Below are 142043 nucleotides of genomic sequence, written 5' to 3' on the forward strand. Positions count from 1 at the left end.
TGTTTTTTGTCTGTCTCCCTATTAGAATATAAGTCACAGGTTGGTAGAATTCTCCCTATCTTGTTTACTGACAGAGCTTTTTGCAAACCTCTATTAGAGATAGAGCTTAAGATATTACATGTATGGGCAGGGTAGGGGGTAGGGGAAGACGAGGTAGTTGCTCTTGCTTACACATCTTCCTCCTCCATCTGCCTATGACCTCATCAGAGAGCAGGGCCCAGCCACATAGATCTTTGCCCCAATTCCTGCTCCCAGCTCCCAGCTCCCAGCCTGGTGCTTCACCCTGATCCCGAGGTTGGAAGGCGGGTCGGTCCTGCCAGTCCACCTGCTTCACGGTTGGCCTTCATGAAGTTCTGGTTGTGTTTCCAAACTTTGGCAAATCCTTCTGATCCCCTCCGTCTCCCACCTCACCTAATTTCTTAGCAGAACTTTCTTTGAAAAACTCCAGCTTCTTCTGATCTAGACTGTCAAGAAAAGTGTCTTCCCTCATCTAAGGGTGTCGTGGTGGTGAGAATGGGCCAGGCCCAGAGGCCAGGGAACTGGGGTGCTGGAGACTGAATTCCAGAGCCTTTTCCCCCAGGGGCTGGAGGAAGGGAAGGACCACAACAGGGGAATCCACAGGTTGGATGGAGTTCAGAGAAGTAAATCAAGAGAGAATGAGAGAACTAAGCAGGAGGGCGGAGAAGACCCCTAAAGGCCTGGAATGTGATAACCGCCCTTCTCCACGGTCGGTCGTGACCCCAGGCGAGCTGCCACTGGAGTGTCACAGACGAGAGGGTCTCTTCTGAGGGGACACCCTGCTCCTAAAGCCGCTGTCAGAGAGATGACCAAGGAAGGCACTGGAGCACCCCCATGTCACGTGGCTCTCAGACCCAAATTATTTAAGAGAGCAAATATCAGTAACAACTGAACTTTGAGGAAAGAAAACAAAAAGGAACAGGATTTCCCTACTGTTAAGATCTCTCTTTTCTCTCATCCTGCAATTTACAAAATATAGTCTTTCACACATGTCGGGGGAGGGGCACTTTGGGTTTATATGCTAGCTTTTGTGGGAAGCAACAGAAGAAATGGGCTGACAGGGGCCCCCGTGGGAGGATTCACAGGCCCCTCCCTTGACCCTCGTAAACCCCTGGGTTTGAGCCGCGTCAGAGGGAGAGGGCCTCCCCCAGGATCCAGGACAGGGAACTTCCTGCTGGCTCAGACAGGCAGGCGCGTAAGACATTAATCACAAATTTACAAGAGGCACCGTCACCCTCGACCTTCGAGTTTACGGAAGAGCTTCTTTCACTAAAATGCATAGAAGCTCTGGCCGCTAAAACTAGTATTTGGGATATTTTTAAAGTCTTCCAGGGCACTGCGGAAGCCACCCAGAATAAATGGGACCCAACCGTCCTCTTTAAGAAACTTGCAACTAAGTTGGAAAGCTAAGATCTAAAGATCTACAGATAGAAGCTGTTAGCGAATAATCAAGAACAGGTCTGCGTGAGAACTGGGCTTTTGTGTCCTATTTCTGGAAATGAGATCACCAATGTGCAGTTGACTCCACCCACAATGGCAGACTTACTCCTGAGTCAGGCCTGAGCCAAGAGGGCATTTGGGTTCCTGATCAGCCTCAACTCTGACTTGGCATCCTGCCGCTGCTCCACACGGTCACCTTGGGGGCTCCTGGATGCAGGGGATGCTGAGAACAGACTCAGACGCCCACTACATCCTCCAGGGCCCACCCCAGAGGCCCGAACGAAGAGAAATCTGCCTGTTGGGTCGGTGTCTCATAGGTGGCCATTTCCCTCCTTGCCAAAGAACTCCGGGGGATGGGAAGAAATGAATGATCGTAGAAACGAGGGCCAGTTGGTGAACCAAGACTGCAGCGGCAGGTCTTAGAATCATTCCCCAGGTTACCGGGCCTGAAGAACACAACCCCCCACCTCACCCCACTTTCTCACACTGGGAGCCTCCTTCAGCTCTCCAGCTGGTCTTTGTTGCTCTCACAACTGACCTGGGCGTGATTAGCATTAAAAGCAATAGTGAGAGCTCTGTGAACCGAACCAGCTCTTCTGCTCCGCCCGCCGTCTGACGCAGGGAACAGCAGTTCTGGGAATGTGGGCTCATTTTGCGGCTAAAGGGCCTGGCGTCCCCCACCCCGGGCGTCTGTGGGCCACACTCAGGTACCACTTTGGGGCTCCTAACGGATGAACTGGCCTGAGGGGCCAGCCAAGGTCACTGGAAAGCCTTTGCAAATTGAAAACGCATTATTGGTCCAGAAGTTAGACAGCAGCCATGGCCACCGCCGGGCTGTGTGACAGAGTGGGGAAGATGAGCTGGAGGTACGTCAAGCCTTCGTGGAAAGATGTTGGGGAGTTTGTCACCGTGCACAGGAGACAGGTGAGGGCCCAGCCTCACAGAGCGCCCCCGGCACGAGAGGCAGGCTGACAGGTGTTCTCTCCCCTGACCAGGTCCCTTGGCTGTAGCTGGCCCTCATGGCCTCTGTGTGCACCTCTCGGCCATGCTGTATCCTGGGCTCCAGCTCTGGCGGCAGACACGAAACAAATTCACCATGGGGCTGGATGGGGAGAGAGCACTCTTGGGGTCAGCGTGACGCAGCCCTTTCCTCCTCGGAGACTCAGAAAATTGTGTTCGTGGACAGGGAGGGTATAGTTGCCTCTTAGCATTGTTATAATGCTAATTAAGCCAAGGTCAAAAATTCAACACAAGCCGCGAGCTTTGTACAGAAGGCACATGGACTCCTACATCACATAAAGGCACTTATTGATGGAACATCGTTAGAGGGGCTGCTCAGCTCCAGGTGGAGGGCCAGCCCCTATCAGAAAGAACCCCACAACTCATTCTCTCCCTCACAAGGTCATGATTGATCCGGGAAGACAGTAGTGCTTACAATGAACAGGGCAAGTGCTACTGCAGTGCTGCTATTCCCAACAGGAACAACAATAAAACAACCCTGCGCACTCCCACTACGAGCCAAGCCCTGGGCTAGGGGGTTTTCATGCATTATCCTGCGTTCCCAATTAATCTGCAGAAGAATGCTTCCGGGCAGGTGTGTCACCCCCCATTGATCAGTGAGGAGTCCGAGGCTTGGGAGGACACGTAAGTCGTGCAGGGCCATGGCGGGGATCGCAGAGGTGTGCCGGACCCCAGGGAGGAGCTCCCCGCCCCGCTCTAGAGATCTGGGGTTCAGGGAAGATGGCACCGTGAAGGTGACACCTAAATGGATTAAGAGATGGTCAAGGAGAAGATAGAGGAAGGGACGTTCTTCTTGGATGAAACAAGGTGCAAAGTCAAGGCTGTGATGGCAGAGTGTCTGGTGTCTGGGGGGTGGGGACGGAGAAGGACGGGATAGCCGATAGACGCCAGGTGTGCCACACTGGGAGGCGATGGGACGTCACCAAAGAGGCCAGCCAGGGAAATGACAGGAGCAGATCAGCACACTAGGAAGATCCAGGGAATGCACACTTGGGAAAGATGAGAGGGGCGACGGGGAGCAGGAGAGCTGGTAGGAGGTCACTGAAGTGGACGGGAGAGGAAGGAAGAGGACCTTGACCCACCAGCTTCGCATAAAGGCTGTCGCTGTCCACAAAAAGGGGATAAGGGAGGTCAGGTACAGCCGTAAAAGGACTTGAGCATTTGTCTCAGACCCCAAGGGTCCGGGCACCACATTTGCGTAAAGCAAGCGCACTCTCTCCCATCCAGCCACTTCCAAGAATGTGGGAGGATGCTGCGTCGTCCACGCTAATTGTATATCGTGTTACCACTTCCCCTTTTCCCGACTTTGTGGCAAAAATAACACCATAGCATTCAAGAAGTGTTTTGAAAAAGAAAATATGCCTAGAACCCGACCACCCTAAACACAACCATTTCATATTCTCTTGCCAAATTTGTCCATCCCTCTGCTGGTTTTCAGAGCTTAGCACTGGCGTGCAGGCTCTGTGGAGCAGGGGCTGGTTCCCTCCGCAGCTGGACCTCCAGCGCCTGGCACCGAGCCCCTGCTGACCCCTGGGTGGTGTGGGGGAATGGACGGCCAGAGTCTAAACGCCTCTGTGGATTCTACTTTGTCACAGAAGTCATCGTAACCTGTCCGTTGGCCTCTCTGCAACATCATAATGATCGTCTTTGATTTTCCCTTCAGCAAATGAGCCACAATTTAATTAGCCAGTAGCAATCTTTGGAAATTTAGGTCAACGCTTTCTTTCTTTTTTTTTTCCTTTTTAATTTTTCTATTATAAACGATATCTCCTTTCTAAGCTGGCAAGAAATCCAGAAAGCGTACAGGAAGAGTGGCAGAGTTTTGATTACCTAAACGTGGAAAGCCACATTATGAAGACATTGTGAATAAAGGTAAAAGATAAGCCAGCAACTTGATGAAAATACTTGTAAAATATATGCCAGTCAAAGGGTGACTCTCCTTGGTGTATAAGAAGCTAGTTTAAATCAATAATAAAAAGGTTTTAAAACTAGAATAAAGGGTGAAGAATATGAATTCACTGGAGAAACACAAATGGCCCACAAACAGGAGAGCCTCATCTCATGGATAAACAGAGAAAGGCAAGTTAAAACAAGAGACTTTTCCTTTTATGAGATTGGAAAATACGAGCAGGATTAAGTCTATCTTGTTTTGGTGAAAGTGTGGTGGGAGGGCTCTCTCGCTTCCTGAGGGTGGGTGCATAAATTGGTATAATCATTCGTGATATTGTGATTTATAATAAGAAATATATTTTTTGGTCTTCGTCCAGTTTCTGGCACAGAGCTCCTAAAACCCTTGGAATTTCCTAAGTGATAAGAGTGATAAAGGTGTCTTGATATTCAGAACAAACCCCTTTCAAACACACCTGAGTTTGTGTTACTGAGGTGACTTTTGGAAAGCACATAAGCATGGGGGCTAATGGCCAGGAGAACCAACCATGAGATTAGAGGGTTGGAACTTTCAGTCTCACCTTCCGGACCTCTGAGGAGTGGAGAGGGGCTGAAGGTTGAATCAATCTCCAATGGCCAATGATGTAATCAATCATGCCTATGTAAAGGAGCCTCCATAAAACCCCAAAAGAACAAGGTTAGGAGAGCTTCCAGGTTGGTGAACACGTGGAGATTTGGGCAGAGCAGTGCTCCTGAAGAGGGCATGGGAGCTCCACGCCTTTCCCCACACCTTGCCCTGTGCATCTCTTCCATCTGGCTGTTCCTGAGTTATATTCTTTTATAAGAAGCCCATAATCTAGTAAATAAAGTGTTCCTCTGAGGTTTGTGCGCAGCTCCAGCAAATTAATCGAACCCAAGGAGGGGGTCATTGGAACCTCCCATCTATAGCCCACTGGCCAGAAGCACAGGTGACAACCTGAACTTGCGAAATCGGGGTGAGGGGGTGGTCAGTCTTGTCGGACTGAGTCCTTAACTTCTGGGATCTGATGCCATCTCCAGGTAGATAGTGTCAGAATTGAGCTGAATTGTAGGACACCCAGCTGGTGTCCAAGAATTGCTTGTTGGTGTGAGGAACGCCCCCCTACATTGAAATTGGATGCTCAGACCACTTACCATTATGGAGGTCAATTCAGCAAAATCAAAAATTTAAATGTGCATATACTTTTATGCAGAAATCTTACTTGCGAGAATCAGTTCTGCGGAATAGCAGCACAGCTACCAAAGGATATACCTGGGGGTCTTCCTTTTACATTGTTTACAACTGAAAAATATCGGGAAAGCCTCAATGCCTAGCACATAGGGAACCCACTTAATAGATGAGAGAATGTGCGTAGCAGAGATCCACAAGACAACAATTAAGACGGGAGTGGATCTCCATTTTCTGACCTGGATGGGACTTTGCCTTCTCTGCTACATTATTTGAAATATTTACAACTAGTAATAATTTTGTTTATCACCAAAGCTGTAAAAAGAGACAAGTTGATGTGCACATAACTCAAGTAGCATGAAAACATGCTGCCGTGGTTATCTTTGGGCAAGATTTTTCCTCCCTTTGCACTAAACGCTTAGGGCAGACTGGTCAAAGGGCACACTTTCTCACTCTTGGTACATCCTGCCAAATGGCTTTCCCAGAACTTAGAGCGATTTATGGGATGTTCATTATATATGCTCAAAACAGGCTGATTCCTCCAAGAGGCCAATGGTAAGGCTTGCAGAATGTAAAGCATCTTACCTCCAACCAGCTTATTAATTTTAATCCTCTCATAGTGTTGCCAGCGTCTAGCATGCTCCAATCCCCTTTAACGAGGCCTGCTCAGTGCCTTGTATGTAGTAGGCTCTTAATGCATTTTGCTTGTTGGACGAATTCATTTTGTCCCCCGCCACCTCACCCCTGGTTCAGAAGAGTTGGCATTGGAAGCGATTGGATTATTTTCAGAATAGTCATTGACAACACCAGATGGACCCAAGAGAGAACAGGCAGGAGGAAGATGTCCTCGGGGCTGGATCAGCAGCAGCCTGCTGACCCATCTCCCTGGCCCACCCGTCCAGGGGCGCTGCTGGCTGCAGGGGAGGATGCTCTGCCTGGCCCGGTCCCGCCCCTCTGGACGGACACCTCCTTCGCCATTGGATACACCCTCTAGACTCTTCCCTCATGCTCCCAACTTCCTTCCCGATCTCTGCATCCTTGTTGGAGGCTGCCACTCTGCGAGGACAGGGACAGACCCTCCTCTTCCTCCTCAGTGTGGCTTTGTTCCCTCTCGCCGGAGATGAGGAGCTGCGGGGAACCAGCGTCGGGCTTCTCATGCCACAGTCTCGGCTCAGCCCCTGTGATCTTCAATTTGGCTCTGATGCCTTAATTTGAAATTCCTCTTAGGCAAGGTCTTTATGGCAATTAAGGAGTAAGCCCTGCATAGGAGAATGAGCCTGTGTGCAGGCTAGACGGTACCAGAAGAAATTGCTGTCCTTCCGGGGACTGAAGACGGAGGCTGGACCCAGCCCAGTGGCTTTGCACCTCCAGAAGCTCCTTCACCTCCACCCCCTTTCCTGTGAGACTGGGCAGGATCTCACACTCTGACGTCCTAGACAGTTGGAAATTTCCCTCCCAGTAACTCCCCCTGGGCCAGTGAACTCAGTCCCCAAGTTCCCACAAGAGCCACAGGCGTCCTGCTCCACCCAGGCTCCGCCTCCAGCCCACCTGGCAGAGGAAGGAGGTTTCTTTCATTTTTATCTTGATTCTGGGAACTTACATTGGCTGCATTCCCGGTGGCCCGGAATCAGGAATGCAGGTCAAGGAGACCCGTGAGCTGATGTGGTGTGCAGAGGGGAAGGCGGATGAAGGAGCATGAACCACATTATACGAAAAGGAAGGAGAGCAAAAAGCAGAAATAATGCCAACCTGAGCAACGAGCAGAAACGAAAGACCGGAACAATCTCCAAATTGAATGCAGAATCCAACCACTTCTCACCTCCGTGGTCCAAACCCCTCATCCTTTGCAGATCATTGCAGCAGCCTCCTCGCTGGGCCCCTGCTGCGGCTCCTCCCCCTTCAGTGCGTTCTCCACGCCGCAGCCGCAGCCAGCCGATGATCCCGTGAAAACATGAGTAGGCCTCATTCCTCCTCTGCTCAACCTCCTGCATGGCTCGCATCCCACAGACAGAAACCAAGTCCCACGCATGGTCCACACGGGGACCTGCCACCCCCTCACCGCTCTGACCTCACATCCCACTACAGTCCTCCCTTTGCCCGCTCCCTCCCTCCACTCCAGTCACACTGGCCGCCTGTGCCAGGGGCCTTGGCATGAGGCTGCTCTCTTTGCTAGAAGGTTCTTTTCTCAGACATTCACAGTTTCCTTGCTCCCTCTCTTTTGTCAAGTCTGTACTCCTCTGTGCCTATGCCTGGCTGCTCTCTCTAAAATGTCAGCTCCCCACATTTTATATCTTTTCTCCTTCTCCACAAGACTGTTCTCCTCTGCACGAATTATTATCTGACACGCTGCGTGTTACATTTATTTATCCCATCTTGTCTGTCTCCCACTAAAATGCCAGGGATTTTTGTTTATTCCCTGCTGAGTGCCCAGCACCAACACACAGTAAGGACAGTACTGACGGTGCCAGAGCCGCTGCTCCACGGGGGAAGGAGGTGGAGGCAAGCGCTCCTCTTATGACAATGGCTGCTGTCTCATTATTGAATATCTGCACAGCAGTCTAGTCGATCAGATACTCACAGGAGCGATTATATTCTGAATACGGAATCGGCCAGGCAGTGGGAGGAGGCCTGCCCCGCGTGGTGCCAGATGCCCAGTCACAGAACCACACCCTCTAGTCGGCAGGGAAATGGCTCTGCAGAGCGTGTTTGGGCACTGGTCTTTCCCGGGCACTAGAAGGAGATGATTTGAGAGGGCCAGGTCAGATGACAATAGGACATGGGGAATAAATAAGTGCCAAACTAATGAGCCATCTGCCAGGCAGTGAGACTGCCATGCCAGACAGCACACCCACCCCGCAGACCAGTTGCTGGGTTAGCCCAAATAGCATCCAAATACTGAACAGCGAAATTGAACTATGATCATAGTGCTCACGTCAATTTTCTCACACATTATCACAATCGTGAGTCAGGTGGCCACTGTAACCACCCAACTGGGTTCACCCCCAAACTCAAAGGCTTCCTAGCTGCCCCTTATCACCCCCAGTCACTAGTAAAGCAAATCTCCTGGTGTCCAAGCTTTGATGTGGTCCCTTCACTGCACTGGAGGCAAGCTCAAAGCCATCATCATTCTTTGAAAGCCACTCCCCCATCCCCCACGCCGAAGGCTGGCAAGGGAGATGAAGTGACACGTGCTGGACTGTCCAAAGGCTGAAGAAGACCGCTTCACCTAAGGAAGATGAACTTCGTCTTCGCCAGGGCTCCAGCCTGGCCAGTGCTCCAGGTGGCCCTGGAGGAGTCTGGAAAGCCAGTGACTGTGCATCAGGTGGAGGCCGGATGGCCAGGGAAGGGAAAGGCAATGACCGCTGGCCGCAGCAGCAGTCAGCCTAGCTGGGGCAGGCCTGGAGGGAGAGGAGCCTGTGTGCACCAGGCACTCTCTCAATAAGCAAAACCCAGACATTCAACAGATGGAAAGCAGTGGCTTGGAATTCACTTAGAACTAAACAATAAGTGCATTCTCCGGCTGGTTTCGACGCTGGCTTCCAAAAGCAACAGGCACTGAGAACCACCTGGCATTTACCAGCCCTCACCTCCCCTTGTTCCCTCTGGGAGAGCCCCAAGAGAATCCGGGAGCTGCAGAGGCAGCCCCCCCTGTGATCTGCAGGTCACAGCTGCCTGAAATCCCTCCTGCTTTTCCCACACTCCCTGTAGCGATTAACAAAGAGTAGGAGGGGTCTGCTGACCAGAGCAGTGCTGAAACCAGCAAAAAGCTGGTGGCTGGGTAATCCTCGCTCTGGCTACGCTAAGCACAGAAATAAAATTGCCATTTCAGCTCCGGGTGCAGCTGGAAGAGGTTGTCACTCCCAAGAATGTACAGAAAACTTAGGGGAAGGATGTGCTTGAAAGAGAAGGAACTTTTCCCAGTTCCTATTCAAATTAAATGAAGACGGCAGACCCTGGGGGCATTTTCTCAGCGCTAAGTGGTGCTTGGGTTTGGGTAAGAACCACAACAATAGCTCTGGGGCTCCAGGCCAGCCAGTGCTTACTGTTGAGGGGCCAGCCACCCAGTGCGGGGCAGTCCTCAGCTTCTCAGCCAAGGGGGTCACTATGGGCAACTGCCCACGTGGGGAGGTGACCAGCCCTGCAACCAGAGGGGGTCGCTATGGGAATCTGGTCACATGGGGAGGTGACCCGCTCTGCAGCCAGAGGGGGTCGCTATGGGACTCTCCTCACATAGGGAGGAGACCAGCCCTGCAGCCAGAGGGGGTCGCGCACAATGGGCACCTGTCCAGAGGGCACTTGGAGACAGGCTGCCCACTTGGCGCTGTCCTCAAGGCGGCTGGAGTCAAACAGAAGAAAACGGGGTGTGCCTTAATGTGGGAAGGGAGAAGGGAGAGAGGAGAGAGGGAGGGAAGAGGAAGGAGCGAGGAGGAGGGAGGGAAGAGGAAGAGGGAAGAGGAGGCAGGCGGAGAGAGGGAATGGGAGGGAGGCGGCGGGAGGCGGAGCGCGAGCGGAGACGCGGAGCCGGAGGCGGCGGGCCGAGCCGGCACCGGTGCGCGCGGCGGAGCTCTGGTTGGCTGCTCTCCGCCGTCCTCCCGCCGCCCGCCCCCTCCTCCCTCCCACTCTCCGCCCTCCCCGCCGCGGCTGGCGTCGAGAAAGTACAGTAAAAAGTCCAAGTGCAGGGCTCGGCGCAGGATGGGGTCAGGCTCCTCCAGCTACCGGCCCAAGGCCATCTACTTGGACATCGATGGACGCATTCAGAAGGTAGTCCCCTCCCCACCCGCGGCCGCGGGGCGCGCTTCCGCGCGCGCCCCTCGCTGTGCGAGCCCGCCACGGGGGCCCCTCCTCCGGGTGACTGCGCGGGGGTCTCGGCGGGGGGTGGGGAGCCAGGCCAGGGGACGCCGGCGGGGGTGGCGGGGGGGGGGGACCGTTGTCCGTGCGTCCGCGGTACCGGGCTGCGGCCTCCGACAACTTCGGCGGCGGGCGACGGGGCTCTGCGGGGCAGGTGTCCCCACGCACCGGCCCCCGGTGGAAAGGGCGACTCACACGAGGGTAATTTTTCATTTCATGGGCAGAGCTTTCTTTGTAACAAATCTGATTAGGCTGAGTCCGTACCAGAGGCTGGTACATTAAGCCTTTCATTTCCGGCAGAACGACCCCCAGAGCAGACACCCCGGAGCCAGCGGGCAGCCCTGCGGGACAGGGTCCCCGCGCACGGACGGTGCCCCAGCACGTTGCCCCTAGCGGGACTGGCGGGGCGCAGGTGCTCGGAGGGGGGGGGGTGGGGGCCAGTTGCGGGGGGCGGGGCTGGCACAGCAGGGGCGGCTCCCCGCCACATCCCCATCGTGTCCCCGTCCTGGCAGGTGGTCAGCTCTGACAGCAGAGAGGGTGACCCCGGGCTGCTCTATCTCCTGGGGCCTGCGGGGAGACCGAGTGACCCACTGGACCAGCTCTGCGGTCCTTCTGCCCTCCTCTTTGGAGATATGAAGCCCTCCAGATGTCCGGTGTGCCTAACCAGCTTGAGTCTCATAGGAGAGGCGTCCAGAGCAGACCCCCTTTTTTCGCGGCCCCTCCCCTTCTAAGCCCCTGGCGTGGGTCCAGAGCATCGCGGACTCAACCTTCTGATTGGCAGAGAGGGACAATAAGAGAGCTGACTTGGAAGGCTTTAGCTCCCCCTAAAGCCCCTGGGAAAAGCAATCGTCCCCAAACCTCTGCTGGACATTTCAGGAAAGCCCTGCATCTGCCAAGTCTCACCTTGTTCTTCTCAAGGAGCCCTCAGCTGGGAAGCCAGGGAGAGGTGCCCCACCTGGGAGAGAGTAGCCCTCCCTCCCCCCGCCCCGGGCGGGGAGTGGGGGGGATTGGGTCTTTCTGGTTCTCAGATGTGCAGGCAGCCTCCGCCCCCTGACAGACTTAAGCCAACAAGCCCCCCTCACCCTCACCCCATCCCAGCTTGATCCCCCTGCCGCCCCCCCCCCCCGAAATGGGAAGTACAGGCTCCCCTCCCCCCACCATAGCCTGCTTTAATAGAATGAGAAATTGGGAATAGGAAGCATCTTCAAGGGCAGGTGATCAGCCCTCTTATTTCATCAAAGCTGGGCAGCTGGTCATCAGCAGATGCAGGACTAGACCCAGGTCCCCTGACTTCCAGGACATGGCACCTGGACTGAATGGGAATTTAACAGCTTCCCCAAAGGAAGAAACAGCCCTCTGCTGAATACTTCCCTGCTCCAGCATGCACACACATGCACAAATATGCCTACCCATGCACATGCATTCACACACAAGCGTCACAAGCATGCACACACACACGTTTTACATACTCGCATGCATGCACCACACACACATATGCATGCACGCACACATGCAAACAAACATGAACCCATATACATAAGCACACACACTTTTGCGACCCCACCAGATGAGAATTATCAAAGATCTGCCGTTATTATCTTTTGAAAGAGGTGAGATGAGATGCTGTCACCAGGTCAGAAGTGATGGCTACTCCCCGAGAACTTCCCACAGGTCTTCCCCAGAAGCTGCACTGGAAGTAGGTAAAAGTGGAAGAGAGGTTCCAGAGGGCGGGAGGTGAGCCCGGAGCCTGGCAGGCTGGGCTGTCATTATGGGCAGGGTGGTTTTTTGCAGTTGACACACCCGAGGTTGGGGTGACCTCCAGGAAAGCAGGCGGCCCTGGGGAAACACGGACACCTGAGTTCAGGAGCGAGGCCGTGGCCTCGGGAGGGGCCGGATCTGATGTTGTGTGCTGGCTCCACACTCTCTGTGGTCTTGGGCAGGTCCCATGGCTCCTCTGAGCTGGCCTCCTCTATAAAGTGGGATAGTAATATCTGTTTTATAGACTGTCATGGGAAGTCAATGACATCATGTAAACAGAGTGCCTGGAACACTGCTGGAACACCGCGGGCATTAGGCGCTTCTCTCTCCGTCTGTTCCACAAACATCCTCCAACTGATACAAATAGGGGAGGAGGTAGGCCGTGGTCTTTAAGCCTCTGCCATCTCTGCTGTGTCTGTTTCTGGTTCCTGACCTCGCCCTGAGCCCTCTTCCTTTGCTGTTGGCACCGTTGGAGCACTTATAGCTGGACGTTTAGCCCTGGTTGAAAGCCAAATCGTTTGGGGTTTCCGAGTGTGTGCTGGAAAATGGTAACCTCTTGCTCACCTCAGCTCCACACCCAGCAGCACCCTCGAGACTTTAAATGTCACTGCTGAGAGCACTTCCAGCAATGCCTTCAGTGGCTGTGGTTTCTTAAAGTCCCAGGCACTGAGTTGATTCTGCAAGTTCCCCGAATGTGGTCGTGTTCTGTCTCCCTTTCATCCATCCCATCTCCTTCCCATGAAAGGTCATGGACACAAACCTCGAGTTGCTTCTAAGGAGGGGGCACTGGGGGTTTGGGGAGTGGAGGGAAGGCGTGTGTTGCTTCCTGGCACGTCTCTTGTTCTGTCCACCTCGTCGTCAGGCCTGCAGCTCCCACATTACTTCTGCTCTCTGTCCCTTGAGTTACCCAACTCCTGGTCATTCTGTGCTCCCCCAGAGAGTGCACAAACGGAGGTCACAGTCAAAACAGGGATTCTTTGAAGGTTATCTGCCCCAGCAGAGCTGGGGGTGGAAGATCTAAAGTTGTCTGAAGGGAGGCCCTGGACGGCAAGTGCGGCCGTCTGAGGACGTGCCCGTGATGGTAACGCGGTAGGCGTGCCCGGTGCCTGGAGACACCATGGCAGCCACTGGGTAGCTAGCTCAGTGATTTTTTGATATGAAGAAAACCCCATGGGCCGGCCCCGTGGCTTAGTGGTTGAGTGAGTGCGCTCCACTGCTGGCGACCCGGGTTCGGATCCCGGGCTCGCACCGACGCGCTGCTTCTCTGGCCATGCTGAGGCCGTGTCCCACATGCAGCAACTAGAAGGATGTGCAGCTATGACACACAACTATCTACTGGGGCTTTGGGGGGAAAAAATAAATAAATAAAATCTTTAAAAAAAAAAAAAAGAAAACCCCAGACACAGGTCACATGACCTGCCCAGATTATGCAGTGGAAGACCGGCAACAGGAATCTGGGGGATCCTGGGATCACTTTAGGGGATCAGCTTTCCATCCTCCAGGCTTTTCCTTCAAAGGTTGTATGGAGGAGGCTTGGAGGACAGAGGTGGCTCATCTTCCAAGTCCATGCGCTTCCTGGGCCTGTGCAAAAGTGGGATTCCGAGGTGGCTGAGAGCTCGTGCCCGGAGCCAGCCAGACTGAGGTCAGTTCTCAGCATGGCCTTGGGATGGTTACTTGACCTCTCAATGCCACTGTTTTCTCGATGGTAGCACGGAGATGTTGGTAGTGCTGCTTGTTGTGAGAATCGGTGGGGACAAGGTCGATCACTTAGATTGAACAGCTACCGTGTGCTGAGAGCTGGGTCCAGTGTGAATGTGACATTCACCACCCTCGGTGCATCCCACTGAGCAATGGCTGCCTCTGGCCTGAGCCAAGCACTGGGCCCGGACCCCAGGAGGGCACAGATGGTAAACAGCAGCTGTTGCAGGGCCCCCTTTGATGGACAGAAGGACACAGCAGGCCCGGCTGGTGGGAAGGGCTGTGGTGCCAGCCATGTACGGGGCCTGATGAACAGGTTTCCTTCCTCCGGGAAGAGCGGCTTTGTGGGGAAGGAGCCCTTTTTGCAGACGGGTAGCCTTGGGATGACTGAGGTTAGGAACTGCTGAATGGCCAGGGGGCCAGCCTCATGCAGCCAGCAGCACCTGCACACACCTGTCCCCATCATATGCTCTTCCCTGTGCCGGGGAGCACAGGTGGGACCTGGCACCTCCTGGCACCAGGTGAAGGAGGAGGGAGTGCGAGCTGGGTCCCCAAACCCAGAGAACTGTAACCCTGCTCTGGAGGCCTCCTTTCTAGAAGCTGATGCTTCTTCTCTTTGCCCAGAGGGTTTGCTCCTTTCTTTCCTCAGCTTTCCCTGGCCTCAGTTCCTGCTCCTTTCTCGCCCAGCTGGGATGCCCAGGGCATGACACGAAAATGCACGCGGGCTCCTGGCTGGTGGCATGTCCTGGCCTAGATTTGCCGACCTTCTGAATGAGACAGAGTGAGGCCTTCATGGCACCCCCTTGGGCTTTAGTTTGATGAGAAGCCTCCTCTGGGCAAGACTGACCGGCCTGGAGCTCCTCAGGCCCATTGAAAGGGACTGCCTCTGTTGATGCATTGCCCTGGTCTAGTGGCTCCCTGGGGGACAGTCCCCTCGTCATGGCACTCTGCTGGGACCACCTTCAGCCACACTGAGCTGCCACTTATTTGTCCCAGCCTTGCTCTGCAGGTGGAACCCAGGTCTTAGTTAGCAGACAGCCCCCTGAATTTTCTAAAACAAGGAAACAAATGAGAAAAACCAGAAAGGAAGAGGCGCGTTGGAAAGTTGTTAAAATGTCAACAGAAGACTGTTCCCGGTTCCTAATGGCACCTGTGTCTGCTCCCCCTTCCCCAGCTGGAGCTAAGTGCCCAGTGCACCCAGCCTTGGCCTGAGGCCTGCCTGGCTTCTCACGACACTTGTCTTCCCCCAGCCTGGCCCTGTGGTGACTTGAGAGCCCGGGCTGTGCCCGTGGAGTCCTCAGAAGCCAGCATTCAGCCCCCACGGGCCTGCTAGGCTCTGACCCATCGTCCCCGCCCCGGAGGTTTTCCCCTGGGGTTCAGGCCCTCCTGGCCGTCTCAGGGTCTACCCCAAGGGAATCTCACTCCCTACCGCCTGTCTTTCCCTGTGTCCCCCTGCCCTGCTTCAGCTCTGCACCCTCCGAGGGTCTTCAGGCTCCTCTGCCTTCATTTCTTGCCTTTGGCACAAACACAAGCTGGTGTTTCAAGCTGGCTGCGCTTCGTCAGGGCAAAGATGTCCTCTGTTTTTCGAAGGGTGCCTGCCCCCAGTCTGGTCCGGTGCTCAGCACAGCGGGGCCTGGAGCCCCTCCCTGGCTCACAAGCACCTTCCCCCACCCCTGCTGAAGTATGTCTATCCTGCCAACTGGCAGAGCCCAGCGACAATTCCCCTTCACTTCAAGACATGCACACCTGTTCTGCCCCACACTCGGAGCATGCTTCTCCTGACGACTGGAAGGAGTTTGCTCATTTGTACAGCGATGCACGCACTGGCCAGACGGACCCACTGTGAGTCCTCTGGGCTTCGGCCCTGCCACCCGCTCCCCTCTCCACAGTCAGGTGGACGGTGATTCCCCTTGGCCACCCCAGCAGTTCCAGCAAAGTCCATTTATCTTCCTTTAAATGTTTATAACTTAAGATCTTTTTTTGTGTGTGAGGAAGATCAGCCCTGAGCTAACATCCATGCTAATCCTCCTCTTTTTGCTGAGGAAGACCAGCTCTGAGCTAACATCTATTGCCAATCCTTCTCCTTTTTTTTTTTCCCCCAAAGCCCCAGTAGATAGTTGTACGTCATAGTTGCACATCCTTCTAGTTGCTGTATGTGGGACGCGGCCTCAGCATGGCTGGAGAAGTAGTGCATTGGTGCACGCCCGGGATCCAAACCCAGGCCGCCAGTAGCGGAGCGCGCGCACAAGCCACGGGGCCGGCCCATAACTTAAGATCTTTAAACAGATATTGAAATGGTAACATCAGCAAAGTGCAACCAAGGGAAGTTGGAGAAGGGAGTCACCTCCCACCCTTTTGGGGTTTCAAGTGTGAAAATGGAGGTGGGCTGGTGGTGATCGGGAGGAGAGGGAGTGTTTTGATTTCCGGCCTGACCCCTAGCTGGCGATGACCCCTCTGTCTCCAGCTGGGTCAGAGCTGGGTTGTGAAAATTAATAAGAGCATTTCGACTTCAGTTTCCTTTTCAATAAACAAATTAGCCGGGAAGCGCCTGACTGCCTCAGATGCCGCAGCAGGTGCCGTCCAGTAAGAACTCTTAGAAACACTGCTCTCCAGATTCCAGCCCAGGGGCACTGAGAAGTCGGGAGGCTGCTGGCCTCCCTCCTCCTTCCCACTTGCTCTGCTCTGAAGGCCTCTTAAAGCAGACATTTCTGATGTCCGGAGGCCCTAGGAAGGCGATGGCTGGAGGTTTGAACCCCGCCTGATGTCACAGGGCTGGCAGACAATGGCAAGGAGACCTCTCAGACTAGATGTAGCACATCCTATCTCAGAGGGTGGACACGCCGAGTGGTGGAGGCCATGGAGCTGGGACAGACAGCCTCTCGGTGCCCAGCTCTGCCATGTGCCAGCTGGCAAGCCTGGGGGAAGTCACCTTCTCCTCGGTGAAGTGGGTGTGCCCTCCGTGGGGTGGCCACAGATGGCGCTGAGTAACGTATGAAGTGACCAGGATGGAGATGGCCACATGGGGAGCCTCACTAAATACGTCCTGTCCTCAGGCCTGGGCACAGCACGGCCCCTTGCTGATCCTTGGCCCTCTCCCTCGCTCCCGAACCTGTCAACTCGGAGACTCTGGACGAAGCCGTAGCAGCACCTTCTTGTCGTTTGTTTGGTGTCTCTTTGAGCCCGCCATGAATCTGAAGCAAAACAACCACGAAGAGGGGGGCAGTGCCAGGGGCCCCAAGACCCCGGGCCCCACGGCCCAGGGCACCTTCGTCTCTGGAACCGGGAAACGGGGCTTCGTTGGAAACGGGGCTACTTCACACCCTGAGCCGAGGGGGTCAGTGGCCTCACCAGAGCCATTGAGGCTGAGGGGCTGGCTGGCCTCAGAGACGAGCAGAGTACAGCTCCGGTCGTCAGGGAAGAAGAGCAGGGGCAGAGGAAGGGCATTGTGTCCCCGTCAGACAGCTCCTATGAACTGACATGCAAATGAGAGATGAGACAGGGACGCAGCCGGTGGCGGATCTCAGTGCCAGCAGTGGGAGCCAGGGACACGGGCCTGGCAGTGGGGCAGCAAGGGCTGGGCGAACAGGTAGCCTTGGGTCACTGCAGGCTGGGTCCCCCCACTCCTGTCCTGGCTTTGCTGCCCGGGGCGGGGGGGAGGGGGGTATGCGCTCCCCCTCGGCCTCTCCCACCACAAGTTGCACAAGCTGAACCATCTCATCCAGTCATCCATTCCCCTGGCTGCGGGGGACCCAGCAGGCTGCACTCCTGGGGGGTCAAGGAGACTCCCCAGAGGACACAGAGGGACCTCAAGTGTCCATCTCGGCAAGACAGCAGCAGCCCACCAGCTGGTCCTGCCCCCGCAAAGGATGGCCCCATGCTCCCTCTTCTCCTCCCTCAGCCACACAGGCGATGCGGTGAGAGCTGGCCGCCTAGAAGCCCACGCTGGGCGCTCGTTGCTTCTGCTCCACAGCAGCGTGAGCTCCCGCCTTGGAGGGACGGCTGAAAGCCAGTGCAGTTTGCGAGTTAGTGGCCCAGCTCGGACGGGGTGGAGAGGGAGCCACAGCCTCTTGCCCAGCTCGCCGGGCTGTCTCCTCCTGTTGTGGCTGAGTGCATTTCCAGGGTTCTCAATCTTTCTGGAAAAAAAATCATAAGATAGTGCCATCTAAAGATCCATCTGCAGGAGTAGAAAAAGCATGCGTGTCTTTTCCTGGGCACGTACGTTATAGCCACGCGGTGGGTCACTGTACAGGTGCATTCAGCTGCCTTGAGATGGCTCCACACATTTTCAATCTCAAAAAAAACCATCTCTGCAGTTGATGCTGTGGTTTATTTGCCTTGACCTTTGACCTGCCTCTGTCTGCCTGTCTCCCCCACCCCTCACCACAGTCCCACACCTCTTTCTCCTCCTCCTCCTCCTCCTCCTCCTTGAAACCCAAAGCTGATCACCCAGGCGGCAGGAGAATTTGCCCTATAGAGAAACTCGCAGTGCCCCGTGAAAACTCGGTCCACACACAATTAAAGAGCCAGAACGTTTCAGTTGTCTTTAGATTCTCTGCCTAACATTTTTAAAACTTGTAGGAAAATTCACATAAAACAAAATTTTGCCATCTCAACCATTTCTAAGTGTACAATTCAGTGGCATTAAGTACATTCACATTGTTGTGTAACCATCACCGTCATCCATCTCCAGAAATTTCTCAACTTCCTCAACTAAAACTCAGTCCCCACTAAACACTAACTCCCCACCCCCTCCCCCAGCCCCTGGCCCCCACCCTTCTACTTTCTGTCTCTGTGAATCTGACTCCTCTAGGGACCTCATCTAAGTGGAATCACACAGTATTTGTCCTTCTGTGTCTGACGTTTCACTCAGCATAACGTCTTCAAGGTTGCTCCACGTGGTAGCAGGTGTCAGAACGTCCTTCCTTTTTAAGACTGAATAATATCCCATTGTGTGTATAGACCACGTTCTGCTTATCCATTCATCCGTCAGTGGATCTGCCTGATGTTGTTTAAACCTCACTCATTTCCATTCTTATTTCCTTAGTTTGCAAAGCATTGGCCTATTGCAATGGGTGTATTCTTGTGTCTTCTGAGAAACTGTGTTCCCTAACCCTCCCCATGCCCTGGTCACAGTGACGTCAGTGTGGGAGGGTTGTGTGGGGGGTGGTCTAGGAGGGGTGGTGTATTACAGAGAGAGAGGAGTGAACTGCTCCGGGAAGACACGTGCTTTTCTGATTCAGTTACAGTCAGTCGTTTACGGGCAACATAGTGTCATTGTCGAGAGCATGGCTTCTGGGGCAGGTGTGTCTGTTTGGACTCAGCAGTGTGTGCGCAGGTTACTGACATGCCTCGATGTCTCTGTCTATGAAGTGGAGTGAAGGGAGCCTCTGCCACACAGGGTTGTTGTGATTACATGCGTGTGTGTGTCAAGTGTTCAAACGGGGCCTGGTGAGTGCTATATAACATTGTTGATATTTTTATTCGTTTGTATATTTTTTGTTTATTCATGTCGTGGATTTAAGGCAGTCAAATCCCCGTGTCCGGTTGGGGAGCCTTACCGGGACCCCTAGCCTATGGTCTTGGGTTGGTGACTGCCCGCTGAGCATCTGGCCATCGCTCCCAGCACAGCGCCGTGTGTCCGGTGGGCTCTGTGGGATGAAGGGCCAGCCAGCCAGAGGGTGCTTCCAGCTCAACGATACCGTGCGACTGTGTTTCCCGGGTCAGCCCCAAATCCACCCTTCGTCCGCCATTCTTCCCACCAAAGAAAAGACCACAAATGGTCTTTCATTTCTCCTCCAACTGTTTCAGAGACAGAGCTCTATGGGGACTGCAGTGACGAGGGGAGGGAGAGAGGGAGGGGGCCGACTCAGCTGCAGGCAATGATGAGCTAGGATGACCAGCCCTGGTATTGACTCAAAGCCAGCAGCTTGCACACCAGCAGGCTCTCCAGCTGCATTCGAGTTTCCAGGCTTCAGGTTCATTTCCCTCTGCTATAGGAGGTGGTACTGATGCCCACAAGCACTTGATAATTTTGCAGGTGAAATCAGCTGTGTTTGGAGAGTGTGTAGCTAGTCGCTGTCCATTGCAGCCCTGGGAGCACTCTGCTGTCTTCGTCACTTGGCTGCTGGCCATGCCTCCCCCATAGGCCCTCAGTGCCCCACGTGCAGCCTCAGAGAGCTACTCAGCCCTGGGTGGGGTGGTCTTCGGGGAAACAAAGTCAGCACGCACTCGTGGAATGGTGGGAGGTTAATGGAATCGTCACAGTCAAACTCTCCTCCCTTTAGCCCAGAATGCTGTCACGCAGAAAAGCTGCCACCCTGCCCTCCTCCACTTGTCACCGCCAAACAGCAGGCATAGGGTGACCAGGGCGGTGTCCAGATGGGATTTGGCCATCCTCGGGCCAGTTGCACGCTGTGTTGATTTATTTGTAAGCAGAGCAGTTAATGGAGCCCAGTGATTCCGGCTGTCTTTATCCTCACGGCTTCTGCCTTTGGGGAATTTTTTAAAAACTTTTATAGCCTTACAAATAACCGAAAAGAGCCAGTGCATCTGACAGTATCACCTAGAGACCTTCAATAGTCTTTCCACCCGGAATCGACGTTGGCAGGAACAGCTAACCCAGAGCGGTGTTACGGAAGGCTGACTGCCAACAGAGGCAGCCGGGTGTGGCGGGGCGCGTCTGTAGCTTGTGCTGTTTCCAAAGTGCTCTGGGGAACAGCTCCCCAAATGTTTTCTCTCAGGGTTGTATTCTGTACGTTCTGTAAGTTTAAGTGAGTGATTGTTGAAGGTTCAAAATGAATGGTCATATATACTCTGAAATTTCTCAGTGCAGCTTCTATGTAAGCCTAAAACGCCTTAGGTCACTATTAATAACAGAAAATCTAAAGCTTAGAACATAGACAAGAGGCGCTAGAAAAGGTGACTCCAGAACTAGCCGTGCCTGCAACCCCATTTGGAGTCCCTCAGACCTAAGACGCTCCCCACCCCGCGGAGCCACCAGGACACACAGCCGTGGTCCCGACGTGTGTTTGAGTCCCATTTTGCATGTGGTGTTTTGAAGGCTCAGCCCCAAACTGCAGAGATGGGAGGTGGCATCTGTGCCCTCCTGGCAAAGACAGCCTGGAATATCCCAAGGAGCGAGGTCTGGAGAGGAGCTTCCTTGGCAAAGGAGTGATGGGGGAAGTGTGGGAGTGGTGGATTTCCCCCACAGACGTTTCTTGAAACAGTGCTGGGCGGCACTGGGCTGGAGAGGTGGATGTGATGGGTCTCCGCCTCGGAGAGCTGAGAGGACACACACGAGTAATGCGTGGATGACGGAGGAGCAGGGAGCCCCCTGGTGGGTGATGAGATGGCCCTTCTCAGAGGCAGTGCCTCCCCAGGTGCCTGAAGTGTTAACCCCTTATCATCATCCCTGATTCTAACGGGGTCCCCATGGATGAGGCTGGGGATGTGGGCTGGGCACCAGCAGACGCAGGCTGATGTTCTAAACTTCAGACTTGCCAAGGCCTCCATCCCCCCACCCACCCCCACTCCCTGCAGCCCACCCATTGCCCAGAACATAACAGAGTGCCCAGCCCCCCACCCTATTTTTTCCGACTAGTCTTCCGCCCAACATGTCCCCTCCCAGACCTTTCCCCAAAGCCCAGGGCCTCTCCAGGGACCTGGGCCTCTGAGTCTCCTGGGTGTTGGTGCTGGAGCCGAGGGCACCGGCTGAATGCCAGGCCTTCTGGAATGCTCCGGGCCCATGCTAGGTCTGGGGTTTCTGACCCAGTCTCAGTCCCTGCAATGAACCGTCTGTGCATCCTCCAGATGGATTGATCAGGCAGCTCCGAGAGGATGCCCTGGAGCCAAGTCGGGTCGAGACGCCAAGGGGCCCCTCAGGCACCTCCAGCTCCCACCTGCCCCTCTGAGGTGCCAGGCTTGGCTTCTGGAAGAAAGATCCAGGGATTTAGTGACTTTCAGCCAGCTGCTGTCAGCCCCAGGCATCAAACTAAAAATAGTGAGCCCAAGAGGAATTCTTGGGTTCAGCACAGAAGGCTGCATGGCAACGTTACCTAGACGTGCCACGTGCACGGTGCTGTGTGTTGTGGGGCACGGCGATGGTACTGTGCTGGCATTGGCGTGGCCCGGGAGACACTGTGCCCGGCAGGTGTTACATCACGGGGACACACCACCCCCAAAAGTCCAACGACATTGAAGAGAAACCCCGATCTTTGGAGGTACGTGTAGCAGCTACAAAGGAGGCACACGATGTTTTCAGCCTGGCGGGTGGAGGCCGGTCTTTGCGTGGATAAGAAGCAGGATGGATGGGAAGGCCACTCTAGCCCTAAGAAATTCAGACAATCACCTCATTGTAACCTAACTGCCTCTTTCAAAACCCTGTCTCCAAATCCAGTCCCATTCTGAGGTACTGGGGGTGAGGGCTTCAATATGTAAATTTAGGGGGGACATTGTTCAGTCCATAACACCCCCTCCTGAGAAGCAGAGATGACTGTCACCCTGTCCCATCTTCCAGTCTCTGGAATCATAAAGTGACAAAGCCAGAGGGACCTGGAGGGCCATCGTGTCACCAGAGAGAGCATCGTGTCCAAAAGGTTGGGTGGCATTGCTTGCTCACCAGGACGGCAGAGCTCTCTGGGTCTGAGTTGGGGAGGGGTCCTTCCTGCCTCCCAGGCTTGGGTCTCACTGCGGCATGGTTTCCTCCGTGTCTTTTCACACATGCCCAGAAACGGGGCTGCAGGGGCTGCATGCTGGGAGAAGGCTCCATGAGTGGTCCCCCCGGGGGCTGCAGCCCCAGATCCTCCCCAGCACCTCCTTCACCCTCCTTCCACCTGGGCGCCAAGGAGCCCTGACCCCAGGGATGGGTCGCTTGGGCCCGCACTCAGATCCCGATACAACAGAGCCATGACAAAGACCCAGGGAGAAGTGGGCAGAGGTTAGCAGGACAGGGGCCCGGCGCGGAGACCTACGAGGGTTGTGCATGCGCTCGGACTGGAGTCAGATCTCAAGAGGAAAAGCAGATTCAAACCAGAGAGCCACCTTCAGAAATGTCCTCACGTAAAACAGTCCTCCAAAGAGAGCTCCGTCGCAGCGCATCTCTTATTCTTTCAGCCCCTTGCTTTTTCGTTTTCAGTCCCTTGTGATCCATTATTTATAACAGTGGAGATGGGCCTCAGACACCAGAAGCGAAAAAAACAAAAACAAAGCAACCCAGAAGATGACAAGAGCCGTGCGTGGATCAGCGATGACAAATGAGTTCAGTGCAGAGGAGGCCCGAGGGCACTACAGACGCATGCACGGGGAAATGGACCCAGAGATCCGCGAGCCTCGAGCCTCGGAGGCAGCCCGGAGCCGGAGCCGGAGGGGGTTCAGACAGGCTGGGTATCTGCGTCCTGTGATGAACCTCGCCAGCCGGGACAGGAACTCCCCACAGATTGCCAGACTGTTCCCCTCCAACCTCCCCGTCTCCCTGCTCCAGCCCAGGCCCACGTCAGCTCTTACGGAGAGGCGGGGTGAATCAGCAGCCTTTGACCCGCTCCTGGCCTTCAGTGTCTCCTCTCTTTAAGCCATCCTTCCCTGGCCCCTCCTGAAGTTCGGTCCCAGTCCCATATACACCCGTGCCTCGCACAGCTTCAAGGACTCCGATTACCTGCAAAAAGGAGTCCAGCCTTCTTAGAATGGAGGTCCAGGGTGTCTGAGCTCCCTGGGGCTGCTATAACAAATTGCCACAAACAGCACGACCTAAAACAACAGAAATCTATTCTTTTGCAGTTCTGGAGACCGGAAGTCCAAAATCGATATCACTGGGCAGAATCAAGGTGTCGGCAGAGCCCCGCTCCCTCCAGAGGCTCTAGGGGGAATCCGTCCTTTGCCTCTTCCAGCTTCTGGTGGCTGCCAGTGGATTTGGGCTTGTGGCCGCATTGCTCCGGCCTCTGCTAATCTTTCTCTGCTCGATCTTCACATCACTTTGTCCTCTATGTGTGTTGTCCACTCTCCCTCTGCCTCCTTTGCGATTTTGTGATTTCATTTAGGGCCCACCTGGATAATCTGGGATAATCTCATCACAAGATCCTTAATCTAATCACATCTGCCGAGACTTTGCCAGAGCGATGTTCACAGGTTCCCGGGGTTACGGCCTGGGTATCTTGGGGGGTGGGGCATTATTCGGGGACCACAGGGCTCTTAGCCACTTGGCTGTAAGTACATTTCTGGCCTCAGCTCGCCCTGCATTTCCTTGTCTTCACAGGCTCCCCCCACACAATCACTGTACCCTAAACCCCGGCGGGATCACTGGTCTGGAGTGTGGGTCAGGCGAAGCGAGGCGATCGCACCTTCCCTCCACCTCCAGCCCGATGTACCCTGCTCCTCGTGGCTTCCCCATCCGTCGAGGTCAGCCCTCTTTCACAGATGTGTCATGTCTGCCTTTATTTTTGTGTGTGTTGTTGACAGCACCACCTCCCCTGCCTTCCGGCTGCACGTTACAGGCAGGATCTTAGATCTGTCTCTACTCTCCACTGAACTTGGCTATACATTTTGATTGAATTAACTCATGCTGTGCTAGGCCGATGTGTGTCTCAAATCCTTTCACCTGACAGGTGTTTACTGAGGGCCTCTTGTGTGCTGGACCCGTGAGAAGGTGCATGATAAAGAGGTGGATCTTGGGAGGCCGTGGTGTCCTTCAGAACATCAGCCTCACCCTCCCCCCACCGCCCTTCCTCCCACTACCTTGCTTGTTTATCCGGTGGCCCTGGAATCAGCAGACTGGGGTTTGCATCCAGCAGTGCTATGTGCTGGGTGTATGATCTTGGGCCTCAGTTTCCACATCTGTAAAATGGGGATAGTACCTGCCTAGCAGATAGAGTGCTTACAACATACTAGACATCTTTGTAAGTGTTTTATAGACGCTGCTGGTGTCAACCCTCTGTTGCAGATGAGGCGAGTATGCAAGGAAGAGGGTGAGGAATTTGCGCACAAGCCCAGAGTTCACGGGAGGCAGAGCTGGGAGTGGACGGGGAGGCTGGCCTCAGGCTCCAGGCTCCACAGCACATGTGCATGTGCCTCTCCGGGGAGAAGTCTGCCTAGGGGGTGAGCTGGTCCTTTGAGCACCTCGGCTCGTGCAGGAACTGCCCCACAGGAGCCTCACAGCACCTTGAAGCAGGTAGAGCTGGCATTATCCCCGCCTTGAGGATGAGGAGACCAAGACTCAGAGATGTTGAGAGACTTGCCCAGGGCCACACGGCTTATTAGAGAAAGAGCCCAAGTCAGGTCTTCAAACCCAGCTCAGGACCTTTTCCACCAGCCGGTTCGGTGCGCTTGCTGGGTTTCTTTTCCATCGCATTGTGACCTTACAGGCTCTGCAAGGGTGGCGAGGTTGGTGTTCAGGGGCCTCTCTTTGTTTTTACCCAGATCTAAGTCTCCACAGTCTAGGATGCTCTGTATGTGTGCTCCATCTGAATTGTGTCAATAACCCTGGGCGTTCGCCCACCCCACGGCCTTTGTCATCTAACCACGGTCTATCACACTGAGTCGCCAGCACTTCTCCCCTCCCTTGTGCTGACTCTCACCTGTATGTGACCTTGGAAAAGCTCCTTAACTCTCTGACCCTTAATATCGGCAAAATAGGAATGACAAGCCCCACCTTTAAGGCATGCTGTAAGGATCGAAGATCTTGTGCGTTCTTCAACAAATAAGTGGCAAGAAAAGAGAAGGGGACCATACATCACACACACACACACACACACACACACACAGATACATTTGCTTTCAAGTCAGGATCCAAACAAGGCCCACACGTTGCATTTGCTTGATGACTTCTTAAGTCTCTTTCTTTCCATGTGTTTCATCCCCTTTACGTTTCTTGCCATTAATTTGTGGAAGAAGATGTGTTACTTCTGATCCTTAAACCATGCCCTGGTTTATATATATGCCCTGAAGATATAACAAGCTGAGGAATGGTAAGGGAGACTGTCATTAATTTTCTTTCTGTGTGATAATCACACTGGCTATCTTAAGCCATAAGGAAGAGATCTTATATTTTAGAGAGCCGCACTGAAATGCATCTAGATGAAATAATACGATATCTAGAATGAGCTTGAAAATAACCCCTGTGGGAGGAGAAGCTGGAGTAGAGACGACGTAGGATCAGTCTCGTGTTGGTAACTATTGAAGCCAGGAGGTGGGGATTGAGGCTTCATCACGCCGTGCCTTCTCCTTTTGTAATGTTTGAGCATTTCCATCCTACAGAAGTTCTTTTTTATTTTAAGAGAATGTGTGTAATGTGTCTGGCTCATAGGAATACGTGGTGGTTTCTGTTATTATTTTATATTCTTTCTAAATGCATTGACGAGAAAAATACCTCCTCAATTGGAAAGGGAAATGAGGCCTAATATAGATTTTATTTTAGGGAACAAAAAAGCAGTGATTGCCTGCCTAGTGGTTAACTGTCATCCATTCTGAATGTGACATTACTGTTAAGTGTTCTAAAAACAAGGGGCAAAACAAAATGAGCAATATGTTCAAATGTATATATACAATTTATAATTAGACATGAATTGCATATACAGAGATAGATGGATAGACGGATGGATGGATGGATGGATAGACGGATGGATGGATGGATAGATAGCCTACAGTATTTTCTCCAGTGAACATGTATTTGTTTCTTGAGTAATAATAAAAAACATAAAATGGGAGATTTGGGTCTTGGTCTCTTTTTAGCTTGTTTGTTTTATATATTAAATACTTGTAATTCTCAGGCTCTGAAAGGCAATGGAAATTCACCCTTTAACTCCCCAAAGATAAAGAAGTTGTGAATCCACCATTGGGTTGAGTTTGGCTGTTCTGAGGGCTGGTCTGGTGTTCTGACTCCTAGAGCTGGAGCATGGATCCAGGAGCCAGACTGAAATACTCTGGTTTGTTTTGAGGGCAGGCAATGCCTTATGAAAGCTCACAGAACCTTATGTAAAAGCTTAATAGCTTATAAAAGCTATAAAAATGAATCACAGTCTTATAGACAAAAGAAAAGGAATTTGAATTGATTTATTTTCCTCTGCAAGGGGCACCTAAATCAATATTCATTCTAAGTTTGCAATCGGAAATATCAGTAATTTGAAAACAAGGCAAATAGAGAATGAACGCATACTCCATTGTGGGGGAGTGACGGTGCAAAGAGGCCACGAGACCACCCTACCTCTCATTCAGACCACGGCTACAAGTCAGATTTCAGTCACAGCACGTGTCTCTGGGCTTAGAGCCAAGCGGGTCTGTTTGCTTCCAGGACCACACTGGCCAGACCAGGCCAGGCCAGCTGCTTCTCTCTCTACGACTCAGAGTCTCCATCTGTGACGGGGATGATAATGACACCAAGCTTATGAGGGCCTTATGAGGACCCAGGGTTGCAAGGCTTATGAGGCATTTGGCTATGGTTCTGGCACAAGCATGGCTGGACAGGCTCAATCCTGTTAGTTGTTGGTGGTGGTGATGGTGGGAGAGGGGGTAATACTAGTAGTGGTATTGGTGGTGGAAGCAGTAGTGGCAGAGGTGGTAGTGATCATAGTGATGGTGATGGTAATGATGGTATTAGAGATGGGATGGTAGTAGTGGTGATGGTGGTGGTGGTAGTGATGGTGGAGGTGGTAGTGATGGTTATGGTGGTGGTAATCATGGTGGTAGTGGTGGTGGAGATGGTGATGGTGGAGGTGGTGATGGAGGTGATAGTGATGGTGGTGGTGGTGGTAGTGATGGTGGAGGTGGTGGTGGAGATGGTGATGGTGGAGGTGGTTGTGATGGTTATGGTGGTGCTGGTGGCGATACTGGTGGTAATAATGGTGGTGATGGTGGTGGAGATGGTGATGGTGGAGGTGGTGGTGAAGATGGTGATGGTGGTGGTGGTGGTAGTGATAGTGGAGGTGGTGCTGGTGGTGTTGGTGGTGGCATTGGTATCATTGGTGGTATAACATAAAACCATCAGTTGTAAAATTCAGCCTCAACTCGTTCGCACAGGAGCATGCTTAGGCACTTGCTTTACTGATTTGATGGAAAGATCGTATGCCCACTGTTGGGATGTGAAGGAACTGACCTGGGTCCTGCCCACAAGAACCTTACCTTCCGAAGACTTTCTTCCACGTTTAAAGGAAGAGAAGGGTAATACTAGCCAGAGTGAGGTCAAATTGATCATTTAAACTATCCGAGTTTTGGGGTTTTTTGCTGAGGAAGATTCGCCCTGAGCTAACATCTGTTGCCAATCTTCCTCTTATTGTATATGATTTGCTGCCACAGCGTGGCCACCGACAAGTGGTGTAGGTCCAGGAACCAAACCCGGGCCGCTGAAGTGGAACATACCGAACTTAACCTCTAGGCCATGGGGCCAGCCCCTATCAGAGTATTATTTTAATCCTATTTGGTGATCCTATTAACTACTACACATTGGTATGACCCCAGCTGTCGTTGCACATGGTTGGATGTGGTTGATAATCAATACGGGAGGTCAGGTTGAGCACTCAGGGCCTGCTTGTGACAGCCTCCCCAAGATAAGATGTCCTTTCCTCCTGTCTCTACTGGAACACCCAGAAATACCTACATGTTGACATTAGGGTTGTGTCCTCAATGCCTCTTGATTGTGAAAATGGCCCTTGGCGGGTCAAGAAGAAGCCTCTCTGTCCCCAGGGAAGACATGCATGAGTGTCAAGGGGCCCCTCCAGTAATCACAGCTGCCAGTTAACTGAGCACTAATGTGTGCCGGGCCCTCTGTGTGTCATGATGAATCCTCCGAGTATTCCCATGGGCGAAGTGTGATTATCCCCATCTGCAGATGAAGAATCAGAGCCCCAGAAAGATTGAGAAATCTGCCCTGGGTCAAGCTGGTAAGAGGAAGGGCTGGAAGTGAGCTCACGCCCTGATTCCCCCCTACCCATCCTCTCCCCTTAATGTGCCTTGTGCATTGTGTGACACCAACCCCGGCCAGGAGTGATCCTGGGCATGTGAGACAGCTGGAACAGCACAGGCTCCGGCCAGCCCAGGGCCTGCCCAGTCAGACAGCCAGCTAGGAGCAGCACTTAACCGGGGTCACTCTGCTGACCATCCTCATTGCCCAGCCCCCACTCTGCCCTGCTGGCCAAACAGTTAGTGCCATGGTTTGCACAATTTTAGCAAGTGTGCTGCTTTTTCTCACAAAATTTTACATGTGATCCTAATATGTAAATCTTATATAAACAGTTGAGGGGCGTGTATTAGTATCCATTTATTGTATAAATTCAAATCTGTAGCACCCACTAGAGAATGAATGGGAACAGAGAGGGCCGCTGGTGTGAGCACTGCGTTTGGAACAGGGGGTTTGGGACGGCAGCCGCAGGCTCACGTTGGTCCCAGCGTCAGTTAGCTTCAATCAGTTTGTTAGCCCCCAAAACCCTGACCTGCACGGTTCTGCTGACCTAGGCAGTGCGGTCCTACGCCTCACCAGCCAGCAGGCGTCTACGAGACACTCGGGTCTTGGGACAACGGTCGTGGGCAGCCTCGTGGGTACTCGACCGACCTGACCCCAAAGATAGCGTGTCCCTCCTCGAATGCGCTGATATTGAGGTTTTTACAGCTGAGTGCTTGCTTTGTAATGAGTGTCTAGAGGAGTTTAAGGAGATCTACTTAAAGAGCGGAAATCTGAGTCAGGCACTGGCAGGACGCCTGCCCCTGCGCCCCAGGGCGGCACTGGTCGAGGACGCCCCCTTCGGAAGTCTGGGGCGTGGCCTAATCACCTGAGCTGCTCTCGGGCCACCTGCTGGTCTGGACCCCAGGGGGCCCCTGCCCAGGTTCGTGCAGCCCTCTCGGAAGGCGGCCCCCTTCCTGGTCACCGAAAACCTCACTTCGACAGGGTCTCGAAGATGCCTGGGTCTGAGGGGCATTCGGATAAGGTCTGGGGCTTTAGAAATTCTTTAACGGGAAGTCCTGGCCCCCAGGGAGTAAGGCCTGGCCGTGGGCTGCATCTCGGGACTCAGAGGGACTGTTGGGCTGGGAGCAGCATCTCTGCCCTCCCCCTGCCGTCTGCATGGCCTCAGGTGCCCTGGGGATCACGCGCCACATGGAATCCCTCCAGACCCTTGGTCTTCCTTCGCTCAGTTGCTTGGCCTGTGTACTCATGGCCAGCACAGACCATGGAACGTTCTTCCTTGTTCCATCCCAGGAGGCACCCGGCCTCATTCTTTGCTCCCGATTCTTGTTCTTTCACACACACCCCCCACTCTCTGCGACTCTCCACTGCTCTGATTTTCTCCTGGTCCCTGCTCTCAGGCACTGCTTTCCCCCACCCCCAGCTAAATGCTATTTAAATTCTGAGTCTCTTCCTCTGGTTAACTGGCGTTTAATTTTCTCATCTGCTTGGCTTCATGCCAAAGAGTATTCTTTCCAAATAAAAATGGTAAAAACCTTTTTTTCTCTCATAACAATTCTGCATAAATGCAGTACAGCATGCCATTAGGAGGGACTGTTCATAAGCCAGTTCTGTTATCAATTACTAACATCAGCTGCTAGATCTAGATAACCTTTTCCTTGATTATAAAAGCCTTGCATATTCATTGGAGAATATTTGAAAAATGCAAAGCAGTATAAAAAGAAAAATAAATAACCCATTCTCCTACCAGGCAGAGGGATCTGCTGCTAGCATTTCAGGACCTCTCCTGCTGGTGTTTTCTCCTGCGAGTGTGTGTGTGTGTCTGTGTGTGTGTGTGTGTGTGTGTGTCTGTGTGTAGCTTTCTTTTGCATAATTTTTTATCCTGATCATTTTCACTCAGCATGACGTCAGCGCTGGGTTTTCCAATATAGCATTAAATAGTCTTCAAAAACATGATTTTAATGTCTATATAATGTTCCATCATGGAGATTTACTGAAATGTAATCATTTCATCATGTATGAGATAGTTAGCTTAATTCCATTTCTCTGCAATAAATAATTCCAGGGGAACATCGCTTGCTGTGCATCTTGGCGTGCAGAGTGGCAGCGCAGGGCAGTGGCTGGGGTGTAAATCTGGGAGGTGACTGGCTCGCCGTGAAGATAGGCTGATTCACGAAAAGCACCCGGAACAGTGCCTGGGACTTAATAAATGCTCTTATTATGTTTGCTGTTATTATTTCCTTAAGAGCAATTCCTGGAAATGGGATTCTGGGTCAAAGGGCACACATATTGCCACCTGCTTTCCACCAGGGCTCCATGGACACACATTCCTCGCAGGGCGTCCCACTCAGCACCCCCAGCCAGAGTTGGTGCCATCACTTTATTTCAGTAAGCTCTTGGGGACAATTGTAGCTTCTCATGCAGTTGTAAGAAATACCAGAGAGAAACCTGTGTACCCCTTATTCAGGTTCCCCCAGTGGTAACATCTTCCAGAACTCTAGAACAGCATCACGACCAGGACATTGACGGTGAGACATCCACCACCTCGTTTGGATTTCCCCCATTTTCTCATGCTCATTTGAGTTCTGTACAATCTTATCCTACGTGTAGGGTCTCGTATCCACCACCACAATCACGACGTAGAACAGTTCCATCCCTTTTAGAACCAAACCCACCTCCTTCCTCCACCCACCCCATCCCTAACTCCTGGTGAACACTGACCTGTTCTCCATTCCTGTAATTTTGTCATTTCAAGAATGTCAAATAAATGGAATCATACAGTATGTAACCTTTGGGGACTGGCTTTTCCTCACTCAGCATAAATCCCTTGAGATCCATCCCAATTGTTGCACGTATCAATAATTCATTCCTTTTTATTGCAGGGTAGTGTTCCCTGCCGTGGATGGACCACAGTTTGTTTAACATTCACCCATTGGAGGGCATCCCGGTTGCCTCTAGATTTTGGCTATCCATCACTTTTTCATTATTCCCGATTTGACTGTTTGCCTTCAATTTCTTGGAGGCCCATGTGGCTATTTTTAGAAGCTAGTACCCTTATTTTGGTGAGGTGGAGATTTCTGGTGACAGCTTGACATTTATAATTAATAAACATCATCAAGTGACAAGAGTAAATGAAAGTATGACACAGCGTGAATGCTGAGATGGAAGATGCTCAGGGGGCCGAGATCAACAGCCCATGCACGTATAGCGAGGAGAGGCCAAAGTGAATGTCGCTGGAAAAGGCGTCCAGTTCTAATTACCCAGAGGAAGGAAAACAGAGCCCGTTACTTGCGTGGAGGCACACAGCTCACTCATCTCCCTCCTCAGGAAGGGCAACTTGATGGAAAAGGAAAAGTACTTTCTTCCCTTCTCGCTTTAGGGTCTCGGCATCCTGGTGTCCGCAGACCTGGGCTCCCATCTTCAGCTGTAGCCGTTTACAATCGCTTGGGTGGAAGGACTGTAGAAGAATTATAATGAGGGAAATTTCGCTCGAGATTCATTTCTCCAAGTTCAAAGAAGCTCTGTGAAGACTGTTGCTAAGGCAGTTGAATAAAACATTTCGCAGTCGGTGTAAGCAGTTAACAGCAAGACAATGAACGTAATTGCATGTTTTACAGCAACCGACCTCGAAAGCAGGACCTACCTGACACAGATCGTTTCTTAATGATTTTGAAAGGTGACACAGACGTTTTCTGTGATTTTGAAAGGTAACCAGTGTCATCCTCTTTTACCGGCTTCGTGAGATCGTCTTCCTGGTGAAAAAGATTGTCGCTGGCCTCACAGAAGAAATTCCCAAAGTTCCCAGGGACCCTGCTCTCTCGGGAGGGCACCCCCACCCATCCCCCACCCTGCCCGGCCCCTAGTCCCCTCCCGACACCTGCAGACTGAACTTTTCCTTTGTGATAGTGGTGGTTTTTATCTTTCCCAGCCTGCAAAACTCAACCCAAACCGAAATTGCCTTTCGGTTATCTTATTCACCCAGGATTGGAGCATTTCTCGTAGCACTACAAATATCTGTGTGAGAAACCCACAATTTCTAGAGGTCACTGACTTCATGCCAATCCAAACTAGAATTGCCAAACCCAGCAAGAAATGTCAACAACTGTGAGGAAGTGCCTCAAATAGAGAGAGGAGGATGGGCTGGGGTCTGCTGTCCCCGTCTGGTGTGGAAGATGCGGAAGGGCTGAGAGGCGCGGGGGGCTTGGCTGTACTTGCTTTCTGTGTGGCTCTGCTCTGTCATTACTACCCCGTCTGCCCGAGCTCCTAATTGCTCAGAAAGGGGAATAATTTCCCTAGCAGCCACTGGCAACCACGTTTGGGCTGAATAGATGCCAAAATGGCAAGGGTAGATGGGGCAGGGACAATGACAAGTCATTTTTATATGTAGAGCCCAAATAAAAGAATGCTATGCCCGCACTTCCTCATGCCTCCCTGCCTGGCTGCCTGGAGCCTGAGCCCCCCTGAAGGCTGCCCCCTCCCCAGACAGCCAGGCTCCCTCTGTGCACTGGGACCAAGGAGGCCCAGCTCTTGGTGGTTGTCCCCCCACGGCTCCTTGGTCAGCCACCTTAAAAATGGAAAAAGCAAGAAGCAAAAGGAGAGCAGAGGATGGACATGAAAATTTAAAAGGTTTTCACGTATGGGAATTCCTGCGTGAACTTTAAGTCGTATCCGTAAAGGGGCATACATCCTTAAACGCATGCTCCAAAACCAGGACTGCTATCTGGCAGAAATGGAGCACAGCACCCACCATGCAGCTGGCGTTTCCCGAGCATCTGGGCCTGCCGCAGGCTCTGGGCACACCGGAGCACACGCAGCCTCCACGTCTGCAAACAGACGGGTGTGGCAGCCGTGACCGTCCATGGAGTGGATGGGAACGCTGGTGCTGGGCCTGCCTCATTCCACGGCCAGGGACCATGGATGAGGGCTGGGAGTAAAGTCAGGGTGGCACTGGGGCGGTGGCACACACCAGCCCCTTCCCTCCCGAGTGCCACGTTTGCAGCCTGACCTGCGTCAAACCTGTGTGTGTCACAGCCCAGGCAGTTTCCTCCGAGGGGGAATCCGCTGCTGAACTGAATGATTGGTCACCAGAGGTATCCCACCGCATCAGTCCCTCCAACTGGAAAATGGGGCACATGGGCTTAACACTGCGCCTTTCAGATTCACGAGAGCATGCTGCAGTGAGCCAGGAGAGCCGTCACCTGGACCTTTGCCGTCCGGGTTAGGAGGTCGCAGCCTGAATCAGGAGGTGGACATGAAGAAGCCCTAGCGGCTTGCCACGGGTGGAGGGTGAGGAAACCCTCTTGCCAGGGCCCTCTCAGTAGGTAGAAAAACCCTCCAGAAAAGGTCCGGTACTGGAGGGGCTGCCCCCGACTGTGGATGAATGTCTCATTGCCTCTGTTGGTCTCTCTGGAGCCTGGAGCCCCCGCCATGCCCCCGTGTCATTGCTGGCACCGGGCTCTGGCCTATTTCCGATTCATTGCACACACCACTGAAATCCTGTTTCCTCTCCAGAACATCTCAGCGCCTCATTATTCACTCAGGTCTCCTCTCCCCTCACGATGCCGCTCCAAACCCTCAGTGTGCGTCTCGTACTGAAATACCAGCTGCGTTTCCCGGTGGAAAGTCCTGGTCGAAAGCCCTTCCAAGGAACTGGGAAACCCCTTTGATCTGGCTTTGGATTCACAAGAAGACCACCGAGCACCCTTCAGGAGCTGGAGTTGAGCGATGATCAAGTCCTCACCCGCCTGACCTCCTAACGGGGAACTTGGTTATCTGGAGCTACCATGGCGGCTGGAGACCCCACCCATCCTCCTGCCCTTTGCAAACAGCGCAATGTGTGGCTGAAAACCGGAACTTGAGGGGCCGCTTTCTGCATTCTCCCATCGATGAGCCTCTGAATGGGGTGTCCAGGAGGAGAAAGGAAAACAGAACCCTGGGCACTTTGTCAATAGAATCCCGTCCCCGGAAGGGGCCTCTGGACTCAGAATGGAAAAGAAGCCACTCCCAGTCCTTGAGAAATTGCCCTGTCCTGTGTCTTTAATCGGAGGCCACCTGGACGTGGCAGCCCTCTGGCCATCTGCTCCACAATTACCAGCCCTGTTTTTCTAAGTGTGTTGGTCAAGGAGCTTTTGATGCCAAGAAACAGAATAATTTTATGCAATTCAAGAAGGCCTGGGCTTGTGTGGGGGATGCGGGGAGGGGGCTCATGGAGAGGCTGCTGTAAGGATGCTGGGAGTCCCCAGAAAAAGCCCCAGAATCAGGGATGCCAGGAAGCCTGGGCGGGTCCTGGGCTCTCCTCCTCTCTGCTGCCCTCCCTCTGCCCTCTGTGATTGGCGCCTCCCTCTCGTCCCTTCTTCTGGGGGGCTGCTCCTCCTTATTCATCTCGGAGGTGGCCTGGTGTGGTCAGCCCAGGAGAGACTCCCCATGACCCTGGGCTCACCCCAATGGCCACCAGCTCCAAATCACTTAGTAATAAGTTCTTGTGAGGAAAGGGGGGTACGGGCCAGACAGTCGGAGCTTGGGTACTGGGGACAGGGCAGGGTCATCAGGAGCCGGTGCTGCCTGTCCAGGGCTCTAGGGAACGTGCACTGACAGCCAGTTGGTGGAGGCACTGTGCGCTGCGATGGGCATGGGTTGGCCTCTGTGGTCCAATAGGTCTTGCTCTTAAATCCGCACATGTGAGGACAGGCCTAGAAGGTGTCTGTTAGAAAGGTCCCCACCCAGCCAACCTGGCTGGAAGGGTACAGCCCTGAGCACGGCCCTGGGTCCCACTTCCTGGGCCTCCCGATGAGTGGGTCAAGGCCGGTCCCAACATGAGCTGAGCCAGAAAGTTTCATCAGCCTGCGTGTGCTCTGGGATACTTCTCTCTCTTCCTCATCTTCGCTGACTGTCGATGAATCCCAGCAATGTGGCAGGACCGTCCTGCTAGGAGCTCGCAGCCTGGCCTCCCCATTCCTGCCTTTCTGGAGTCAAGGGTGGCTCCCTCCCCAAGAAGCAGTGGAAATGCAGGAGCTGAATTAGACATTCTTTAAGCTCTGGAAATCCCGCTGTCTGTAAATTTACGTCCTGCTAAAATAAAATTGGATGCCAAAAAAAATGTGGCAGAAAGTCTTTTGGGTGCATTTAAGCAACTTGGAGCCCACTGGAGACTTGCATCCAGAATCATAGGAATTTAGAGCCAGCGGGGACCGTGAGATTCATGGGCAACTGAGATGGAATGAAATTGAGTGTCGTGTTAAAGCAGTAGTGTTCTGGATGATTCCTTTCAAACGTGTCCCCTCATGTGTTGCTCATCACAGCCCCGAAAGGCAGGTGGAACTGATGTGGTCAACCTCATTTACAGGATGGTAAACTGAGGATCCAAGTGGTCTTGCCCATGAGGGGTGGGGGTATGTGAGGGAGAGCCAGTGGACAAAAGGAGTAACTGGCAGGGACAAGCCTGGACTTCCAATTCCAGAAACCTCCACTCTTTCCCCAACACCGTCCCAAGGAGGAGGCTGGTTTGAAGACATACACTAAGTGACACGTGAAGACCTGAGAGTCGTGGATGTCGTGGTCAGGTGTGTAACTGTACGACATTGGCCTGGGATGCGATCCTGACGTGCCATCTTCTGGCTGGGCCCGTGGGAGCCTCGCACAGCTCTCTGTGCCTCAGTTTCCTCGTGGAGATCCCCTAGAACGGGGCTTGGCTTATGGTTCGTGGTTGGTGAACATTACTTATCCTGTTATGCAGGCAGCAGAAGGTTCCACACGCTGAAGTTTCCACTGACATTCACCAGCCCCAGCTGAATACGAGGAAAGAGTAATATCCTGCAGACAAGAGGCCCTCTGAGTTCCCCTTTGTTTCTCCTGTCTTGTTTTAGTATCACAGCGCTGCCAATCAAACCACGTGAAAGAGTTTGGGGTGATCCGCTGTGCTTACTTACGAACTGCTGCCCCGATCTGCCTCGAGTTGGATGGCAGTATCAAATCTTTATTTTTCCGTTACTCTTGCTGCCACCACATCTCGTTTTTAAATTTCATTTTACCAGTGCTTTCTTTTTTGGCACTCCTTGTTTCCGGATAAAGGATAAAGGATTTGCAAAATGATTCAGCATGTGAACAAAAAGCCTTGTGCCCTCCTGACAAGGCTGCCTGGTTGTCTTCCCTGGCCAGCCAAGCATTCTTGCCACATGGGGCTGGTTTCCCACTGGCAGGAACACTGGACCCATGCCAGGGAGCTTCTCCTGACCCCCTCAAAGAACGCCGCTGTCCCAGCTCTCCTGGTGTCGGGGTGCACGGCTGCTTCACCCCAGCCTCTCATCCGCTTTGACCATGCTAAAGCTTCTGAGCTGCATAAATAAGGCAAAAACACGTGTCAAAGATTTTTGCCTAACTCGTTAGTTAAACAAGGGAACTGGTAAGATGTTACAACCAGTTCAAGAGAGAAACCAGAGAACCGTACATTTATATGCAGTAAAGGAATGTAGAAATGGATTTACAAATGGATGCAGCATGATTTTCCATTGGAGACACCCAATGTAATCTTTCCTGCTTATTCCAGATTTCTTTACAGCCTCCCTTCCTTACAGTTGTCAAAAACAATCTCAAAGAAAGATGATTCTGGAGCACAGAATAAAGCTGGCCTCAGTCAGTTTGGCTGGGTAGTTTGCAGAGGGGCAGCGAGTGTCTGTCTGCCATATGGGCCGCCTTGAGCCTGCTTCACTGGGAGACTTCATAATTGGACTTTTTAAAGCTTCTATTATTTGCTATCCTGAGGCTAGGAAGGCAAGCACATAACTCTCCCTCCAGATTTCCCTGCAGTACCAATCAGTTTGGGTGGACTCATTTCTTGTCAAGGTCCCCAGAATATTCCAAGGCTCCCAGCCTTTCTTCCCACCTGGAAGGCTCGGAGCTAAGAGCCAGGTTCCGGGTCATTCCCCCGGGAGGGCCATGTAAGCACTGACTCCATGTGGTCAGGCTCGGCTCCTTAACGAGCGTCTGGTCATACCTGCGAGCCTCCTCACCCTTCTCTGGAAGTCTCTGGGCAACCAAGAGTGTCCAAAACAGAGCCTCTTGCCCTCCCCTCTGCCCACTCCTGCCTTTCACAGCGTCAGGAGTACCCCCACAAAGTCACCCTGTACCAAGTGAAAATGGACTCACAAAGGTTCAAGATGACACACGCGTGCCAGTGGGTGAGTGGCCGGGACCCCAGCCCCAGCTCTCCCACGCTGCACCCCGACGGCACAGCCAGAAAAGCCCGGGCCTGTGCTGGGGGCCACTGGGGATGCTCCGTCGTGAAAACACAGGCCCGACATGCGGTCAGATAAAGGCAAGACTCCTCCAGCAGTGGGGGTGGGATTGGGAGGCTGCAGAGAAGCTGCCACTGAGTCCTGCCAGCCAGGAATAAGGAGGGGGAGGAGGGCACCCCAGAAGGGGACCTCGGAGCAGTGGCATGGAGTGGAGGGCCGGGGCACGGGGTGCCCATGGACCGGAGGGAGCCTGGGATAGGAGCCTGGCAAGGACACAGGCTAGAGGGACAAACCCTAGACCCTCACATGCCCAGCCGAGGAGGTGGACTTTCTCCTGTGGGCATTTGGGGCCAGCAAAGGTTTCTGCACAGAAAAGTGGCACAACCAGGTCTGAGTTCTAGAAACCGAGGCTGGGCCCTGGGACCAGTGTGGAGGCTGCTGCAGGGGTCCAGGAGCAACCAGGGCTGAGCCAGGACGGCGGCCGCTGGGTGGACAGGGCAGACCAATGGCGCCGTCACTGAGAGTGCAGACGCCATGGTGGGAGAGCAAGCGAGGCCTGGGAAAGCTACGCTGACTTTGTCTCAGCGTTGCCGGGCCAGCAGCACACAGGAAGTGGTGTTAGTCACAGAGAGGCGACGTTTATGGGGGAAAAAGCTGCATGCTCTATTTCGCTGTTTCCAGTAGAGGAAGGTGCAAACTGATCTTCACTGAAAAAATGGTGCTCTGGGCACCGAGGAATAACCACTGTTGTCAGGCTTGCTTCTTGCCCAGGCCGGGGGCCCGAGCTGATAACAAAGAGGGCCCTTACAGCAATTCACCAGGGGGACGTTGAAGGGAAACATCTATTGTGATGAAAACGGGGGCCTTGGCATGGACTGTCCCATGCACTGTCCAGCCTTGGAGAATGTCCCGCCTCACTGTCCTTGAAGTCCCTTCCAAGGAGGGATTCTGGAGCCGAGTCTCACAGTCGGGACCCCTTGACAAAAGATGCTGATGCAAACGGGTTTCTCTGCCATCCAGCCGGGGTGGTGGGTGCTGTGCCTCCTGCATGATCAGCTGTACTGTGGAGGCTGGCCAGGTCACATCAGATCTGTTCTCATTGTTTTTCTCTCTGATTTAGTCATTCAGCCTCAGCCCCAAATCCTAAATGATAATCTTTTTTTTTTAAGCTAATGACCTTAAAAAATTTTTTTACCTAATGGCCCCTGGAGACGTGGAGACTCCCTGTGATGCCATATGATTAAGCCAGGGTTCTCAGTCGGTGCGTCAGACATCACCGATGATGGCGTGTGGCAGCAGGTCCCCGATGGATGTGTTTACAGGAGTGATGGCTTTATTTTTCACAACTCTCTTCAGGGAACAAAAGAATGAGTTTTTCCGCAACCTGGGTAAATGGACTACATGAGAAGACGCACATGTAACATTCCAGTGTCCGTGGTTATATTTTCTCTTTTTAAAATAAACCTGCAGGTTGGGACCAGAGGGAAAGCTGTTGGAATCGGACCTCACCGTGGAAACCAGTGGCCCGCCCCGCCCACTCCTCACGCCCCGCTGCTTCTGTTTTGTAGGTGGTCTTCAGCAAGTACTGCAACTCCAGTGACATCATGGATCTGTTCTGCATCGCCACAGGCCTGCCTCGGTGAGTGAGCCAGAATCGTCCCTGCTGGGAGGTGGCCGTTCTGCTCGGAGCCTTTAATTCCCCTTGAGAGGAAGGTACCTGGGAGGGGCAGTCGCCGAGTGTGAAGGATGAGAGGTGAGGAAGAGACAGTGGGCTCGGCTTGCACATGAGAACTTTCACGTCGTCGGTGCGTGAAGCCCTGGAGGTTTCGGCCGCAGCCACCTGCTCCCAGCCAACGGGCACGGCTGTGTCTACACGGAGGAAACCACTGGGCAGAAGTAGGCAGAAACTACCATCTTAAGAGTTTTTTTTTTTTTTCATTTATTCATTTGCTTTTGGAAGAAGAATACAGGAAGGTGAGTGTGTCTGGCTTTGGCCCCCCGGTCCCAAACGACCCGGCAGGTGCCTTTTCTATCTCAGAGGGGTCATCACAGATCACCGTTTAGTAAGAGACTGGCTTCAGAAATGAATTGACCAGTAATCTACCTTATGGAACCCTCAATTCCAGAAGAGTTCTTTTCCCAAATCACCAGTTTGTTCGAGCACGTGGATCTTCTATCCTAACTTTCCGATTATCAAGAGTGATCAGGAGTAGATTTGGCGTGCCAGTGGGGAAGGTGAGAGAGAAGGACAGTAGGAGTCCTTCACCGACAGGTGAGAAAAAGCCTGAAATCACAGCAAATGGCAGTTTGTAGCAGCAGAAACAGCCCACAGTTCGGAGCATCTTTTGGCCCATATATCAAGCACTGTGCTAAGAAATATACATATATTATTCTTTATAAGAACCCTGTGATTCTGGTGTCACCCTCATTGCACAGCTTTTAAAAATACACCACTGAATACCAGAGAGCTTAAGTAAAGTGGTCAAGAGAACACCACTCCTAAGAGGCCCCCAGAGATGAGAGGCTGAGGGAGACTCAGCTTACCCATTTAAAACTGTCTTATAGGAGAGATTTATGCCCATTTTATGGATTCCCAAAGGGACTGGACTTAGGAAGGCAAGCTGTGAATTCATCGTTGGCCGACACAAACATTCATTTCTATTTTACCCGTTTTTTAATCTCCCAACTCAATAAATTAGACTTTCTCCAACTCCCATTGTTAATTACTTTAAATCTACCAGGCACATAGAATTACCCACAGCCATGTCACTTCTTTTATGAATGGAGTGTCGTGTCTTGAGGATGACTCCTCCCGGCCCTTTGGATGGGCCCGTCCCCAGCACTCATGTTCTTGTTGTTTCCGGCTCCCGTCGCACGTGAGGCCCCAACTCAAGGGTGCGCCCCGGAGCAAGAACATCACGGTGAAAACACTGACTCGGCGTGTCTTTCAGGAACACGACCATCTCCCTCCTGACCACGGACGACGCCATGGTCTCCATCGACCCCACCATGCCCGCAAATTCAGAACGGTAAGCGGCTGGCGGCTTCATCAGCTTCTGGATCTCAGGGGCTCTCTGACACTTCTCTACACACATGGGAGGCTCCCTGTGGTGGTTGTTTTTAGTTTACTGCTGTAGGAAAATCTGAATTTAAGCCAAAGATGAGCGGATAGGTGTGGGAGGGGCTGTGAAGGGGCTTGATTCAGCTTGTTCCTGTGCAGAACTGGTCACTTTCCAGAAAGGAACAGTTATAAGGAGGCCCAGGAGCGTTTTTGATGGCTCCACATTCAGTTCTCAGCAAGAGCCCTTTGAGGAGGCACCGTTGTTATTACCGTTGTACAGATGGGGAAACTGAGGCACGGGAGGCTGAGAGATGAGTGGTGGAGCCAGGTCCCGGAACCCTTGTGTTAACTGCCCCATTGTCCACCTCAGGGAGGGCTGCAGGAGATTCCCTGACCAGAGCCCCTGGGGGACGTTTCGTGTTTAACCGCTGGGGCCAGTCCTGGTGCTGATAAAGTGCTGCCCACCAGACCACTGGACCACTCTGCACGGGAGAGGGGAGGGAGCCTGGGGGGCAGAGGAGCAGGAACTGACAGAGGCCTGGAACATAAATAGGCATCAGGCAGTAAACACATTTGTAAACATACATAAAATTGGCAAAGCCTGGCTTTATGTGCCCCGAGGAAGGACAAGGCCTCTGAGCCGGACCCTCTGCAACCAGTGACCAGCCCCTGCGCCCAGTGGCCTGGAGAGTCCCTGATGGCCTCCACTTCATATTTGCGGCTGGGCAAGGCAGAATTTAAAACAGGGTTCCCTGCGAGGCTGAGGAGTGGGAGCCTGATTGGGTGTGGGGTGCCCCTCAGCACTCCTGTCTGCTGCTCCTGCTCCTCACTGAATACGCCCTCCGAGGGACATGTGTTAACCTGGTCATTGGGGTGTCCCAGCTGGTCCGAGCCTGCAGGAGAAAGCATGAACCAGGCAGACCCTTGCATGCCCCAGCAACTGGAGGCCCGTGGCTGCTTAATGCCAGCTTGGAAATCTTTGAGCTCCACGTGAGGTGGCCTGGGACCTCCACTGTAGGTCCCCAAAGGGTTCCCCCCACTCAAGGTGTGTGCACACCTGAGCACCCAGAGACGGGCACCTGCTTTTCTTCCTCCTGCTCCCAGAAGCTGGCCTGTCAGCCATCTACCCTGGGCAGGTGCAGGATTCCCCGGCCCCGGGCAACGGCTCAAACCGTCGAGGACGGCTAAGGCTTTGGTGCAGGGAGCCAATCAAATAACAAACCCCGTGGGAGGTACAAAGTCCTAGAAAGTCTTAACAGCCTCCACTGTCCCCGTGCTCGGTGGGCCTCAGCCTGCCCTGTCCTTCCCCGTGCACGTGGATGCTTCAGCCAGGCCTCCCCTTCCCACTGTGCCCATCAATCTCCCCGAAGAATTTCCTCGTCAGGAGCTTCTGCCCCCACATTCTCTTGCTCTGATTATCGTCGCCAAGCTCCCAGAAGGAGTGGTGCTAATTGGCTCCCCAAAGACTCCACTGAGATTCTTGCAAATGCGTTGCGAGCTCTGTCCTGACCCAGATCTCCGTCAGAAGGAAAGTCACCAAGTGAACTGTTACCCTGACGGCCCCAAGACCGAAATGGCGTTGTCAGAGGGGAAATTTCACTCACACCAGTGCCTCGTCAGTGCACGTTCATCTCTGATGGAGGAAACTGCATTTTCCCTGAATTCAATTAAAACAGTTTGTCTGTGGAGTTTGTCAATTCAGACTTTGTCACCCGTCATATCTGGTTTGATACTTCATTCTGTGCCAGCAGTTCTCAACAGGGGCAGTTTTGTTTCCCAGGGGACATTGGTAAGGTCTGGAGACAGGTTGTCACAAACGAGGAAAGGGGGTCCTTCTGGCACCCAGTGCGGCTGCTCCACGTCCCACGGTGCACGGCACAGCCCCTCCTCAGAGGCTTGCCTGCCCCAAATGTCAGCAGTGCCAGGCTGAGAACTCTGGTTTACATGAGTCTCTGCCATTTTCCCTTTACAGAGCTGTCGGTTGTCCGCTCAGAGGTCACCAGGCTCCTAACCCAGCGGGTCATCAGCACCCAGGTCGGGGGGCTGGTTGAAACAGAGTGGCCTCCTCCCTCCCCCTCCCCGCCCGCTCCGTTTCTGATCCACGAGGTCTGGGTGGGGCCCCTCCGGCATTTTTGCAGGTCCCAGGTGATGATGCTGATGGTGGTCGGGACTCCCTTTAGAATCACTGTTGTGACCACTGGGATTTTTCCTCCACCTTCAGTCTCTTCGCCGTCTCCCCGCATTGGAGGTCGGGCACCTTTCTTATTTTGGAACTGCCTCCTCCACTGGCTTCTCTCCCGTCTGTGTCTCAGCCTTGTGAAATGTGGGTGCTCTCAGCCCCCACTCATTTCAATCGTGTCTTAGCCCCCAGCGAGGCCTCCTGTCTGCTCTATGACTCTCTAGTTCCACCTCTCGACTGCCATTGGGGGTCCCGTCCATTCTAAACATGCACAGTATAAACTAGTCCAACTAAACCAGTGACTTCCAGCCCTGGCTTCAGATTAAAACCACCAGGGATCTTCACAAAGGCACTCATGCCCAGACCCCTCCTCGGACCAATTAAATGCGAATTTTTTAAAGCTCCCTAGGGGATTCCAGTATGCAGCCTGGGTGAGAACCACTGATGGAAAGTGTGGAAAACCTAAGAAACTACTCTTGACCCAGGTCGGTGCTCAGCCTGCCGGTGACCAGAAAGGCATGTCTACGAGACACAGGGCTTTCTCTTCTTGGAAAGTGCTGGATCAATTTAGTTTCTTCCTAGCATATAGCCAAGTCGACGTTGCAGTCAGTCAGGTTGTTTCTCTGGCTTCCTCCACTTCTGAGGACCTTGCAGCCATCGTGCATGGACCTGTCACCTCCTTGTCTCCCCAACCTGTGACTCAGGAACCACCTCGTGGGACAGGGCTGGCCGGCACGCTTGGATTCTTCCCAGTTTCCCGCTCACGGGAGGGGCCTTTCGTGATCTCTCCTCCAAATTCCAGGGGCTCTTAACTGTGGCCACCTGGACACTGATCAGAAGTGGGGGGCCTAGTTGCCCCATATCTTATGCCTAAACTTTCTGGCTCCTTCCCTGCCCCTCATTTCAAAACAAATATCATGACCTTTGGACTCTTCCTTCTTGCCTTAGCACCCTCTTTAGATAGCCTCAGCCCACCCCTAGTTTAGACCATCATACCTCACGTCTGGGCTTCCTGGTGCACAGACTCCTGGTTTGTGCCCCTGGACACCCCTCAGTCTAGTCCCATCTGCCTTCCAGAAAAATCGGCCTCAATCGTGGCTTTCATCCCATCACTCCCCAGCATGGCATTCTCCAGTGGCCCGTCAGCCACAGGACTGTGTCCAGACTCCTCTATCTGGAATGTCTGGCCCAAATCCCTCTTATAACACTGGTCTCCAAGTCGGCTGACCTGCATGAGTCCCTACACCAGCCAAAGTGTCACTCCCATCCACACACACCCCAGCACTTCCCACCTCTGCGCTGGCTGAATTCCTGCCCTCCCTGCGGACCCCATGGCGGGAATCCACTGGTGGTCCCCTGGCCTTTCCTAGGCCTCCTGGCTTTTCTGTCATATCAGGGAACGGTCAGATCAGCATCTTAAATAACCTAAAACATATTTACTTAAGTCAGAGGGGCTCTAATCTAACAGTGGGCTGAATAACTTTTGCACTTTTGGAGCTGGTAAGAAAGATGACTGATCACCAAGCAGCCTCAATTCCTAATGACCAACAAGTGTAAATAGACACGTCCCAACTTGTTCAGATAATGCTCCGAGGGACCCTGAGCCATGTGGTCCCAGTGCTCCTTTCTGGACTGGGGAACGTTCTGGATACTATGGTATCCAGCCAAGGAAGATGTTGCTTCTTGACAACTCTACCCCTTCCATTTCTGCCACTGCTAATGCTTGTCAAAGGAGAGAAACAGATGTTTAAATAGTGTGAGGAGGAGATGGGGTGTATGGCAGGGCATATGGAGAGAGGAAAGGGCAGAGTGACACGGCATGCATGTGACAAACACAGACGTGCCTTTCGTTTACGACTTTAGCCGAGTTGTGACACACGTAGCTCCCTACGGGATGAAACAGCTATGCGCCTACAAAGATGGCACGTGTGGCCATTCCTGGGGCTCAGGAGAAGGCCTCCTAGAATCCGGCCTGGCTCCCGGACCCCTTCTCCCACTAAATGTGCTTGAAAAGAGGTCTCAGAGCCCAGGCAGTGACATTTGAAAAAATACAAATACAGTAAAAATTCAAGGCAAGTTTATCTCCTTTAAAGAGAGAATGGTTTATGTCAATTTTGTTCTTGGGGAAGAGAAGGATGACGATCCAACTCAATTTAAACCGAGCCAGGAGTTGATTCAATCATGGAAACAATATAACTGGTTCTGAGAACGTCACTGTCGTTCAGAATCAAGAGGATTAAGGATCAAGGAGCCAAGTCTAATCTTGAGGGCCAAGAAATTCAACCCAGGATGCTCAGCCCACAAGCCTGGAAGGTTCCTGCAAGTGCCTGGAGCATTCAGTCTCCATGTCCGGTCCCACATCCACTTTGCTTCAGTTGCTAATCTGGGGGTTCCCTCCTTCAGCTCAGCAGATGCTGGGAGAGGTTATCCTCTGTGTGCTTTTTTAGGCAGAAAAGGGCTTTGGAGGGAGGGTTGGGCTCTGTTCACATTGACAAGAAATCCCAGGATGGGTGTGGCCGTGGAAGGGTCTCTTCATAAGCCGTCCCTGAGTCCTGTCCACAGGGCGTCTGTCCTCAGTGCCTCTGATGTGCGGAAGCTGCTGGAACATGCCGCTCCCTCTCTCCCCATCCTCACCGCATCTCTGTGGAGCCAGCCTTATTCTGCATCCCACCCTCACCCACCTCTCTTACCCTCTCTGCACCTTGTCACCAGCACTTCCCCCCAGCACTGATTTTAGGGGCCAATGGCAAAGAAGGAGGAGGGCGGAGTAGAGGGGGCAAGGGCCCCTTTCCCCACCCGCTGCCCCAACATCAGCGCTGCTTACAGCCTGGAGCCAGAAAGACAATGAGAAACCGAGGGAGGAGGAGAGAGGAAAGAGAAAGGAGGTGACGGCCACCTCGCCTTCGCTCCCGGAGCCCCTTACCTCCTCGTCCTTCCCAGCCCCAGCACCCCACTCTTCTCACTCTGAGCAGCAGTGACACATGGCCCAGAGCATGGCCCCTGGAGGTCACATCTGGTTCACAGCCAGGCTCCCGTGCTCACTCGTCACCAGCGGTTTTCAGCAAGGTACCCACCCGCCTAAGCTCTAGGCTCCTTATACTTGCAAGGCTGATGGTTACTGGGAGAATCCAGTGGAATGATAGAATTGCCCCACTCGGCGCATTAGCGTGAGTATCGAGGACATTAATACTGGTGTTGACTGAATGCCCACCCTCACCAGGCCCTGCCCCACCCACACAGGGCGACACCTACCTGTGCGTCACCTGCTCTGCATGGAGGGCCACACTTCAAACCCACACGGATTCTAAATAAGGTGTTAACCGATCTGCCATGACCCAAACACCATTATGACAACATCTGTCTAGAGAAATGAATCCTCAGTCCCAAATAACCAGCTTCCAGAAGACCTGAAGCGGGGCCTTTTCCCAAGTGGGAGCAGGAACTCACTGGGAGACATGAACCTGTGGACTCACCTCTGGACACTTGATGCCCGGAGGAATCCCTCCTGGGCTGAGGCGAGAACTCTAGACGCCGTGGAGTTGTCTGTCCACCATCCAGAGTGCCATGTGGTTTTTATTTTTATCCTTGGTCAGTGTTTTAATTGTGAAAATTTTCCATGTTGCCTGTAACTGTTAAACCGCAGGTATCACCCTAGTTAATTGCTGTTAACTGTTTGCTGTGTGTGAAGCCCTCCAGATTCTCTGTGTTTCTTTCTCCAGAGCTGAGCTCACTCTGTTACTCGGTCACTGCTCTGTCTTCCTAACGGGATGTCCTGGGCATCCCTCCAGATCAACACCTGCACACTCATCTGCATCTTGAATCCCTGAATGACGAACGGCTGAGGTGTCATCTGTCCCCTGAGTGGAGTGGGGCCAGAGTGTTTCTAGGGCTTAGCCATTCAGACGGTTCGGTGATACACAGTCTTTTCACCTCGTACTTGAACGTGGCGTGTCGGTTCCCTGAGGGCAGGAACGTTCTTGTCTTGTTCACCATTATATCACCAACACCTGATGACAGCGGGCACTCGGTGAAAACTCTATTGAATGAATGAATGAATGATGGCGTGAACAAATGGCATCTGAAGATCTCCCCCATGTACTGATGCTTCATGTGGGACATGTGTTCCTGAATTCACGGGCTGAGACAAAGGATGACGTATTTTACATTTTAATCCATGTTGCTAAGTTTCTCTCCCCAAGAAGGTGGCCCTCCATACTCCCACCAGCAGTGCTTGTGGGCCCCCGGGGCCCTGTGTCCTTGTAGACTCCTCTTATTAAGTTTTGAAATTTTACTAAACTGCTGGGTAAAAAAACAGCATCTCTCTTGAGATGACTTTTTAAAAATTTTTATTATTATTGGCTATTCTCTGTTCCTGTTCTTTGCCTATTTTCTTTTTTTTGTTGTTTTGGTTTTTTTGTTTTGTTTTTTGGTTTTTTTGTGAGGAAGACCAGCCCTGAGCTAAGATCCGATGCCAATCCTCCTCTTTTTTGCTGAGGAAGACTGGCCCTGGGCTAACATCTGTGCCCATCTTCCTCTACTTTATATGGGACACCACCACAGCATGGCTTAATAAGCAGTTCGTCGGTGCGCATCCAGGATCCAAACCGGCGAACCCCGGGCCACTGTGACGGAGTCTGCGCACTTAACCGCTTGCGCCACCGGGCCAGCCCCTCTTTGCCTATTTTCCATTGGCTTAGTTGTCTTTTCCTCCCCTTTGCCAGAGGTCCTTGTATGTGAGGGACAGTAACCTTTTGTCTGTTGTACATATGACCAGAATTCTCTTCCCACTCCCTCTGAGTCTCACGATTACTTGGGTGGCAGTAATCCTGAGATGCCAGTGCATTTTCGACTGAGTTATTGACACCATCCTCTCCGGTGCACCTGGGAGATGCAGTCGCCAGGAGCTCAAACCAAGCAAAGGAGAGAGGGCTGCCCTACATCAGTCAGGTCCTGGGATGTCATGGGCAATCCTGGCAGAGTCTTTGCCATCCCCCCTGGATTCTACACCTGAGCGGTACTGGGACCCATCACAAAATTTGTTTTATTGGCCACATGTGAACATTATAGAGGAAGTTCATCATTTAAGTGATGTATTTACAGTATTTAGAATTCTTCTGAATGAGGAAGCTTAGAACATCCAAAGAAACTAATTTCAAAAAAAAAACCTAATCCACTGAATTCTAATTTACCCCCAGCACTTATCTCTCATAGCAGATGTGCCTAGAACGTCTGTGACAGCATCTCACAGATGAACCGTCTTCTCTTTTGCAGGACTCCCTACAAAGTGAGACCGGTGGCCATCAAGCAACTCTCTGGTAAGGCCCTGCTATCATTTTTAAATTAAAAGGAAAAAAAAAAGCTCCAGGCTGCCCCTGTGATTGAATATGTATTAGTTAAGCATTTCAATCTAAAGCCTGATCCTATTACGGAATGTAAAGCCGTATCCTACTGCAGAGTTGGTCTTATACTCTGCCCTTGACAATCCCTCAGGGACCCCCTCCCACCCTGTCCCCGAGGACTTAGCAGACACTGGGTGACATTCCACTCTTGTTTCTTCCTGGGCCCAGCACCCGTCCTGCCCATTCAGACTGTGAGCCACAAAGGCGGTCCATTTGCAGCCCTAGTCCTCAGGATGCCTCATGCAGTCAGGGGTGTTGTTTTATTAAAATCTCATTTCCTTTTGGATTTTTTAATCACTTTTGTTTATGTATGATTTATGCATAATAAAATGCTCCCATTTAAGTGTATATTTTGATGAGCTTTGAAAAATTTATACACCCTTGTAACTACCACTAAAATCAAGACAAAAAGCATTTACACCACCTGGAGAAGTTCTCTGTGCCCCTTCCCTGTCCGCCCCCTCCCTCGACTCCTGGTCTCTGGTGGCAACCGACCTGCATTCTGACACCGTTGATTAGATTTGTCTTTTTGAGAGTTTCCTATAAAAGAATTGCATAGAATGTCTACTCTTTTTTGACTCAATCTAATGTTTTTGAGCCTTGTCCATGTGTTGTGTGTATCCGTAGTGCATCCTTTTTACTGATGAATAGTGTTCTATGGTGTGGATGGACCACAGTTTGTTTATCCAGTTACCTGTTGAAGGACATCTGGGTTGTTTCCATTCGGGGGCTTTTATGAAGAAGGCTGCTATGAGCGTTCAAGTACACGCATTTATGGGGCCATGTGTTTTCATTTCTCTTGGATTGCTGGGTCATATGATTAAGTATATGTTTAACATTGTAAAAATCATTTTTTTCCAAAATGGCAGCACCATTTTGCGTTCCCACCCAGAAGATATGAGTGTTCTAGTTGCTTCACATTCTCACCAGCACTTATAGTGTCAGCCTTTTTGTGTTAATCATTCTAATGAGTGTGTAGTGGTATTGCGTGGTTACTTTAATTTGTATTTCCCTGGTGATGAATGATGGTGAGTGTCTCTAAAGTATTTACTGGCAATTCATAAATCTTCTTTTATGAAGTATCTATGCACATCCTTTCTGGCTTATTGGTACTGATGATGGGTTGCTTTCCTTCTTCTCATTGAGCTGTGAGTGTTCCTCATATATCTGGGGTACACACCCTTTGTCAGTTATATATTATAAGTATTTTCTCCTGATCTGCAACTTGCCTCTTCATTTTCTTATCAGTGTTTCTTAATGACTAGAAGTTCTAAATTTTGATTAGGCCCAATTTATCAATCTTGTTTTTTTATGGTTTCTACTTTTTGTGTTCTAGCTAAGAAATCTTAGTTTATCCCATAGTTGTGAAGTTTTCTTCTAAAACTTTTATAGTTTTAGCTTTTGCATTTAGGTCTATGATCCATTTCAAGTTAATTTTTGTGTATGGCCTGAGGCAAAAGTTGAGGTTTATTTTCCTTTTTTAAATTTAACGTTCATTTAATTTTCATTTTTATAAGGTTGATGGCTACAGTATAGAATTTTGAAGCCACCCATACCATGCCAGATGGTGTGTGAGTGAGGCATTGATGTTTCTGTGCCTCAGTTTCCCATCCTTCTCAGTTCACACAAGAACACTAGTTGCTTTAAATTTTTTTATGCTTGAGTAGCTCTTTATGAAAACTCTTAATTGAGAGTAGATGTTAGAATAAAACATGAGTTCTAACTTTTCCTAGTATGAAAATACCTTTTTAACATAAAAGCTTAGCAAGCCCTTGACTTAATAATTTTTTTTGGTCGGCCCCGTGGCTTAGCGGTTAAGTGCGCACGCTCCGCTACTGGTGGCCCGGGTTCGGATCCCAGCGCGCACCGACACACCGCTTCTCTGGCCATGCTGAGGCCGCGTCCCACATACCGCAACTAGAAGGATGTGCAGCTATGACATACAACTATCTACCGGGGCTTTGGGGAAAAAAAGGAGGAGGATTGGCAGTGGATGTTAGCTCAGAGCCAGTCTTCCTCAGCAAAAAGAGGAGGATTAGCATGGATGTTAGCTCAGGGCTGATCTTCCTCACAAAAAAAAATAATAATAATAATAATAATAATAATATATATTTTTTTACATTATTATTAACTAAACCCCATAGTTTCTTCAGATTTCACCAGTTTTTCTCCTGACGTGCTTTTTCTCTTCCAGGATCAATCCACAACCCACATTGCACTCAGTCGTTATGTCTTCCCTGTCTTCTCTGCTCTGACAGTGTCTCAGACTTTCCTTGCTTGTCATGACCTTGGCAGTCTCGAAGAGTCTATAGAATGTCTCCCAATCTGGGTTTATCTGATGCTTTTCTCATGATCAGCCTGGGGGTGTGGATTTTGGAAAGAATACATGGGGTCCATGACATCCACATGAATCACTGGCTTCTCTGCTGTAAAGTTACTAGTTTTCCCATTTTTTACTCTATTCTTTGGAAGCAGGTCCCTAGCCCACCTTCAAGTGGGGGAGAAAAGAATTATGGTTCCCTTTCTCTACACAGATATCTATTTGCTCCAGAACATTTGCTGAAAAGACAATGCTTTCATTGACTTATCATGACACCTTTGCTGAAAATCAGTTGACCATATATGTGTGTCTTCTTCTGGGCTCACTATCCTGCTCCGTCAATGTACACGTCTGGCCTTAAACCAATGCCGCACCGTGTTGATTACTGTAGGTTTGTAGTAAGTCCTGAAATCAGGAAGTCTGCAGTCCCTCCCAAACCTGGGATCCTAGGAGCCACAGAGACGTTTGATCACAAACCACGCTGCAGAGCACCAAGGGTCATGTTAATATCTCACCATCATGATGTTTTGAGTGAAGGAAAAAAACGGAGCATTTCTTCTAAACATGCCAGGATGAGAAGATAACTGCTCACCTCGAGGCTGAGTGCGATGTTTAAAGAGGGGGCGGGGGCCGGTTCTGAAGCATTGGGCGGGCGGCGGTGAAAGCAACATGGGGACGTGACCTCCTTGAGAACTTCAGCAGGGCCAGGTTCCCACTGCCCTGGCCCCAGCACAGGGCCTTGCGCATAGTAGGAGCTTACTGTACCTGTTGGGCAGCCCCTGGTGCATCTGGAAGGGACAGGAAGCTACATGCATTTCTGCTGACTGAGAGCATTGCTCTTGAGAGAGAGAAGCAGCCAAGTGAAGGGCCCGGCTGGGCCTCGGTCTGCTCTGTTTCTCTGTTCCTCTGGCAGTGCCATGGAATTTCCTCTGCAGTGACAAGGAGTGAGTTTCCTCCGAAGGCACTGCATTTCTCGGGGCAACTTCAACACCCCCATGGGTCAGGCCTCCCCTTGCTCTGTGCACATTCCCGGCCAGGTGAACACCACCTCTCCCCGGCTCTGGTGTGTGAGGACCCCTTCTCTTCAAATGCACCAGGATTTCAGGTTGTTCTCTGGGGGACAAAGTTGGTGTCAGGTAGACCCCCACGGCCTGAGCCTTCTTGAGACAAGTGAGGAAGCAGAGCGCTGTCTTCTCCCTTTGGAACTTGTTCTTAGGAATTTTTAACTCTTTTAGCTCTCTCGGGGGAAATAACCTTCCGTCTCCTGTCTGTCCCTACCCGGCCTCTGCACGGGTTTAGTCCTGGCCATGCAGCCGTGCGTGCGGTCCTGTCAGGAGCCCCATGTGCCCTTGAATTGACAGCCCACACTCACAATGGCAGGAAAAAAAGCCTCAGGAAAGGAAATGAGAGCCCGTGTGGACTCACGTGCAACGGCTGAGGCCCCTAGACCTGGCCCCTCCTGGAGTCCCCGCCCTCCTTGCTGATCCTCCAAGTCACACGTTTCAATAGACGCTCCTGACGGGTCCTGGTGGAGCCGTGCGGTGCAGAAATGCCCCAGTCTGGCCGTTTTGCTACTTAAATGTTAGGAACCAGCAAAGGGAAGAGTATTGTGAAAAACGTGACTTTTCGTAGAAAAGAAGGCTGGGCTGGTTCTGGCCTGGCCCGCTCACCACGGGGAGCTGCACTGACCTTCTCACAAGCAAGAAGTAGGCCCCAGGGAAGGGCAGTGGAACAGCCTCATGCCTCCAGAACACACGACATGTAATGACCCCCATAAAGAGGGAAGTTGTGTGTTTATAAACGCCTTTTTAGGAAAACATTCTCTTCACCTCATCGTGGGAGACAATCATGCCGGTAGACTGTTTTTCCCTTTTATAAATGAAATACAGCTAATAGCAAAGTTCATCATGGGATGAACTTTGATGCATCTTTTTATGACGACAGTGCCGATTCTTTTGAAAAGCCTCGAACCATTCGTCATTTTTATTTGATTTGAGCAGCTCAAACTCAAACAGTGGAGTCTTCCAAATTATCAAATACGTTATTTCGGGCGGCAGTCAGTTATCGAGTGCCTGCCTGCGTGTCCTCTCCTACCAGGAGCCGACGGAGGTGCCCGTTAGAGTAATGGCCACACCGCCCATTAACCACGGGGTCAGCACTCCAAGGGATAGGAGGGGCCCCGAGGAAGAGGCCGGGCCTCGCCTGGTCCGAGCCTCCCGAGCAGGACAGGCAGTGTGGGGCTCAGGCTGTGTGCTGCAGTGCCAGTCAAGGCCAGCGTTCTCTTTTGACCACAGGCCGCCTGCACTCCCAGCCGGGGTCCACTTTCACGAGCCCGCAGAACCTGCAGCAGCTTATAGGTCCAGTCGGAGCCTGGGCTCTTTTCTCGGGGCGGTACTGGCTGTTAAGCATCGAGTCACTCTTAATCTCGCAGAGGGTCTTCAACTTTAGAACTAAAAAGAGGACCTTGCTGTAGGGACGCACGCACTGCCGCTTCCTCTCCGTTCCCTGCCCTTCCCTAGGACCAGGACGGGGTCTTGCATCGCACAACACACTGCCCATCTCTGGCAGCCTATCGTCCAGCCCAGCCTGGAGAGAGGCCCTGTGGAAGCCCACACGCCATGGCCCAGGCCGCCCGGCTCCAGCTGAGCGTGGCTCTCCTGTTCTGTCACCCTGGCAGAGATCGTGGGTGATTCAAAGGATTCCTGCTCCCCAGAGCTTTGTTATCTTTGTTCCCAAAGATGGACGATGAGAGCTGAGCCGTCCACACACATCAGGAGCATCCACAGCATGCCCTGGTGCCTCTGCAGTCAAAGGTGACAGGTGGCCGACGGGGAGCGACGGGGTATCTGGCTGTGCATTGAATGGTGCCCAGAATTCCAGTGGGCGACAAGCAGCCCAGTCCACGGGGCACACACTCCTCTGGGGAGGGCTCTAGCTGCCCGTTACAGATGCCCTCACTAGTTTAGAGGGGTCTTATGCCTCAAGACCCAGGGAGACCAGGCCAGAAGGGCCCGTCTGTATCTTGCCACGTGTGCTGGCTCTGCTCAGGTCTCTTAGAGAAACCTAACCCCAAGCCTGGGCCCCACAGCTTAGGAAACAGGTCACACTCCAGGCAAGTTGTGGCTTGCTAAAATCTCCACACCACGGAACACTGCAGCTGAAGGGGACTTGGGGACTGTGATGGAACCCCGAAGCTGCCCCCAGGATGCACGGTCCACCAGAAGGGGACCAGATGTCTCAAAGGCCGGCCACGGTCCAAATACAGATTGCTGCAGATGTAAAATATACCCCGGCTGTTGAAGTCCTCGTATGGAAAAAGGAATGTGAAACATCTCATTAATAATGTCTCTAGTGCATGTTTTCTTGTTCAGGTATAATTCACATAGCATAAAATCCACCATTTTAAAGTGTACAAATTCAATAGTTTTTAGTGTATTCACTTTGTTGTGCAACCATCACCACTATCTAATTCCAGAACGTTCTATCACCCCACACCTATTAGCGTTACTCCCATTGCCTTTACTCTCCATCCCCTGGCAACTACTAATCTACTTTCTGTCTCCATGGAAATGCCTATTCTGGATGGTTCATATAATGGAATATGAGGCCTTTTGTGTCTGGCTTCTTTCACTTTGCTTCAGTGTTCTCAAGGTTCCTCCATGTGGTAGCAAGTGTCCACACTTCAGTCCTTTTTATGGCTGAGCCACGCTTCTTCGTGTGGGTGGGCCACGTTTTGTTTATCCAGGTCACAGACATTTGGGTTGTTTCCGCTTTTTGGCTGTCGCGAATGGCGCTGCTGTGAACATTGGTGTGCAAATTTTCATGTGAATGATACACATTGAAATGAGATCTTTTGAGATATATTGGGTTAAGTAAAATATTTAAATTTTAAAAATTAAAAGTCCAGCCACCTCAGTGGGAAAGGTGTGAGATAAGAGCGTGTGCACAGCAGGGACCAGAGGCTGTTGATGTGGTTCCCACTCACGGCTTCTCTTCGCAGCCCGAGTCCCCTGCCTGCCTGCGGCCTTCCTCCGTGCATGACAGGCCAGAGGTGCTGAGGGCTCACTATCCCCAAACAGCCCTCCCAGCGAGAGAGGGAGCCGAGAGACAGACATGCTCAGCTTTCTTGCCCCATGGTGGGACAGTTCTCAGATGTCGTCCATACAGTTGCTCAAAGGGACCCCTGACCACTGGGCAACAGCTGCCCCCAGTGGTAACCTGCTCACTGACTCAGCTTTGTAGGCGTTCTTCACTTCCTTGCCCCAATTCCCCGCTCCCTCCCAGGGGTTCCCGGGATCACCTCCAGATACCCTCCTGGTGCCCAAATCCTCATCTCAGAGTCTGCTTTTGAGGAACCCAACCTAAGAGGTGTCAACTTGGGAAATGGGAAGGTAGGGTAAAGGGCTCTCCAGCTGCCCGCGTTCATCTGTCAGTTGGGCAAAATGGCCTCAGGAAACCTTTAACCATAGTGCTTTCAATTGCCCCTGCAGAATAGCAATCAGAGTACATACCTCGCCTGGTTCTTGCAAGGATAAACGAGGTAATTCATGCAAAATGCTTAGCACAGTGCCTGCCACTTGGTAAGTCCTCAATAAATGGTGGCTATCATTTAAAATGACCTGGAGGGCACTTTTGAATGGATAACGTTGTGTGTCTCTGGAATGATTGAATTTTAAGAGAACAGGAATGCTTCCTGAGGTCTAAACTACACATGTAGTCTTGCCTCTATTCTCACTTGCAAGTCATGTTAATGCTTGAAATTTGAGCACAAACATATTGTTTATGAGAAATAATACTGCTTCCTAATAATATTTTCTATTTTTAGTGCAATTTCATTCCAAAGAGCTTTATAATCATAGCGTTAGTCATCTTAACTGGCATTATTTGTAAAACAAAAAGGATGCAGTGTATAAAATGAAAATGACCCGTTTCTCCTATGATGCATCTGAGGGACTTCCTCCGTTTCTGTTTTCTTTAGCTTTGGTGAATTGCGTATTCAGCCTCCCTTTGGGGTGGTCTAGCCAGCAGCAGCAGCACTGAGCACATCGCTGTCAGCGATGTGGGTGGCAAACAATAATACCGAGGTCTTTGGGATCTATGTGTCATGACTACAGAATGTAGTACAGTCAACATGATGACTTCTGAACATTCCTGCAAGTACCTCAAGGAAGCACGTGCTCAAACCGTTCTCTCTGCCTCCGGGCATCTGTGAGAACCAGGCGGAACCCACGCACTCACCCGTTTCCCATCTAACTGTGCGGTGAAATGTGCAGACGTGAAGTATACAGTTTGATGAGCTTTGATAAAAGTACACGTGCCTGTAGGCACCACCCCAATCACGATAAAGAGTGTTTCCATCACCCCAGAAAAATTCCCTTATGTCTCTTTTCAAGGCAGTCCCCACACACCGTAAGAAACCACTGTTCTCACTTCTGTTACCAAAAATTACTTTTTCCTGTTCTTGAATGTCATGAGAATGGAATCACACAGTATGTGCTCTTTTGCGTCTGGATTCTTTCTTTCAGTGTCATGTTTAAAGATTCATGAATGTCATTTATTTACTTTTGTATTGCTAAGTAGTATTCCATTTCATGGGTACTCCACAATTTGTTCATTAATTTTCCTGTGGATGCACATTTGGGTAATTGCCAGTTTGGGGTCAAGCAACCGTCAACATTGTACAAGTCTCATTGTGGACATATTTGTCAATTATCTTGGATAAATTCCTAGGAGTAGAGTTGCTGGTTCATATGATAAATGTATGTTTAACTTTATAAGAAGCTGCCAAACCGTTCAACCAATGGTTGTACCATTTTACACTCCCACCAGCAGTATATGATTGAACCAGTTGTTCCATGTGCAGCCCAACACGAGGCTATCTCAATTTTTTTTCAATTTTAAACATTCAAATGGGTGTAAGATCATATTTCATTATGGTGTTAATTTGCATTTCTTAGGTGATTTCGTGATAGTTGGGCATGTTTTTTGTGCTTATTGGCTATTCGAATACCTTATTTCAGGAAGTATCTGTTCTAAGTATTTTGCTCATTTTTTAAACTGGCTTGTATGATTTTTTATCACTGGTAGGAAACTATATATTATGGATAGAATTCGTTTTTCAGATGTATGTATGGCAAATATTTTGTTTCCCAGTTTGTGACTTGCCTTTTTCATTTTATTAATGAGGTCATTGGGTGAGCACAAGTTTTTAATTTGATGAAGTCTAATTTAACAAGTTTTTCTTTTATGTTTGGTGCTTTCTGTGTCTTCCCTAAGAACTCTTTTTCTACCCCAAGGTCATGAAGATAAATTTTGGGGAGATTTAGAATTATAGCTGTCATATTTTAATCTATGATCCATTTCAAATTAATTTTGTGTGTGGTGTGAGGTAGGGGTTGACATTCATTTTTTTTCCCCATACATATATCCGGTTGTTATAGCACCTCTTGTTAAAAGGACTTTCCTTTTCCTGTTGAATCACTTTAACACCTTTGTTGAAAAGTGTCTCTATGTGTGTGGGTCTCTTTCTGGACTCTCTGTTTTGTTTCATCGAACTAGTTGCCTATCCTGGCACAAGTACCACACTGGTTTAATTGCTAGAGTTTGAAATCAGATAGTCTTCCACATTTCCACTTCTTTTTTAGTTCTTTTGGTTATATGGGTCCTTTCCTTTTCCCTACAAATTTTAGACTTAAGAATCCACTTGTCAGGGGCCAGCCCAGTGGCTCAGCGGTTAAGTTCACGCATTCCACTTTGGTGGCCTGTTCGGATCCTGGGCGCGGACCTACTCACCACTCATCAGGCCATGCTGAGGCGGTATCCCATATAGAAGAGCTACAGCTCTACCACTATGATACACAACTATGTACTGGGGCTTTGGGCAGAAAAAAGAAAAAAGAGGAAGACTGGCAACAGGTGTTAGCTCAAGGCCAATCTTCCTCAAAAAAAAAAATCCACTTGTCAATTTCTTTTTTAAAAAGCCTCTATGACTTTGATTGGAATTGCATCCAATACATAGATTAATTTGGGAACAACAACATCTTAACTATATTAAGTCTTCCAATCCATGAACGTGATGCATCCCTCCACGCAGCAGTGTTTATAGCTTTCAGGATAGAGGTCTTGCATATTTTTTGTTAAATCTGCTCCTCAGTATTTTCTGCTTTCTGGTGTTAGTATAAATGGTATCTTAATTTAATTTTCCACTTGTTTGCTGCTAGCTTGTAAAAATACAACAGATTTTTGTATATTGACGTAGTATCTTGTGACATTACTTAATTCATTTGTTAGTTCTGGTAGTTGTTTCAGAGATTCCTAGGGTTTCCCATAGAGACAGTCATTATCTTTTAATAATAAAAACAGCTTTACTTCTTGCATTCCAATCTTTTTGGGTTTTACTTCTTTCTCTGGTCTTGTTGCATTGGTTGAACCTCCAATACAATTAAGTAAAGTAAGAGAAGACCTCCTTTCCTTATCCCAACCTTGGGGAAATGTGTTCACTCTTTTACCACTGAGCGTGACATGAGCCACAGAGTTTTTGTAGATGCCCTTTATCAGATTCAAGTCCTCTTCTCCTAGTTTGCTAAGAGTTTTTCATCAAATGTTCTTTGACAATATTCTTTGTTTTAATGGTGTCAGATGTCCTGTTTGCATCTGTTGAGATGCATTGAGGAAGTTTCCCTTTTTTCCCCATTTTATAATGGTTTTTATCACAAATAATTGTTGAGTTTTGTCACATGTTCTTTCTGCATTTACTGAGATGATCATATGATTTTTCTCCTTTATTCTGTTAAGATAGTGAATGATGTTGACTGATTTTCAAATGTTAAAATAACTTTGCTTTCCTGGCATAATCCCACTTGTATTCCCAGGGAGTATTTCTAGAAAAATACTTAGGAATAAATTTAACAAAGGGTATCCAGGACCTGTACCCTGATGTAAGGTGTAGTCTCTTTTTATATATCGCTAGATATATATCGCTAGATTTGATTTCCTAACAATATGTTAAGGATTTTTCTATCTATGTTCAAGTGAGATATTGGTTTGTAACTTCTTTCTTGTAATGTCTTTGTCATGTTTTGATATTGGGGTTATGGTGGCCTTATAAAACATGCTGGGAAGTTTGCTTTCTTCTCTATTTTCTGAAAGATTTTATGTAATTTTAGTATTATTTCTTTCTATGTCCATTTACATGTAATGTATTTATTGGTATGGTTGAGGTTAGGTCTACCATGTTGCTATTTGGTTTTTTTTTGATCTTGGGTTTAATTTCCTATTCCTCCTCTTCTGCCTTCTCTTAGGTTAATTGGATAAATTTTTGTATTCCGTTTCATTCCTTCTGTTGGCTGTTTAGCTATACTTTTTAGCATTATTTTTAGGTGGTGGTTCTAGGTATTACTCATGCAACCTTAACTTTTTTTTTTTAATTATAGACTTTATGTTTTACAGCAGTTTTAGGTTCACAGCAAAATGGAGTGAAAAGTACAGAGAGTTCCCACATATTCCCCTCCCCACATACTCCCTCAGCCTCTCCCACAGCCAACATTGACACATCATTATCAACCAAAGTCCGCAGTTTACATTGGGGTTCACTCTTGGTGTTGTACATTCTGTGGGTTTTGATGGATGTATAATGACATGTATCCACCACTACAGTATCATACAGAGTAGTTTCTCTGCCCTAAAAATTCTCTGTGCTTCGTCTATTTATTCTCCCTCCCCCTTAACCCCTGGCCACCACTGATCTTCTTACTGTCTCCATAGCTTTGCCTTTTCCAGAATGTCCATCATTGGAATCATACAGTATGCAGCCTTTTCAGATTGGCGTCTTTCGCTTAGTAATGTGCATTTAAGGATCCTTCATTCCTTTTCATGGATTCACAGCTCATTTCTTTTTAGCACTGAATAATATTCCATCATATGGATGTACCACAGTTTATTTATCTGTTCGCCTACTGAGGGACATCTTGGTTGCTTCAAAGTTTTGGCAATTATGGACAAAGTTGCTATAAACATCTATGTGAAGGTTTTGTGTGGAAGTTAATTTAAGTTTTCAACTCATTTCGGTAAATACCCAGGAGCACGATTGCTGGATGATATGGTAAGAGTACATTTAATTTTGTAAGAAACTTACAAGCTGTCTTCCGAAGTGGTTGCACCATTTTGCATTCCCATCAGCAATGAATGAGAGTTCCTGATGCTCCACATCCTTGCCAGCATTTAGTGGTGTCAGTGTTTTGGATTTTTGCTGTTCTAATGGAGCATAATGGTGTCTTGTTGTTTGCATTTCCCTAGTGATGTTGAGCTTCTTTTCATATGTTTGTTTGTCATCTGTATATCTTTTTTCTTGAAGTATCTTTTCAAATCCTTTGCCCATTTTTAAATCATCCTTAACTTTTTAGTCTATCTAGAATTAATATTGTACCACTTCACATAAAACATAAGGACTTTGCAGCAGTATAATTCCTCCCTCACAACCTTTGAGCTATTGCTGCCGTACATTTCACATCTGTGCTATGGACTGAATGTTTGTGTCCCCCCAAAATTCGTATGTTGAAATCCTAACTCCCAATGTGATGGTATTTGGAGGTGGGGCCTTTGGGTAGTGAGTAGGTCATGAGGGCAGAACCCTCGTGAATGGGATTAGTGCCCTTATAAAAGAGACCCTAAAGAGTTCCCTCACCCTTTCTGCCATGTGAGGACAGTGAAAAGGCAGCCATCTGTGAACCAGGAAGTGGGGCCTCACCGGACACTGAATCTGCTAGCACCTCGATCTTGGACTTTCAGCCTCCAGAACTGTGAGCAATAAATTTCTGTTGTTTATAAGCCCCCCAGTCTATGGTATTCTGTTAGAGCAGACCAAACAGACAATCTACCTGCATTATAAACTCCATAACACAGTATTATAATTTTTGCTTTAAACAGCCAGTTGCCTTTTGAAGAAATTATGAAAAGAAACTCAAAGATAATTTTTTATAGTTACCTACCTATTTTCTATTTCTGGTGCTTTTGTTTCTTCCTATCGATCCCAACTTCCAGCTGGTGTTATATCTCTTCAACCTGAAAATTTCTTTTTTCTTTTAACATATCTTGCAGTGCAGAACTACTAGTGACTAATTCTCTCAGCTTTTGCTTATCTGGACATGTCTTTATTTTTGCCTTCATTTTGAAAGATGGTTTTACAAGAGTTTAGAATTCTGCATTCACAGTTCTGTTTTGTTCTTGTTAAAGATGTCAATTCATTTTATTTTTTCTGGCCTCGATTGTTTCTGACAAGAAGTCAGCTTTTACTTTATCATTGTTCCCCTGCATGAAATGTATCTTTTTCTTTGACAGATTTCAGGTGTTTTTTCTTCATCCTTGGGTCTCAGCAGTTCAAGTAACCCTGGCTTTCCTTTTGTTTATCCTGCTTGGTGTTCATTGAGCTTCCATGGTCAATAAATTACCAAATTTGTAAAATTTTCAGCTGTTATTTCTTTAAATGTATTTTATGCATCATTCTAACTCACCTTCCCTTCTGAGATTCTACTTATATGTACGTTAGAAAGTTTGCTTTGTTCCTCAAGTGACTGGCTCTTTTTTTAACCTTTTTTCTTCAGATTGGATAGTTTCTATTGATCTGTCCTCAATTTCCCTGACTCTTCTGCTGACTCCAGACTTCCATAAGCCCATCAATGAATTTTTTATTTTATATCTGTTTTTAAATTCCACAATTTTCATTTGATTCTTATTCATAGATTTCTCTCTTGAGATTCCCCATCTGTTCACTGTTTACTAACATCTTTTTCTTTAGGTCTTTTGACATAGTTATAATTGCTATATTAAAGGCTTAGTTTGCTATTTTCAACATCTGAGTCATCTAGGGTTTCTGTTGGGTGATTTTCTCTAGACTTTCCATCACATTTCCCTGTTTCTTTGCATGTCTGTTTTTTTAGTGTAGACTTACATTGCGAATAATACGTTGTAGAGACTCTGAATTCTGTTAGCTTCCTCCGAAGAATGTTGATTTTTGTTCTGGTCAGCAGTTAAATTACTGGCTGATCACCTTGACCTTGTGGAGGCTTGGTTGTGTGCTTTGTTCAGGTAAATGTCTAGATGTGGCCTTTCTAGGGTTTCAGGAGGAAACCTGAGGCATTTTTCAAGGCCCTCTAACTTGACTGGACTCAAACTCCAGACTTGATCTCCCCAGCAGTTGGCAACAGCTGAAATCTCTGCTGAGTGCTTTCATCCTCTAGGCCTCCAGGCATGTGTAATTTAGATATCAACCCAGGAATAGGGGAGTTTATACAGAATTGGTCCCCCCCCCCCACCCCCGCCAGTTTCCTCCTTTGGGAATTCCTTTTTCATTTCCACCCTCTCTGACAACCGCAAACTTTGCCCTCTGACCCCTCAACCCAATAAATTTTCTGCTTAGGTTCTAGCCACCCCACACTGTAAGACCACTCCATAGCAGAGAATAGAAATCTTCCTTTCTTTTAAAGCAGCACAGGACTTCATGTTGTGGATGTTCCATAGTTTATGGAATATCTTTCGTTATTACAAATGATTAGTTGGCTGTTTTTTAATTTCTCTTGCTACAGTTTTTACAGCTGTGTGCAACATATTAAAGTCCACAGATGGAGTAAAACCTTTGGTTTGCAAAGAAACCTCAGTCTTTAATAGATTTTTGCAAAAGTCCTGTCGTTTGTACCATAATTGGTTTATTGGATCAGAGTTTATCTTGACAGAATTCTTCCTGAAACTAGTCTTATGGGGCCATTTGACACACTGTCAAGCCCAGACATGGTGAACCGGAGTTGACCCCCTTTGGCTTCACCATAGTGAAACTTTCCCACAAGGTGTCCGGTCACAGTGACATATGCAGGTTTTATGGTGGACAAAGTCCCACGGCAAGTACAGTCAGCTGCCAGTTGCCAAATTCAAATTCGTCTGAGGGCATCCTCACGAGAATATCATGCCCACGTCCTTCTCCCTCAAAAGCACACCACGCCTCATCAACCATGGCAGGGGTGTTTCTGAGGGAGGGAGAACGTGTGCAGAATCTCTTCCCCGCCATGGATAAGGGCAACACTGCCCTATTTTGCAGCCCTAGCTGGGAACATGACTAGGGAGGGCAAGATGAGTTTGGCCATGTCATGACTCAGCCTTCCCTGTCTATCATGCAGCCACTTCAGGTTATTAGGAGGATTAGATGATCAACATATGCAAACCACTTAGGACAGTGCCTGGAACAGAGCTCCATAAAGATTGTGATGGTTGTTGCCATCTGTAAAACTATAAAGAAAATTGCATTGCTGGCTGTCTCCGAGATTGTTCACCTTAGAGGTATATTTCTTGCAAACTAAACCTAAGGAAGAGGGAGGCATAGGGAAGAATTGTATCCAGACATCTGAGATCAAATTAAACCATGCAGAACATGAAATCCCCTCTCCAAAACTGAAAGGGGAAAAAACCAACCCAGCTCCTGCCCCCGAGGTGCGGTGAGTCTGCGGTGATCCCGCACGTAGCTCAGCCAAGACAGTTGCAAAACTCTCCAAAATTTCCCATGTGGTCATCCGGGTCTTCGGTCCACTTTGCTTTCTTTATTACATCTGAATGGCTAACAGGAGGCAGAAGCAACTAGTCAAAGTCACAACACAAGTCATCAGGGACATCCCTTTGGCTACTGGTCAACTTGTGTGATTTCCTGGTGGGACAGATCCTGCGAAGGGCCCCTGTGCCTTTAAGAAGCAGGGCGAGGTCACTGTTAATCATATAACTTTATTGTGCTCCTGGGTTATAAAGGAAGCGTCCTCATTCTGCATGTCTGTTTTATGACATCCATAAACAGTGAATTGCCGATGACCGTGCCCTGGGTTAGAACGTCCTCGACCGGCTAGAGGGGCCGGGAGAGCGAAAGTGGAGCAGAGGTGAGTTCACCCCTCTTGCTTCCCCGGAGAGGAGCTGTGACACCCTGAGAAGGAGGGTCGGGGGGCAGGTGAGGAGCCCCCCTCCCCGCCTTTCCCAGGCAGAGCCCTGGACAAGAGTGGAAATAAATGCACCCCCAATCTTCGGGGCCTCGGGGGTGTCTGTCTCTTTGGGGCCAAGTAATGTGGGTTATTTTCCTGAATGCAAAATAAGATACCCCTTTCTGGAGGGCTAGCTTCAGAGAGTTTTTGTTTGCTTGAGGAGAGTATCTGTTAAGTATGTATTTCTTGGAGGATGCTCAGTATCTCCGTGGCTTCAGGGTGAGACTGATAAGACAAAACACAGCCCATTGCATCAAGTTAGCAGCGTGGAAACACAATAGTGGTATTCTGCAACAATTGCTGATGTATCAAGAGAGATCAGGACCGATGCTGAACGCCAAGGCAACTCTCGCATGCCCATGGGGTACTATTCATCGCACCGCTAGGGGGTCAAATGCCCGAGCTGGTGTCCCTGTGCCACCTTCCCTCAATGCACAGGTCTGGGGGCCAGTGTATTCCTGGGGCTGTGTTTGCGTTCATTTGCCAGGGTGAGAAAGGTACAGGCCAAAACAGCTCAGGTGTGCGGAGGACAGAAGAATGGCTGTCGCTGTTATTGTTCTGTTCGGCACAAGATGAAAAGGGTGTGCCGCTCAGCTGGCTGGCGGATCGAATTAGTGCCTGTGTTAAACTAATCTTTGAAGTAGGAATTATAGGTTGGCCTGTCTTATTGATCACTTAAAGCAGATTTTCGTGTCCTTCTGTGCTGGGGAGACTCAGGATTTGTTTGAAACAAGTAAACAATTCCTGGAAGGGCCGGGAGGGGCGGAGGCGGGTTCCTTGAAGAGTCTGCAACACCCCAAGGCAGAGTCGGGTGACAGCCCCTGGGCATCGGGGGTCCTGCACTGGTCACTTGAGAGAGCAGCTGGGTAAACACTGTGGTACGCGGGGTGCCCATCTTCCACCCCATGGGCTCAATCCTGCCCCTGAACCCCAACAGGCAGCTCCACAGTCATCCCCAGGGGTTAGGTTGTTTCAGTCCCATAGACCAGGTCCTGGGGCCACTTTAGTGGAGAGCTATGGCCTGAGGCTGGGCTGATTTGGCAGCATCCTAAAAACTGGACCCAGCCTCTGCCAGGCTCTGGGATTGCCCTGGAACTAAACTAAACTCTTCTCTACTGTGTGAGAGACTCTGCCAGCCCCAGCATTTACCTGTTGGTGCCTGTCACCTGAGAGGGCAGCCAGACAAGCACCCCAGATGATCTAACTTAGGCCAGTCCAGGTGTAGGCAGGTAAAAAGCAGCCCAGACTTGAAGAAGCTGACAGTGAACCTACCAAAACCTCTGTTATTATGACTGACCATTTGGGTGGCCCAATCTTTGCATTTATTCAAGCCATCGGTGCCTAGGAGTAAATCATAGTGAGCTCGGAGCAGCGCCCTTGAAATCCACTACAGTGCCCCAGATTCGGGGACACTCCTACATGATATGTCAGCTGTTCTCGTGGAACAGTGGAACATGTGAGCTGCCCATGAATATCGGCTGGCTCTCCCTTGCTCCCCTCCATATGGATCAGCAGTAGTTCACACTGACTTCCATGCCCGCAGAGCCTCATTTCCACTCTCCCCATTTTCCAACATCTTTGAGGTCCAAAGGGAGCCCAAGACCCAGTCACGTCCACCTGAATTGCCAGCATCCCTAGCTGTTGCCAGTTACTTTTAAAGCTATTAAGAAATTCTTAAAGCAAAATTACGAGAATATGCTTTAATTTTTAAAATTCAGTGTATGCCGTGCAGCGTTTAGGAGAAAGAGATGGATTTCCTATGTAATATCTGATTTTTCTGATAGGAGTAGGTTTGCCAGGAAGGTTGGGGATGACTAACATTTTTGATTGAAAACTGCTTATTGCCCCCCAAATCCAGGGGTTTAGGGCTATCTGAGGCTTCCAGAGGCACTGAGGGAGAGCAGAGCACATTCGGGACATTGTAGGCAGGGTGCTGCCACTCCTCAGTGGAAGTGCCCCCTCCCTCCCCCCGAGCTCAGCCTATTACCCCAGGGACCGGGAACTCACCAGGAAGGCACTGAAAGCAAGAAGGGTGTCAGAGAGAACCTCGGCTATCGGGGACCCTTAGTGATGTAAGAATAACAAAAACAGCAGCTAACACAGGCAGCGCGTACTGTGGGCCAGGCCCCGTCCTGAGTAGTTGACACACATTAAATCATAATTCATTTTTAAAATCTGGGAGGGAAGTCCACTGGGAGGAAGCAGTGGCCACTGCAGGAACCCCAGTGAGCTGGTGGGGAGGGGGGCACTCCCTTCCCAGCAGGGCTCCGTGGATGGATGCGTGGGTGTGGCCGGCCTTTGTGCACGCAGACATCTTTGCTCCTTTCCCTTGCAAAAGAATGCAGCTCGTGCATGGGCCAAGAGGGGTCTCAGGGAGCACAGCGCTCAGTTACATGGGTGGCATCAGTGTGAACACATGACCTGAACAATGGCGCCCCGGGGCTGTTCTCGCCCGGAGCTCAGCTTTGCAGCTGTGCCCTTTCTGAGAACAACGGATATGCTGACATGGGTGACACATGGGCTGAGATGTAGCTATTACATGGACCAGAATACAAATGTCTGCCTCTCGGACTGAGCTGGGAGGACAGTAGATTCAGATTGATTAATTTTTTAAATATTTTTTATGAAATTAACATATGTTCATTATAGAAATGTGCTAGATATAGAGAAGTAAAAATAAGAAAAAAAGCATATATATAATCTTACAACCAAAAAATAACTACTGTTATTATTTTGGAGTACATCCTCCCAGTGTTTTCAAAAATAGGACCACACTGTATTACTGTTTTACAATCTGTTTTTTTTTACTTTAACAACAGACGTGGACATTTTCCAAGGTACTATTTCCAGTAGCAGACTATGTTTCCAGAGTGCAGATATGCCATCATTCATTCAGTGTCCATTTGATGGACACATGGACTGTTACAGTTTTCACTATGTTAAATAGCACTGTGGTGAACATCTCTTGTGTGCTACATGATTGTTTCCTAGAAATGGAGACACTAGATCAGAGCATGTGAATATTTTTAGCTTTTGAACCTCATTGCCAAATTGGACTGTTGAGACTTTTTGTTTGCTTGGGCGGGTTTGTTTTGGTTTTGATTTGTTTTGGTTTTAGTGCAGGGTTGGGCGTAGAGCCAGAGTAGAAGATTACATGAAGTCAGGAGTAAGCCTTGGGGAGGTTCTCAGTGTTTTAGGGCATGAACTCATGGCCACCTGGAGCCAAGAAGAGATTGGTCCCTTCCCAGGAGCATAGAATTCTGGAAAGAACAGTGCTGGGAGCATCTACACCTTCCGATGAGGTATCCGGCACTGGGCTGGTCAGGAAACAGGAAACCAGGCACGTTATATTCGGCCCGGGACCTGAGCCTTGTAAAACCAGCCACCCAGCCCAGTTTTACGTGCCAAGCAGCAGAGGGACTGACTGGCTCCCGCTGCCCACTTCCTCTCTCCGGACCTGCCGCGAGAACACTGTGTTTTGCATTTGAAATACGCCTTGAACTCTCTGTGTCATAGTAATTGCTGCCATAAAATGGACCCAGGCTGTAAGTGAAAACTTCCCATATTCAGAGACCCGGTCCTGCCTGCTTTTTATAGCTGGTGTTAACACAGGAGGACCACAGCCCTGGCCACTCTGCCGAGAGACCACTGAGAGACGGGTTGGTGGGCCTGGTGCCGCCAGGGAGGGACAGAGCATTTGAAGGTGGACAGGAAAACTCGAGGCCCTGGGGAGCCAACAGTGGGCCAGAGCTTCCCTCCAGGTGCCCTAGGCACCACGGCATTGGTGCCACGTGCCACGACATGTGGATTCCGGCCTATGACGATCCACGGACCTTTCTCTTTTCTCATCTGTCTTTCTGTTTTGGTCTGTAGAGAAAGAAGAATTAATCCAGAGCGTGCTGACCCAGGTTGCAGAGCAGTTCTCAAGGTACAGAGTCTTCTAGAGGTATCTCCAGAGATGCATGCCTTTTCTTTTCACGGCCATGGAGGACCCCTGGCTCTGAGGCTGTCTTGGTCGACAGGCTCTGAGACATCACTTCCCCAGAATGGAATCCTTCTGTGACTTCTGTAACTAAGCCAGCTTGGATGGGCTCCAGGAAACGCTCGCTTTGTACCAAAGACCATGTCAAGTGGGTACTTTTAGAAGGAGAGCTCATGTTGCTGAGAATTTTCTCAACCAGCTCTTCTGGGACTCAGAGTTCAACCTACAAGAATTGACACCATTTTTAAAATAAGCTTTAAAATAAGCTTTCTCACGGAGATCTTATGTAGACATAGGGCTTCCTTTTCATTCTGAGTTATCCTGCCCGTTCTGAAGGAAATTCTTTCTGTTTCTCTGTTATTTCACTGTGGCGTCTCAGTGCCCCAGGGTGATTAAAATGGAGAAAGGGCAGGTGGGTGGTATTCTTGAAGCCCAAGAGTTGTTGAGCCAAGTGGGTTGGAGCCTGGAGAGCCCTCGCCAGGTCCCCTGAAGGTCCCCTGAAAGGTAGTCTGTGCCCAGTGGGGAGGGTACAGGGGCCGGGCCATGCCAAGCTGTGAACAGAGGATGCCAGGTCCTCCCTGGAGAGCACATGCCCCCTGCCCAGGTGTGGGAAGTAAACGTGCCCACCAGCGTGGCACCACTACGTGCTCCATCTTGGACATATACCTTCTAGATAATTTGAGGCTATGTCTCCCCCCAACACACACACACTATGAGTTCCTGAAAAGCAACCCCTCTCGTCTCTGTGCCCGCCCCTCACCAGCCCACCTGGAGGCCTCACCCATGGCAGGGATTCGACAGGTGTTTGCTGAACCTGCTTTAACTTTGAGAATTTTACCAGCTACGTTTTTTCTTTTTTTTCTTTCCTAGGGCATTCAAAATCAACGAACTGAAGGCTGAGGTTACCAATCACTTGGCAGTGCTAGAGAAACGAGTGGAATGTGAGCGGGGGTTGTTTTCTTTTCACTTCTACGTCTTTTAACCTCTTTTTAAATTAATCTCTTGAACCGGTGGTGAGGTGAAGGGAAGGAAGGGGAGGCAGAAGGTATGTGTGAATGTCTTTTCTTTGTGAAATACCTAAAAATTACCTTTGATGTTAGCAAAGGCTGGAGCAGTGACTCTTCTAAGCGTTTTATTTCTATGGTAAAAGTCACTAGGTGACATGTGACACGTTACAGGTACATGGTATTGCACCGTGTTGCATGTTTCAGTGGCACAGCACACAGTAAAGCATTCTTTCAGTGCAGAAGGTGCAGAAGGAGAGCACGAAGCCCCCCAGACTTAGCCCTCTCGGGGGAGGGACTTCTGCTGAGTATCCTTGTGTGTGTCTCTTTTTACATAAATGGGAACACAGTGACCCATGCTCTATGGGTTCACAGTGTTTTTGGAATATGTCTGCTTACTCATGGCCTCTTGGTCCCAATTACCACAAGGGAAAGCAGAAAAACTACTAGGAAGCAAAGGAGAGTCAATTCAACTCTTAATTCAGTGACCAGCTAAAATTCTGGGAGGAAGACAGCTTCAAGTCACTTACCTTTGTGTCCTCATCCATAAAATAAGGAGCAACGCTTGAATTCCATGTCTCACAGTTCCCCATTCAACTCACAACGAGGAAGGCTCTTTGTCAATGTCAAGGCCAAGGTTAAAGATCCATGGACGCAAATATTTATTAACTTCAAGGATGAGTAAACAAAATCCAAACAGGAGGCCCTCAAGGTTGTGGCCTCACCATTGTCTGGTTGATTCACATTCGTAAGACTCCCTTGAATCTTGCTTTTCGTATCTTGTATGAATTGCTTAGAATTTTTCAAGAAAAAAAATTCATGCAAAACCGATTCACCTAAGTAACTCAAAACGTGATTTACAGAGGACAAAAGCGCATTGACATTTTTGAAATCCATTTGGTCATTCAATCTTCGAAACAGCTTTATTCTCCTGATTGACAATTAGGGAGTCACAAAGATGAAGTGAGCTGCTCAGGCTCATTCAGCAAATTGGAAAAGTAAATGAAACTGGGACCAGCACCGGGGTCCCGGCTGGGCTGCTCTCGCTGTCACCTTCCTCCACGCCTGGCTATAGAGGCTGGGCCCCGACGAGGAGGCCTGAGAATGGAGTCACAAAGCCGGCCTCGCAGCTGCAGCCACAGAAACTGGTTGGTTGTGGCTGCACTGAACAGAAAAGGGGTTTTTCCTAAAGGATTTTGGGTAGCTTCCCAGATCCCCGGGAGGGCTCAGGAACAGGATTTGGTGACTGTACAGCAGGAGTGATGCTTCAAATCCCACACACAGCTAACACCGTGAGGTTGCTGGTCTGCTGTACCTGAGCCCCAGGCGTCTGGTACCCACCGCCCCCCCAGCACCCCACGCTCTGTGCTCCCCCCTGCGCCTGCAGAGGTCAGGCTGCTTCTCCATGTCCTGGCTACAGACTCACAGTCTGCACAGAGCTGGACCATATGCCCACACCCCAGCTGCCAGGGAGGCCAGAGAAAGTGAGTGTGTTATTTTCCCATGGCTGTTAGAACAAAGTCCCACACACTGGGGGCTTGAAATGACAGAAATGTATTCTCCCACAGTTCTGGAGGCCAGAAGTCCGACTTCAAGGTGTCTGCAGGGTCAGGTGCTTCTGGAGGCTCTGGGGGAAAATCTGTTCCAGGCCCCCTTTAGCTTTTGGTGGCTGCCGGCCGTCCCTGGCTTGCGGCCGCATCATTCCAAGCTGCCTCCGTCTTCACATGGCCTCTCCCTGTGGCTCAGGTCTCCCTCTGCCTGCCTCCTATGAGGACATCTGTCTTTCGGGCCCACCCTAAATCCAGGAGGATCTCATCTCAAGATCCTTAACCATTATATCTGCCAAGAACGTTTTTCTAAATAAGGTCCCACTCACAGGATGCAGGGGTCAGGATGTGAGCATATCTTTTTGGGGGGCACAGTTCAGCCCACTGTAGTGAGTGTTTGGTATTTCCATCTTCCACAGCGGGAGGCGAGCTCAGCTTCCCACCAACCCCATAGAGTAGGGAATTCTCCAGACACAGGAAGGGGTTCAGCCGAAAAACACGAGAAACGTTCACTGCCGGGTCACCACGTACGTTTACAGGGGCGAAAAGTGGCCCAGTCACCACCTGGACTGCAGATGCCTGCAGCAGCAGGTGCCTCCTGCCTTGCACCCACCTCCTCCAGTTCCGTCGGCCTCTACCCCTTCTCTGCTCAAATGATCAAAATGGTAGATCAAAATGGTTGTGCTCATTTCTAGTACCGGAGACCTAGGCACTGCAGGAATGGGATCAAGGGAGTAGGGAGAGAGGAGGGAACCGTCTAGGAGCTCAGGCTGAGGGAGCAGCTTGGCAGTGGTCGGGTGGGAACTGTGGGCAGTGAGTTCCCCTCACGACCCCACTTTGCTGCCTCTCCCCACATCAGCCCCCAGCATCCCCACCTCCTCCTGGCTGGCCACCTTCCACCATGAACATGGCCATGTAGGTGCACACACCCCAGGAGGCGGCTGTAATTCAGACGGGCTTACATCCTCCTTGAACTCCACCTAGCTTTGGGCTTGGCCTCTCCTGGCGCTCCTGGCTGACCACTTCCCAGTCTCTGACAGCCTCTACTTTAGCACGGAGGTAGCGGGGCGGGCGGAGGGTGGGGTTTGCCTCACCTGTGCTGAGCCCCAGGGGGAATGGGTTCCAGAGAGCCTGCCCAGAGACAGCAATGCCTTAACCCAAAGCTGTGAGTCACTGGGACGTGGCAGGTGCCTGGAAGGGGAAAGTCTCCTTTGGAGGAGAAGGGTCCTGCAGCTGGACCTCTCACACAGGTCACTTGGGGAGCTGGTCATCCCAGCTACTCGGAAAGTCAGTCCTGATGCTGCACAGCTGCCCTGGGCCGCTGGACCGGGAACACAGTTACCAGACTTCTCCACTGGGCCCAGGCCCAGATATCTATCTCACACACACACACACACACACACACACGTGCTCAACAGACACAGCCACATGCACTCACACACATACACCCCCACGTGCACACACGTGTAAACACACAGAGACACATGCACACCGTGCTCACATGCACACACACTTTATCTGGTATAACAGAGCTGTTATTAGCATTTTCTGCTTCTCGAGTTCAAGGAAGCATCCGGCTAGAACTGGCCATCATTAAGCCACATTACATTGGTTTGGTTTGTTTTCAATGGGATTTCTTGCTTATTTTTTGACCTTTTCAAACAGATAATGCTTATGACTCAAATATAAATTTCTCCATTTCTCTTAAATCACTTTAAAAACTGTTCTTCCTTTTTATATAAAATATTTCCCTCCTCCGAGGAGTCTGGAGTCTCCCTTAGGTTAGAGATTATTTCATAAACCCAAGACACCTGGGTCCTCACCCCCTTCCTGGTCGGAGATGAAACATCACGGGGGGCCTCACTCCTTCCTTCCTTGTTTGCTGGACACTGGCCGCTGTGCCAGCACCCTGTGGCTGGGCACGGGGCAGCCCTGCCCCCGTCTGGCCTTTGTCCCCATGCCACAGCGAGAGCCGGCCCCATGGGGCGAAGTTTAGCGCCACAGGGGCGTGCGAACAATACGAAGACTCCACGCCGAAACCAAAGCTTAGTTTTTCTCTTTGTCACTCAGGCAGTGTGTTTTATGCGAATTCATTAGCGAAGTCCCTGGAGGAAGTGTAAACCCCTCTGTTCATACACGTCTTTAAACAACTTGCATTAGCTCTGCAGCGAAGGAGGGGCTTGCCGGCCCAGGGCCTCCTGTCGAGAAAGCCCAGAGCGTAGAACAGAACTGCCTCCCCAACCTGTTCTCCTCCTGCCCGCGAGGCCTCGTCCAGAAGCCTCTGTCTCTTTTGGAAAATCATTCTCAATGGTTCTCCTTCAGGGTGGCCTGTGACTTGGAGAAGCCCACAAAACGACTTCTGAAGTCTGAGAGAGCACAGCCCGATTTCCAGATGATGCCAACTCTGCGAGTCAGCCTGTCCGGGGGCCCGTGCCTGGTTGGGGGAATAAGCAGGGGCCCTCCAGTGCTGGGTGGGGCTGGGGGAGCCTCTGCTGTAGTTTGGGGTTCTTGTCTGTGCCCCCCTATGTTAAAGTTCGAGGTGGACGAGTGGGGCCATGATGTGTGAAACTAATGTCCAGTCTCGACTCTGGAGTTCTCACCAGGGTCTGTGCAGGCATCCTCGGGGGCGAGGCCCCAGCTCCTGGGACAGGGCAAGGTGGGGCTGGAACGGGTCAACGAGGGGAACTATGGAATCTTCCAGAAGGCAGCCAGGTGTCAGGAAAGGAAGGCAGGGCAGGAGCCCCAGTCTGCTGGTGCCCAAATCTGCCGTGTACTCTCTCACCATCTCCAGGCGTCACCTTCTGTTCTGGCTCTTTAATCCCGTGACATGTTTTTCTGTTCCCTTGATTAATGCACAGCTTTTGCCGTCTTTTTACTCACTATCAATTTCTTTGGCAACCAGGCTCTTCACAAACGTAATTGCCGTAAATTCTGAATCTCTGGGATTCAAATTAGTGATATAGTACTGTGTCACCCAAAAGGCTTAATTTGAACATCACCCCAATAAATGGCCACGGAATCTGATCTACATCAACTCTAATACTGATACAGTCAAGCATTACACACCCACCAGAAACCCTGAGCTGTGAGGTGGCTGCTAACACAGGAGTGTCCTTGACTTACTGGTCAGGAAAGAGAAGACAGAACAAATAGCATGATCCCAATTTTTGTCTTCTTAAAATTAAGAATAGACAGATAGATATTTAGAATGCATGGGGGATTGGGAGAGAAATGCCTGGAAGGATACACACCAATATATATAATATTAAATGAGCTATTTTCTGGGCCAATAGGATCACAGACAAATTTTAAGATATTCTTTGAGATTCTATTTCCTCCATTTTCTACAACGATCATATATTATTTTGCATTCATAAAAATGATGTTTAAAACATCATGAATGTAACCATGGACCTTGCACGGCAGGGCACAGCTGCCCTGTGTGCACTCTGCTCTCCCTGCTTCGTCTCTTCCCTGTATCTATTCACTTTTTGGATCAAAGTCTATACCACATGCCGGGTCTCTTCTCCAGATCTATTCACTTTCTGGAATTTTCTGCCCTTCACGTGTCAACGAGACTGAGCTCCTTCTTGCCACTGACGTCGAATCTACCATTTGCTGACGTCAGTGTCCTAGCGGCAAACCGCAGACACAGCTCCCCTGGGGTTCCCTCCTCCACGGGGTGAGCCTCCTGCAGTGAGGTGCAAGGCCTGGGAGTGCCCTGGGAGGCCAAGGCGCGCTCCTGGTCCTCATGCAAACTAAAGGGGCTGTGCTCATGTGCGTTTTCTCAGAAGAGGACCCGCGGCTCTCATCTACTTCCTAATGAGGTCTGCGATACAAGAAAGCGCTGAGAACACCCCACTCCAAAAAGAAGGTGTGGACTCTTAGGAAGCACCCACTGTCGAGCTCCCTGAGTTTCCCCACGTCCCAGCTTCCAGCCACTTGCACTTAAGGCCCCACAGTTTGGTCCCCCTGTCGTGGCAGAGGAGGAGCGGAGAAGGCTGTTGAGCTGCCTACACAGCCACCCTTGCGTGGCACAGAGGCAAGTCACCTGGGCCAGATCCGAACGTCAGATCTCCAGATTCCCGTCACTTTGCGCAGGAAGAAGAAATGTTTTCACATAGCCTTGCCCCTACTTGACCCCTGACCCTGAAAGTGTTTAGAAGACCTGCCGAGGGAAGTTCTGGTTCCAGCCAGGCTGCCCAGGGCGCTGCGCTCGGAGAGTCTCCCCGCACGCCCTCCAGAGCTGCAGCAGCTCCTGCGGGCGCGGGAGTGTTAGAACCAGCAAGTCACCGAGTTTCTTCGCTTTTCTTTCGGAAATCACCCTCGTTTTATTTTTAGCATATGCAGAGCCACGCTTGATGATAAGGGGAATAGAGTGACACCGTGGGTAGTATCTTTCTGCATAAAATTTGAGATGTGATTACCAAGTAACAAAGCTAATCTTTTTCATGTCTTATGAACCGACTCTCATCTGAAAGCCTTTCCGAAGCTGCTTGCCCCATGGCAGCATTTCTGGGCTCGCCGCGCAGCCTGCCAAAGGGAGCATCCTCAAGTTGAACACTCACTTGGGGGCAGAAGCTCCAGTTCATCGTTTGGTGAAAACTGGAGTCCTGACTTTTGAGGCACGCCCCTGCCGCGGCCTCTGGGAATGGGATCAAGCCTGGGATCTGCTCATCCTTAACTTGCCCTGTTTATTTCTTATCCATTCTAAATCAACACTTTCTCCTGGTTAATTGCTCCAGTGAGGACCTTGAAATGAAAAGCTTTTATCTTAAGGAAATTTTCATCCTTGCTGGGAAAGCTGTGGTTTTGCCCATGGAGCCCTTTTAATGCATTTTAATACACGGAGGCCACAAATCTCCCCTTTTCTTTTGTTTTGGGGATCAAAGACTTCTTCGTCCCGTGTCCTCAGCTGGTGCTTAGGAGTACAGAGAGAGAAAGCGGGAAGTGGGCGCAAGAAGAGCCGAGATTCCGGGAGCTGGGCGGAGGAGGGGCTTCCGTCCTGTAGACACTGCACAGATGCACGCGAGGGTTCACGCTTAGCCGTGGAACAGGCCTGTGATGGTAGTCAGTTGTGGCTGAGCTGAATGAGGGGGAGACCTGAATATCAGCAGCCTGGGCAGGAGTAGGGACCACTGCACTGAGCCAGCTCTCCTCCCAGGGACACGGGGAGACGGGGAGCTAGCCCCCTGTTACCAGCCTTGCAGGATCCTCCGTGTGTATCCGTGGTAACCCCCTTGTTTCTCCTTATTGCCAGTGGAAGGACTAAAAGTGGTGGAGATTGAGAAATGCAAGAGTGACATTAAAAAGATGAGGGAGGAGCTGGCAGCCAGAAGCAACAGGTAAGGTCTGTGCTGGGTGAGCCCAAGGGCAGCCGGCTGGGGGAGAGTTCCGCCGGGGCAGCCGGGGGTGGGGGCTTTGTTCTCCCTAAAGCAAGACTGGAGCGAGCGCAGTCTGGAGACAGTCCTTCTTCACTTGGGATTTGCTTGTGAATGACACAGCTTTCTTATCATGAAAGAGGGTTTATGGCAGATGGAGGCTGGGAGGATGACTCCGTATAAAAGGGGGTGATCCTCCCACCCATCAAAGTGTAGGATTAACTTACCCAGCTTGAAAGACGTTGACTCAATTTTTAAAGCAAGGGAACAATAAAAGGAAAAAGGCGTTTGGCTTGCAGGGGACGAGCGTCCTGGTGCCCCAGATGCCCCATGCCGGTTGGACATTCCCGCAGTGCAAGCAGCAGTCAGGGGAGCAATGCTGCGAGGCCTCCAGCCGTTCTGGCCACAGAAATCACTTGTCCTGTGGAACAAGGGTGCCCTGGGGAGCCAGCGCGCGGTGGCCCAGGGTGCCGAAATTCGTGAAAAAAATGTCCCAGGCTTCATTACATCCCCTCGAAAATGGTTTTCTTTGTGTAACAGGACCCTCTACCAAAACCGTGGTCACAGCAGATGTTCAGGTTGAGGGCGGAAATGCACAATGGCAGCAAAGAGGATGACAGACAGCACACGCATTGAGTGCTTACTGTGTGCGGGGCTGTGCCGAGTCCTCTGCTTACAAGGACCAGCTTACGCCTGTCTGCTCTCCTGTGGTCTCTTCATGCCCCTAGTTACCCGTCCAGGAGACCCCATGGTTATAATGTGGCCCATCTTCCCCCTCTACGAGCGCACACTGCTGAGTACTGCTGAGGGGAGGGCTGGCCTCAGCGGGATTTAATGAGGACTGATGAGCCTAAGGACAGCCCTGTGCAAATAGGTCACATTGTCTTATAGAGGGTCACCTGCCATAATGAAGAGCATTCCCTGATTTTAAGAAATTGAGGGCAGCCTGCTTAGTGAGGGAGTGTGGGTTCACGGAAGGGTCTTCAGGGGCCAGGAGGTGGAGGGAAAGCTGATGGTCACAGCTCTGTCCCATCAGAGTCCCGGCAGGCCTGGCCGGCCTCAGAGTGGGCTTGGAGAATAGCCTGATGGGCTCAGAGCCACGTTGGCATGTGTCTCACAGAGACCATGCCACACTGATGTCACACTTACTTGGCAGCCAATTTGGATGTTAGGATGCCTCATCCCATTTGATTTGGGGGACGTCGGGGCAAAAGAGTTTGTGACCCCGGAAAATTGTGAGCAAATAATTCATCTTTGCCATCCCCGCAGTGGGAGGCTCTTTAGGGGGCAAGGGATGAGTCCCTCATGTGACCTAGTGAGAGCCCTGGCGTTACACGGGGCAGCCACGCAGGTGGACCCCCGGGGCTGGGATCTGGCTTGGCAGCTGGAAGGATGCTCAGACCCACAGTGCCCCTGGCCATACATGGCTCAGCTCAGCCCTCTGGCTGCCCCTCGTGCCCCAGCTGCCACATGCTGGACCTCCGTCCTTCGGCCAGTCCTGACACCCAAGTGAGAAACGCCAAGTAGCCAACTAGCCAGGCCCCTTGCCGACCGGCCTCGGACGGGCTGCCGTGGCTGAGTGCCACATCTGCTGTGGTGAGACGGTGGCCCCGCATGGTGCCCATCAGGGCCACGTACCGCAGGAGTTGCCTGGCACAGCTGCCCTCTGCCCAGGGCCAAGTGGGGGCAGGATGCCTCAGAAGGGGACTGTGGGTCCAACACTGCTGGCATTACCAGCCTCGTCCGGCAGCACTGGGGGAAGAGGATTAAGATCCTTCTGGTCTTCAGCCTAAAACTAAAGGCTCCCCGAGCACTGCCTCTCGGCTTCAGCCCCTCGTCTGTGCAACGGGCTGCCGAACCCCTCCCCGCAGAGGGTGTGTCTCTTGGGCTGAATTGGCGCCATCTCCGGTTCTTTCCAGTCTCTGTGGGCATCACCTGCCCACACCTGTGCTCGTCCACGGGGCCCACAGAGCGCTTGCAGGGGGCGGTTTTAGAATGCAGCCTCTCTGCCCTTCTCAAATGACCGCGTTCTGCCACCCACCCCCAGCAGCCAGGGTGAGTCCTGAGCCGCCGACCTCGCTGGCCCTGCGCCTGCCGTGTCCCAGCAGCCTCGGGCCCCTCCACCTTCCTCCCGTTCTGTAGCAGCAGCGCGGGGATGGGGGTGTGCCGCGCCTGGTGTGCTCCCTGCGTGCGCTGGCCCAGCGGCTCAGGTTGCAGGGAAAAAACAGTTTTGTCCAAGCTGATTAGTTTCCTGTGGCTGCTGTAACAAAGCACCGCACGCAGGGGGACTTAAAACAAGAGCACTTTATTCTCTCACAGTTCTGGAGGCCAGAAGTCTGAGATCAAGGTGTCTGGAAGGCCACACTGCCTCTGGAGACGGGAGGGGAGAATCAGTTCCAGGCCTCTCTCCCAGGGTCCGGTGGTGGCCAGCAATTCTTGAGATTTCCATGGGGCGTAGAGGCCTCACTCCAGTCCCTGCCTCTGTCGTCACACAGTCTTCTCCCTGTGTGTCTCTTTGTGCAGATGTCCCCTTTTAGAAGGACACCCATCGTTGGGTTTAGGGCCCACTCTATTCCAGGCTGACCTCATCTTTACTAATTACGTCTGTGACGACCCTATTTCCAAATTAGGTCACATCACAGGTACCAGGGGTTAGGACTTCAACATGTGACTTTGGGGGACCCAGTTCAACCCATAGCACGCCACATGGGGAAGATACACTAACTTCAGAGCCCGTGGGAGGAGGCCCACCCAGGAGCCAGGAAGCAAGGTGTCATCTGCAGGCGCCCCTGGGGCAGGGTGGGCTGAGCGGAGGCACGGTGGGCGCTTGGGCCCACGCGAGGAGTGAGGCCTCTTCCTCCCTCCCCCAAGGAGTCCATTTTTAGAGCTCACGGCGCCATAATCCAAAGAGAAGATGCCCCAGCGCCCTCTCCGCCTGTAGAGGAGATATTCTCAGCAGACAGTTTTCACAGCATCCCACGTAGGTGAGAGACGGGCAAATGGGACTCTTCAATCAAAAACAGAACGGGATAAAAATCTCACACATGTAGAAAAGAGAAGCCCAGTGTCTGGGTTCGGGTCTAATCCACAGCAGCATGGCCCACCCCAGACCCTAGTCCAGGAACCCAGCAGGCTCCGTGCCCCACACAAACAGCGAACAGTGCTTCCCCTTTTCTTTATGGAGAAACAAACTCCGATGGAGAACTGTGAGCCATTCGGCAACCCCTTCTGTCTCTGTTGACGGTAGGGTTCCATTTCAGTCGTGCAAGGGTGCCATGTAGCAATTTAGCATCCCCGGGACCAGGCTTGTTAAAATGGGACTTCGCCTGGGAGAAATTGCACCTCGGAGCAGCTCTTTCTGAAATGTCAACCCAGCTGAGTGGCAATCTTGCCTCGTCTGGGAGAGCAGAGAGGACAAAGGCACCAGGCCGGGCTGAGCGCGGCCCTGTGCCCACACAGATGACTAATGAGCCCGCAGTGCTGACCCACTTCACCCACACACAGCACACCCCAGCAGGGCCTCGGAGCCAGGGGTCTGCATGGACCAGAACTGCCTTTTCCTCTCGGGGAGCAGCGGGTAGCAATCGGGGTGTGCGCAGGCTCACGAACACCCCCAGATCAGGCTGCTCCCCCACAATAGGAGAGAGGCCCAGTTGCCGGCTCATATGCAGGGCAGGGCCAGGCCTCACTGAGGGCCGCGGAATGCTGGCCCCCAGCACCGACGCAGCACAGAGTGGAGCTTGCTGGTTACCTGGGGCAGGGGAGGGCTGCAGGAGCATTGAGAGGCATCTCATGGCTCTGGGGGTGTGTCATGTCCCCTTTCATCCCAACCAAATGGCCTTGACCACTGGACTGAGCCCCAGGGGAGGGAAGGCTGGGAGCCCAGGAAATGGAAGCAAAAATTTGCCCCAAATAGAATGAAAAGGCACCGTGCCAGCTGCTCTGTTGGCTGGAGGATGCTGGTTCCCGTGGCAACAGGGCGCAGAGGGAGCAGGCAGGGGCCGCCTGATGAGGTGGGGAGGCCCTGACAGGAGTCACCAGGCACCCAGCGGGCGCTCCCAACACTGGGATTTTCAAAGAAGCAGCTGGATTCCAGCAGTCAAACCATCTTGCTTGGTGAAGCTTCCACAACCCTCCTGGGTAATGCGCAGGACTTACCTGGATGGCACATGTGTGCATGTTTATGCAAAAGAGGTTAAAGGCGGAAAAGAAAGCATGATGATGCTATCTGTTTTCGTAAGTGCACAGACCAAGCTTGTCACTGCTCAGAAATGTGTCAGTGGGATTTCTCGTTAATGGGGTGACCGTGGAAATCGTTTGGTTGGTACCTTTCATTGATTTGCTTTGTTATTCTTTTGCTAAATCTGTGTTAAAATCCCCCTCTGCACATTAAGCTGTCATAAGCAACTCTGATGATTTTTGCAAGCAAAGAAAATAATATTGAAGGCTCTGTTTTCAAAAAGGACGTAGATTTATTATTCTGAGTTTGCAAGTAGCGTAGCGTCCTTGTAAAACCTCCAGACTATACTGATGAGGGGGCGAGTCACGAATGATGACAGCGGCCACAATTCCCCCAGTTGAAATCCAGATGCCGAGCTTCCCAGATGTTTTCTACGAGTAGATATCTAGTTTTGAAAAACAACTAAGAAATGCTGTGTTGTAATCTTTTTTCACTTACAACATTGTGAACAATAAATAGATCAATTTTAACCAACATAAATAGCTCACACGTTTTTCCAGAAAGCCACAGTCCAGCACTCGTTTTTCACCCACCAAATGTGTTCTTTTTACCTCATAGAAAAAATGCATTTCCTTTTAGTACATATTGGATGCAACATTTCTTTTCCCTTTTCACCTAAGAGTCCCTTGCTTCACATAATACTCATAATTATCTTACAGCTCACGTAATAGTCCATCCCGTTGATTTACTGTAATGGTTTAAATTATTTCCCATTTGGGAACATTTAGGTGGTTTCTGGTTTGGTTTTGTGTTTTTGTAACAACAGATGACACTGCAGTGAATACCTTTGTACACAAAGCTGCTTGCTTGCGTCTAATTCTTTTCTTAAATTCCCCAGAGTAGACACACTGGCTTAAAGGATGTGAATTTCTTTATGGTTCTTACTCTGCTCTCCCAGAGGATGAACTTTATTTGCAAATCGCATGAGCTTCCTCTGTTCACATTGATATGCTTGTCCCCTGCCCACCGGCCCGGGAATCTCAAACAAGGGGGTGTGGACACACTGTCTTGCTCCCTGATCAGTCAGAGGATGGAGAGCATGTTCACGTCCAAGGAAATTAAGGTCCCAGGCGGGGAGGGGGCCAGGGACGGCCAGATCTCCTGGAGGATGTGGATCCCGCACATCCAGCCCCACAGGCCAGCACACCCTCCCCTGGTATCGGAAGGTGGCTTTCCTCCAAAGCACACCTGGCTCCTTTTGTTCTGCTCTTATGTAAGATAAGTTGATATTAAGTAATGAAGAAAAACAGAGTCAGATAGCAAATTCGTCTAGCAACATGCTGTAATGGGGAAAATTGGAGACATCCTGGAAGTCCGTCTTGGGGACAGGACTGATAACGTGTGGTACAGCCACACCCTGGAGGACCAGAGGAGGAGCTGCTTTTTCATGACGTTCAGCTCTGAAGCAACACGCAATGAGTTTGCGATAGGTTAAATGAAAAAACAAGTTACAAGAGAATAAGGTTGGTTCAATCCCATCTTTGTTTAGAAGTACAAGGGGCTGTCCATGTATCTCCATGCCTAGGAAAATTCTGGAAGGATACCTCAAACTGTTGACAGAGGGTATTTCCAGAGTGTGAGATTTAGAGGAAAGAAGTGCGTGATGTGGGGACTTAGGTTTTTTTTTCTGCTTTATCTATTTTTATGTTGTTCAAATTTTTGAGAATAAAAGTGTTTTGCTTGCATTATTAAAAAAAGATTTTTAGGGGCCAGCCCCAGTGGCCTAGAGGTTAAGTTCAGCACACTCCGCTTCTTTGGTGGCCCAGGTTTGGTTTCCAGGCTCATACCTACACCACTCATCAGTGGCCATGCTTTGGCGGCAGCTTACATACAACACAGAGGCGGATGGGCACAGATGTTAGCTCAGGGAGAATCTTCCTCAGCAAAAAAAAAAGATTTCTAGAAACTTGTCTAAAATGAAGATGGCATGTTTTCCAAGAGCCCAATATTATCTCAGGAGGTCCAGGTGGGGTCCCTGGGGGGTTAGCAATGAGGTGTCACAGGCTTTATGACTGATTCTCCTATAACAAAGAAGACCAAAGGGGAGTTGTGGGGTTTGGTTTGGTTTGGTTTTGGTGTTTTTGCTTTTGCTCTGCTGAGGTCCCCACAGTCCACTGTCCTGGTGAACCCCAAGCTGGAAGCTGCAACGCCAGAGCTAATCTTGACCTTTTCTCTTCAGGACCAGCTGTCCCTGTAAGTATAGTTTTTTGGATAACAACAAGAAGTTGACACCTCGCCGCGATGTCCCCACTTATCCAAAGGTAAGATGGAATTCTGCCTCTGAAGAAACAGCAGCTCTGTGTCCACAGCCCCGGGGAATGGGGCCCCTCACCCTCAGCTACCCTGGGGCCCTGCTGTCTGCACGTTTGCAAAAGCAGCTCCCGCCCCAGCCCTGGGCTGGGGAACATTCCTGTTATTCTTAGGCAGAGTATTTTTTCTCTTCGACAATTGTTTAGCAAAGTGGTCCCAGATCCAGCTTACTGTGCCAGGAGATAAGAGCTCCTCGCTGGTGTGTGCCCGGCCCCCATCGCTGGCTTGATCAATGGTTTTTACACTCAAATGTTATTTAAAGAATTTTAATTTTTAACTAAATTATTTAAAATCTGCTTCATTGGATCTCCTGTCCCTGAATAATACGTAGTTATTATGAGAAGTTTTGCTTTTTTGTCACAAAGATTTCTCAGTTCCAAGAGCCCCCGGGCCCTTGTTAAAGTGGCAGTCCCCTGGGAATTGAGGGGAGAGTCCTCAAACCACCACAAAAGAAGAGTTTCATGATGGTGGTCACCCATCTGGTGAGGGAGCGAAATCCTGACCCAACCGATTTTTAACATATTTTTGCACTAAGATTCGGGCTTCTGCTTGCTCATGCCGCGCGTGTGCTGCAGACAGGAGGCCTGGGCCTTGCACAAGGCAGGTCCTCTGCTACCTGATGTTCCCACAGCGGCGAAGAGCCTTCTGGAGCTGCCCTGTCAGGGGTTTCCCCCTTGGTTCCAAACGATGCGCTAAATATTATCCGAGGTTTTCAGATGGACACTAGCGCTCCTGCCCCAGGGAGTCACGAGGCCCAGCCTAGGTCCAAAATAAAAGGTGTCAGTCCTCCATAGCAGTTCCTTTTAAATAAACAACTAAACAAAAGGCCTAGGAGAAGACTACCTAATCCCAAAACACTAGGCCTGTCTTATGTCTAAAGCGGCCTTCTGCTTCCTATGACAACTTAACCTAGACCGGTCTTCCATAGAACCAGCCTCCCTCTGCAAGCTGTGCTGTCTGAGCCCACAGCTAAGCCGGTGATGGGTTCCCATGAAAAAGAAACTCAAAATAGCTTCTTAGCCAGTATTTGAATTTATGCCAAGTGAATTTTTTTCCCTTGACTTCACTTTATTGTATTTTTTTAAGTCGGGTTTATTGAGATGTAATTTACGTGCAGTGAAGTTCATCTTCTGTAGGTGCAGAATACTGTGAATTTTGACAAACTGATGTAGTCATGTAACCTCCACCACGATCAAGATGGGGAACATATCCATCACCCCAAAACGTTCCCTCGTGCCCCTGTGTGGTCAGCCCCCGGCCTGTGGTCAGTCTTGCCCTGTCTCTGGCAGCCACTGATGGGATTTCTGCCTCTACAGTTTTGCCCTTTCCAGAATTCTCGTAGAATGTAGGCTTTGAGTCTGTACTCGGGTGTCGTTGAAAGGGGAACTAGGAGAAAGGAAAGAAAACATCCATTGTCTCTCTGAGGTCACCAGCCTTGGTCCCAGCACGGAGGCTAAGGTTGCCCAATTAACACTGAACTCCTGTCCTCTACAGTACTTGCTCTCTCCAGAGACCATAGAAGCCCTCCGGAAGCCCACCTTTGACGTCTGGCTTTGGGAGCCCAACGAGGTGAGTGAGGGAGCCTCCCAGGTCCCAGCATCACGGAGACCTGACGAGGAACACCCCCATCGCTCTTCCTTGGCTTTTTCCTCCCTGTTCTTTTTTTAACTTGATTCTCCAGGTTTTAATCCACACTTACCTTGGTAGGTTCAGGAAAGCCCTTGAGACAGGACTCAGGAAGGGGGTGTCAGAGCAGAGGAGCAGGTGATACAGTGCAGGGGCCTTGAACCCTGGGCCCCTGATGGTGCCAACCCTCCCCGGAGCACCCTCCATGGAGCATCACCGTGAGTTCCCCAGGGCCATCTGCTGATCCTGCGAACGCCCTCTCAGCGGCCCGCTGCTGTGCCCCCAGAGGAGCAAAACCCAGAGGCAGACCCCTACGCTGTGGAGAAATATTTCAAGAAAGGGGCTTCAGCTGGAGAGTTCTGCTGGGAGAGGGTCGTCAGCACAGGCAGCCATGCAGCAGCTGGATAAGTGGACGTGCAGGATTTGGGGAACTGAGTCACTTTTGGCAGCAAGATGTTTCTTTAAAATTTCCCTTTTGCTGAGAAAACACAAAAATGGAGAATTTTTTTTAGTTAGTCTAGTTACCTAATAATATCAGTTATCCCCCTCTCTTTCTGAACCCCAAGAAAACAAAAAGTCCCTCATCGTGAGGCCCAACAAAATCTACAGACTCTTGGCAGCTTTTCGGTGACACAGAAATGCAGAAAGACGGCCCAAGCTAGCTCGTGCTTCGACAAGATCAGCAGCAGTGACATCTCTGCAGATCCCAGGAGGTGGGGACCTTGTGCCCTGAGCATTCACCATCACCGTCGCCAGCGCCTGGGACGCCGGCATCTCCTAAGTGAAGCACTGTCATTTGCACGGCTCCCAGGTTTAGAAAAGCCTCAGCAACACGGGCCAGAATAGCGCAGATCCCGCCTCCACCTCACCCCAGTTCACCCTGAGAAGAGCTGCGTGCCAGCCTCTGTCCAAGGGATCGTTCTATAGCAGATGGAACCAGAGGACACGTGTGCTGCAGCGCATCCAGCCACCAGGTAGCGTGCAGGATGAGAGCGTGGAAATTTAAGAAGGAGGAGGCGCTTTAAGTGTGCAGCCCTCACCTGCTAGATCAATGCATAAGCAGAAATGGACTGAGAGTGTGGGAGGCGGCACAGCCAGGAGGAACAAGAGTTAGATCCTCCAAGAGAAGCACTGGGACCTCTGGTCTCAACGGCACCCACTGAACAGGGGAGCCAGGCCAGCCTGTCCACGGGCAGGGACACAACAGCATGGCTTAGAAGGCGAAGTGGTGGACATGCTTCCAGCAGGTGGACAAGCACCACTCCCGGAGCACATCTAGGAAAATCACGCTCCCAGAAACCATTTGGACTTCAGCCCATGGGGAGTAAGAGCAAAGTCCGGGGCCCCTGAAGGCAAAGCCCCTCGTGGAAACAGACCCTCGCTGCCATTCCTGCCTCCTCTGAGCGCAGGGTTACTTGTGGCCAGAGAGGGAACACCGCCCTCACGCATCTGTGATGGGAACGCCGCCTCTCTGTCCCCTGACACACAGGCGTGTGTACAGCTGCCGGCAGGGCCGGGGCGCCAGGTCCAGGGTGAGAGGAGGGAGGCGGCTCCCTGCAGGTGGCCTCGGCCTCTGTGTGGGCATCTGCCAGCCAGAGTGTCTGCAGCACATCTCAACAGCACCGGGGTGGGGGCGGGGTTAGTGAGGGACTTTGGTGTTTCCAGAAAGTATCCAACTGCCTGCAGGGACAAACCAGAGATGCTCAAAGACATGAGCCCTGGCCTCGGGCAAATTTGGGGATGCCGTGAATTTTGGACCGTGGGCAGCAAAGATAAGCAACCAAAGTGACACATCTGAAAACTTCAACAGCCCACCCAGCCCCTAGAACTGCATCTGGCCACCCACAAAGCGGCTTGCACCCCGAGAACGTCAGGGTGGTGTTGGTTCACCTCTCCCTTCAAGCAGGGGTGACGCTGTGCCGAGCATCACCCAGGGGCCCAGCCCCGCATCCTCCCAATCACCAGAGGAAGGAAATGACTTCACACTGCTCTCTCTTATTCCTCGCCAGCCTCTCCATCAGAGCTCTTTCCAGGGCTGCGGAAGAGCCACGGTGGCCGCCTCTGTTGAGCGCCAGGCTCAAGGCTGTGGGGGCCCCTGCGTTGTCTCATGCGTCCTCCCCCCCCACCATCATCCAGCCCTGGGGCTGCCAGTGCAGGGACAGATGCACAGATGCATTGCTTTTGCTCCAAAGCCACACGTGTGCCACATAAGTGGCGCCAGATGGTTTCGTCTGCCAATCGTCTTTGCCTCTTGACTTTGATTTCACAGCAAACATTGCAGCTCGTCAGAGCGCCTTGAGCGGCATATGGGCGTAGGGGCTGGTGGGGCAGGGAGCAAGGGATGTTGAAGCTATAGCCCTCTGGTCCTGAGGGCCGGCATCCAGGATGGTGACGGGACCAGCGGCTCTGGACAGTGAGGTCCCTGACTGGGCATGCGTGCTGCTGGCAAAGCTGGGGTGATCCGGGCAGCAGCTGGCCAGAGGCCTGGACACCAGCCTGCCTCTCGTCACTGGGGCCCTGGACTCCCACCACTCTATAAGGGCCATCGTCTTCAAACCCAGTGCTGTGCACATTACCCAGTCTACATCTGTACTGTCCACTCAAGGAAGATGAGTGTGTGTTAGCTTCAAGGACATTCCATCCGTGACTTCCCAAGCTCCCACATGTGGCCGCATGTGGGGTAGTTTCCAGTTTTCAAAATGGATTTTTCCAATGCCACAGAAGTCTCTGCTCTGACAGGTGGTCCTTCTATAGCCGTCTCCTCGATGCTTCAGTTAGAGGATTGGATTTGCAGAAATTCACCTGACTTGCAGGATTTTCTGTTCTCATATGTTATGTAACATTTTCCATAGCACGCCCTGTATTAGTTTCTGGGGCTGCTGTAACAGATACACAGACTGGGGGCTTAAGCAACAGAAACGTATTTTCTCACAGTTCTGGAGGCCATCTGGGATTAGGGCCCACCCTATGACCTCACTTAACCTTACTTACCGCTTTCAAGGCCCTCTCTCCAAACACAGTCACGTGGGGGTCAGGGGTCAACACATTGATTTGGGGAACACAGATCTGTCCATAACATGCCCTTTTGGTTAGAGAAGGTCCGGCGGTGAACAGAGGCAGATGAGCAGCCGTGCGGGGCTCCAACAGGGACAGCCATGCCTGTGCAGGCACCGGGGCAGCTGGTGGGTGTGAGGATGTGACAGGCAGGGCACAGGTGTGCAGCCCCAGGCAAAGGAGCACTGGCTGGTGTCATGCCCTGTGCCCCAGGGGACATCTAAACTGTCCCCGCTTTGCAGATCTCCCATCTCCCTGGGCTCTCCACCCAAGACCTGCTTTCCCAGAAAGCAAGGCCTGCTCTGTCAAACTCTCCCTTTTAAAAAGTCATGTAATCTTTCTTCCCCAGCTTAGTTGGCTCCAAAGCTCTGAGCTGTATTTAAGTAGATAGCAACAGTGACAATAAATCGTCTTTGGGACTGGAAACAAAATCTGTTTCGACTTGAGCGGGGATTTCTGTAGAAGACAGCTCAGTGAAATAAGGGCTGGGAGGGGACACTCGCCCAGAGCGAGGCTCCCCTTCGGACACTACAGTTAACGCGTCAGAAGGTGTGTGTGGCCCCAGCAGGCCCCAGGGGCATGATGAAGCGTGTTTGGGATGTAAGTCGTCAGAGTCCTTCATCCCCCAGGCTCAGGCAAGCTCAGGGCCTTTGTGTCTGTGAAGGCACTGTTCTCAGGTCTGCGTCAGATGGAACTGTGTCCCAGGGCCTCGGACTGTGGTGTCGATCCGCTGAGACTGTTTGCCGTGTGTAGACATGAACGCGGTCATTTCTGATGTGGTCATTTGGGAAGAGGTGCTCCCTCTCATCCAGCCGCTGTCCCTCCTCGCGTGAAATTCTGAAACCCAGCTGCCATTTCAAACCCTCTCATCCCTCCTGGGGGATCCTGAAGCCCCCCAGTCGACAAGCTTCACTCTCAGGGGCCCCAGGACGGGAGGGCTTACTTCTGAGGACAGGCCTGGAGCCTGGGAAGCCACCCGGCTCGCCCCACAGGCAGCCCCCGGACGGCGGGGGGCCAGGCTGGCCCCTCATGCCGCTGGCCACCCTTCTCCTGTGCCCACAGATGCTGAGCTGCTTGGAGCACATGTACCACGACCTCGGCCTGGTCAGAGACTTCAGCATCAACCCCGTCACGCTCAGGAGGTGGCTGGTAAGTGGCAGCCCCTCCCGTGCCTCCCGGACGCAGTGTCATCGAGTTACACGGGAATGGGCTGTGGCGCCTTCCCGATGGCGCTGGGCTTCCTCCAAACGAAGGCAACATCTCCATGAGAGCAATGCAGGGACATTCAGCCAGTCTCTCCTTCCGCCAAACACTCTTCAGTGTTTGGTGAGCAAGAAAGTAGTAAGAACCAGGGAGGGACAAGCAAAGCAGTGTGTTCTAAAGCAGCAGCGAGTATGTGAACATGTTTGTCTAAGTGTGAGTATGTGTATAGGTGTGTGTGTGCAAGTGTATGCATGTGTGTGAGTGTGTGGGTGTGTATGTGTATGTGAACGTGTGAGCATGTGTGAGTGTGTGTCTGATGTGAGAGTGTGTGAGCATGTGTGTATGAGTGTGTATGTGTATGCATGTGTGAGTGTGCACTTGTGAGTATGTATGAGTATGTGTGTGTGAGTATGTATATGAGTGTGTGAGTGTGGGCATGTGGGGAGAGGGTATGTGTGTGAGTGTGTATTTAGCAGCAGATCTTTTTTTTTAAATAAAATATTGCTCAGAACCAGACAGTAAAAGGCTATTAAAGGTGTGGTGGTGACTGGGGACCCAGAGCCCCTCATGTAACCCCAGCCCTCCCCCAGCTTCACGTCCCCGTGTGGCTCCCCTGGGGACACCCCGGTGCATGAGTCCAGGGGAAAGCCCCGGGGAGGTCTGTCGCCACACCGGCCCTCCGGGTCCACAGTGTGGCCCATGGGACATCCTTACCTTCGGTGAGGAAATCTGTTGGCTCTGGTTCAGACGAGGGTTGGGGCGGGAGCATCGGAACAGCCGGCAGCCAGCGGGCCATGCGGGGAGAAGGTGCCCGGGCAGCTGGAGAGGAGAGCGGGCAGTCGGGACCCTCTCTTCTCTCTCTCTCGCAGCTCTGCGTGCACGACAACTACAGGAACAACCCCTTCCACAACTTCCGGCATTGCTTCTGCGTGGCCCAGATGATGTACAGCATGATCTGGCTCTGCGGTCTCCAGGTGGGTCTCTTTGGGGAGCCTCGTCCAGGGGACGCAGCACCTCGGCTCAGGGACGCGACCCCCACCCTTGTCAATGAGCAAGTGTGGGCTGGCCCTCCTCACCCCGCCCCAGCAAGTGGGCGGGTCCTCTCCCCCAGGCCAGCGGCGGGAGGTGCTTCATCCTGTCCATATCACCCATCCCAGTCCGCTCCTCACCCCATCCCACCCTCTCTCTGATCCAGGAGAAATTTTCCCAGATGGATCTCTTGATCCTGATGACAGCGGCCATCTGCCATGATCTGGATCATCCAGGCTACAACAACACGTACGTACATGATTTTCTTTCCTGTTAGAGGGCTGTCTGGTTCAGCTCAACACACAGGCCAGTTCCAAGCTGGAGCTCCCAGCAAAGGCCTCCCGGGCCCCAGCTCCACCCTGGTAGGTCACAGCTCCCCACTTTGGGGCTCTGTCCAGGGCCGTGGGCAAACCCCGAGGGGCTGCCACACCCCTCTGCAGGCTCTGCATCTGCACAGGCGGAGCCCTAGCGGTACCGGAACCTCCCGCCCCCTGAACGGGGAGTGATGCCCGCACGTGGACAGGAATGGCGGGCAGCCCCCACACCCTGCTCTCTGGATCTATTCCGCCCACGGGCAGCTTCCCCAGCCTATTTCCAGCAGGAACAAGGCAGAGGGGCCAAAGGCTAGAACTGAGCTAGAGAAGGGGTGCAGGGGAGCAGGAGGTGGGGAGGGGTCCACGGTAGGCCATGGGGGCCAGGAGGACGAGCCGAGCTTTACTGGAACATTGTCCCACTCCTGCCTCTGGGGGGCTGGGGGCGAAGGCGCAGAGTTCCACCCTACATACTGGCAAAGTCCCGGCCGAGTGGCATTGGTTTTGCATTCCTAGTGACACATTGGTTTTTTCTACCAAATTTGTGTATTTGCATATCAAATTTTATTGTCTGTATGATGACATCAGATATGCATGAGGACCTTGCCATCATTGTCGGGACTGGAGCGGATTCCAAGGTATGGAAGTCGTGCTTCCACATGGGCGTTCATTCCAGTTCACACTCGCAATGATGTACAAGGTGGGGGTCAGCAGAGGGGCCCTAACCACAGCATCAAACGTGCAAATACAGCCTGAGTCTTCTCTCAAGTGTCTGCCTTTTGCACATATTGAAAATTTTTGCAAGGTGCCGTAAAGAAGCGCTGAGTGCCTTCAGGGCCCTGTAATGGGAGAAATTGAGGTTTATTGGTGGTGTCTATTCAGTAATTCTATGACAACTTGGGGGTATCTATTACAGGGACAGCATCGTCAGGAGAGCCAGGAGATTTGAGCTCCCAGCCCCATCACGCTTGCCTTCCAGCTGCTCCAGGCACCGCTTCCTTAGACACGTCGGCCATGTTGCCTGATGTACAGGTCCTCCGAGCGCAGGCTCCTGAGGCCTCCTTTGCTCTCTCCTCCTTTGATCCAGGTACCAGATAAACGCCCGCACAGAGCTGGCCGTCCGCTACAATGACATCTCACCCCTGGAGAACCACCACTGTGCCGTGGCCTTCCAGATCCTCGCCCAGCCCGAGTGCAACATCTTCTCCAGCGTGCAGCCGGACGGGTTCAAGCAAATCAGACAGGTGTGCGGGGTGAGGGCGCCCTGACGGCAGAGTGGGGGGCGTCTGTGGGAGACCGTGGGCATGACCACAGAATAGAACCCGTCTCCAGTGGTTGAGGCTCCCAGGAGCTCCCGGTAACAGCAGTGCCCGTCAGGGATTCTAGGGAACCGGCCCTCCTTCCCAACTCCTCCAAGGCCCAGTGGTGCTCCAGGAAGAGGTGCCCGCCCTTGGCCTGTGTATCTGGGATTCTACTGACCAGCTCTCCACCTCCGCTGTTTAACTTGACCCTTTGAGATAAGTCCTTTCTCATCTTGCAGCCCAGGAAAGCCAGGCTTCCAGAGGTTAGGGCAGCACAATGAGTACACGGCAGGCCCTGGACAGACACAGGTCCAACCTAGCAGAATCCTGACCGCTGCCCCCTAACCTCCCACTGCTGTCCCTGCAACCCGTGACTCAGTCAGCCCTCTGCCCACTTCAGATAAGAGACCTTTGTGCTTCTCTGGGCATGTCAGAAGGAGGGTGAGAGCAGCCACTTGTCCTGAAGCAAACACTTACAACTCACCAAAAATAACTTCTCCTCCAGGCAGGAGGTCCCAGGAACACAGCTCTGTGCTCCACCCTCTCCTTCAGGGAGGGAAGATCAGAGTGATCTCTTGGAGGAATGCAGTGCGTTGACTGGTAGCCCCCCCTCTGCCAAAAAAAAAGTGTGTCCACCTCCTGACCCCCAGAACCTGTGAATGTGACCTTATTCAGAAAAAGAGTCTTTGCAGCTGCAATTAGGTTAGGATCTCTAGATAAGCTTGGCCTCAGTTGCCCAGGTGGGCCCTAAATCCAATGACGAGTGTCCCTATAAAGACAGAGGAGGAGACACAGACACGTGGAGGAGGAGGCCCTGTGATGACGGAGGCAGAGACTGGGGTCATGGAGACACAGCCAAGGAATGCCTGGGGCCTCCAGAAGCTGGAAAAGGCAAGGAATGGATGTCCCCTGGAGTCTTCGGAGGGAGCACGGCCCTGCCGATGCCGTGACTTCAGACTCTGGTCTTCAGAACTGTGAGAGTGCCTTCCTGGTGTTCTCCGTCACCAGTGTGTGGAACCCTGTCTGGCAGCCTCGGGACGCTGATAGTGGGAGCCATCGTCAGTGTCTGAGGAGCCATGTCCTGCTGTTGCACGGAGGAAACCTCGTCCATTCGAGGTCTCAGTGGCCTTGCTTCAAGATGCACCTGATAAAGACTCTGGAATCCGGTGCTGGGAAAAGGCTCATCCTCCTCCTGGGGAGCTGATAAGCTTCACTTTATCAGAGAACAGCAGCCACGTAAACCATTGTTTCCCTGTCCACGCTTCCAGGAAGTTCAGAGCTAAACGCAATGCTTAATTACAGTCATTATTGAATCACTATTTTGGGTACCATGAGCCCCCCCTTTATCTACAGGCTTTCTGGCCTCTCTCCCACGTGTGTGGAACCACCCGGCAAGCACGTGCCACGTGCTGTTGTGATAAGCCACAGCGAGTCTTTCTCTGACATCCGCAAAGAGACGAATCACGAAGGGAAAGACTGCATGCGCCGCTGCCCCGGGGCTGCCCGGGGAGGAGCTCTCCAGGAGTACGACCTGGGGAATCACAACAGCTGACCTCCCCTTCATGTGCGCCTGGCTAGTGGAGGACGTCACAGCAGACCCCACAGGGGAGGAGGGCGCCTGCCTGGAAGAGTGGCTGCCTGTGGAGGGATCTTCCTCACACCATCCACCATGGGGACACACAGGGTTGTCCTGCCTCAGACACTTTACTGGGTTAAAATGAGACTTTTTCTGAGGGTAAAATCAGTTGCCCCAATTTTTAATAATATTTTGTCATTGAATGTTTTGAGGGATAACTCCTCATGAGAATAGATCCTTCACTAATAAAGCGATTGACTCTTTACAGAGAAATTGCACAATTCAAAATGCCAGTGATGTTCCCTCTCCCCCAAAATACGTTTGAGGTGATCTATATTTAATTGATGCTTGTGGCTTTATTTTCTTGGAAAAGTAGAACCCCATACCCAGCATAGAAGTGTGTTCTGTAAGTGTTTGTGGGATGGATGGATGGATGATGGATGGATGGATAGATGGATGGATGGATGGACTGATGGATGGTTGGATGGATAGACAGATAGAAGAATGGATGGATGATGGACGGATGATGGATGGATGCATGGATGATGGATGGATGGATGGACAGATGGACGGACAGGCGGACGGATGGACAGATGGATGGATGGATGGATGGATGGGTGATGGATGGATGGATGGATGGATGGATGGATGGATGGATGGACGGACAGATGAGTGGACAGGTAGATGGATGAGTAGATGGACAAATTGATGGATAGATGAGTGGATTGATGGATGGTCATGGTTTTGAATTATGTTACTTCTCCTAAACCAATATTTGGTTAACGAGGTAATAAAACATTTATATTAAAAAATTTATTGCATCCTCATTTACAAATCTGTTAATAGAAGAATGCTATTCAATATAATCTGACTCTGATCATTCCCAAGCAATATATGCACACGTAATCACATACAGATTAGACAATAGGAAAAAAAATACCTTTGGAAAACCACTTATTGACCTCCAACAACAAGATCTGGAAGGAACAAAGCATGTATCTAGATTACTAAATCGAGGGGAAGCCTTTGTCCTTGGCTGAAACCCCCCACCAGACCTCTCAAGGACTCGCAGCGCTAAGCCTGCCATCATCCTGGCAGGACACCTCATGTGAGGGGTCACCAGCACCCACCAACCTGGGCTTAACCCCTAGCCTTCCACTCACCAGCTGCAGCCTGGGCAGGTCCCTCAGCCTCTTCAGGGCTCGTTTCTTTATCTTAAAGATTAGGACAGTGATTCTTAGACAGGAGGGCTGGATGAAATAATGTGTGCAGAGGGCTCAGGACATGGTAGGCGCTCGCTGAGTGATTATGAGATTATGCCCGGCGCTAACGCTTTGCTCTTTCGCTTTTCAGGGAATGATCACGTTGATCTTGGCCACTGACATGGCAAGGCATGCAGAAATTATAGATTCTTTCAAAGAAAAAATGGAGAATTTTGACTACAGCAACGAGGAGCACATGACTCTTGTAAGGAGGCTTGTTTTACCTCTTTGGGGGGCCTGGTGCATGTGTCCAGCCTCCAGCTTAGCCTGGACACCAAGAAACCAAAATTCTTCACCTTGCCTTGGAGTGAGGTGTCGATAAAGCTAGTTTTCAAAGTCACACCTCTTACCAGGGAAAGCCCCCTAGAGGGGCCCCTCTCCTGCTTAAAGACAGTGTTTCCCATTCCTCCATCTCATGCTGGTTTGAAGGGGATAAGTGGGCGAAGGCCATTCATCTTGCTCTGGTTTCCTGAGAACAAAGTTGGCTCTCCCACGAAGGCACGGCCTGGAAGACACTGAAAACCAGCCTCTAGGAGGGCAACTCAGGGAGCCGGTGGGACCCCCACACCTTCCGACACAGCACCCCACCTGGCCCACGCTTGGGGCACCCGTCTATAACCGGCGCAGGGCGACCAGAGACGGGGGGGAGCCTCACCAGTGAGGAGTGTGTGCCTGAGTCACCTGTGTCTGCCCTTGGTGACAAGGACGATGCAGGAGAACTCTCCTTCCCAGTCGTCAGAGAGAAAGGGGATTATGTTGAGTCTTGTCTCAGTATTAAGTCTACTTTCTGGCCTTCTCACTCTTTCAAAACTGAGTGTTTAAAATCCACATCGTTGCTTTCCATCATTGGAAGTCGATTAACAAGGACATCCTGCTGAGAGCTGGCTGACCTTCTGATCATCCAGTCCCCGCGGGTCAAGCCCTCCAGGGACCATCCACTCCCTGAAACTGAATTATAGCTAATACACAAAGTATGCAGGGAAGGAGCTCGAGTTCTTAAAAACTAAGCAGCAGGAAGACAGATCCCCCCCCAAGCCAGGGCCTCCCACAGCATCCCTTCACCGAGATGGAAATTAGAGATGCAGCCGTGTTGAAGGAGGTCCTTGCTTCTGGAAGACGAGTGGAACATGAGAGGTGCCTCCTCGCCCTCTGAGATGTCAGGAAGGGTGAGAAGGATGAAGACAGGGATGGAAGAGTAGACAGTACCCCCGTTGGGTGCCTCTTTTTCCCCCTGAACTGTGAGGAAAGGCCAGCTGAGGGAGACGGGGCAGGAGGCCAGACAATGGGCCAAGCAGAAAGGAACCATCAGGCCTTTATTCCCTCACTGCAGCTGTGCAAACAAGGGGCAAAAAGGCACTAGCTACCCAGTGTCCCATCCCCCCACAACCAGATGAGGGTTGGGGGCCAGGAGAGGCAGAGAGGGACGGGCAGGAATGCACATTCAGGGTCAAAGTAAAAGGCCTCGCCAAGGCCCCCAGAGGAGGCCCAAATGCAGACGTGCATGAGCGAGTGCAGTGCTGTGGGGACACGTCTGGGGCTGGGTGGTCAGGAAGCCTGGAAGGAGGGCCCAGAGCGGGACCTGGAAGGGCAAACACTCAGGTGTGGACAGCGGGGAAGAAGAGGCTTCTACAGGAGGGCGGCTTAAGCCAGGGCATGCATATGGGGAGAAAGCGCATGGGGGGCTGGGCAGAGCGCCCTGGCTAATGCAGGGAAGACGCCGGCTTGGGAGCAGAGGCCGAAGCCAACACCACCTTGGACGCTCATTTAATTTGCTGACTCCAGGCCAGAGGGGGCAGATAGAATCGGAGTTCTGCCCAATGGATTCCCTGGGGAGTCGGCAGGCAGGACTGCGGTCCCTACTCCTGCTTCCCTCCCCAGAGTTGAGGGGTGTCGGGTGCCCTCCCTGCTCTTACGTGAGGGTCCCCTTCACCCTGTATGCTAAACGTGTCACTTCGTTCAGTCCCAGCACTCTCCACCTCAGGGTTTCTTTTCGTCACCCTTTGAACCTCTGCCTCCTAACAATACCGTCTCTCTACTTTTTTTGTGTATCCTCAATAATCAAGAGGATATTTTTGAACTTTACAATGTATAGCTTGTATTACAAAATGTCATTGTGTTAAAAGGGCTTTTCTACCATTCAGGCCTCCTCCAAAAAAGATTCTGATCCTTTGGGGGTCCAGTGATGCCCGCTGTTCTCCCCGGGTGGGAGGTCTAAATGCAGACTGCAAGGGTGCCCACTGCGGCATGAAAGGGTCTCATCCTTGGAGGGAGGCAGCCAAGCTCCGTTCCTCCTCTGCCAGCATCACCGTCCTCGTCTGCCCGCGCCTGTGACAGCCAGGCCAGACCCCAGCAGCAGTGGGACATGTTCTGTGTCCTATGGCCTAATTTCGAATCTCTTCTTCCAGCTGAAGATGATTTTGATCAAATGCTGTGATATCTCCAACGAGGTGCGTCCGACGGATGTCGCAGAACCCTGGGTAGACTGTTTGTTAGAAGAGTATTTTATGCAGGTAAGAGTGTTGCCCAGCCGTCAGGCCTCCTGTGCCTCTTCCCAGCCCCTTTATCAGGGCTCATGGTTGACAGATGTGCCAAGGTGGCCTCGCCCATCAGGCAGTCTCACCAGCCTCCAGCAAGCCTTCACAGCAGGCACACATCAAAAACGAAATAGGTTGGGGCCGGCCCCGTGGCATAGCGATTAAGTGCGCACGCTCCGCTGCTGGCGGCCCGGGTTCGGATCCCAGCGTGCACCGAGGCACCGCTTGTCAGGCCATGCTGTGGCGGCGTCCCATGTAAAGTGGAGGAAGATGGGCACACATGTTAGCCCGGGGCCAGTCTTCCTCAGCAAAAAGAGGAGGATTGGCATGGATGTTAGCTCAGGGCTGATCTTCCTCACACACACACACACACAAACAAAACAGGTTGTAATTGGAGATGTGAAAGACAGTGACAACCCGGAAAAGCTAATGTTGTAAAACTGCCACCTGTTACCCTAATTGAGCTGCTCTTGGGGCAGATGTGTCAGGGAAACTGCCTGGAAGTTTCCAGAAGGAAGAGCTGCAGAGCAGGAGGGAGCCCCCGGGGTGGAGGGACCACACAGGTCAGCCTACCTTGTAGCAGTGGGGAAGCTCTAACACAGAAAGGCAAGCCAGCCTCAGATGGAAAATGCTGGAAAGGACAATAAGCCACTAACTACTACAACTTCATGAAGCTCGGGAGAACTTGGTGGGGTGGAAGGGGTCTATAAGGGGCCTGTGATGCGCTAACTAGCCTCTACCTGTCACCCTATTCGGTCCTCACAGCTCGACCCTGTGCACCCAGCGAACACCCTAGTTAGCACCTCGGGTATTGTTGTCTCTCCTGGTTACTAATACATGTGATGCAGAGCGGTGTGGTGGGTCGCTGGCTCATCTTCCTCTTCCTCTAAGAACAGCGATCCTCTGTGCTCTCCAGATTCCCTGGGCACGACTTTCTCTAACGTTCCATCTCCTGCGTTCCCCGCAGAGCGACCGCGAAAAGTCGGAAGGCCTCCCTGTGGCCCCTTTCATGGACCGGGACAAAGTGACCAAAGCCACCGCCCAAATTGGGTTCATCAAGTTTGTCCTGATCCCGATGTTCGAAATGGTGACCAAGGTGAGTGACCGTGACCAGGCGCTGGGTGACCGGACAGTAGGAAATACACATGCATGCACACATGTGCTTGCACACACTCACACGTGCACTGTGCACACACACACTCGTGCACACACATTCATACACATACATGCACGCTGTGTGCTGTGGCTGCCTGCCCGATGCCCCACCTGAAGTCCCCCCTCCACCTTAACACCAGCATGTTCAAAACAGACTCCTCCTCTGGCCTCCCCACACTGCCCCACCCAGCCTTCTGCCCCCACCGGGCAGTGACACAGCAGCAGAGCCACAGAGCCTCTCTGCTTCCCCTTTGTCAGCCACTTTGCCAGCCTGCTGGCTCCCGGAGACCCTCTCCACAGTGTCTCTCGGAGATGCCCCCATGCCCTCCCACTCCCAGGGCACCAGCCAGGAGCCTTGGTCAGCTCCTCTCATGTCACCTTCAGAAGACCCTCCTAACCTGCCCTAACTTCCACCCAGCACACTGTCTTCAGGAAGGAGACCTGTCTGCCTCTCTCCTGAACCTTCCGTGGCTCCCCACTGCCCCCAACACAGGGCAAGCTGCCCCACCTCATTTCCCATGTCCCCATCTTCCCCGGCACTCCTGTCTTGCAAAGACAGCCCACAGCTAGTCCTTACCTGTCTTCCAACCTCCACCTCTGAGCCTATCCTTCCTTCCCCTGTGGTTCCCCAGCCTCGGCCCCATGTCATCCGGCCAACCTTCTAGAACTACCTCGGCACGTCCTTCCTCAAACTCCATAGCACTGTTACTTCCCTGGGAACTCACCTTCCTGTATGTAGCATTGCATCCACAAACTTTGAAACCTTCCCTGCGGGCCAGCCGGTGCTGGTCCCCAGGGGTGCAGTGATGCGATGATGGGCCCAGCCCTGGCCTGCCCCAGGAGCAGGGGTGTGACTGAGGGAACTTAGAAAGCATTACAGGGGGAGAGCTGTGGGCACAGGGTTCTGCGGGGCCAGGTGGCGGGGGTCACGCCTCCCTGGGGCTGGGGAAGGTTCACAGGGGAGGCAGCGCCCCCTGAGCTGAGTCTCAAAGGCATGAATGTCCACCAGGTGGACACGGTGGGCTGAGAGCCACAGGCCGGAGGGCAGAGCCGCTTCGCCAGGCCAGGGTGTGGGTGTGAGCGGAAGCGAAGGGTGAGGTTGGCGCTTAGGAGATGGGAAACCGGAACAGGGACATGCGGGGGACACGGGAGGCAGAGGGGAGGGAGCGGCTTCCGCCAGGTCCATGTGGAAAGCATAAGAGCAGGAAACAGTGGGACCCTGGCAGTGGGTGGGCGGGCCAAGACCCAACGGCTCCAGAACCTCCGTCACCTCGGATCCCGCTGCAGGCCGCCCCCCAGGATGCTCCAGGAGTGCCACTGGGGCGGCGACAGAGTTCCTGTGCACCCCACTGAGACACATAGGACCTGACACCTGCTTTTCTCAAATGCTTTCTGTCGCTTTAAGAATGAGGGACTGTTTGAACGAATCCCCTTGTGTCTGTCTCCCAGCTCTTCCCCGCTGTCGAGGAGCTCATGCTGCAGCCCCTGTGGGAATCCAGAGACCGCTATGAGGAGCTGAAGCAAATAGATGACGCCATGAAAGAGGTAACACGTGCTCTTTAGGAAGCGCGGTGTCCCGCGTGGCGAGCGGGTGACCCAGCACGTGCCGCTCCACAGTCCTGACCATAAACCAGCCGAGCGGGCACCACTGCAGGCGGCCCCGCTGGACGGGAGCTCATCTCCATCCCACCGGAAAGCAGGGCCCAGTCGAGTTAGGGGGTCTGTACTCTCAGGGAAATGGAAAGTGCACGGGGCCAAGGATGCCAACGCTCTGAGCTCCTTTGAGGGAGTTGCACCGTGCCGATGGTTGTGCACACATGATCGAGTGTTTCGGCAGCCTCACAGCATCCCGGATCCCCTCGGAGCAGCGCCCTGGCCCCTGTGGGTCCCCCTCCTCCTCCGGCCCAGGGCTGACCTTGTTCAGTGGGAAGGGCAGTGGAAAGAGACACTCCCCATGGCACGGGAAAAGCCACCACCCATTCCGGGCTCCGGGCCACAGAACTCACCCACGTGGCAGCTCGGCCCCTCTGCGGGGTCAGGGCAACCGGGTCTGGCTTTAGGTTGCTGTCGGTATTGAGGCTGTTTTCAGGGAAGGGTCACGTTCACAGGTGCAGGGCTCGTGCGGAGGCTTTCCACAAAGCCCTGTGAGCTGGCCTGGCCGAGTCAGGACCCCAGGGTGGCTGCAGCCAGCGCAAGCTCGTTGTCCAAGTGCCAGACAGTGGCCGCGTGGGGCGAGGCATCCGATAGCGGGGAAGGTGGCCGGTGCGCAGGGCTGTGTCTGAAGAGCTCACGCCTGGCGCGCCGAGGCTGTAGATGTCAGTCTCCATTGCACATTTTAGCATTTCCAGTCAACAGGACACTCTGAAGCAGCCAGTCCCTCACGCCCCATCTCCTGGAGCCTGATTCTTGCCTTCTCTGTGCTCTGTCCTGGTCACAGGGGAAGACTGAGAGCCTGACCTCTGGGGGCACCGAGAAGTCAAGGGAGAAAAGCAGAGACGTGAAAAAGAGTGAAGGTATGCTGATCTGAATTGACGTCTCAATGCAGACAGTGATTCCGAGTAAATGGGGACCGTGCCGAAATCTGTGGCATGAAGGAAATCTGCGTGGCTGAAGAGTTTTACATAAGTGAAACTTTCATTCCTTGTATATAATAATTAGAATTAGGCTCTGAAAGAAGGGGAACATGCTTTCGTTAATAGAAAAAGATTGATAATTAGCATATGTACCACTTATAAAGAAAAGCACTTTTTAAAAGCTTTTCAAAAATAAATTATTTGCTTCTGTGGCTGTAAGCATTTTCCCATGCAGTTGTGGATACAGCCTCTTCTTGTAGAAGGAAACCAGCCCATTCAGCCCCCACATACGAAGGTTATACCACACACACGTCTGAAGGATCGTTTGAGAGATCCTCGGTTTATAAAGCCGTCTAGGTGCAGGGCACGAGAAACTGGGCTTGGTTTTGTAAGAGGAGCAGTGACAGGCTCCAGCATCCAACAAACCTTGCTCTGAGTCAGAGCTTTGCTAATTACAAGCTGAGCGATGTGCACCAGCGTCTCAACATCTCTGAGCCTCAGAGCCCTGATCTAAACTAGAGGTAATAATACCATTACTACTGTTGTTTCAGCAATCAGAAGAGCAGAGTGCTGGTGCATAAGATGTGCTCAGTAAGCGCTGGCTCTTCATTGTCAGATCATGTTTTTGAATGGCTCAGAAGAGGGATCAAAATTGTTTCCCAAACGCGATCAGCAATAATCCCGTGGCCTCATTTTTTAAACATTGTGTGTGATCCTGTGATGTTTGTAATATTGCCTGCACATTTTCAATCCCAGCAAAAACAAACCAGCTGTCATTTTCCTTTTCCAAGCAGACCGAGCCTGAAGAAAGCAGGAGCATTCTGCTGCTGTTCTGGACCGGGCCAGCTGAGCTGTATGGGGCTCCCCCGTGCAGGGACCAGCGGATTCTGAGGGCCTGACACCACAAGACCATGTTTTCTAAGAACCGTTTTGTTCACTGATACAAAAATAAGGGATTCATGATGCTGTACAGAATTTTTATTTTTAAACTGTCTTTTAAATAATATATTCTTATACAGAAACGAGTACTGTACTTTTTCTTTGGTAAGTTGTGTATCCCGGGGCTGCTTCTGATACACCACGGAAACACTCCCCCCACTTCCCACACAGAGACGAAGGATGCCGTGCTTTTTCACACATGCGTCTTAGAGCAGTTGCCCGGTGTGCTGTGATGCGTATGTCCATGTAAATTCAGCATTAAACGTCAGACCAGTGCCCGGAGCACAAGGACAGGCGTGTCCTGTGTTTGTGAGCAGCGAGGGGGACATTGGTGACGTTGGTGCCTGTGCGCGGAGACGGGTGGCGCCGAGGCAGCCGGGTCAGACTGCAGGCAGCATGTGCCGGAGAAGTCCATGAGGGATACAAACGCACCGCCAGGCTGGTGCCCCTTTACAGGGAGGTAGGAATTTAACATTTAAATCAGCAGATGAAGAAAGGAGCCGCATTTACTCAGCACATGTGAGGGTGTCTGTCTCAGGGGAGGAAGCTGTCTTTTTCTTCCTGCCTTTGTTTTAGGGACAGGCATTGGGGACATTCTGAGTGGCACTGTGCCCACAAAGGGAGGCCCGACCCCCGCCTGTTTGCAGTCGAGCTTGGAGAGGTGGCACCCGCCTGAGCTCTCCCTCAGACCCCCTGCACGCAATTAGACCCCTCAGTGCTTCCCAGGGCTGCGGGCTCCGCATCTGCCCTCTTCAGGGACGGACCCCCGAAGAGCTGCCGCTCTAAAGAACTACCCTTTAGAGGCCGTCTCATAATCTGAGCACGTGGACATTTCATGAGTGTTGTTCAGTTTTCTGGGAGCATTTATTCCCTCTCAGTGAATTCCACAATATTACTTCCCATCTTTGAATAATTCATTTTTGAGCTGTGAAATTTTCCATCTCTTACTGAATCTAGCTCAATATGGATGGGGTCTGGGGTTCCACATCTCTTCTTGTTTTTGTTTTTGTTTTTCATTTTAATCTGTGAAAGCCAATATATATGGCAGCTTTGGCTAAACACAGCCCAAACTTAACAGGTGTTCGGATATCGATTGCACCTCAGCCCGCAGGTCCTCCCGTACAGAAGGTCTGTCACCTCGTCTCGCCCTTGGTGAGAGAGTTCTTCAAACAATACCTCCTGTCTGCTCAGTCACGCCGAGTGCCCACCTCAGCACACTGCCCCCTTATCAAACTGCATACAGTGCTTACTGAATTTTATACTCGTGCCCACACACACAAACACACTTACATACACGTGTCCACACAATCACACAGACACACATGTGCCCACACATGAAGACACATACATCCACATGTATACACAATCTCACACCTGCGTGTGCACATACATGTGCACATATACACAATCACACATACATATACATGTCCACACATATACACAATCACACATATACACAAGTGTCCACACACATACACATATACACGTGTCAACACATACATACACATGAACACACAACCACACATGTCCATACACACACATATAAACACAATCTCACATACATGTGTGTATACACATGTACACATAATCACACACACGCGCATGCACGCTCCTACACTCCAGCACACTTCCTCTGCATTACCGGGTTCAGGTTATACCAAGTCCTGGGACAACAGAGTCAACAAGTAAGAGGAGCCCATGAGGAGAGGCCATGCTGGCAGCATCCATGACAGCCCAGTCCTGTACAGCCAGGCTGGTTTCCAGTAATGGGCTCCCTTAGAAACTGGTAAAGAGCATCGGGCTTCCTGCAACATGCTTCTGAGAACCTACTGTTTACACACTGTGGGATGATGAGGCCCAGCCTGAGTCACCTCCCACACAGGGCACATCCCCCTCTACCACCGACCAGCCTCCTGTCACACAGACCAGCCCCAGAGCCCAGGGACTGAGGCCCTGACCCCGTGGTCAGCCTGCCCGCCCAGGGCCTGGAGCTCCCCCGCCCGGGGAGGCACCTGCACACCTGGGCTAAGTCAGTCACCACGTGGGCAGCAGACGGTGATGGGGTAAGATGCGGCCACTGCCCGACCACCAGTGTTAAATCAACACGAAGGATGAAATGTCCAGAGCCAAGCCGATGTTGGGAGACGCGTAGCAATGCCCTGTGCTTTCCGAAACGAGAGGGAGCCAGCGGGGGCCACGGTCCCTCACACAGCACATCACTGCAAGACATCCACACCATCCCGTGCCCCAGCCACGCCTCCATCACCCTGCGTCCATACAAGGGGACAAGGAAACGCTGTTTTCTGTTGTTTTTCTCCCCAGCAGCTTCTCCTAGCAACTCAAGGAACGAGGCATGTGTCAAAGCCTGGATCTGATGAACCCCACAAATCTCCCTCCTAAGTGTCCTCCGCGGAGCCCGGCGCTGATGAGGTGCCGCCTTGGGACTGCGGCTCCCGGCCTGCCCACCCATTTCTCCCCCTGCCTGTCAGAAAGGCAGTGCAGCCCCTCATGATCTCGGCTTTGACCTTGCAGGTAAGGAGAGAAGAAAGGAGAAACGTCTGTCCCTTCCACCCTGGAGGGAGTCCCCGTGGCCAAACGCCCCCACTCGGCCGTGTCTCAGACCACAGGCTCCTTCGTGGCTTCCTCTGTTTGTACTACCTGAAGCCAACGTGACGGTCACCGCTTGCTGGCACCTTTAACCAAATCCCATCGGAAAATCAATTCAGCGTGAGGGTTGAATGAACACTGAACACACAAATGCTTAATCCCAGATAAATTCCCCTCGGTGGGAAGTGTGGCGTCCGGGCTGCCTCTGGTAGAGAAGAGCAGCTGCTCCTTCTGGCCGGGAGCCACAGAGCTGCCCCACCAGGTCCGTCGCCACAGGAAGAGCTATCGTCCATCCTCGCTCCAAAGGCAGCCGGGGCGCTGGGGTTCCCCATGCCCACCCAGGAAACGGCCGAGCGGATGACGTGTTGGGCAGAGGCGCCGGACAAGAAGGTTTTGCTCTGTCCTACTGCTCTTCCGATATGGCCATGAAGGGAGTTTTAAAAAGTGTAAATCAAATGAATTTAACTGTAATCTAAAGGGCAGATAAAATCATCGTTCCAGATTTTGGAGGGGGCTATTGTCTATCAGTAGCCAAGAGATGTGGGCGAGGGTGTTGAGGATTCAAGGTCCCCTGTGTCTTCAGGCAAGTCTTCCCGGCTTCACCATCAGACATCCAACCCTGCCACAAGGGGAGGTGGAAGGCGCGAGGCAGCGGGTCCCAGAGATTCTTGGGAGCTTGTGAGGTGAGTGGACTCGCCTTTGCTTTTGCCAGACGTCTTGCTGTGAAACACACAAGAGTTTGCCTCACGTGGAAGCCAGGTCCTGTGAGGGAATGAGTCCCCTTGTTAGGGGCTGAATTATGTCCCCCAAAAATTCATACGTTGAAGTCCTAACCCCTCACACTTCAGAATGTGACTGTATTTGGACATAGTGCCTTTAAAGGGGTGGTTAAGTTAAAAAGAGGCCATTGGGGTGGGCCCTAATCCAACAGGACAGTGTCCTTATGAGAAGAGGAGATGAGGACACAGACACGCACAGAGGGACGGCCATGTGAGGACACAGGGAGCAGACGGCGTCTACCAGCCAAGGAGAGAGGCCTCAGGAAAAACAACTCTGCCGACACCCGGATCTCAGACCTCTGGCCTCCAACTATGACGAGATAAATGTCTGTTGCTTAAGCCTCCTAGGCTGTGGTACCCTGTCACAGCAGCCACAGCGCTCGTCACTGTGTCCCTGGGCAGCTGACCTGGGGCCCAGCACACAGTGGGTGCTCAAGACGGATGGCAGCTGGGTCGCCTGGCCAGCCCCAGGAAGGCCCAGGCCCAGTGGCCGCCCCTCTCTCTCTAGGACGCTGCTTGTCCCAGGGAAGGGGGGCCTTCTGACCCTATGGAGACTCCTTAACAGGCTCCCCCAGGTGGAGAGGCATCATCTACATCCCAAAGCGGATGCTGGGATGCTGTCAGAAAACAATTCGCCGGGTTCTTTCCGGCACTGAAGGGCCTCGGGAGCTGGGAGAGGAGGCCTGAGAAAATGTCCAGAACCTTCACCTCTCCTCGGGCAAAAAATAATTTCCCAGGACCCCACGCAACCTAGGGGCAGCCCTGGTGAGTGGTCCATGTTAGGAGCTCAGGCATTTACCAAAGGAATGACTGAATTTGAGTTTGTGGTTGCTAACCTAAAGAATCATGAAAGAAAAAAAAAAAACCCTACACAAAATGTGTAGGGGGAGGGTGGGAGCAAGAATACTCTTGTAGGCATGTGTATTTGTGTGTATGTGTGTATGCGAGCACATTTACAAGCATCAGTGCAGCTGTTACTCACCGAGCCTCACTCCTGGATGACAGAAAGTTAAAAAAATGAAAGGATGGCATGCGTTCGTCCTTGGCACAGGTTTTCAGACCTGGTGGGAACATGTGGGCTTCGTGAAGCCACAAAGGGGCTTCCGGGGAGAGGCGGCGGAGGCGGAGAGCGGGCGGCCGCGGCACCGAAACCTCCAGCAACGTCTGAAGATTATTTGTGGCAATGAGAATCAGGACTGATTTCTGCTGTTTTCCTTAAAAGTAACTATACCAAAAATCCAAATGGCATTGGAGGTGCCAATTGGAAGGTAACAGAAGGAAATGTTAAGCAACCTGGGCTGGGTAACGCATCTGCCCATTCTCACTGCTGCTGGTGGATGTGCAGAGACACCTGTTGAATAGCTGATGTGTGACCCGTGGGTGCTCATCAGCAGGAGGAAGCGGCTGGCAGCATGGCACACAGCTCCCGCCGCCATGGAAACCTCCGCTGGCTCCCTGGGCCGAGGCTGCCTGCTGGCCTGATCTATGCAGTGCTCCAACCACAGTTACCGGTGGGGAAGGAACCACGCAGAAATGTGCCCTCTGTTTATATATCACACACTTTCCCAGGACAGGCCCATCCGTCCTGAATGGCCCAAGGCGGCCTCCTCCAATGGCAACCCCTCCCCTGACATCCGGGCAAGGCTGCTCCTTCCCTCCTGTGTCGGTCCAGCTTCTGCCACCAGGATGGAGGGTCATCCAGAGGCTGCCTGTTTTGCAAAGAGCCTGGCAGGACTGGGTTTGAACCTTCAGGATTTCTCTGCTCACCAATTCCTTCTGTATTAGTGGCCTGTGGCTGCTGTAACAAAGTACCAAAAGTTTGGCGTCTTAAGACAACAGGATTGTATTCTCTCTCAGTTCTGGAGGCCAGAAGTCCAAAGTCAAAGTGTTGTCAAGGCTGCAGGCCCTCTGAAGACTCCAGGGGAGGATCGTTCCTCACCTCTTCCCAGTTCTGGTGGCTGCTGGCAATCTGTGGCATTCTTGGCTTCTGGCAACATCACTCGAATCTCTGCCTCTGTTGTCACATGGCCTTCTCCCCTATGTGTCTTGGTGTCCAGATTTCCTTTCAATTATAATGACACCAGGCATTGGATCAGGGCCCAGCACACTCCAGTGTGACCTCGTCTTAACTTATTACATCTGCAAAGACCCTATTTCCAAATAACGTCGCACTCGCAGGTACAAGTGTTGATGATCTTTCACAGTTCAACCCCCGACACCCTCATTGTCTTAGCTTTCCCATCTCTCAATTTCTGGGTTGTTGTGAGGATATTAAATAAAATAACATGTGCCAAGTGTTTTGCACGATGTCTGGCACTCAGCTCCCTATCAACGTCGGACACCCCTCAGGAGCCTGCTTCCCTCTCTCCGTGGGGTAAGGCATCATCGCACGAGGCCATCACATCTCCTGCCCTGGGCAGGGCTGCGGCTCTGTTATTTGGGGTTGTTTTCTCTTCATCAGGCTTCCTCAAACAAGCCAGGATCTGCAGAAGGCAGGAAGCAATTACCTGTGAGAACAGAAGAACAGCAGATGCAGGGAAGGGCCAGTGGGGTCTCTCTGAGAGGACTCGGGCCCTGGGTGCAGAGTGAGTCAAAAGGGGAGAACTGATAGAAATGGGTCAGAAGGAAAAGGTTGATAGGGAGATACAAATCCAGGAACACAAATTATGACCAGCTGCTGGGTCAAACTCAAACCTGCAATGTTGCCTTCAACCATCTGAATGGGGAGTGTAGCAGTTAGCTCTTGCTGCATAACAAACCAACCTAAAACTTAGTGACTTGAAACAACAATGTTTATTATTTCTCATGGACTTGTGGGCTGACTGGGCAGGAGTTTTGGTCTAGCCCAGCTCAGCAGCAACTGCTTGGTCTAAATGGCCTCACCCGCACGTCTGGCAGTTGTCTGAGGTCAGTGGGAGAGTTTCAGCCACACATGTGTCTGTCATCATGTGGCAGCTAATGTGGTTCATTCACTTGGTGGCAAAGTGGTCCCAGCAGCCAGAGAGTGTAAGCCCCAGGTGCTTGAGCACTTTTCAAGTCTCGGCGTGCACCAAGGTTATGATGTCCCATTGGCCACAGCAAGTCACTTGGTCAGACCCAGATTTAAGGGGTGGAAATATAGACTCCACTTAAGATAGAGGGAGCTGCAAAGAATTTATGGCCATTTTTTGCCATCTGCCAGAGTGAGGAAGACCGTGGTTTAAAAACACAACTGGCGGGCTGGCCCCGCAGCTTAGCGGTTAAGTGTGCGCGCTCCACTGCTGGCGGCCCGGGTTCGGATCCTGGGCGCGCACCAACGCACCGCTTCTCTGGCCATGCTGAAGCTGCGTCCCACATACAGCAACTAGAAGGCTGTGCAACTATGACATACAACTATCTACTAGGGTTTTGGGGGAAATTAAAAAAAAAAAATTTTTTTTTTAAATTTAAAAAAATAAAAAAAAATAAAAACACAACTGGCTGTCATTCTTCGGTCTCCTCTAGGTGTCTGTTCAACTTCCTCTGCCACCAAGCCCTCCTGTTTTTCCTAACCCTTCCAAGAGTTACCTGATTTCAGGAGTGAAGGCACACTGCAAACTCTCTAAACAGCAGCTGAGAAGTCATCTTACATTCTGATGCTGTGATCCTGGAACTCTCAGTGAAGGAGTCCAACTTGTAAAGCTCTTGGAGGCTCCCCGTGGTCCTTGGAGTGATGGCTTCAGGCCCACTGCAACTCCGTTACCAGCCCTCCCACCAGTATAGACTGGGTCTGTTTGTCCCAAGTCGGGGAAAGCCTTATACTCAACTGGTCAAGCCTTGTGAATAGGCAAAATATGGTCTTCTTCCATCTGGTATTATTTGGCCTCGCCAAATTTTATACGTGGTTATTTATTGTACTAAGCCACCAGAGGTATCTAATAAAATGTAAAGAATTTTTCAAAAATAACCTTGCAAACAAGCATGAAATTAAGAGATTCTTAAAAGTGAGTGTAAGGTTTTATTCTGAGCCCCGAAGTGCTCACAGAAAGTGTCATAGTTGGCCTTTTGAATGGTGGGAGAGCAGGATCACTCAGTTTTCTGAGAATTTCAAAGGCGATTTGGAGTGTTCAGGCAACAGTAAGAAAGATGGATAACAGCGTCTTACTCGTGGAAGGAACTTCAAATAAACCACAGCACATCCACAGGATGCAACATGCCACAGCCCAAACAAACAAGTGTGTGTCTCAAGGGCATTTAACTTTATTGAAAACTGTTCATTAAATAATGTTTGATTGAGCAAAGTGGATACAAAATGGTTTGTGCAGTCTGATCCTAATTTTGTTGAAGAAAAATGTTAACAACAGGTGTTTCACAGCAGGTTATTTCTGGATGAAATTACAAGTGATGTTTTTCCACCCTATTTTCCTCATCTTCTACAGTGAAAATGTATCACTTTTTAATCAGAAGATAGCCGTGAACATTATGGGGTAGTTGGGCCAAACAAGCGACACTTATGGCCCAAGGCCCAGAGGTTGGACCAGACTGCGGATGAGAAGTTGAGAATGTTGAACCACAGACCTACACACGGCGTCTGAGCCCATAGAACAGGCCACATTTCTAAGCCTCCAAGCAGGCAATATTATTTTTCTTTATATTTATTGTCAGAGAAACCCCACCCCATAAAGGTAAAAGCTGACACACTTTTGGGTCATCAGCCTGGGGGTGCTCTGCCCAGCCCCGACCCGGAGACCCCAGAGCGCTTTGAAGTCTTAATACTTTCCACTGAGACTACAGACATCTAGGATCCCTCAGGGATCACCTGAATGAGACCATGATTAGGGTGCGGGTATTTGGGGCTTAGATCTGAGATTGATGGTGCATAATTAGGTGTTCAATTACCCAGACTCAATCATGCAACTTGAACCAAGGGAGGTAAGTGTGGAGTCTATGGGAATCACCATGGTGGTTGAACTTGTTTATTTAATAACTGCCTTATCTTTTCATTCTGTTGGGCACCTTTAAAATCTAACCTTGCCCATGAACTTGTGAGCTTCCCTGCCCCTACCTGATGTGAGCAAACGTGTCAGACCCAACATTCCTCCAGGGTACCTCTGCGTCAGGTCACGTCAGCATGTTAGTTATAATTGCAAAAAATCCAGTAAGGATTAGGAAGCTTAAGAATCTTGTTCCATTAAACAGCTAATCTCTGACAACTGAGCCGCCTTCATCAGTATCTCAAGACCTAAGCAAGTTGGGGTGGGGGAGGAGGGGCGCTGGTAAATTCCAAGGAGATAAATTCTCTGCTTTCTGGATGGTGCCCAGCCTGGTGTGGGCAAGTGCTCGAGGATGCTTGACCGACACGTGAATGGATGAGTGAGTGAATGAATGAATGAACAAGTAAATGACAGCTGCTTGGAATGTTACTTATGCGGCTACCCAGGTAAAATTATTGCATTTACTGCTCATATTTTCAGCTGAAAGAGTTACTTAGCATTTCATTAAAATTGACTTAGCGGAAGCTTGGGACAGAGAAACAAGAAATAGAATGCATCCGCACACTGGACGCTCATCTCTGATAGGATTTCACAAAAGCCCTTGTGGAAAAGCATGCAGTATTCTTTTTCATCTTCTGTGACAGGACACTGTCCACCCTGTCAACTAAATAGATTCTCAGTGTATTTGTCTTTAGGAAAAATACATCTGCTTTTGTTCAGAAACGACAGGCCATGCAGGAGACGGAGGGAGGGTACCAGCGCCGTTGCAGAAAGGAGAGAGGAGGCGACTTCTCTCCTGGTTATAAACGGTCGTTTCAGTGGCAGAAGCAGCTCTTGCTGCCCCAGGTAGTTCTATCAGAAATTCGGAGGGCTCACCGAGGCAAACCTGGCTCTCCTGGATCCCTGCCAGGAGAGTCTTCTTGCCTCCCCACAGGCCACCATCCCCCACAGGGACATGATGCATGAGGGGCCAGCAGAGTCAAGCAGCCCCTGGGGGGAGGTGTGCAATAATGCAAACCCACGAGGTCCTCGCTTCTTTATTATGAGCGGTGGATCCTCGCTGACTGCAGCCTGGTCGGTGAGTCATCATTTATCACCTGCTGTGCCCACAAGGAGGAGGAAGCAAGGCTCCTTGCTCAGAGTGCAATTAATCAGCTCTAACAAGCAGCTTCTTAGGGAGCCGGAGAGAGCCCCACACTCTCAGTGGGACACCTGGTCTGTCCTTCCTGGATCCTTTCCCGCTGTGACTCAGCACCACAGCCTCTCAGGACCTCCACGGGGAGGGCCAGGCCTCCAAGATCCCCTCCAGTGGGATCTTCCATACTTTTTCTAAACTCCCCACAAGGAGAGTCAATACTGACTCTGGTGCAGGAGACCCTGGTCATCAAGGTTGGGGGACACAGCGACCAGCCAGGCCACAGGGTGCATCCAACAGCCCCAGGATACTTCACCGCTCACAGGCTGCCCCCACCCTGGGACACCCTCCCAGCTCACAGGCTGCCCCCCACCCAGAGGCACACTCCCAGCTCACAGGCTGCCCCCCACCCTGGGACACGCTCCCAGCTCACAGGCTGCCCCCCACCCTGGGGGCACGCTACCAGCTCACAGGCTGTCCTTCACCATTCCCAAATCTTGGAAATCATCATTCAAAGCCAACAAGCGAACATTTTTCTCTGCGGTGAGCCGTGTCAGACTCACGTGTCCACGCTCAAGTCTGATCGCTGCCTGAAGCCCAGGGCAGGACTGGATCAGCAGGCACCCGGAAAGGCAAAGGGATTCAGAAGTGGTGTGCCTTACGGTGTGAGTTCTCCCAGCCCAGGGACGCTTGCGAAACTTGTGGAAGTCTAAGAAATTAACTTCTCTTTGATGGGTCTCATGTTATAACCAAGAAAATGATCATTTTTTAAATTAATCTTTCTATTTTGAAATAATTGTAGATTCCCATCAGTCCTAAGAAAGAATACAGAGAGATCCCATGTAGCCTTTATCCAGTTTCCCCCAGAGGTAACATCCTGAATAACTCCGGTACAACATTGCTACCAGGATGTGGACACTGATACAGGCCAGCTACAGAACATTCCATCCCCACAAGGATTCCTCCTGCTGCCCTCTCATACGCACACCTCTTTCCTTCCACCCCCAGCCCTTAACCCCTGGCAGTCACTACTCTGTTCTCCATCTCTACAATTTTGTCATTTCATGAATGTGATATAAATGGGATCACACAGTATGTGACCTTCGGGGATTGGCTCTTTCCACCCAGCATCATTCTCTGGAGATTCACCCAGGTTGTTGTGTGTATCAGGAATTTGTTCCTTATCATTGCTGAGTAGTATTCCACGGTGTGGACGGGAGCCACCCAGCATCATTCTCTGGAAATTCACCCAGGTTGTTGTGTGTATCAGGAATTTGTTCCTTATCATTGCTGAGTAGTATTCCACGGTGTAGACGGGACCACAGTTTGTTTAACCGTCTACCAGTTGAAGGACATCTGGGCAGATTCCAGTTTTTGGTTATTATGAACAAAGCTGCTATAAACATTCACTAATAGGTTTCGTATGACTGTGACTTTTTGTCCCTCTGGGATGGATGCCCAGGGTGCAATCACTGGGTCATATGGCAACTGCCTGTTCACTTTTTTGAGAAACTGTCAAACCAATTTCCAGAACAGCTCTACCATTTTACCCTCCCACCAGCAATGTAGGAGAGATCCAGTTTCTCTACACTTTCTTCAGTATTTGGTGGTGTCGCTATTTATTTCAGGAATTCTGATAGGTGTGTAGTGATCGCCAATGTGGCTTTAATTTGCATTTCCCTGATGGCTAAGATGTTGCACATCTGAAAAGATGTACTCCATGTATCCTCGTTGGTAAAATGTACGTTCCTGTCTTTTGCCTACTTTCAAATTGCTTCAGATTTTGGTGGGGTTTTTGGGGTTTTTTGTTTTTACTGTTTTTACTATTGACTTTTGAAACTTCTTTGTATATTCTAGAATGACACCAGTCCTCTGTCAGATATGTGGTTTGCAAGTATTTCCCCCAGTCTATAGCTTGTCTGCTCCCACTACAGCATCTTTCACAGAGCACACAGTTTTAATTTCGACGAAGTCCAACTTATCAACTTTTCCTTTTACCAATCTTCCTTTTGATGTCAAGTCTAAGAACTCTCTACTTAGCCCTAAATCCTGAAGACTTCCTTCTCTGTTTTTTTCCTAAAAGTCGTATTGTTTTACATTTAACTCCATGATCCATTTTGAGTTAACTTTTGTGTAAAGTGTGAGGGTCCAGGTTGAGGTTACCTTTTTTGCCTCTGGACATCCATTATTTCCAGCACCATTTATTGAAAAGGCTGTCCTTCCTCCACTGAATTGCTTCTGCCCCTTTGTCAACAATCAGTGGGGCATATTTGTGTGGGGCTGTTTCTGGGTTCTCTGTTCTGTTCCATCGATCCATATATCTATCCCTCTGCCAATACCACAGTCTTCATTACTGTAGCTATGTAATAAGTCTTAAGATCAGAGAGACTGATTCCTCCCATTTTAGCTTCTTTTTCAAAAATATTTAGCTATTCTAGTTTCTTTATCTTTCCATATAAATTTTAGAATAATCTTGTCTGTATCTATACAATATTGCTGGGATTTTGATAGGAATTGCGTTAAACATGTATTTCAATTTGGGGAGAACTGACATCTTTACTATGTTGAGTCTTCCAATCCATGAATGTGGTTATGTCTCTACATTTACATCTTTTTTTATTTCTTTCATCAGTATTTTGTAGTTTTTCAGCACACAAGTCCTGTTTTGTTAGATTTACACCTAAGTGTTTCTTTTTTGTTTTGAGTGATTATAAATGGTATCGTAGTTCTAATTTCAGCAGGCATGTGTTCATTGCTAGTCTGTAGAAATACAATTGATTTTGGTATATTGATCTTGCATCCTATGACCTTATCCTGTGACCTTGATTAAATCACTAGTTCTAGGAGAAGTTTTTTTGTTTTTGTTTTTTTGTAGATTCCTTGCAATTTTCCAAGACATCCTGTCATCAACAAACAGAGACAGTTTTATTTCTTCCTTTCTGATCTGTATGCCTTTTATTTCCTTTTCTTGCCTTATTACATTGTCTAGTATATCCAGCACTATGTTGAATAAGAGGGGTGAGAGCAGACATTCTTGCCTTGTTCACAGTCTTAAGGAGAAGGCTTTAAGTATAATTTTTGTAGATGTTCTTTATCAGCTTGAAGAAGTTCCCCTCTGTTCCTGTTTTTCTGGGAGCTTTTATCATTAACAGGTGTTATATTTTGTCAAATGCTTTTTCTGCATTGATTGATATGATCATATGATTTTTTCTTCTTTAGCCTGTTAAAGTGGTGGATTCCATTGATTTGTTTTTGAGTATTGAACCAGCTTTGCATTCCTAAAATAAACTCCACTTGATCATAGTGATGAATTATTTTTTATAGATGGCTGAATTCTGTTTTCTAATATTTTGTTAAGGATTTTTGCATCTATATTCATCAGGGATATTGATCTGTAGTTTTCCTTTTTTGTACTGTCTTTGCCTGGTTTTGGTATCAGGGTAACACTAGCTTCATAAAATGAATTGGGAAGTGCTCCCTTCTCTTCTATTTTCTGCAAGAGATTGTGTAGAATTGGGGTTAATTCTTCTTTAAAGGCCTGAAAGAACTCTCCAATGAAAACATCTGGGTCTGGGAACTCCTTTTTGGGGGAGTATTTTAATTACTGACTCAATTTCCTGGATAGAGCTATTCAAATAATCTACTTCACAATTAGTGAGTTTGCTGGTTTGTGCTTTTCAAAGAATTGGCCCATTTCATCAAGCTGTAAAATTTACATGTCAAGCTGTGTGAAGTGTTCTCTTGCTATCCTTTTGATGTCTGCAGGGTCTTTAGTAATATTCCCTCTTTCATTCCTGATTTCGATAATTTTATGTTCTCTCTCTGCATCTCTGTCAGTCTTGCTAGAGATTTATTGATCTTTTCAAAGAACCAGCTCTTTGTGTCATTGACTTTCTCTATTGTTATTCTGTTTTCAATTTCATCAATTTCTTATCTTTATTGTTTCCTTTCTTCTGCTTGTTTTCCGTTTATTTTGCTTTTTTGTTCTCGTCGAGGTTGGAGTCCAGATTATTGATTTGAAATTTTCTTCTCTCTAATGTAAGTACTTAGTGCTATAAATTTTCCTCTCCATCCTGCTTTAGCTGTGTCCCATGGCTGAATTTGACATGTTATATTTTCATCTTTATTCAGTTCAGTGTATTTCATCTCTCTTGACACTTGCTCTTTGATCCACGGATTATTTGGAAGTGTGCTGTTTAGTTCCAATTATTTGGAGATTTTCCTATTAGCTTACTGGTATTGATACCTAGTTTGATTCCACTGTGGTTAGAGAACAAATTCTGTCTGATTTTAATGCTTTTTAACTTGTTGAGCATGTTTTCTGGTTCATGATGCCATCTATCTTGGTCTATGTCCCATGGATATTTGAAAAGCATGTGTTATGTGCTTTTGGGTGGAGTGTTCTGTGAAGGCTGATTAGATCCTCTTGGTTGATGGTGCTGTTGAGTTCCTCTATATTCTTCTTCTATATCCTTGCTGTTTTATGTCTAACCACAAATTGGCTGAAACCTTTCACTGAGGGCCACAGCTCCCGCCACCCCTCTCCATGCAGCCACCCTCTCTGGACCCCAGAAACAGTCTCCTCCCTTGCCCTTCCAGACCTAAGGGAGGCCAGAGCTGCCTGCTCTTGCCAGCACCAGGACACTGGCCTCTCTAACCCTGTCCCCAGCACCATAACTTTCCTCAGTGATCCAGTTGTCTGTGCCATCTACATCCTGCTGTGGCCTCATCATATGATCTATAGCCCAGAGGGCTACTGCCATTACTTGGGACTCCTACGGTGGAAATTCCCACTAAAAATGAGCTGACAGAGTGAAATAGGTTTGGGCTGGAATAAAAGCCATAACTGAGGCTTCCATTTCCACTTAGAATCAGAAAGCTGCCAAGAACATCACTCCCACACTAACAAGGATAAAAGTCGGGTAATCCTCAAAACCATCAGAGAGATGAGTCACAAAGGAACAAAGTAAACTGAATTCCAAAAAGGAACAACCCTACAAGGAGAGAGGGAGAGTGCACGAACTGTTTCATCTTTGACAGGGCACAGAAGAAAGAGGTGGCCGCCATATAAATAGACAAGAAAGACTCAGCTAAATTTTAATTCTTAAAGGCTGATGAGTATGACAGTTGGGAAGAGCTGGGGTCCCACACATGGGGGCGGTTTGCAGTCACTTGCAAGCTCTCTGCCGTGGGCCACCAACAGATCCCGACCAAAAAGATTGGGAACGGAGCAGGAGACCAGAGAGAGCTCTCTGCATGACACATGATGTGAATAGCAGCTCCTGGGGGCAGCTACAAGCCCCATGTGCTTCCTGGACTCTTTTACATTCAAAAGACTTAAGCTGCAGAGGGCAGGGCATCAAACCCTCATGCCCTGGGGGCATAAGCAAAGGGTCAGTGGTTCTCAGAGATGGGTAACAGCTTGGAGAAGGGGCCTCCTCTGTGGGGCAGACCTTCAGGGACTGCTAAACACTGAGAGGGGCACAGGAACCCTGGGAAGAACCCTCCATCACTCCAGTCCCCTCTCTAACCATGATGCCGCTGCAGCCCACAGCTGGAGGCATTGGAAGTCTGTGGTGCTGAGATAACCATGGCGACAACAAATCCAAACCAGCCAGGCTCCTGACCAGAAGGACCAGTCCCCTACCCTAAGGCCTGCAGAAGACGAGCTGTGCAGACTCCAGGCCCAGGGAGCTCTGCTTACTTGTGCTATCGATTACTGAGAGAGCAGTGCGGAAGTCTCCAGTGTTAGCTCTTTCAGGTTTCTCTTCGTGTATGTTGAAGCTCTGTTGTTACGATGGACACATTTAGGGTAGTGATGGGTCTTTGATGGCTTGACCCCTTCATCTTTATGTAATGTCCCTCTTTATCCCTGGTAACAGTGCTTGCACTGAAATTGGCTTTGTCTGACATTAATATTAATAATTTTTTTCCATTTGTGTCTGCACAGTATATCTTTTTCCATCCTTTTACCTTTAACCTATGTCTTTATATTTAAAGTGGCTTCTTTTAAACAGCATATAGATAGAGAATCGCAGTCATAACACATGAAACAGGATTTCATTTTTTTAGAGAAGCAGGACTTTTGCAAAAGCAAACAAAAATTTTAGATATATTTGTTATGATTCATTGAAATAAAATTTAATATAAGGATTATACAGTAGACCAGATACACCTGAAGAGAGAATTAACAAACTGGAAGCTAGGCCTGTGGCATAGGGAGCTAAAGGTTGAGAAATATTAAAGAAAACTTTAGACGAGGAAGATTGAATAAGAAGATAGAACATGCATTTTACGAGAAGGAGAGGATAGAGAGCACGGAAGAGGCAATATTCAAAGATAAGAGAATGTTCCAGACTTGAGGGAAAAAAAACCCCACAAAACTGCTTCTGTTGGATGTTGCATTTGACTGCTAGTTATAAAAAAATCAAAATGAGAGTGGCTTAAACCTGACAGAAACTTATCTTCTCTTGTATTAAGAAGTCTGGAGGGGCCAGCCCAGTGGTGTAGCGGTTAAGTTCGCACGCTCCGCTTCGGTGGCCTGGGGTTCACGGGTTTGGATCCTGGGCGCAGACCAACACACCACTTATCAAGCCATGCTGTGGTGGCGTCCCATATAAAGTAGAGGAAGATGAGCACAGATGTTAGCCCAAGGCCAGTCTTCCTCAGCAAAAAGAGGAGGGTTGGCAACAGATGTTAGCTCAGGACTGATCTTCCTCACACACACACAAAAAGCCTGGAGACAGGCAGTTACACGTTGAATGTGAAATAAGCTTCTTGTCAGTCTCATGACTCCCCAAGGACCTGGGAGCGTCTCCTTGAAATGTCAACATTGAGGAAGATAAAATCCCATCTCCCAGTTTCCTAGAGGAGTTGGCCTAACTTCAGCTGGAGCCTGACTATAAATTGCAAACACTACATCCAGTCATAAAGATACCAGAAATTGAGAGTTTCATCTTGGACATGTGGCTATAACAGGTGATAGCTACTTAGCTCCCTGTCTGTCATTTCAGTCTCTTAGCAGCTAGCTTGTGATGCATATCATGGTCTACTAAATGTTTATTCAATACTCAAATTGCTTTCTTTCTCTTCTACTTCTGTGGAGACATGTTCTGGGTTGGGAGGAGATTTTGGTTTCAGTTCTATTTCCCCAGCACAGTCCCGGATGGTAGAGCAGCTGCCCCCTTGATCAGAGCTCCAGATCCTTTTGTGTTTCTGCTTCAACATCCTTAACACGTGGCATAGTGGAAATAAATGAAATCCATCCAAATGAGAAAAGTAAAGTTATTTATTCAGAGCTGGCTATCGCAAGGGGATCGGCCACCATCGCTTGCATTTGGCAGAGACTCAGGGAGGCAGAGGAGGAAGAGAGCTTAATTGTGGGAAAGAGGGAAGGCTCGGGGGTGCCCTGGTGTAGGCTGTGGGCTTGGGGAAGCTGCTGGTGGCTCACTAGAAGCAGGTGTTCTATGAGACTGGTTAGGGGAGCATATTTGGCTCTCTCTGGTTGGTCCTAAGTTGGAAGCAGGAGAAAAAATTAGAGAGGCTGTTATTATTTTACTACTAATAAAAATTATTAATCGAGTCCTGGGCATTTGGACCAATTGCTACAGGGGTTATCATTTAGCTTCCTGAACAGGTTACTAGAGATAGTAGTCTGAATTCCTACATATCTGGCTGGCTTCCTGGGCTGGCTACTATGAATAACCAGTTGGTTTCCTGGGCTGGTTGCTGCAGCTTGGGGGTCAAAGTTCTATTTTTACATATGGTCTGGCCATTGTCCATTTGTATACTCAGTCTCTCGGCATTCATCATCAGGGTCACCTCATGGTCCCAATATGGCCACGACAGATCCAGCCAGTATGACTACATTCCAGGTAGAAAGAAGGTAAGCAGAAGGGCAAAAAGCATGTCTCTCAGGTGAGTCTCTTTACAGGACTTTTTTATGAGGTCCCACCCAAATATCTTTGCTTCGATCTCTCCAGCCCTCCCTACCTTCGGGGAGGTAGGGAAATGCAATTTGTTTACTGGGCACAAGGATGCCCCCCCATGAAAGGAGCCCTTATGTTAACGGAAAAAGGGAAAAAGGATACTCAACAGGCAACTGCAACCTCTTTCACACCTTCAGATTGAAACAGTGGAAGAATAAATCTATTTTTTAAATACATCACTGAATAAACTCTTGAACTTATTCTTCAATATAAAATATTTGTTTTATGACAATTATTTTCATAAAGAACTGGTTGATCAGAACTCTTCATAGCCAAGGTTATACACTTAAAATGTACTCCCAGTGCCTTCTCAAATCCCCCGCTGTGTCCCTCCCTCTCCAGGGCACTAAGGCAGAGATAAAAAAGCAGTCTGAACACACTGAGATGAACACAAATTGAAAACTGCTCAACTAAAACGAATTAGTTCAAAGAAACAATAAATTCAGGGAATCGGTCATTTGGCAAATTGATTCTTCAGAGAACTGGCTTTTAGCGATTGCCTGGAAGCAAGGAGTGAGTTCAAGCAGAAGCCCATCGATGGGCCACGTGGGGGTCCCTTACAGACTCCTGGGGGCTCTCCTGCAGGTGGGCAGGTTCTCCGTCAAACTCAGGGGAGGTCCCAAGGGCTGGAGCTTCAACTCCACTGCACAATAATCACTCCGTTTGAAGTGTACAGTTTATGTCCTCTGGAAATGAAGAAATGAAACAGAGGCTGAGGTGTCACTGTGTTCAGGAGACCGTGTTCTGAGGAAATGCAAGGAAACGGGACCTTTGCACATCTGAGACCGGGTGGGCTTTCAAGACAGGGCAGCCTGGGAAGCAGGAGGAGCCTGGTTGGGGAGACACTCTGACGGGAGGAAGGGGGCAAGGACAGGGGCTGCAAAGTCTTCTTGGCAGCTCTCTGGGGCGGGTAGCATTTCACCAAAGGCACCCAAAGTTCTAGGAAATGAGAGTGACCATTGTGTGCGTTTCCTTCCCCAGCGAAGGGTCCAGATGCTGCAAACACGCACGTAGGCACACACACATGCGCAGGCACACACATGCGTGCACACACATCTGTGCACAGTCACACACACACACTCCACTTGCCTTTCCTTCCCTGAGGTTTTCAATTTTCTCCGCTGCCAGGAGTGGATGAGAAGGTGCTCTCCATTTTTGCTCTGTGTGATTTGCTCTGCGCTTTTCTTGCCTACAGCCCCATCTGACGGCTTGCCCCCCCCGAAAATGAGGCGCCGCTCCCCACCTGGCCCGAGGAACACACAGGGTCCCCTGCCACCATGTCTCCCCACAGAAAATTCTTTTTTTAAATTCCTCCATCAGAAATTCATCTCTTTCCATTAAGGAAGTGTCCATTCTTAAAATGCTAAATGGGAGGAAGGAAGACGCTTGGAGTGTGACTTCCAATCTACAAAGGAAAAAACTGAAAGTGCCTCTAATCACTTCTGGGAGAGAGGGAAAATGAAAACCCAGGGGAAGAAGGAAAGTTTTGCCTGGTCCTGCTTTGATTGCATAGTTGGAAGCAAGAATAGTTGGAAGGAAGAACAGGAAATTATTGAATTGGCAGCTTTTTAATGGTAAAAAAAAAAAAAAAGTTGATGCGTCCTTGACAGTTTAATGGGAATTCATCCTCTGATCGCAGCTGACTGCAACTGACAAGAAAGGGTTTCGATGCGGGAGGAAGAGAGCCAGTCACTGTGCAAGCTGGAAAGGGCCAGAAACTGCATTTCTTCACCTGCCCTTGAGGTGATTTCGCTGGGCAGTGCTGAGCGGGGTGAGAAGCGGCCTCGTGGGCACCATGAGGAGGCGCTTGGGTAGAAGGTGAAGACGGGCTCCCACAGCCTGGCCACAGGCCGCCCACGGGACAGCAGTTTCCCCTGGACCAGCAGGGACTCTGGGCTCTGCCTCTGACGTCAGGTCCAAATTTGGGATCTATTTTTGCTTAACTTCCAGGCCTTGGCCGCCCTGCTTTAAAAGACGTCCAGCTGGTCGTGAGGACTAAACAAGGGTCAGTCACCAATGGCCAACGACGCAATCAATCAGGCCTGGGTAACGAGGCCTCCATGAAATCCCTAGCCGAACGGGTTCAGAGAGCTGCCCGGTTGGTGAACACATCCCCCCAACTCCACGGGACAGGAGCTCCTGCGATGCCGACCCTTCTGGACCTTGCCCTGTACCTCTTATTCTCTATCCTTATAATAAACTGGTAAATGTACATAAGTGTTTCCCTGACTTCTGTGAGCCATTCTAGCAAATTATCAAACCCAAGGAGGGGGACATGGGAACCTTGTAGCCAAATCAGACAAAGTATGGGGACCAGAGGACTCAGTACTGGCAACTGGCACTGAAGTGGGGACAGTCTCCTGGGGCTAAGCCTTTAACCTGCGGGGTCTGCACTGACTCCAGGTCATGTCAGAAGTGAATTGAACTACAGGACACCCGGCTGGTGTGGGCGAGTCAGAGAATCGTTGGTGCGGGGAAGTGTCAGGAGTGAAGTGAGGGTAGTACGTTAGAAACAGAAGTTTACTAGTACACAGAGACAGAGAGCAGACGGTGGGTGCCAGGGGATGGGGGAGGGGGGACGGGGAGTAACTGCCTAACGGGTGTGGGGTCCCCTTTTGGGGTGATGACAACATTTGGAACTAGATAGAAGGCAGTGGTTGCACAACATTGTGAATATTCTACATGCCACTGAATTGTGCTCTTTAAAATGGTTAATTAATATATTTTTTTTAACAAGTCACCGTCTCCGTTCTCAAGACTCAATCTAGTTGAGAAGAAAAAAACCATAGACTCATAACACGGTCTATATCACTGCAGGAAGCAGCGGGGACGAGCACCAGTCCCCACCCATCTCCAGTGTGGCCTCTTGGCCCGACCTCTCGGCCACCACAGTCCTAAGACTGGATGGGAACAGAACCTCCCCAGCCCCCAGGTGCCCAGAGAACTTCCGGGCAACACGCCTCCCACCCTGACTCCCCTCTTCCCGGCCCCCACTTGCAGGCGGCTGTCTCTGCGTGTTTTTTGTCATTTTTCTGGGTTAAGATTTTTTTATTCCATTTTTTCTACCTTGTGAGAGTTACATACTTATGCTGTCGCTGTGCTTTCAGCGGTGCCATTTTTTACATTTTTAACTGTATACTTAGATTAACAACGTCTAACGCTACCCACTCCACCTCCTGCAAAATGCAGGCGTCCGAGGATGTGAACTTTCATTGTCCCTGTTGTTGTGTGTTACTGTTGCCCGGGGTTTTGGGGTCTACCCTGCTGTTTCAGTGGTCCAGACTAGGCTTCCCCACCGTTATCTTGATCGTACACACTCAATCCTTGCCCATGTTGACCCGCATGTTCCGATTCCCTTCTTCACCCTGCCTTTTCCATCTCAGCTTTCTTCCTCCGGCTGTGCAGTTCCTTTCATGGTCAACTCAGTTTGCTTCTGCCTGTTTGCACATGTCTCTATTTCATCCCAGTTTGTGAAAGATCATTTAGCCAAGTTTACCATCCCGGGCTGGCAGTTATGTCTTGTTTCTCAGCACTCTGATCACTCTACTATGTTCCAGCTGCCGTCGCCTGCTGTTGAGATGTCAGCTGAGTCCACGATGACCATACAGTCACTTAGCTTCCTCTTGGCAGCCTTTTAAGATTTTATTTTTGTCCCCCAACTAGTAAACGGGAGAAGTGGGAAAGCCGCAAACAGAGGGATGAGGCAGAGATCGGCAGATGAACAAATTTAAGATGAACTTGAGTATAAAATGAACTTAATTTCACATCTGAAGATGGGCTGGAGCAGGAAAAATGAAGACAGAGGTGGCATGAGGAGAGACAGCACGATGAGGGGAGGGCCGGCGTGGGCTGAACTGTTCATTGCTTCTGCCTGCCGTCTTCCTCTTGTCGGTGGCTTGGTGAGCTACTTTGGGGCTGGGGGCAAGTGAACCCGAGAACAGCAGATCTCGTGTGGTTGCTGTAAGGATGAAACTTCACATTTGTGAAACATTTAGAGCAAGGCTTGACATGTAATGTTTCTATAACATGTTTATTAAATAAGCACCTTCCTGCTCCACCAGCCTCGGTGCAGTGCCTCATGGGCAGAGATGGCTGCTGAAGCCCCAACCAACATGACTGCATGCCAGGAAGGAGGACAGGACACAACATGTCCTCTCACATTTGGGAAACACAGTCCTCTGGCTGGGCAGCAATGTGCCCAGCTAAAATCAGAATTCCATCACCGAGGAGAAACGTTCATTTTACTACATGCTGCTGTGCACTCATCTCACTAAATAATGCTATCTTTCCTTAATGATAAATTTCCATCTTGATTTTATCAGGATCTCGCCACCTGAGCCATCTTTTCTCTCTCCCCCATGGAGACTATGCCAGAGAAACAATTACCAAGTGTGTTAATTGATACACCCCACACACTCCCACAGACTCCCCAACAGCCCCACCCCGCCTGCCTCAGCTCAGATTCCAGGGCTGACTTCAGGGGAAGCAGAAGAAACGCTTCCACGGTCCTCGCTGTGTGGAGGGGGCGCTCCTGGCAGGAGAGGTTCGTTGAGACCGAGCCTGGCCACCCTTGTCCATCTCAAGAGGGCTATCGTCCCTCCCCATCTGGGTGCAAATGCAGGCTCGGCATGATCGGCATGATCGAGTGATCTCTCATTGCCAGGAAGGGGTGGTTATTCCACTACGGTTTTCCTTCCATAATCAGTGTCCTTTGTTCTATCAGATTGTGACACTGGGCGAGGAGAAATAGAATGTATAACTTCAAAACAGTGGAGTGGGGAAAAGGCGGGGGAGGGGTAAGAAACTCAATCAAAGCAAAGCAAAGGGGGTTGGAGGAGGGTGCGGTGTTGGTACGACAGCACCAACAAGCTGGGCAACTGTGGTGCAGGTGTACCAGGAATTGCATGTCACAGAAATTATGTGAGGCTTGTCCGTTATCAGACAGATTTCCTGGAGTAGAAGAAAAAACACCCAGCCATCTGCTACTTACAAGAGACCCACCTAAACTATGATGCAACAAGAAGGACCAGGGAAGGGTGGGGAAACATACCAAGAAGGCATTAACCAAAGAAAGCCGATGATGCGATTTTGATACCAGGTAAAAGCGCCTTTGAGGCAAAGAGCATTACCGGGGATGATGGATGCCCTGGGTTGGTAGTAAAAAGAATGATTTCTTAGGAAAGACAGACAAACCTTGAACATGTGAGCTGCTAAGTAAACATTTTCAAAATACGTAAAGCCAAAATACAGGAAGAAATTAATAGACCCTCAGCTTCTTCCCCTCTCTCCCCTAATAGTTCAGTCTGAAAGCCATCAGACGGGGCAAGGCCGCGGAGGAGCCCCGTGGGAGGGGGGTCTGCAGGAGGAGGGGCAGCACCGAGGCCTGGGATGGGTGTCAGAGCACAGGCGGACAGGCTGGGGTGGGGGGTGGGGTGCAAAGGTGGAAGACCAGCACAGGGCGCAGGAGGGAGGGGCCCAACAGGGAGAGGAGTGGTCTGTGCTGGTGGCCCATGGTGTCAGCAGCCTGGCATGCGGTTTCAGAGCCAAGCAAGATGAAGAGGCAGCCATGGGGTCTGGCCCCAGTAGGGGCCTGGTGCAGAGTTCCAGACCCCGACAGGGATGAGGAGGGTTTACCTATGGGGATGGGGGCAGCAATGGCAGTGGTCCACGTCAGCACCCGAGCAGGGTGAGCAGGGCGTCCACACTAGGGGAGGTGCCATCCATGGGATATTGGTTAAGGTCAGGGGGCTGATCCCATTGTAAAGAGACTGAGGGTAACGGGGGCCAGATTTCTCACTGCTGGAAAAGGAAGTAGCAAATATGGAAAGGGAGAGAAGGAGCATGAACTCTGGTGCTGGACTGCAGGAACCTGTGTGAGCTCAGGTCGTCATACGTACTAGTAGATGCAGAAATGCTTCCATGTAGAAGCGTATGTATTCATGCACCCATTTCCTGGCTCTGTCCCTGAAAGGGCCTCGACCTCAATAGCCACCAGCTCACCCAGCCCCTAGATCTTTGTTTCTAAATGCCGTTCTCCGATATATGGAACCAGAGCTCCTCAGAAGGGCTGATGCTTGGGCTTGGGCAGGGAAGGCAAGATGAGCCTGAAATCTCTTTGTACCAGAAAGAGAGTGCTCAAAGAATGATGGGGCAAGTCCAAAAAACGACACAGGAGCCAGGATGAAGGCGCTCTCTTTGGCCAAATCAGGGACAATTTGAATTTTTCCACATCCTCACCAACACTTGTTTTTTGTTGTTGTTGTTTTGACAGTAGCCATCCTAATGGGTGTGACGTGACATCTTATTGTAGTTTTGATTTGCAGTTCCCTAATGATTAGCGATGTTGAGCATCTTTTCATGTGCTTATTGGCCATTTGTTTATCTTCTCTGGAGAAATGTCTATTCAAGTCCTTCCCCCCATTTTTGAATTGGACTGTTTGTTTTATATTAATTCCTTATTATATATATGAATCTCAAATATTTTCTCTCGTTCTTTAGTTGCCTTTTTACTCTGTTAAGAGTGTCTTTTGATGCACAAAATTCTTCAAGTTTCATGAAGTCTAATTTGTCTAATTTTTCTTTTGTTGCCTGTGCCTTTGGGGTCATATTCAAGAAATCATTGCCAAGTCGAAGGTCATGAAATTTACGCCTATATTTTCTTCTAAGAGTTTTATTGTTTTAGGTCTTACATCTAAGTCTTTGATACATTTTGAGTTAATTTTGTATGTGGTGTTAAGTAAGGGTCCAACTTCATTCTTTCGCATGTGGATATCCAGTTTTCCCAAATCCACTTGTTGAAAAGACTGTTCTTTCCCCCACTGAATGGCCTTGGCACCTTTGTCAAAAATCATTTGACTGGGGCTGGCCCCAGGTTAAGTGCGCGCACTCCATTGCGGCAGCCCGGAGTTCGCCGGTTCGGATCCAGGGTGCGCACCGACGCACTGCTTGTCAAGCCATGCTGTGGCAGCGTCCCATATAAAGTGGAGGAAGATGAGCATAGATGTGATCCCGGGTGCGCACCGATGCACTGCTTGTCAAGCCATGCTGTGGTAGCATCCCATATAAAGTGGAGGAAGATGGGCATAGATGTTAGCCCAGGGCCGGTCTTCCTCAGCAAAAAGAGGAGGATTGGCAGATGTTAGCTTAGGGCTGATCTTCCTCACAAAAAAAAAAAAAAAATCATTTGACCATATACACGAGGGTTTATTTCTGAGCTCTTTATTCTAGTCCATTGGTCTATGTGTCTGCTTCATGCCAATACCACGTTTTGATTACTGTAGATTTGTAATAAGTTTTAAAATCAGGGAATGTGAGTCCTCTGGTTCTGTTATTTTTCAAGATTGTTTTAGCTGTTCAAGATTTCATATGAATTTTACAATGAGTTTTTCTGTTTCTGCAAAAACACCGTTGGGATTTTGATAGTTACCACATTGAATCTGTAGATCACTTTGGGTAGTACTGACATTTTAACAATATTAAGTGTTCCAATCCATGAACATGGGATGTGTTTCCATTTATTTATGTCTTCTTTAATTTCTGTCAGAAATGTTTTGTAGTTTTCACTGTACAAATCTCTCACCTTCTGGGTTAATTCATAAGTATTTTATTCTTTTTATTTCTTCCTTTCCAATTTGAATGCCTTTATTTCTTTTTCATGCCTAATTCCTCTGGCTAGAACTTCCAGTACTAGTTGAATAAAAGTGGCAAAAGGGGGGCATCCTTGTCTGTTCCTGGTCTTAGAGGAAAAGCTTCCAGTCTGTCACCAGTGAGCGTGATGTTCACCATGGGTTTTTCATATATGACCTTTCTTATGTTGAAGTAGTTTCCTTCTATACCTAATTTGTTGAGTGTTTTATCATAAAAAGATTTTGAATTTTATCAAATGCTTTTTCTGCCTTAATTGAGATGGTCATGTGGGTTTTTTTCCTTCATTCTGTTAATGTGGAGTATTACATTGGTCAATTTTCAGATGTTGAACCATCTTGCATTACAGGAATAAACCCCACTTGGTCATGGTGTATAATCCTTCTAATATGCTGCTGAATTTGTTTGCTAGAATTTTGTTGAGGATTTTTGCATCAATGTTCATAAGGGATATTGGTCTGTAGTTTTCTTGCCTGGTAGTGTCTTTGCCTGGCTTTGGTCTCAGGGTAATGCTGGCCTCATAGAATGAGTTAGGAAGTGTCCCTTTCTCTTCAATTTTTTGGAAAAGTTTGAGAAGGACTGACATTAGTTCTTTAAATGTTTGGTAGAATTCACCAGCGAAGCCATCAGGTCCAGGGCTTTTCTTTGTTGGGAGATTTTTGATTACTGATTCAATCTCCTTATTAGTTATAGGTCTATTCAGATTTTCTATTTCTTTGCGACTTTGTAGGTTTTGTGTTTCTAGGAATTTGTTCATTTGATCTAAGTTATCCAATTTGTTGGCATACGATTGTTCAAGTACTCTCTTATAATCCTTTTTATTTCTGTAGAATTGGTAGTACAGCCCCCACTTTTAATTCTGATTTTAGTAATTTGAGTCTTTTTTTCTTAGTCCATCAAGCTAAAGGTTTGTCAATTTTGTTGATGTTTTTGAAGAACCAACTCTTCGTGTCATTGATTTCCTCTATTGTTTTTCTATTTTGTTTATCTCTGCTCTGATCATTATTATTTTCTCCCTTCTGCTAGCTTTGCATTTAGCTTGTTCTTCTTTTTCTAGTTCTTTAAGTTAGAAAGTTAGGTTGTAGATTTTAAATTTTTCTTGTTTTTTAATGTAAGTATTCATAGCTATAAATTTCTCCCTTAGCACTGCTTTCACTGTGTCTCATAAGTTTTGGTTTGTTGTGTTTTTGTTTTCACTTGTCTTTAATTATTTTCTAATTCCCCTTGTGATTTCTTCTTTGATCCATTGATTGTTTAAGAGTGTGTTGTTTAATTTCCACAATTTTGTGAATTTTCCAGTTTTCCTTCTGTTATTAATTTCTAACATTATCCCATTGTAGTCGGAGATTTGTGTGATATTCATCTTTTTATATCTACTGAGACTTAATTTGCGGCCTAACACATGATCTATCCTGGAAAATGTGCCATGTGCACTTGAGAAGAATGTGTATGCTGTTGTTGGGTAGAGGGTTTTGTGTGTGTCTGTTAGATCTAGTTGGTTTATTGTGTTGTTTAAGTCCTCTCTTTCCTTACATATCTTCAGTCTGGCTGCTCAATCCATTATTGAGAGGTGGGTATTGAAGTCTCCCTATTATTGAAGTAAACTATTATTGCAGAGCTGTCTATTTCTCCCTTCAATTTTGTCAGTTTTTGCTTCATATATTTTGTTGGTCTGTTATTAGGTACATAAATGTTTATAATTGTTATATCTTCTTGCTGAATTAAACTTTTTATTAATATATAATGTCCTTTTTTGTCTCCTGTAAATGTTTTTGACTTAAAGTCTATTTTTTCTGATATTAATATAGCCACATCTGCTCTCTTCTGGTTACTGTTTACACGGAATATCTTTTTTCCATCCTTTCACTTTCAATCTATTTGTGTCTTTGGATGTAAAGTGAGTCTCTTGTAGACAGTATATAGTTGGACTGTGTATTTTTATCCATTCTGCCAATCCGTCTTTTGATTGGAGAGTTTATTCCATTTACAAGTAAAGTAATTATTGATAAGGAGGGATTTCTGTCATTTTGCTATGTTTTCTATATGCCTTAGAGATTTTGTCTCTCATTTCCTGCATTACTGTCTTCTCTTGTGTTTAATTGATTTTTTTTATGTGTAACGTTTACATTTCTTTCTCATTTCCTTTTTTTATAATTCTATAGCTATTTTCTTTGTGGCTACCATGGGGATTACAGTTAATATCCTAGAGTTATAACACTCTAATTAGAATTTATACCAGCTTAACTTCAATAACATACAATAACTCTGCTCCTTGACAGCTCCCTCTCCACTCCTTTGGTTCTTGATGTCACAAAATTACATCTTTATACAGTGTGTGCCCAAGTCCCTCAGGCTCTGGTCACTTTTCTTCAATCTTTTTTCTTTCTGTTCCTCAGACTCAATAATTTCAATTGTCTTATCTCCAATAGTGCTGATTCTTCTGCCTGCTCAAATCTGCCTTTGAATCCATCTAGTGAATTTTTAATTTCAGTTGTACTTTTAAGCTCCAGAATTTCTTTTTGGCTTCTTTTTAGGTTTTCTCTCTCTTTATTGATATTTCTACTTTGTTCATACATCATTTTCTTGACTTTCTCTACATCCTCCTTTAGTTCTTTGAGCATCTTTAAGATAGTTGTTTTAAAGTCTTCGTCAAGTAGATCTGCCATCAGGTCTTTTCAGGGACAGTTTCTGTCGATTTATTTTTTCCCCATTTCTTTGTATGCCTTGTGATTTTTTTAGTGAAAACTGGACATTTGAATCTAATAACGTGGTAACTCTGGAAATCAGATTCTCCCCTTTCCCAGGGTTTGTTTTATTGTTTTGTTTTTTGATTGTTAGGCTGTCTCTGTGCCAAGGATCAGCCTGAGGAGTAAACTTACGATCTCCTCAGGTCTTTTCTGAGCCTTTCTCTGGAAATATGCAGTCATTTTCTAATTTTCCCTGAAGACGCAGTTGTTTTTGAATGTCCTCATCTTTAATATCTGGCTCCCAAAAGAGGAAAAAGCAAAAGATGAAGGAGGAAAAAAAAGGATGCCAGCTACTTAAGTCTCCTGGGAGTCACTTCAGCCAGAGGGGGAGGGGCTTGCAGCAATGGGGGAGGTGCAACAATGGCTGCCTCCCCCTTTGTCTGCACCTCTGTGATCAGAAGCAGCAACCAGTGATGAGAGCACAGACCCCCGGGATCTGGAGGACAGAGTCCTATTTGTCTACCCCGACTCCCACAACCTGTATGCAAGCTTCCAGGAACACTGCATAGCCGCCTGCTGCATGGCTGGGGTGGGAGGCGGGTAGCTGCTACTGTGCTAAGAGCTGAAAATTACCAAATTAACTGCAATTTACCCTCCAACCCTTCCCGTTGAAGTCACCAGGCTTCAACAGACTCCAGATTTCAAAAATAGTTACATCAGACAGATTCTGCCAGTGCAATAGTCCAGGTGGGGAGACAGAATCCTGTCTGCTCCACCATCTCCCCAGAGCCCTCCCACATAGTTCTGAGTGCCTCTTATGTGTGGGGGACTGCACAAGGCTCAGGGACATAAAGACAAAGAAAACAGTGTCTTGTGGAAACACACGTGTGAAAGGTTGGACTTGGAGGCAGACAAACCAGTTCCACCCCTGGCTCTGGCCCCTACAGCTGCGCAACCACGAGCAAGTCACCATGTCTCAGGCTCCTGATCAAAACACGTGAAGATGAAAACTGATGTGAAAATTCAGCAAAACGGCCCAGGAAAACACCTCCCATGGTGGTCAGCAGGTCAGCAGTACTCAAGACACACTACTTTCCTTCCTATCTCCATGGAAACAGCCCCCAAAGTCCTCAGGATCACTCTCCCCCAAATCTGAAGATTTCAGAGGAGAAGCCCTTTTCAAAATCAAGAGTTACCTCTCACAACCGACTGCTCCAGCCTGCTGTGGTCCCCCGCTGAGAACCACGGTGATCATGGATACGCGTGCCCTGTGCCTGTAGGAGGGACAAGCCAAATCTGCCCAACGTGAAGAAAAACTCATGAACTGAACAGGAGTTCCAAAAAAAAATTTAAACTTGAAATTCTAATTCCAGATCTTTCTTTCATTCATTCATTCATGCTGTGACTGAACTTACACACTTGGAAAAACAAGCATAGGGGTTCATCAAGCATGACACACACAAGAACGGTCACAGCAGCATAGATGCAGTGGTCCCAAGCTGGAAACAACACAGACTGTAAGGCGGGGCATACTTGCAACAACGTGGATGAATCTCACACTACGATGTAAAACGAAAAAGCAGACACAAAAGAGAACACACCGAGTGATTCCATGTGCATCAAGTTCAACAGGCAAAACCGATACACGGTCTTAGAAACCAGGCTTGTGGAGGGCAGGGAGCACAAGAAGCCTCGAGGGGAACGGGCTTCTACCGCTGCTGACCTTGTCTCCTGACGTGGGAGTAGACCACGCAACAGTCAGGACGACGAGACATCAGTCGTGATGACGCATACAAAGGACTGTCCGCTTAGGATTTCTGCACACTGGCTGACAGTCTCCCCATCAGACTGGGAAACTTACACTTTCAGGTTAAAAAGTAAAAATAGAGAGTTGGGGAGCAGGATTTGATCGGCACAGGCTGTTCATCCTGAACTAGAAGCCAAGCGCATTTTGCCCAGCATGCTGCACCTGAATCCTAGCACGCACCTCCCGATGGACACTGCTGAGGCGTCAAGAGCGAACCTTGCTGCCCACAGCCCCAGCGGGGTCGGGGAGGGACGTCCGAAGATGGCGGCTGGCTCTGCAATTAGAGCGGGACAGGCAGACGGCGCATGTGGAAGTGGGAAGTACAAGGGCTCAGGTGGCTGATCTGGATACAAATCGTACCAGGCGTGATAAGCCTTAAAACAGATGTAGAACAACCAGTCCTTTCATGAGCATTTTCCTCCATTTCAGACTGCTGCAGTCTAAATAAAATGCCATTCTGAGCTCTGGACCACCGCCTCCCCCACCCCTGTGCTGGTTGCCAGTGGTTACATGGGCATTCCCCTCCACCCTGGTTCCCCAACCCGCATGCTCAGTGAGCGGAGGTCAGAGGAAAAGGCAGGGCGAGGATGAAGGGTAGTCTGTCTTTTTTAGACAGGGGTCCAGCTGCTGCGTGTCCATGGCACTTCTTGACTATTTACTATAATCTATACTTCCCGTCCCTCGATACATGTGGACGATTAAGAGCTGGCTTAGAGGAACTGCAGTAATAATAATAATAATAAAAACTTGCATTCCTGATCAGCTCTGTGTCCTCAGACCCTGGTACATAGCGGGAGTTCAGTAATTATTTCTCAATTATTTCTCGATTTCTCAATACAGTGTTTCAGTTTACAATCCTGCATATAGCTACATATACAGCATACCTATTTCCTACTCCATATCCAACGAGCTAACGTTCACTAAGTTATCATGTGCCGTGCTCTCTGCTCTCAACAAGACATAGATGAATATGTGTGGATTCTTCTACATGTGACTTTCACAGCCGCCGTAGGAAGTGGGCATTCCTACCATCCTCACTGTACAGACGAAACTGTGGCAGAACTAAGCGACATAACTCGCCCACAATCACAGTAAGTTATCTCATTTAAGCCTTCTATTATGGAATGAATGTTTGACCCCCTCCGCCAATTCATATGTTGATGAATGTGACGGTATTTGGAGGTGGGGCCTCTGGGGTGATTAGGTCATGAGGGTGGAGCCCTCGAGAATCGGATTAAGGCCTTATTACTCACAGTGCTGTGGCTCTTGGGAAACTGTTTACATGGAAACAGTCTAGATCTTCCTGCCTCTGAGTTCCCTAAGGCCGCTTACTGCATGCTGGTTCCATCACTACTCGGGATGCTGTACCATCCATCATGCAGCCCTGAATACGGGCTTCCAGTGGCTCTCAGATGCTCGGTTGATGGTGACCACAAATGCAAATGTGAACAATTCACCTTCTGGTGGTGTTGGATTTACTGTTGAGAATGTTATGTACGACAAGGCCTCTTCCAGCCACGACCCCAACTGGACTCCTCAGCTGTGATCGCTGCATTCCCAGAACTCTCTCAATGTTGCCCACACCCATGCCCTCCACGCCTCCACCAGTGGGGAGGACAGGAGAGGGGCCCACGGTGGAGCCAGAAGAGACGACTCATTTGCACAAAGAAGGTCCGTCCCTTTTCCCACAGGATGAGCGTGACATCCTCACCTTGATCAGAGCCGAGAGAGGACAAAGGTCGTTGGTGTGGGAACAAGGTCCCAAAGCCCTCATAGAGATGGGCGCGGCCACTCCCTGGACTGCCTGACAAGTGGCGCGGAGGCTGCAAAGGGGATGGGGTGACTGTCCTGGTGACAGCCATGGGGGTGCACAGAGCAAAGGATCATCCTGCTGCCTTTGGGTGCTTCACATGAAAGATGGAAGAGTAGCTAGAATATGGAAGGTGAGTAGAAGCTAGGCACATGTGCACGCACGCACACACACACTGCTGAAGCCCACGAGTAAGGGATGGACTGGTTGATCCCGGGAGGTGGGGGTACAGAGGATCAGAGAGTCCCTCGAAAGGGAAAGATGGGGATCAGCCATCCCCAAGCACCAGAGGGACTCAGAACATTCTGAAGAAGGCCCTTCAAAGTGTGGGGCCCCTGTGGAGGGTTGCCAAGGCATTCTTATTTGCTAAACCTGTCAACCTACCCCTGAGGCATGGGGTCCTGCGTGCCCCGGTCCAAGTGTGGTATTGGGGAGGCACTGACTGTCAGGAGCCCAAGGAAAGTCTCCGGGGGGACAGAAGCACTGTACACCTTGATTAGACTTACGGCATATGGTGTACATGCCTGTCAGTGCTCACCCATCAGCATCTTGGATCTCTCCATCTTACTGCATTAAATGACATGCCCCATCCCAAAATGCAACCAACCACACAAATGCAGGAAAGGCAGCCATGGGTCCTACCCCATCTCACCTTCCCAGGCACTTCCCTCCTGCGACCCACTCCTCTCCCACCTTATCAATGGCTCCTTCTCTGCAGGTTCACTCCCACGAACAGGCCAAAGATCTCCCACGTTCCCACCAGCGTCCTCCTCCTGTTCCAGGATCCAAGCCCGTCTCCCACACGCCACCAAGTGCCACGTGCCCTAGTCTCCTCCACGCTGAGACTGTCCCTCAGTCCGTCCTTTCTCAGCGGCCGTGACACCTTGGCAGGATGAGTACTCCAGGCTGTCTCTCCGTGTGGGTTTGTCTGACACTGTTTCATGGGTTATGCATGTTGGCAGCACTCCACAGCAGCGCATCATCTCAGGGGTGCATGGCGTCTGCAGGCCTGATTCCCGGGGAGGCTGACCTTGATCACTGGGCTGGGGTGGTGTCTGCTGGGTTCTTCCATTATAAAGGTATAGTCTTCTCTTGGTAATTAATAGATATCTTGGAGGACTGTGTGTTGCTCCTCAAACTTCTGCCCTCTGAATGGAGCATCCATCGGTGGATCTTGCTGGCAACTATTATAACTACGGTGTTTGCCTAGAGGGGATTTTGTACTTCAATCCTTCCTTTTACACTTATTAATTGGAATTCTTCTGTCAGGAAGAACTGTCTCTTCTCCACCGTTTGTGTATTGAATGATTTATATGGATCTGTGGATACTTATTTTATGCTACGGTTATAATTGGTTATAATCCAATTCTACCATCATTGATTCTGTTGCTCAAATTGTCCCAGCTTTGGCCCTTGGGAGCTCCTTCAGGTTGGTGCCTGTGTTCTTTCAACCAGTCCCCCACCTGCTTCAAGCACGTCCTGATTTTCTGATTCCATCAGATGTTCCAGGCTCAGCTTGTATTTTTCCTGCCCTCATCCTGGAATCAACCAGTTCTCCAAGGATCCCTTCTTTTTCATATTGGACAACGGTGCTTCAAAACCAAGATTTAGGTGCTGGGTGAGCTCATCGTGACTGGGATGTCATTGTCCCTGAGCAAAAAGAGCTAGAACACACATGTACATAGACTAACCCAAGCATGTGCACGCAGCTATATTTATTTCTGCACCTATCTGTATATAGTCATACATGGCTTAACGATGGGGATAACATTCTGAGAACTGCGTCATCAGGCAATTTCTTCATTATGTGAACATCATAGAGTGTACTTGCACACACCCAGGCTCTATGGTACTAATCTTACGAGACCACTGTCGTGCACGTGGTCCGTCGTTGACCAAAACATCATTGATTGAAATGTCAATATGCGGCGCATGTACATATGTTAAAACCATAGATTCACATTGATTCCTCAGTTTCCAGCCTGACACCACGGGTTCCTCCTAGCCCTCCCCTTCCCTTGTCTCTAACTTCTTTCTCCCACAGTGAGAACCCTGGCATCCTCATCCACTGTGTATTTACTTACTTATTCAATCCTAATGTACACACAATTTCAGTTTTGCTATCCCATAGCCCTGTGTGAAACGAATGCACTATCTAACATACAGTATTTTGTCTGGTTCTTTTTGCTTTTAGATGTACAGTATCCAGTCAGAATACTGTTTTCCAAAGTGAAGTTAAGTTGGGTCTTTCCTTCCCCACCCCCTTCAGAAGATTCAGTTACTTGTGTGTGAGAAAGTTCGGTTCTTTTGTTACTGTTGCATTCTATTTCCCTACATCCTGGTTGGTTTCATTGTTTATTTTGGGAGTAGGTTACTATGGGTCTAAGAATAGGAGCTTTACAAAAAGTATCCTTGGAAAAATGTTGCTCCCCTCATCCCTGCTACCGCATTCTCTTCTCTCTTGTTCCCACCCCAGTCCCACCCACCCACTGCAGGTAACTGATCACACTTCAGCGTCTGGTTTATCCTTTCTGTATTTCTTTTGCACAAATGAGCAGATGCCTGTGTATTTTCTTCTATCTCCAACTTTCTTACACGAAGGTAATATGCTATAGACATGCTTGTGCACATTGCCCTTACACCTAACAGTACGCCGCGTTGGTTCATAGAGCCTGTCTTCACTCATCTTTGCAGCTGCCAGTGCACCATGGTGTGGGTGTACCAAAGTTTACTCAACCACTCTCCTATGTACCGGCACTTACAGTGTATCCAACATTGTGCAATGACAAACCTTGCTCAATAAGTAACCTTATGGGTGTGTATTTTTATATTGTTGGATACTATTTTCAGGGTAGATCCCAAGAAGTGGGAGGGGCGGGAGACAAAAGATGAGTGCACATGTAGTTTTGTTAGGTATTGCCAAATTTCCCTCCAGAAGGGTTATGCCAATTTGCACCCCCTCCAGCAACGGATGAGAAGGACTGCAAGTTTCCCCAGGGCCTCACCGAGTGTTGTCATTTTATTTAAATTTTTGGCATTCTGGTGAGAAACAGTATTTTGTTGTCATTTTAATTTGCTTCTCTAGTTATAAGCAAGTTTGAACATTTTTTTCATATGCTTGAGAGTCATTTTTATATCTTTTTTGTAAATTATTTGTTCATGTATTTTTCCCATTTCTCCATCTGGTGTTTGGTCCTTTGTCTCTCACATTATAAAGAGCTCTTTATATGTTAGGGATGCTACAAAGGGATAGAGAAAAAGACAGCTCTTTGTCTGTAGTATACATTGCAAATATTTTCTCCCAGTGTGTCAGTTCAGTTTTTGTCTGTCACACAAAAGACTTTTATTTGTAGGTAGTCAAATTTATCAATCCTTTTCTCCTACCACCTCTGGATTTTGAGTCATAGTTAGAAAGACTTTCCCTGTACCAAAGTTAACAAGGAATCCAACTGAATTTTCTTCTAGTACTTTCGTGGTTTCATTTCTTACTTCCTAATCTATTTAGATTTCATTCTTGTGTATGGAGTAAGATACGGATCTAATTTTACCTTTTTCCAAATGGCAACCCAGTTGTCCCAGGACCATTGTTTAAAAAATTCATCTTTACCCAGTGATTTGAGACACCACCTTGCCATGCACTACACTTCCATATATACTTGGGGCACTTCTGCATTTCCTTTCTATTCCACAGCTCTGTTTATTCACATGCCCGTACCCCACGGCTTTAATTACAGAGGATTGATGTTATGTGTGAATGCTGGTAGGGGTAGTCCTCCCTCCTAGTTTTTCTGTATTTTCCTGACTTTTTTTTTTTGTGTGTGAGGAAGATCAGCCCTGAGCTAACATCCATGCCAATCCTCCACTTTTTGCTGAGGAAGACCAGCCCTGAGCTAACATCTATTGCCAATCCTCCTCCTTTTTTTTTCCCCTTTTCTCCCCAAGGCCCCAGTATATAGTTGTACGTCATAGTCGCACATCCTTCTAGTTGCTGTATGTGGGACGCTGCCTCAGCATGGCCGGACAAGCAGCGCGTCGGTGCACGTCCGGGATCCGAACCTGGCCCGCCAGTAGTGGAGCGTGCACACTGAACCACTAAGCCATGGGGCCGGCCCCCTGGCTATTTTTTTAAATTGAGATATAACTGACATATAACATTATATTAGTTTCAGGTGTACAACATAATGATTTAATATATGTATACTGGCTATTTTTGTATGTTTGATTTTCATAGGAACTTCAGTATTAACTTGCCTAACTCCCCACAATAGCTAATGTTTTTATTGAGATTGCTTTGAATTTATAAAGTCAGGGAGAACTGAAATATCTGTCAAGTTTAGTCATCCTATCCAAGAGAGGAGATATCTTTCCATTTGTTCAAGTCTTCTTTTGTGTCTTTCAAGACTGTTTTAACATTTTCATTATAGAGGCTTGCACATTTCTTGTTCAATTTGTTCCTAAGCGATATTTGTTGCTATTGTAAATGGAAATTTTTTACAACTATTATGTATTCTGTTTATTATTCATATGAAGGCTATCGGCTTTTTTATGTTAATTTTGTATCCAGCTACTTCACTGAATTCTTTGAGGACCGATTCTCTGGAGTTTTCCAACCCTCCTCTCATATCACCTGCCAACAGAGATGGTTTTACTTCTTCTTGAGATTGTTACGCCTCTAATTGAGTCCTCTGGTCTAGCTGCACCGGCTGACGCCTCTGGGCCCATGTTGGATAGTAGAAGACGTAGTGGGCATTCCTGCCTTGTTCCTGATCTTTTTTTTTTTTTAACAATTTTTTATTTTCTTTTATTTTTTTGTGTGAGGAAGATCAGCCCTGAGCTAACATCCATGCTAATCCTCCTCTTTTTGCTGAGGAAGACCGGCTCTGAGCTAACATCTATTGCCAATCCTCCTTTTTTGTTTTTCCCCCCAAAGCCCCAGTAGATAGTTGTACGTCATAGTTGCACATCCTTCTAGTTGCTGTACGTGGGACGTGGCCTCAGCATGGCTGGAGAAGTGGTGCATCAGTGCACGCCCGGGATCTGAACCCGGGCCGCCAGTAGCAGAGCGCGTGCACTTAACCGCTAAGCCACAGGGCCGGCCCAGCCTTGTTCCTGATCTTAATGGAAATGCCTTTAGTCTCTTCATCAAGTAAGATACTGGCTTCAGGACTAAGGTATATATAGTTTATCATGTCAAGAAGGTATTCCTCAGATGGTTGCAATCAATGTGAATGAATGTACCTAATGCCACTGAACTGTATACTTAAAAATGGCTAAAATAGCAGATTGTGTGTATGTATATTTTACAATTTTATAAAAAAGAATCCCTCAATTCCCATCTTGAGGATTTTTATCATGGATATTGAATTTTGTAAAAACTGGTATCTACGGAAATAACTGTGAATTTTTTCCTTAGATGTGTTAATAAAATATATGATACTAACAGATTTCCTAATATTAAACAAACTTTACATTCTTAAAATCCTGTTCAGTCATGGTCTATTATTTTTGTAATGTGGTGCTGGATTCTGAGTGCTAATATTTAGTATTTTTGCATTGATATTCATGAGTTATAGTGGTATACAGTTTTTTTTCTTTTTACTCTGTTCAGCTTGTTTAAGTATAGAGTATTACACTTGCTTCATAAAAGGCATTAGGAGGTTTTCTTCCTTTCAATGCTCTGGAATACTTTATGGCGCATGGAGACTACCCAGGCTCTGAAGTCTGGTAGAACTCCCCTGTGAAACATCAGGGCCTGGGAGTTTTTCAGGGGGTCGCTCCTTCATAACATTCTCTATCAGCCTGTACACTCATTTTTAATACATTGTTATTCCCATTTAACCATGTATAGTGAACCGTTTTCTAATAGTCGCCTAGTAGAGAACAGTCTCTGCTTCCATCTGTGGCAGTGGCTTTGGGGAACTTCTGATTATTTAACTTTGTAAAGGTTCAAAGTAGGTTTCACCTCAGGGATCAGAAGTGCAGGGACCTCAACGAGGCAGCACGATAAAGCCAGCCCTGACCCGGCACGTTCACCTGGCCCAGGACCAGCAAGTCAGGGACCTGCTATCTCTACTCTAATCTTCCTGATTAAGAAAGCTGCAGGGCCGGCCCTGTGGCTTAGCAGTTAAGTGCACGCGCTCCACTACTGGCAGCCTGGGTTCGGATCCCGGGCGTGCACCGACGCACCGCTTCTCCGGCCATGCTGAGGCCGCGTCCCACATACAGCAACTAGAAGGATGTGCAACTATGACGTACAACTATCTACTGGGGCTTTGAGGGGGGGAAAAAAAAAAAAAGGAGGAGGATTGGCAATAGATGTTAGCTCAGAGCCGGTCTTCCTCAGCAAAAAGAGGATTAGCACGGATGTTAGCTCAGGGCTGATCTTCCTCAAAAAAAAAAAAAAAAAGAAAGAAAGCTGCAGAATTGAGGCCAATAATCATGTGATCTTAAGTCAAGAGCAGTGTCTGCTCTGCTTGCTCTGCAGAACAAGCCACTTGTGCCAAAAAGTAAGAAGCATCACAGTTGCGATGGCCCTAAAAACCACTCCAGTGTCTTTCATTAGAACATTTCGTAAAAGGAGCAGACGCTCTGAGTTGGGTGCTTATGACAGATGTCTCCTATCCTTTTGATTTCTCTAGCTAACCGTCTGTGTGAGCCAGTAACTCCAAGAACACTGGGCTAAGAGAGGACGGGCCCCTGGACTTGAGGGCTTACAGGAACTCGTATCTTCTGCCGTCACCCCTGCTCATGCTGACCCATGCTGACCGTCCCAGCGGACACAGGGGGATGTACCTTCCTGCCCATCCCGATGTGCCGGGTCCTCTCATAGGCTCTCTTCCCTCCGGACATCTTCCTTCTCCTGTCAAGCCAGCACAAAGGCAGCCCGGAGCAGCTACAAAAACAGCTTTATTTTAGTTCTTTCATCTCTTTGTCATGGAATTGGAACCAGCAAAACATAAACCAAATGTCAGGCCTGCAATTTTCTGCTTCAAAAATCAGCAAATCCCACTGTGAATCCTAGAGAGCGCCACTTTGCTTTCATTTCAGGGGAAAAAGCCAGGCTTGGAGAAATAAAAAACAACTAAACAGCTTCTGACGTGGAACTCACAGTCTCCCCACAGGTCTGTGCCCGTCCGCCTCTCCTGGCCATGTGCTGGCTCCTGTCCCCAGTCAAACACTCTGTCTCCCCTCCTAAACAGACCGTTTTAAAGGCAGGGAGAGTGGAGGAAACCTTTCTGAACACAATACGATACCCAGAAATCATAAACAAAAAGATGGATAAATGTGACTGCAAAAAAAGTCTGTATTAAAAAGAAAACAACATTTAAAAAGCCAAAAGTAAAACTGGAAAAAAACCTGCAATTCACATAACAGATGAAGGGCTAGAAAGATCACCTTCAATCAGCCCTCCCTCCCTCAAAAACCACTGAGGGGCAAGGGGGCAAAGGATATTCACAGACAGGTCAAAGGAAAGAAGCTGTACCTCCCTTATCACAAGAGACAGGTGAATTACACCTGCAGTAAGGACTTCTGCTCCCACTGTGGGGGGCAGGATGGTCCAGAATCACCCTCCCGCCATAACCAGCTGGAACGCTGGCAGCACAGGTCAGTGGTCCCTATAAAAAGGCAGACACATCCTCGAGGACTTGTGCCTAGAAGTAATGCTCTTGACTGCAGCCCAGGGAGGGGAAGCCACACAGAGGCTGACAACCTCCCGAGTGGAGATGGAGACTGGAAGTTGGGACGGAGTCCCTGAAAAGTGGGGGCTGACAGAGGAGAGAAGTCTGCTGGGGTCCTCTTGGGTCTTTGGTCAAATGCCAACCTGCACACGAGTGGGTGAAACCCCACTAGGCCAGACAGTGCCTTTTGAGGAAAGAACAATCCCCAGACCCAGGAATCATTCCAGTCCCAGCCAGCCAGCATGGAGAGACTCTGAACGGCTACTCAGATCTGCCCTAACGAGCTCACAAATAACCCTCAAAAGGACCCACTTAATCCACAGTAGCTTAGCTGCCTGCCAGCAAGACTGAAATGTTCTCTGAAGTAACAGAATAAGACTCAGCAATCAGCCACGAAAACTTCACAATATCAGGCACCCAATGAAAAACTTTCTAGACACACACAGTAGCTGAAAAATGTGTCCCATTAACAGAAGACAAATTAGTCAACAGAAACAGATCCAGAAATGACAGAGATGATAGAATTAGCAGAAAAGGAAACCATTATTTTAAATACACTCCATCTCATCAAGGATGTTTTTTTTAATGAGCATAATCAGAAGAGAAATGGAAGACATTTTTTAAAAGACCAAAATTGAACTTAGAGATGAAAAAAATACAGTATTTGATACAGAAAATACTCAGCCTTGGACTAACAGAGGCGACAGAAGATCAGGGAAATGGAGGATGTAGAAACAGAATCTATCCAAAATGATGCACAAAAAGAAGAAAACCTAAAGAGAAGGAGCAGAGACTCACTGACCTGGCAGCCCATATCAAACAGTCTACAATACAAGACACTGGAATTGCAGAAGGCAAGCAGAGAGGGGCGAAAAAAAAATATTTCAAGAAACAATCACCACAAATTTCCAAATTTGATGAAAACCACAAATCCGCAGATCTAAAAAAGTCAACAAACAGTGAACAGGATAAACACACACAGCAAAGCATTTCATAATCAAATTACAGAAAACCACTGATAAAGAGAAAAATCATAAAAGCAGCCAGGAAAAAGACACATATGCACAGTGGGGAAAAGAATGTGTACCAGTTAAGAGATAGAAACCTCACAAATCATGTGAAAAGAAAAAAATCTAATACAAAGAATTATTAAATAACAGCAGGGTGTTGTCCACTACAGCGTAAAGACTTCAGAGAAGATAGCAACATGGGGTCCGGGAACAGCCACCACCTCCAGGACTGAGGCCGAGGGTCCAAGAAAGAACGCGCCTGGAGAGGGGCTGGGATCTGTGGACCTTAGTGAGCATCACAGCATCCCACCAAGGCTGAGATTCGGACCTTGCTGGAAGGGATGTGGCTGTGATACACAGGCTGGTGGGTTTGCTGAGTGGCCACAGACCAGGGTACCTCCTGCCCGGGTATCAGCAAGACTTGCTGGGAAGCCCCCCGCTGGGACACCGGGAAGACAGACTCACTGGGAGCCGGATGGGGTTTCAGCAAATGTACCAGGAGGCCTCCTGCTGGGGTGCTGTGGACACTCATTGGGAAGGCACCCACTAGGGTGAGTGTCACTGAGCATTCCCCATGCTGCTGGCTGGCACATCCACAGGGGCCTGGAAAGAAAGCATTCCAGAACCCGGAGCAGCAGCCCCGTCCTCCTGCAGTGTCTCCCCAGCTCCCTCTACTGCCCAAGCTAGACATCATGCCAACCCACAAAGGAGCAGATACAGAGCGCCCAGCTGTGAGGTCACCAAACTGGCCAAGAAGGGTGCATGGACGGGGAGGGGCAACACACCGGTAGCTGACAGAGGAAAACAGACAGCTGGAGAAACCATGCCAGCCAGGAGACGAGGGAGGACATCTCTAAAGTGACAGTTTTAAGCATTGTCAACCTAGAACTATACCCAGTGAAAATATCCTCCCACAATGAAGGCCACAAAAGCAGCTCAATGGAGGAGGGAGGCTTTCCAACAAATGG

The 142043-nt window shown here is 49.9% G+C and overlaps 1 protein-coding gene across 3 annotated transcripts; it reads left to right on the forward strand.

Annotated features, from left to right (window-relative positions):
- Positions 1 to 9867: 9867 nt before the first annotated feature.
- Positions 9868 to 101246, forward strand: PDE9A (phosphodiesterase 9A). Of its 3 annotated transcripts, none has more exons than XM_058523164.1 (19): positions 9868 to 9945; positions 39553 to 39623; positions 40936 to 41013; positions 48496 to 48539; positions 67824 to 67878; positions 68803 to 68873; positions 75744 to 75828; positions 82284 to 82365; positions 83909 to 83983; positions 88157 to 88243; positions 89167 to 89271; positions 89493 to 89575; positions 90725 to 90881; positions 93868 to 93981; positions 96182 to 96286; positions 97278 to 97406; positions 98915 to 99010; positions 99903 to 99978; positions 100830 to 101246. In XM_058523164.1, exons 2-19 carry the CDS (start codon positions 39589 to 39591, stop codon positions 100841 to 100843), a joined length of 1491 nt encoding a protein of 496 aa, XP_058379147.1. In that variant the 5' UTR covers positions 9868 to 9945; positions 39553 to 39588; the 3' UTR covers positions 100844 to 101246. The 3 variants fall into 3 exon arrangements, with proteins under 3 accessions (XP_058379147.1, XP_058379145.1, XP_058379146.1); XM_058523162.1 differs by lacking the exon at positions 9868 to 9945 and adding an exon at positions 10174 to 10333 and having other exon boundaries at positions 100830 to 101245; XM_058523163.1 differs by lacking the exon at positions 9868 to 9945 and adding an exon at positions 10174 to 10333 and having other exon boundaries at positions 100833 to 101244.
- Positions 101247 to 142043: the final 40797 nt, after the last annotated feature.

Source organism: Diceros bicornis, chromosome 27 (assembly GCF_020826845.1).
Source record: "Diceros bicornis minor isolate mBicDic1 chromosome 27, mDicBic1.mat.cur, whole genome shotgun sequence".
Taxonomy (NCBI): domain Eukaryota; kingdom Metazoa; phylum Chordata; class Mammalia; order Perissodactyla; family Rhinocerotidae; genus Diceros; species Diceros bicornis.

Excerpts from the sequence above, each read along its gene's own strand:
- PDE9A (XM_058523162.1), top strand. The coding sequence starts at position 10,265 with ATGGGGTCAGGCTCCTCCAGCTACCGGCCCAAGGCCATCTACTTGGAC. Across the intron at positions 39,624-40,935 it reads ATCGCCACAGGCCTGCCTCG|GAACACGACCATCTCCCTCC; the intron begins GTGAGTGAGCCA and ends CGTGTCTTTCAG. Across the intron at positions 93,982-96,181 it reads ACGAGGAGCACATGACTCTT|CTGAAGATGATTTTGATCAA; the intron begins GTAAGGAGGCTT and ends CTCTTCTTCCAG.